Raw genomic sequence first — 141,205 nt, forward strand, 5'->3', positions numbered from 1 at the left:
CACGACAGCTGGGTCCTTTCTGTCCTCCAGCCTGCCCCTAAATGTTCCTGCCTTGACCTCACATTGGTTTTCTATGACACTTAGTACGCTTCACATTTCATCTGTCCGTTAGTTCTTTTTGTCTGTCTCTCTCCATTAGAATACAGGCCGCACGAGGGCTGTCACTTGTGTATATTTCTGTGGGGTACCCCGAGTACATAGCCAAGGGCTGGCTCAGTATTGTTGGGCAGAAGGCAGGGAAGGGGAGAGGGGCTGGCCTGCTGGGCGAGTGGATAGAAGAGTGGATGTGTGGGTAGGTGGGTGAATGGGTGGGTGGAAAGAATGGTGGGGAGGCAGGAGGGATCGACTATCCTCGGGTTAACGTACATCCAGAAGCAGTGTAGTGAGCCATTAAGAATATATGCTTGGGATCCCGAAGTCTGAGTTCAAATCCCAACTCTACCACTCACCAGCTGTGTGACCTTGGACAAGTCATTTGCCCTATCTGAGCCTCAACTTCCTTCTCTGTAAAATAGGGACGAGGACAATGATGAGGTTTTTCAAAAAACCTTATTTATTTATTTAGCCAGGCAGAGGGAGAGGGAGAATCTCCAGCAGACTCTGTGATCCACACCCAATGTAGGACTTGATCCCATGACCCTGAGATCACCACCTGAGCCGAAACCAAAAGTCAGATGCTTAACTGAGTGTGTCACCCAGGCACCCCCAGTGATGAGTTTTGAGTGAGATGATGTATCTTTAAAGGCTTTAAAAATCCTGGCACAGGAGCGCCCAGCTGGCTTAGTTGATGGAGCATGAAGCTCTTGATCTCAGAGTTGTGGGTTCGAGTCCCACGTTGGGGCTTTCATTTTATTAATAAAATAATTAATAAAATTAAAAAGATTTTAAATTTAAAAAATGGGCTTTTATTTTTTAAGATTACTTAAAAAATAAAATAAAAATTTAGAAAAAGGAAACAACCCCGACACAGAGTAATCTCAGCAAATTTTAGCTCCATTGTATTTCTCCTTGATCGTTCAACCACCCAGATTCCTCTGCAACAGTATCATAAAACTCACCCTGAAGTTCAAGAGAAAGAAAAGAAAAACAAAAGCTGGCTTCCTCCCAGCACTGGTTCTCTGGAGAACATGAGATATTTCAACAGTGAGGGGAGAGAATTTCTATAGGGCAAATATCCTTCAAATCAGCCACAGGGGAATTTGTACCAAGTTCCTCAAAAACAGCTAGAAAAAGGAAAAAAAAAATAGAAGAAATAGTAGCAAGATGCTTTCTCTTTTCCTTTGGAGCACTCATGTGGGTTAGCTGTAAATTGTTTCCCAAAAATGAGTCAGCTGGGGAGAGATGGCTCGCACGTTTGAGCCAACCTGTATCATCCCAATGGTGCAAATGAGTCCCCCCCCCCGTAACATTTTGTCCTGGTTTGGCCCCATTTTCACAGCCTGGTGCAGGCTTAGGAATGAGATAACCCCAGGATCCAATCCCCACATGGCACTTCTTAGCTTGAAGTCACTTCTGAGCTAAGAAGCTTCTTAGCCTCTTAATGATGTTTCCTTTCTCTGAGCTTTGTTTTCTTCATCTGTAAAATGGGAGAACAGTCTTGTTTGCCTCAGAGGGTTTGTGGGATAAAATGAGATCGTGTAGGTGCTTTAAAAATGCAAGATTGTAACAGTAGTGATGGTAGTTAAGTTCTCTTGCTCGCCCTCTGAGGCTGCTGGGTATGAGTTTGCTGGATTTTCTCTCCTGATGTCTTAAATATCCGCCAGAGAGAGACATCTAACCCTTTCATGGGCCCCTCTGGCTTGTCCTCAAGATGGAAACTCTTTTGGGAATTTCTTTTATCATGTGCTCAAAAAGGCTGCCCTCTCCTCTGGGCTAGATGTCTGCGCTTGACATCTGGGGGAGAGGAAGCACTCGGAGAGGTGATATGAGGTGCCCGAGGGACTGTCTTCTCAAGAGCATGGAGTCAGGGTCCTGCTCCCTGCAGCCCTGGAGCAGGAAGCTAGATTCAAATGAAAGGGAGTCAGGGGAGTCTGGGACGGAGTTCCAAGTTCAGACCCCTCCTGTGCCAGGCAGGCAGTGTGCCCACGTGAAGCATGGGACCTCTTCGAGTCTCTGCCCTGGGCCCTCGGTCTTCTCTCTGAGCTGAGAGTTGGGCTCTGAGAAACCCCGGGGCCCCCCTGGGTCCCCTTACACCACCCCTGCACCCCTCTGAGCCTTGGCGTCCACATCTGTGGGAAGCGGTGGCTCCCAGGCCCTGCCTGCCTCTCTCATAGGTCATGACCGTGAGGCATCGAGGCCTCGTGGTGGCCCCAAATGTCTTCCTAGCAGGTGACCTTTGGTAATCAGAGCGCTCTGCCTGGGGCGCGGCCCCCTCCCACTGCTTTCTCACTCCCCTGGGGCGGGGCCAGCGGCTCTGTTGGGCGGGGCCTGCGGGGAGCCGCTCACCACATCCTCCTCTTCCTCCCCGCCCTGCACACGAGGCCGGGGAGGCAGCTACACTCTGACAAACCCACCCGGGCCTCTCTGCCGAGTGAACCACGGGCTCCGGGGTCTGACTGCTGGCTTCTCCCTGAGCGGGACTGACAGCCACAGGACCGTCTGTCTGCCTGCCTGCCGGCCTGGCCACCAGCCGCTTTGCTTGACTTCCCCCATCTGTCTGTCTGCCTGCCTGATCAGCCCTTGTCGCCGTGTGTCCCCTCCCTGGTGCAGCCGATTGGTCTCTTACCTCAGCCTCTGCCTTCTGATCTCTCTGGGATGTGACCGGCCTTTGCCCCATGCTGGCTCCCTCTGTGTGGCCCGCCTGCCTGGAGCCTGGCTGCCATCCCTCAGGGTGACAGGTCCTATGCTTGTCTGGCTGGTGACTCCGGGCCAGGCTGTGGATCCCCACCCCCTAACCCTGCCTGTTCCTGCTAACTCTCGTCCCCCACCCCCACGCCGAGCCTAACTGCTACCCCCTGGGAGCCCACTGGATTGCCCTGAGCACACAGAATGGATTTCTGAGGGAGAAGCTGGAACAGCAGGTAACAGCTCCAACCATTGTCTTCTGTGGGGACCTGGCATCTTCTCTGCCCGAGGTGGGAGGTCCTGGAGGGGTTTCACCCTCATCACAGCTGGGAGAGTGAGACCAGCAGGGTTGGGGCTGAAGTCTTCTGTTGTGCACCACACAGGATGACCACAGGGTCTTTCTGTGGGTCTGCAGGGGGTCTGGAGGTAGGGACATGGCTGAGAGGACCCCCTGAGCTGTCTGTGGAAACCAGCCTCCAGAAGGGAGGGGTTGGGGAAGGAAAGCCGATCCCAAACATGGTTTTGGGCAGCTGAGGAGGGCAGAGTGGGTACGGGTGAAATGATGGCATGGCACGGCACCTCTAGGGGGCCCAGTTTTGGGGGAGAGAGGTAGAGATTTTGGACTGGGTTCCATGTTTTAGCTATTTTATGTCATCGAACCCCTCAAAACGGGTTGGTGTACCCATTTCATAGAGAAAGAATGAGGTCTGGATCTAAGAGGCAGAGCGATTTTCCCAAGGTGACTCACCCGTGCGTAGAGGGGTGGGCAGGCAACTCGGAGGCTGGCCTTGTCCTCCATACTGTCTCTTTCTCACGAAAGCCCAGGGGATGGACCCACGGAGGAGAGGGGAGCTGGGGGCAGGGGGCGGTGGTGAGGCTGAGCCTGGAAGCATGGGTTGAATAGTGACCTGTGGAAAGGAGGGGAGGGAAGGAACAGACAGACACTTTCCGGGCAGAGCAGGGCAGAGCAGTGGGGGAGTGAAGGCTTCTGGTGGGGATGTTGGACCTGCGGAAGGAATGGTCAGTGCTGCTCAGTGGGAGCAGGGACCCAGGGCAGGGGGCATTAAAAAGCAGGGGCTGCTCCTGGGAAGACATCTGCGTTCCCCTGGGGGAAAAGAAGCATGGGGATTTTAGAAGCACATGGTGGAGTGGGGGTGGGGAGGTGGAAACCTGGCGGGTTCAAAAGCCAGCCACGCGACTCCCTAGCTGGGTGAATGCAGGCAAGTCTCTGGGCTTCATCCAGCCTTGTGGAGTCTCAGTTTTCTCATCTGTAAAATGGGGATGAAACATTTCTATTCTCGTGGGACTAGTTGTGAGGATTGGAGGGCATAAGAACATAAGAGATGGAAGTCTGCCCAGGAAGGCAGCCTGTAACCACAAGGAACCTGGAGCCCATGGCAGAGAAGGGCCAGTCTCCAAGAGCGGAAGAGGGTGCAGAGACATATTCAAGAACCTGCAGTCTTTCCTCCTGCAGCCTCTATGGTTCTGTTGTCTCCCCAACCCCAGCCCCCGCCCTAGGGCTCAGCCCGCTGCTGACACCTGAGGATCTCCCACTATCCTTACATCAGCCGAGAGCCTCATTCTGCCCATTTCACAGATGAGAAGATTGAGGATCCCAGGTCACCTGTGGCCATGAGATGCGGAGTTACGTTTGGTCCCCCGGTCTACTTGGGCCACACATTCCGGGCAGGGTCACATAGAAGCAAGACTCTCAGCCTTGAGGGCCCTTCTGAGAGGGGGTTGGGCAGGCTTCAGAGGGACAGCCCGGATCACCTGCTCCCCGTGGTGGGCTCAGCAGAGTCCTACCCACTCCACACCTGGCACGGTGTCTGGAATCCTCACCATCCCACAGGGAAGGGAAAATCCAGGGCCAGGAGAGGTGGGGGGAACAAGACAAGGGCCGAGCCCTGGGCTCCCACCTGCCCAGTGAGGGGTGGGGGTGGGGGTTGGAGGCCATAATGGGCTTGCGGGGCAGTGGGTGGGGGCAGGGGGAGGAAGTGGAAGGAGGCAAAGGCACCAGAGGCTTTGGGAGGCACCACTTTTCTTCCTGGTGCCTGAAAAATGAATGAATGAAAGGAAGAAGGCATCCTTGACTCAAGGGAGGAGAGCCAGTGCCTTCGAAATGTGTGCAGGCAGGAGTGATGGCTGGGAGGTCCCCGTGGTCAGGTCAGGGGCGCGGGACCCCGGGGTACCAGCCACACCGCTGGTGGGATTTGGGCCTATGGAGTCAGCCAGGACGAGACAGAGACCCAGATTCACCCCATGGTTCCTGTGTGACCTTGAGTGAGCCACACAACGTCTCTGAGCCTCCCTTTCCCCATCTGTAACATCCATTTCCGGTTTGTTGTTATTCTACGTGTGTTTTTTTTAAGCATCTGCTCTTGTAGCAGGCACTGTCCCAGGTCCTGGGGAGTCAGTGGCGCAGATGCACAGGACCAACGCTGTGAGGAGGGGAAGGGGGCTCAGCCCTGGCTCACAAGAAATAGTAGCAATTATGTTTTACATGAAATGTTGCTGGTAATAGCCGTCTTGTTATTCGCCAGAACACAGGGCATGGTGTCTGGCTCATGCTAAGCCCTCGAGGAGTGAAAGTTCTTATGGTGATCCTACTCTCCCTTTCACAGCTGGGGAAACAGAGGCTCAGAGAGGGGTAGGGTTTTCAGGGTCACCCAGGGAGTCTTTCACAAGCAGAGGGAAGGCGGCTGTGAAGATAGGAGGAACAAACCCTTCAAGGAGGAGGGTCATCTGCTTCTCCCATCTTTGCCAAAATGTGGGGGTGGGGCCCCTCTCTGCCACTCCCCCCCCGGCCCCACCTCCACCCCACCCCCGGCTCACAGGTGCCACCGCCCCCACTCCTTGCTCTGGCGTCTGGCCAAAGGGACTTTTTACGACAGCTCATATGCAAGATCTGAGTAAACTTGGAACTTCTGAAACGTCCTGAGAATATTCCCCAGGGTGCAGGCAGGGGCCCCCCCCCTGAGGTCCCCCAGTGGCTGGGACACCTGCTGCAGGGGCCTAGCCTGCTGGTCCCCCCAGCCCCCAAGAAGGGTCCAGCCACTCAAATGATCCCCAGCCTGGCTCCCTGCTCAGGCGCTGGTCCTTCCTCACTGAGTGACCATAGGCAAGGCGCTGGACCTCTCTGGGCTTCTCCTTTCCTCATCTGCCAAGAGGGCTTGAGGATGTAGATTGGGACCAGGGACTGCAGACTTCTCCAGTAGGAATCCATAACACTCAGCCCACTTGGCTAGCCTGAGGGCAGGCTGGCGGGGTCCTGCTGGGTGGTGGTGGAGGGAATAGAAGGCAGGCTGCCAGCCCTGTCCCAACCCCCCACCTCATGGCTGCAAGCATTCCTTCTTCCTCTGCCTTCCAGTTAGCCCGTCCTGGTCTGGGGGTGAGGGGGCTGGAGGGAGGGGTGTCTAGAGGAGCCAAGAAGGGCTGTGCAGGCTGGGAGAAGTCCCCGTAGGCAAGGCTTGTTCAGGCTAGGGAGGGAGAGACAGGTGTCACAGGCTGAGGTTGGGATAGGACATTCCCTTCGTGTTCAACCTCTACTGACTAAGCTCTGACCCCACGGTCCTGGCTCACGAGGGCTCAGACACCCACAATCCACCCCTTGCCACTGGCAAAATAAAAAAAAAACACTTGTAAGAAGCAAGTAACCTTCCCCACACACCTGCAGTATGCCCGCCTCATACTCCCTCGGCCAGGCCAGGGCACTGCCCCGTTCTATAGGCGAGGAATACTGAGCCCCAAACAGGGAGAGATACGCCTAAGGGTCCACTATGGGTTAGTGGGAGAGCCTCCTTTCTGATCGAGGGCTACCAGGCTGATTCTTCCCCAGCCTGAGAGCTCTTGCTTGGCTAAAAAGTTTCTGTGCGACCCCGGGCAGCCCACTGTCCCTCACTAAAAGTTCCTGTTACTATTCTGATGACAGCAGTCATGATTGCTCAGATCCTTGGAGCTGAGGGTGTTGCTTGGGGTGGAGGGAAGTTCCTGAGGACTGTGTGTGTTGGAGCTGATGGGGAAACTGAGGTCTCTCGGTGGGAGTGGGGGGCTGCCTGTGGGCCTTCTCCTTGTATGACTGAACACAGCAATTTTTTTTTTTAAGATTTTATTTATTATTTTGAGAGAGGGAGAACAAGCAGTGAGGAGGGGCAGAGGGGAAGAGAGAGAGAGAAAGAGAAAAACAGACTCTCTTCTGAGCAAGAAGCCCGATGCTGCGGGGCTCGATTCTACGACCCGAGCCAAAGGCAAACACTTAACCAACTGAAGCACCCGGGCGCCCCAGGACACAGCAGTTCTTAGCTTTGTCTGTTCATTCACCATTCCCCTAGCTACTCACTGAGCGCCTGCTGCGCTCCAGGGCCCACTCCACGCAATAGGGATACTTTCTTTTGTGAGTGAAACAGACAAATTTCTCTGCCTCTGGGAGCTCATGCTCCATGATGGAGACAGATCATAAACACAAACACTTACTAAACTAATTCCAATGTCACAACTGCGAGGAAGGAAGCAAAGGGATGTGTGGCCCAGAGAATTGCAGAGGACACGTGGTGATTGCCTTTTTTTTTTTTTTTAAAGATTTTATTTATTTATTTGACAGAGAGAGAGATCACAAGTAGACGGAGAGGCAGGCAGAGAGAGAGAGAGAGAGGGAAGCAGGCTCCCTGCTGAGCAGAGAGCCCGATGCGGGACTCGATCCCAGGACCCTGAGATCATGACCTGAGCCGAAGGCAGCGGCTTAACCCACTGAGCCACCCAGGCGCCCCAGGTGATTGCCTTTTTGAGAAGGCGACATAGAAGTCGAAATCAGAGGATGAGAAAGCAGAGAAGCACAAGGAAAAATGTTCTAGACCGAGGGAATGGCATGTGCAAAGGTCCTGTGGTAGAGCAGTGAAGCTTTTATCCTTATCAAGTACATCAAGATCCTCAGTGCACCAAATTTAAGAAAGAGGAGTCAAGAAGAATAACATTGGCTAAAACCCATTGCATGGGTTTTAACATTGAAAGTAGGCTTCAAAATCCATTATGATAGAAAGCGTCTGCTTTCATTTAGTCAGTCATGTAACAGAAGCTTTGTGCATCTGCTGGGTGTCAGGAGCTGGTTAACCACTGGCGATTCAGCAGTAACCAAGAGACACATGGTCCCCGCCGGGCTGTTGGTCAGAATGTTGCTGAAAACACCCCGAGCAGTGTGCTCTGGAGGAGGGATAGACCCCAGAGGAAAGAGTGACTCATACTCTTTGTTCGGAGAGCTTGAAGACTGACAGAAGAGACGTCATTTGAACTTGATTTTGAAGACTGAGTGGGAGGCTGGCTGGCCACCACAGGGAGTTCTGGTGGCTGAAAGGACACGTGCTAAGGTGTGGAAGCGGGGTGAACGGGGACGTTGGGGAAATTGTCGGGCATCTGGTGTACCTAGAGTCCAGGATGGGTCCTGGAGGTCAGAGGGAATGTTGGGGGCCAGATCCTGAAATGTCTTGAATGCTAGGCGAAGGGATTTGAGGTCTTCTCTGAAGGGCAGTGGGGAGGCACAGAATGACCCAGCTGCGATGAGGACTGGGTTGGAGGTGCCCAGCTGGACACTGGAGAGATCAGGGAGGAGACAAGGAGGAAGGCAGGTGGGCAGAAGTCCCTGAAGATCAGGGGTAAACTGGGAGCCCTTTCTTCTGAGTTCCCTCTTGGGAAGTCCCTCAGTCTTGACACTTCCCCTTCTGGCGACCTATTGGCTCTTGTTTCTGGCATGGCTGGGGAGTCCCTCTTCACCCACCTCATTTCTTCTTGGTCCCTGTGGGAAACAGGCCATTTTGTTTTTACCGCACTCCTGCCTTACCTTTCACTTTCAAGGCCCAATCCCCGCCAAGTCCCACTGGAGATGATGATTGACCTGACACACTCAACATTCCTGTTCCTGAATCATCCTTGAGGGAAAGAAGACACCGGGTAACCAAAGCTTGGGTTCTTTCCAGTTTGGGGTGGTTGTAAATAAGGCTGCTGTGAACGCCTTGGCACACATCTGCTTATGTACAGATGTATGTGTTTCTTTTCGATGTGTGGCCTGGAAGTGGGATTCTGTTCAGCAGAAGTGTTCCAAACAGTTACACACGGAGAATAAATTTGCATTTTCTTGATGAGTCATGTTTTTAAGCACCTTTTACTATGTTTCTCGGCTATTTGGATGTCTTCTTTGGTGAAATGTCTCTTTAAGCTTTTCATCCCTCTTTTCAAAATTGAGTTTGGTGTTGCTTATTGTTGTTTTGTAGGAGCTCTTTATATATGCTGGATACAGATATAGATTTAGATATAAATTTTATATATATTACATATATATATAAAATCTATATATAACATATTTTATAATTTTATATATATTATGTATATTATAAAAAACTACATAAAATATAGGGATTGCATATAGTTATATAAAAGAAACACACAGGCATAGATTTATAGAAACAGATACAATCTCTTCCTATTTCAGTTTCTTTTCTATCTTCTTAATGAAATCTTTTGGTGGACAAAAATTCTTAATTTTAATGAGGTTCAATCTATCAGACTTTTTCTTTACAGCTCAAGCTTTCTATGTGCTGTTTAAAAAGTGTTGTCTGCCCTAAGGTCATGAAAATATTATCCTCTGTTTACTTCTAGGAGCTTTATTGTTTTACCTCTGACATAAAGTCCACAAAATATCTGGTTGGTTTTTATGTGTGATGTGAAGCGGGGGGTCAAGATTTCTTTTTTCCCATATGAATATCCAATTAATCTTACCATCTTTTTTTTATTTTTTTAAATCATGCTTTCCCCCATGACTTCGCAGTAGTGCCTTTGTTGAAAATCAAGTGAGGATAAATGAGTCTATTTCCGACCTCAGTTCTTTTCCATTGCAACAATGTTTATTTTTCCTGGCAACAATGCCATATTATTTGTCTGAATTCATCTCAGTTCTTTGCATTTCACTATACATTTTCACACTGGCTTGTCAGTTTCCACCAAAGGAAATTTTGCTGGGGATTTTCTTGAAACTTGAAATTTCTTTGAAACTTCAATTCTATTTGGGGAGAACAGACACCTTTAAAATATGAAATTTTCTAATTCATGAACATGTATGTCCCTCTATTTACCTGTCTCTAAAAATCTATCTTACTGGCGTCTTGTAGGTCTGTGCAGAGGTCCCGTGCATCTTTCACTAGAGCTCATTAGAGCATTTGATTTTTTTATGCTAATGCAAATTGTATTTTTTTTAAGTTTTCATGCTTGTTCTTGGTATCTAGAAATACAATAGATTTTCTTCACACTTTATTAACTTTGTTAGCTCTTTCTTTCTTTCTTTCTTCCTTTCTTTCTTTCTTCCTTTCTTCCTTTCTTTCTTCCTTCCTTCCTTTCTTTCTTTCTTTCTTTCTTTCTTTTCTTTCTTTCTTTGGCAGAGAGATCACAAGTAGGCAGAGAGGCTGGCAGAGGGAGAGGGGGAAGCAGGCTCCCCGCTGAGCAGAGAGTCCTATGCGGGGCTCCATCCCAGGACCCTGGGATCATGACCTGAGCCAAAGGCAGAGGCTTTAACCCACTGAGCCACCCAGGCGCCCCTAGCACATTTTTTCAAGCTGGAGTTCCAGATATAGGATGAAATACCTGCAAAACCCAGTTCACTTCAACTGACCACCAGTGGGAGACTTCCTACCTTTGCTTTTACAATGTTTGAGACCCCATCATCTGCTAATCTCATGAGTGCAAGGCAGAGCAAACCCAGCTGGGGACTTCATTAGCTAGTAAATATTTTTTTCTCCTCTTAGCAAGTTTTGCAGGGACAATACAGAATCGTACAGTATTGCCAAGTGTATGCACCGTATTGTACAGCCGATCTCTGAAACTTCTTCACAACAGAAATTTCATACCCATTGAACAACTCCCCATAACCTCCTCCCTCCATCCTCTGAAAACCACCATTCTACTTTCTGTTTCTGTGAGTGTGATGACTTCAGATATGTCATGTAAGTGGAATTGTACAATATTTTCTTTTAGTGATTGGCTTCTTTCACGTAGCAGAAAGCCCTCAAAGTTCATTCATGTTGTAGCGTTCTTTCTTTTTAAGGCTAAATAATCTTACTCTGTATATATGTATGCATTTCCTTTATTCATTCGTCGGTCGGTGAGTTTGGGTTGCTTATGCATCTTGACTGTTATGATTGACGCTGCAGTGAACATCGATGGGCAAATATCTTTGAGATCCTGTTTCCAGTTCTTTTGGATATCCACCCAGAAATGTTACCCAGCAACACTGTGTTTCCCTTTTAATTTTTTTTTTAAGATTTTATTTATTTATTTGACAGACAAAGATCACAAGTAGGCAGAGAAGCAGGCAGAGAGAGAGAGGGAGGAAGCAGGCTCCCCACCAAGCAGAGAGCCCAATGCGGGGCTCGATCCCAGGACCCTGGGATCATGACCAGAGCTGAAGGCAGAGGCTTTAACCCACTGAGCCACCCAGGCGCCCCTCCCTTTTAATTTTTTGAGTAACCTCCATACTGTCTCCCATCGTGTCTGCACCACTCAATAATTCCACAAACAATGCATAAGGGATCCAGGTTTTCCACACTATCACCAATACAATATCCATCCTCATACGTGGGAAGTAACAACTCATTGTGGTTTTGATTTACGTTTCCCTGATGATTAGTGATGTCGCGTATCTTCTCATACGCCTGTTGGCCATCTTCTCAATCTTCTTTGGAGGACTATCTCTTTAAGACCTTTATCTATTTTTCTTTTTATTTATTTATTTTTAATGTAAATTTGAGCAATTAATTAACCTGCCATGTTACAGGGGCAAAGTTTAGTGATTCATCAGCCGCGTATAACACCCACTGCTCATTCCATCGGGTGGCCTCCTGAAGCCTGTCACCCAGTTACCCCATCTCCCCCCACCCACCTCCCCTCCAGTAACCCACAGTTTGTTTCCTATAGTTAACAGCCTCTTGTGGTTTGTCTCCCTCTCTGACTTCATCTTATTTTGTTTTTTCCTCCCTTCTTCTACATTCATCTGTTTTGTTTCTTAAATTCCACATATGAGTGAGATCATATGAGAATTGTTTTTCTCTGATTGACTTATTTTGCTCAGCATAATACTCTCTAGTTCATCCACGTCTTTGCAAATGGTAAGATCTTCTTTCTGAAGCCTGAGTAATAGCCTTCAGAATATGTGTGTGTGTGTGTGTGTGTGTGTGTATGCACACACACACCAGATTTTCTTTTTTTTTTTAAAGATTTTATTTATTTATTTGACAGACAGAGATCACAAATAGGCAGAGAGGCAGGCAGAGAGAGAGGGAGTCGGAACCAGGCTCCCTGCTGAGCAGAGAGCCCAATGCGGGGCTCGATCCCGGGACCCTGGGATCATGACCTGAGGCAAAGGCAGAGGCTTTAACCCACTGAGCCACCCAGGCGCCCCTACCACATTTTCTTTATGCACTCATCTGTCGATGGACATCTGGGCTCTCCTTTACCCACGTGTCCATCAAGCTATTTGTTTTGTTTTGTTACTGGATTGTAAGAGTTCTTCATATCGTCTGAATATATTCAATATTTGGTTTTTGAAGATTTTTGACATCCTGTAGGTTGTCCTTCCACCCTATTGACTGCTTCCTGTGCTGCGTGGAGGGACTTAATGCAGCCCTGTGTGCCTGCATTTGCTTTATGGTCTGTGCTTTTGGCGTCATATCCAAGAAAGAATTGCCAAGCCCAATGTTCTGAAGTGTTCCCTTATGTTTTCTTCTAGAAGTTTCATAGTTTCAAGTCTTACATTGAGATCTTTAATCCCATTTTAAGCTAATTTGTGTATGATGTAAGAGTCTGTGCTCATTCTTTTTCATGTGGATTTCCAGGTTTCCCAACACCATCTTACCTTTGGGGTATTATGGTATTTTAATTTTGCATACAGTTTACACTTCATAAGACATTGTCATTATTATTATTTTAAGCAATTATTATTCATTTATATTTTTAATATTCTCTACTGCTTTTATTCCTTCTCATAGTACCTTGCTTTCCAACTGGTGTTATTTTTCTTTTGCCCCCAAAACTCACTTTAATGTATCTTTTGATGTAGTCTACTAGCGACAAATTCTCTCTGCTTCTTTTTTTGGTTTGGAACATATCTTTATTTTGCCTTTATTTTAAAAAGCGTAATTAATTCACCTACCATGCAATCCACTTTTTGAAAGCATACCGTTACGTGGTTTTTGGCATATTCACAACATTGTGCGACCATCACCCTTGTTAACTACAGAACATTTTCATCACTCCAAAAAAAAAAAAAAAAAGGCCCAACCCACCATTCCCCCTCCTTTCAAACTCCAGCTCCCGTTAACCACCCATCTACTTTCTGTCTCTGTGCATCCTCCTGTTCTAGAAATTTCATATAAATGGAGTCATGCAATATGTAGATTTTGGGTCTAGCTTCTTTTTTTTTTTTTAAGATTTTATTTATTTATTTGACAGAGGGAGATCACAAGTAGGCAGAGAGCGAGAGGGGAAAGCAGGCTCCCTGCTGAGCAGAGAGCCCGATGCAGGACTCGATCCCAGGACCTTGGGATCATGACCTGAGCCGAAGGCAGAGGCTTAACCCACTGAGCCACCCAGGCGCCCCAGGTGTCTAGCTTCTTAACCTTAGCATAAATTTTCAAGAAGCGCCTGTGTTGAAGCATCGATTGGTATGATCCACTCATCCGTATAACTGGATAATATTCTGTTCTATGGATATTCTATGTTTTGTCCATTCAATTGGTGGACACTGGGACTGGTTCCAGTTTGGAGATATTATGAATAATGTCGCTATGAATATTCATGTGCAAAGATTTTTTTTTTTTTAATGGAGATATATTTTCAGTTATTTTCACTATATACGTAGAAGTCAAATTGCTTGGTCATGGGCTAACACTATATTAACTTTGTGAGAAACTACAAAATTGTTTCCCATAGCAAATGTACCATTTTACATTCCCATCAGCAATGTATAAGGATTCCAGAACCCTACATCTTCACCCACTTTTTATTTTTCTATTTTTAAAATAGCCATCTAGTGGGTTAGAAGTGATCTTTATCTGCATTTCCCTAATCAGTAATGATCATTAGCACCTTTCCATGTGTTTATTGGTCATTGGTATATCTTTTTGAAGAAATTTCTATTCAAATATTTTACACATTTAAAAATCAGCTCGTCTAGGGGTGCCTGGGTGGCTCAGTGGGTTAAGCTTCTGCCTTTCGCTCAGGTCATGATCCCTGGGTCCTGGGATCGAGCCCCGCATCGGGCTCTCTGCAGGTGGGGAGCCTGCTTCCCCCTGCCTCTCTCTCTCTCTCTCTGCCTTTCTCTCTGCCTACTTGTAATCTTTGTCTGTCAAATAAATAAATAAAATCTTTAAAAAAAAAATTAGCTTGTCTTTAAATCTTGAGTTGTAAGAGTTCCTTATATATTCTGATACAAGACCTCTTACGAATATATAATTAAAAATATTTCTTCTTGGGGTGCCCGGGTGGCTCAGTGGTTTAAGCCTCTGCCTTTGGGTCAGGTCACGATCCCAGGGTCCTGGGATCGAGTCCCGCATCAGGCTCTCTGCTCAGCAGGGAGCCAGCTTCCCCCCTCTCTCTCCACCTGCCTCTCTGCCTACTTGTGATCTCTGTCTATCAAATACATAAATAAAATCTTTAAAAAAAATTTCTTCTCATTCTGTATATTGCGTTTTTCCTTTCTTGGTCATGTTATTTGATGCACAAAAGTTTTAAATTTTGAAATAGTCCAATGTATTTATTTTTTTCGTTTGGTTCTTGTGCTTTTGGTGTCATTTCTAAGAAACGACTATGTGATACAAGGTCACAGAGGGTTAGAGCTGTATTTTATGTTTAAAGTTTAATATTTCTACCTCTTACAGATAGGTCTTTAATCCATTTTGAGTTAACTTTTGTATATGGTGCGGGATAGGAGTCCAACTCCATGCTATTGGATGCAGATATCCAATTGTCTCCAGACCATTCATTTTAAAGATTATTTCCCCTCCATCAAATTATCTTGGCAAATATCAGCTTAACGTAAATGTGTGAATTTTGACTTTGAATTTTATTCCATAGATCTATATATAGGGTAGTATCATACTGTGTCGATTACTGTAGCTTTGTAGTAGACTTTGAAATGGAGAAGTCTGAGTCCTTCAACGTTGTTCTTCTTTTTCAAGATTATTTTGTCTGTTCTGGCTCTTTGCATTTCTATATGAGTTTTAGGATCAGCTTTTTAACTTCTGCAAAAGAGCCAGCTGGGCTTTTGATAGGGATCACTTTGAATCTGTAGATCACTGGGGAAGACATCCTAACAATACTGTATCTTCCAATCCATGAACATGGGATAGGCTTCCATTTATTTGGGCCCTCTGTCATTCTTTCAAAAATGCTTAGTAGTTTTCAGTATACACGTCTTACCATTTGTTAGATTTCTATTTCATTATTTTTGATATTATTGTAAATGAAATTCTTTTTTTTAAGCTTTTTTTTTTTTAAAGATTTATTTATTTATTTATTTGACAGACAGAGATCACAAGCAGGCAGAGAAGCAGGCAGAGAGAGAGAAGGAAGCAGGCTCCCCGCCGAGCGGAGAGCCCGATGCGGGGCTCGATCCCAGGACCCTGGGATCACGACCCGAGCCGAAAGCAGAGGCCTCAACCCACTGAGCCACCCAGGCGCCCCTTTTTTAAGCTTTTTTTAAAAAGAGTTTATTAAGGAGGGCATGTATTGCATGGAGCACTGGGTGTGGTATATAAACAATGAATCTTGGAACACTGAAAGATAAAATTAAATTAAAAAAAGATTTAACTTATGTATTTGTCAGAGACAGAGAGAACACAAGCAAGGGGAGTGGCAGGCAGAGGGAGAAGCAGGCTCCCGCTGAGCAGGGAGCCCAATTTGGGACTTATTCCGAGGACTGTGGGATCATGACCTGAGCTGAAGGCAGACACTTAAATGACTAAGCCACCCAGGCGTCCTGAAATTACTTTCTTAGATTGTTCATTCCTGTTGTACAAAGATACAATTGACTTTGCATGTTGATCTTTTGTCCTGCAACCTTGCTAAACTTACTTATTAGGCCTAATAATAGGCCTACTTTTTGTTTGTTTTGTTTCATTTTGGCTTTTTGGTGTGGATTCTTTAGAATGTATATACAAGATCATATCATCTGCAAACAGAAATGCTTTACTTCTTCCTTTCCAATCAGGATGACTTTGATTTCTTTTTCTTGCTGAATTGTCTTGGCTAGCACCTCTAGTACCATGTTTACTAGAAATCATGAGCATGGACATCCTTGTCTATGATCTTAGAGGAAAAGATTTCTGTTTTTTACCATAAATATAATGTTAACTGTGGAAGTTTAGGAGATCTGTTTTTTTATATTGAGCTTGCCTTATATTTTTGAGGGATATTTTTTTCTGGACGTAAAATTCTAAGTTGGCTTTTAAGTATATATTTTTCTTTAATTTTTAAAATAGTTCTTCTATGATGTGTGTAGGTGTGTCATTGTTTGTTGTTGTTGTTTTTGCTGTATTTGTCCTTCTCGAAGTTTGTAGGATCTCTTGAATCTGTAAATTAATGTCCTTTCCTAGTTTTGAAAAATTCTTAACCAGTATTTCTATTATCGCTTCTGAGTTGTTCTTTCTCCTCTTCTTATGCTCCAAATACATAGAAGATGGACGTCTTCACAATATATTTTGCTCTTTTCTGTGTTTTTAAATACTTTTTCCTTTTCATGCTTCAAGCTGAGTACTTTCTATTCCAGCTCAACATTCCTCTCTTCTAATGTTACTAATCTGTTGCTAAATCCATTCATTTCTTATAAATTTCAATTATTGAATTTGTTAGCACTACGGTTTCTACTTTTAAATAAATTCCCTATTTCTGGTGGAATTCTTCACCACATTCATTTGAGTATTTTTAAATCGTGTTAGATACTACCACTTTTGGAATCACCTGTGTGTCTGTTTTCCTCTTGGTTTTGGTCATCTGGTACTGTTTCCGGGTTTGGCTTGTCCATTTGATGGAATGCTGGACATTGTGCATGAAAAATATAGAGGGTTTGGGTGAAGCTGATTTTTTCCAGATAGGTTCTGATTTTCTTCTAGCAGACATATAGCATGTAGACAGATCATCTTGTTATAGTTACAGCTAAACTGGTTCTGAGTTTTCCTTGTTCCAAAGGTATAACCTTTCCTGAATAAGTGATTATTTACCAGGGCCCATCTTCCTTGCCAGGGCTTGAACTCATGAAACTACAAAATCTCTTTCTTAATTTTTAAACTTGTTGCCAGATTCTTTTGGCTGGGTTTCTTGGGATGGGATGCCTTTGCAATGACTTGACACATGATTGGAGGGGAAATTGCATGCAGAATTTCACGGCACTTTTTTCTCTCCAGAACCCTGGCCTTCCAAGCCCCATCTAACTTCATTGCTCTCTTGTGTCCTCTAATTTTTTTTTTCCTGCTTTGTAGCTGTTCTGAGCTACTAGTTCAGTCTGAATCAGCTACTCCACCATATCCAGAAATGGAAGTCCCCCTTCAGTTTTAATTTTGGAAACATAAGATTAACTGACATTTAAAATTTTATGAAATGGTTTGGGCATACAAAAAGGTATATCGAATAATATAATCAACACCCAGGGTAACTTCAGTCAGTTTCACCCAAGTGTGGAGACCCCTGACCGCTCCCCCAATCCCATTCCCCTCCTTTTTCTACTCTATTCAAAATTTTGATTTTTTTTTTCCTATCATCCCCTACAATTTCTGTATACTTCCAGGACACACATATGTTCATCTAAACAATATAGAGAGCTGTTTCACCCAGTGTTCAGTGTGCCATAGATGGTATTACTATGTGTGTGTTCTTTTATTTTATTTTCACTATGCATTTTGTCGCGAGAGTCATTTGCTTGGCTGTGTGAAACCGTGATTCATTCTCACATGGTGTGATTATCCCCCAGTCGATCTTTCTGTTCTCTTGTTGATGGATACTTAGGTTGTTTCCACTTTTCACTGTTAAGATCAACACTGCTACAAACATTGCTGCGTGTGCTTCTTGAACACACACGCCAGGGTTTCATCAGTGGTTTACATGGGAGTGAAATGGCTGGGTCTTAATGAAGGCACCTGCTCACACTTATCACACCATGCCACACTGTTTTCCAGCCCACTCATTTCCATTCCCACCAGCCGTGAACGAGAGCGCCCATTACACCATGTCCTCAGCAACACGCGATGTTGTCAGACTTTTAGTTTTTGCCCATCGCGTAGAATTAAAACGGCAAGTCATTGTGGTTTTAATTTGCATTTCTTCATCAGCTGTGAATTAAGCACTTGGTGTTCTCCTCCAGCTCCTACTTCAATCTGACTTCCTACCCCCAAGCTCCTTCACTTCCCTCGAATCTCCTGAAATGCGGCTTTTCATCTGAACTGCCACGACCTGTGAAATCGCTCCTTGGCACTGGAGCCTGGCAGAGAACACCTCTCCCCCAGATCCATTCCTGTGCAAGACCGTGCTGGACTGCTTCGCAAGCAATGATGTATTTGGTGCTTCCAACAAATCCGCAGCAGAGTCATGAGCACCATGGTATAGATGAGACCACAGAGAACCAGAGGGGTTAGGAACTTGCCCTTGACTCTTGACTCTTGACTCCTCTGGAGGAGACCACAGAGCTAGGGGCTGCCACAGGGGACCCTGTAGCAGGAAGGTCTTTAGGATACCCTCTGCCCTTCCCGCAGATAGCATACCTGGTGGTTTGGTGTGCACCTGGGGAGAAAGGGCTGTTGCCTTCAGGAGTCAGCCTCCGTGTGAAGACCCACAAAGGGACAGATGCGGGGCTGGGAAAGCGATGGGATGGGATTTCCGGCTCGGTGACTTTACCATTCAAGGCTGCTCTTTCCAGAATTGAGCGGCTTGTTTTAGACAGTGTTCAATATCTCCGCACCCCAAAGAGTTAGATCCTTTTCAGTCTTCTTCCAGTCCTCTGATGCCAGTGAAAATCTCGGTTTGGTGCTAGTTTGCCTCAAACAACCCTTTAATCCCCCTTTTAAATGGACGCAAACTGGATTTCCCAACTTCTCGGTTTTAAGCGGGAGAGAGCATCTCACTCAGACTTGAATATGGCCTTTTGTTTGCCTCCTAGTTTTACAGTTAATCGACCATTTCATTTAAGAAACACAGTATCTATAATCACGTTGGGCGTTGTTCCCAATGCTTTACAAATACTGGCTAATTTACTTCTCCCAAGGACCCCCCCAAGGTGGGCACTGTTACTAGTATGTCCATTTTACAGATGAGGACTCTGAGGCCCAGAAAGGTTAAGTAAACTTCACTGATGTCACACAGCCTGTGAATGGCAGCGCTGGGATTTGAGCTGAAGCAGACTGGCCTGGAGTCTGCCTTTTAACCACTGAAATGCATACAATCTCCCCATTTCATACTAGTTTCCCGTTGATTGTAGGGATATATTTTCTTTTGAGACATGTATATTGGAGTAAACAGGGAAGGCAAGGTAAAGATAAATAGCAAGTAGATGATAGCATCAGTGAAAACCTTGAAGGCAGTAAGTGGCCGGAGTTCTGGAACATTCCAAAGTGGCTTCATGGGTGGAAGGATAGAGCAAAGGGGCCATGAAGACTGGGTTTAGAGGGATGGGGCGGGGGAAGGTATTCAAGGAGAAGACTCAGCACAGGAATTTGCCTCATGCAAAGGCAGAGACGCATGACAGGGCCTCAGGTGCTAGGGGGAGCTGAGTAATTCAGAACAGCTGGCCAGTAACAACAAGAACCCAGCATCCTTGTATAGCACTTTCCGGTTCACAGAGCACAGTCGCATCTGCTTTCCACTGACCCTTCTTAACTGCCAGGTGCAGTGGGCATGATTGTCCCCGTTTTAGAGATGATAACCAAAGTCAGAGAGAAGAAATTCCAGAAAACAAATTTGCTATTTTTTGCTCCAAGCTACTCTGACTTCCAATTCTGGGCCTCTTGCTCTATTCCACTGTATCAGGTAACTTTGGTGGCAAGCAACAGAAACATAATTCACATGGTTGACCAAAATAGGGTGGGTGGTGTTTTTTGGGGGGAATGAGAGGGCTTAGGTAAACGAAAAGTCCAAGTGTGGACATCAGGTACGGCTGGATCCAGGTCCTCAAATAATGCCATGGGGACTCTGGGTCTGTATTTCTCAGCTTTTGAGAAAAGTTCAGGCAAACTGTCCCTAAGAAGTGACAAAGATGTCCACCAGCTTCTAGCAGGCAGCCAAAAAAATACCCCTTTATTGGAGTTCTAGGAAAATGCCCAGACTGTTCTCATTCACCTTGCTTGGGTTGGTGTCCATCCCTGATCTATTCAATGTGGCCAGGCCGGTGGGGAGCTGTCTTGGCTAGGTCTGGGTCAGGTGCTCACCTGAAAATCAGGGGTTCCAGTCCTCTCCACACAGACCACACAGGGACAGCGCCAGTCTGAGAAGCTCTTCCCAAGAGAGGAAGAGATGTCAGGCAGACAGAAGCAGCAGGCGCATCCCCTCTATCCCCAGGCACCTGTGTGTCATATGTGCTGAGCTGAGGAATTTGGACGGATGGAGAGCCTTGAATCTGGGCAAGGGAGTTGGTGCTTTATCTTATGGTCCAGATAGAGCCTCTGGGGAGTGACACAGACAGAGCTATGCCAGGCCTGGTGCTGGGGCGGGGATAAGAGTGTGGACCTGCCCATTGAGGGGCAGATATGAACCGCACCTCCCATGATGGGAGATGAATCCTCGAAGGGTGGTAACAGGACTCCTGCAGGGCTTGGCCAGGAAGATCAGTGTTCCTAAAGCAGATTTAAAAAGCTGTTGCTCCAACATTATTTTATTTTAATGGCGATGTTATTCATTCCAAGGTGTACTGGGGAAAAATATGCAACTATGAATATTATTGCTTAGGATGATGCTGGAGTTGGATTTTTCTAAACGAGCTCATTTATAGAAAATGTTAAACAAATGATTGCACACACACTCTATAGATATGGCCAAAGTTTTGAAAGTGAGAAATTTAGGGACCTCTCGGCTAGATCATTCTGGGGCCCCTCTACGTCTGATGCTTTAAATTGTCTGTCAGTCACAGCCTTTTGTTGAGTGTTTATGTGTCAAGCGCCTTGCCCAGGGTTTTCTGCAAAATGCTTCCTCGAATTCTCACAAGAATCTGCAGGGCTCAGAGAGGGGAAGTGACTGGCCCAGAGCAACACAGCTGGTGATCTGACCTCTCAGGGTGTTTTGCCACTGTTTGCTGGGTGACTTATTAGGGAGCTCAGAGGGAGGGCTCAGTGGGGCCAGAGTAGGTTCTGGGGAAACCTGGGGTGGGGGGTCTTCCCCTTGTGGGCTCAGGGATGGTGTCTGGAAAAAGCCATGCCTGCAACTTGATTCCTGCATGGGGCGTCCCTCTTGGCTCCAGTTCCGATTATGATCCTGCAACCGGGGGCCAGTCTGGGTGGGGTTTCTGGGCCTGGGCAGGTGGATGCCCCACCCCCTGGCCTCTGGCTGGTGCCTCCCCAAGTAGGCACAGAACTGTGGTGCAGTAGGTGTTGCCAGCCTTGGGGGGGGGGGTGGTCACTCCTTTGCCCAAGACACCAGCGTCTGCTCCTCCTGGGTAGACCCCTGACGTTCTCCAAAGAGGGCTCTCCTGCATCTCATCCAGATCAGGAAGTCAAGCTCACCTCCACAGGGACCGGCCTGGGTTCCCCGGATGCTTTCCAGTGTGCTCGCTAACCTGGGCTCTGTGACCGAGCAAGGAGCCTGGTTATTGGGCTAAGCTCATCTTAGGCATCCAGTAGGGGTCTTCTTTGTGGGCCAACCTTGGATCTGTTATTCAGTAAGAAGAGGGGCTAACGTCAACCCTTGTGTTTTGTGGAAAGAAGGACACAGGATCTCTGCTTGTCAAATACCACTTTCTAACCAACTTCCCCTCCCTGCCTCCCTGCCTCTCTCTTTTTCAGATAGGTAAACGCCCTCATTTAATCTCATGCATAAGGCTACATCCGTAGGCTTCCAGGGGTGGGAGAACAGCTATCTCCTCCCTCTTGAAATTCACCTCTCATTCGGGATTGTGTTAGGGGACAGGAAGAAGGTGGGAGAAATGGGGTTCCCAGGGGTGAGTCATCCGCTTCTAAGGGGCAGGAATCTTTGGGAACATCCACGGGCTCCTCCAACTCTTGTTTTTCTGAGGCAAGACTTCCAAGGGAGGGAGAGGACCAGGGGGAGGCTGTTCAGGATCCCTTAGTCCCCAGGCCTGGGTCCGCCTGCTCACTGTCGGTCTCTTCCAGGATCCCGAGAGCCAGCATGCCTTGCGGCTCAGTGGCCTCTCTGCTCCTGCTCCTGCTCCAGGGTGGTGAGTAGCTGCCCCAGGGTGTGTGGGTGGGGATGGGCAGGCTGGCCTGTGTTGCCCCAGGACATGGCTAGAAGCTACAGGCCGGGGCATGTGGCCTCTGTTCACTTGGGGTGGACTAACCAGCTCTCCATCAGTTAGAACCCTTCCCACCAGAGTGCCCTGCGGCTCATGTGACTCCCATGTGGACCAGGCCACCAGCTGTCTTCTTATCTCATTGCAGGCACGAGAAACTTGAGTCTCCCATTTCCACAGCTCTCTGCCTTGGCTGGCCCTCCATTCTCAGAGGGAGGAAGTCCTGCCTTTGGTCTGACCTCAATTTCTCTTCCTGCAATGACTGTTCTAGCAGATGTTTATGGACAATCACAGAATTAGCAGGTCCTGGTGGTCCCCAGCAGGGAGAGGAGAGGGGACGTGGAGACAGAAGTAGCCAAACCTTGAAAGGTGCCCCCAGGGGACCAGAAGGTGTTGGAGTCAGAGAGAGAGAGAAGTTAGAGACCGGAGCTGGGAAAGGCCAGGAGTTAGATGTGGACTCAGAAATCCGGGAGGCCTTCCCAGAGGAGGCAGGACGGAGCCTCTAGGCTCAAATGGGGGTTGGACTAGAGACAGGGGTCCCTCAGCCGCAGCTCTGCTGAATCTGCTTTTCTCTCTGGTTTTTACCGAAAGACCCAGAGCCTCAAATAGCTTCTCCAGGAAACAGATGTCTGGCTCTTTTATTTTCCCCTTCTGAGTGACCAGCACTCTGTCCTGGGTCATCCGCCACGGTGCCATGCCTCGTGGGCACAAAATTCTGCTGCGTCCTGGGTGCCAGGCTTCACCTCAGTCCGCTCCCCCAATGACCCTATGTGGTCTGTGCGGCAGTGACGCCCGGGTCTCCCTTGAGGACACCAAGGCTCAGGGAGGTTAAGGGACAGGCCCACGGCCACACAGCTAGGCAGTGGCGGAACTGGAACCCCAAATTCGCCTCCTTCCTGGAGACTGAGCTGCCTTGCTCTGATGCTTTTACTGAGTGAGTGCTCGGTGCCAGCCACGTGGTCCACACCGGCATGCGGTCACTTACATATCCACCATGCCCTCCAAGGAGCTAGTGTCCCCAGGTTTCAGGGGCTGCTATCCCCTCTCCAATGTTCCATTTCAAGATTGGGGCCAATCTTGTCAAGCCCTTGACCTAGGTACGGCAGCTCCTCCCCCAAGTTCTACAACCCTGAGCTTGAACAACCAGGGTATAAACTGGGGGAATACCTACCCACATATGGCCCCACAGCCCCGGATTTAGGCCCCACCAAAATCAGGCCTCTTTTCTCCACCAAGTGTCTGCACCGGCCTCCTGTGCCCACCAACAGGCACTGTGCTCCCACCTAGGGAAGGCTCCTCCCAGCACAGGAGGAGCCACAACTCAGATCCCTTGGTGGTGGTTGCAGGGAGACCTGTGTTAAGGAGGATTCTGAGGGTCGCCCGAGGGAGAGAGTGCTGTGATCGATTAGTGATGTCTGCTGTGCACGCAGAGCGTAGCACAGATGAGATTTTTCTTTCCTGGGTGCAAGTCTCAGCCGCCCAGACCCAGACGGACAGGAGGCGTGGTCCCATCTCAGAGCCTCTGGGTCCTTGTCTATAAAATGGCAGGGGCAGCCAGCTAAGGATGCTTCCAGCAATGGTCTTCTTGGCTCCGAATCCGGCTTCTGACCTAAAGTGAGGGCCAGGCAGGAAACATACCACCACCCCTCGGTTCTTCATTAGTCAAGGAAAAACAGAACAAAGCCACTAAGAATGCATCCACTTAAAAAGGGGAACAAATTTCTGGTAAAGAGTTGGGAGGGTGGGCGGGGGAGAAAGCGCGTTGGTACTCGATCTTACAGAACAAAACCAAGTTCCAGTTTACTACATTTATTTTGTTGCAAATTTAGAGTATGGTTGCATCTGTATTTTTAGAACAAAGGGGAGCAATTAATGTTGGGGGTGGGAGGGCACAGGGTCTCCCGATGGAACCGCCTGGGTGAGCAGTCCCCATGTCACTTGGCTGGGACGGTGGTGGTTTGGGCAGTAGGCTAATAAGGACATTTTGGCAAAATGGGGTGGAGGGGAGGGAGAGTAGTGAGAGGTGGGGACTGGCTTAGTTTGTCACGTTTGACATTCAGAGCGATCTGTCTGCATAGCCAGCCTTGAAACTTGGGGGTCAGGTGGCAGGGACACCCTTCCCCAAACCCACATCTTAGTGGCCTCATGAGTTGCCATATTCATCCTGGTCCTGGGGACCCATGCATTCACTCATCCTCCGGCACCTTGAAGAGGTGAAGGGGTGAGGCATTGTGCAAACTCCAGCCAGCCCCCCACCACCCCTGCTCCATCGCAGCCTCTCTCTCCCCTAATCTTCTAGCCTGGGGTTGCCTAGACCTCGTCTGCTACACGGATTACTTACAAACAGTCACCTGCACCCTGGAAACCAGGACCCTCCCCCTCGGTGTGCTCACCCTCACATGGTAAGTGGTAGCCGCTGGAGGGCTGGGGTGAAGCAGGACCGCTGGGGACCATAGACCAAGGGGGACCTACTATGGGTCCCACAGATAGTTCAGCAATCGACATAATAGGTCCGCTTCCTGAGGGCTCTCTCAGCAAGTTCACCAACAGCATTTGGTTTTGCCCCAGGAAAGACGGTTTGTTAGTGGGGAGCTGCCCGGCCCCCCTTGCAGACGGCTGTGCCGGGCTCACAGCTCCCGTCCGGAGCTCTGTCCACCTCCAAAGGCCATACTCTCTTGCCCACCCAGCCCCAAAAGTGGGCTTTTTTTTTTTTAAAGGATTTATTTATTCATTTGAGAGAGGAGGGGGGAGAGGGGCAGAGGGAGAGAACCCCAAGCCAACTCTGAGCTAAGCATGGAGCCCAACACGGGGCTCGATCCAATGACCCCAAGACCATGACCTGAGCCGAAACCGAGAGTCGGCCGCTCAGCCGACTGAGCCACCCAGGCACCCCCAGCCCTAGCAGGTTTTGAGACCTGAGGACCGACCAGACTCCCACGCGACTTTTATGAGCACTTCGTACATCCCTGACGCCCTGCCGTGAGCTTCCTATGAACAAATGATCGCTTCCCATCCTCATAATTATTACTCCTGTTTTACAAATGAGGACACTGGGGTTCAAAGAGGTTATACAACTCGCCCCGGGTCACACAGCCAGTGAGTGGTGGAGCTGGGATTCAGACAAGCCTGATTCCAAAGTCCACGGACCCCTGTTCGTTCACAAGTGTTAAAGAACGGTGAGGGGAAGCTTGACTCGGGAACCCTGCCAGAGACGCAGGGACCCTGGTGGGACTTTGCAGTGGGGGGAGAGATTGGGGTCAACCCCAAATACAAGGAAAAGGGGGGATTTAGAGTCAAGGAGCAGGGTGGGGCCAGTGGGTGGAAAATTACCAAAAGGACACGTCACGGGGAAGGGGGAGTGGTTCCGGCTACATGACGTCACAGGGTTCTTGCTGATGGCAGCCCGGGCTGGTCAGACGTCACCTGGAGAAGGAGGTAGAGGACAGAAGAGATGACACAGAAGCCCAAAGGTCAGGGCCTCGTCGAGGAGAGCGCTCAGAGGAGCCCAAGCAGGACTTGTTCAAGGAGAGAACTTTTGTTCCTAAGCTGCTGGGATTAGGAAAAGCCGGCTTTCATCCAGAACACATTTACGGACCTCCTGCCGACACTTGCAGGCACTAGGAGCTCCGCAGAGCCCAAGACCAAGGAGGTTCTCCCAGAAGGTCTGCAGAGGGGAGTGCCTGGGGAGACAGACAATAAGACAGACACAAGCAGCCATCAGGATGCTTTTTGATGACAATGAGTGCTACAAAGAACAGGAACCGGGTCCAAGGGGTCCAGAGGGAGTGACGTGGGGGCAGGTGGTCAGGAGAGGCCTCTCTGGATGGGAAGGAGGCAGCCAGTGAGCTGGAGGTGGAGCATTCCAGGCAGAGGGCATTGCCCGTGCAAAGGCCCTGAGGTGGAGAAGAGCTGGTGAGTTTGAGGAATAGTGAAGAAGTCAGTGGGGCCAGAAGCGACTGCATCATTGTGAGGGAGAATAACAAGCTAAGAAGGTGAGAGGGAGGTCAAGGCCAGATTGCCCTGAATGGGTGGTGAGAAGTCACTGGAGGGTTTTTTAGGCATGGAAGCGAAGGGGAGTTTTTAAAGGCCCCTGCCAGCTTCCATGCAAAATTGCACTGAGCTTCTATTCTAACAGATATTTAGCAGAAAACAGAGTCTACACATCTGTATTGGCCTTGAAGGATAGTCATGTTCACAACCTGAAGGTGTTTGTAGGGAAATGAATAGCTGTCAAACTCCTATACATACTTCAAAACCCATCACTTAATGCATAGTAGGAGTAAAGAGGCCAGAGCAGTGCTTCCAACCCCATACCAACAGCCTCTCTTTTCAGCCAGAGCGAGGATGAGGTTCATTTGGCTTTTACCTTGGCCTTTCGCCCTGGTACTCCCTGGGTATTCCGTGGCTGCTGGACGGAAAAAGGGCAGGAAGGGGACCCCAGGTGCTTAGCATCCTTCCTAAGGGACTGGGGTCCAGCTGATGGGATTGACAGGGACAGACTGAGGCTCAGTCTAGGCAAGAATGGCCTAGCTGAGAATTCCAAAGTTGAAAGTCGCTGTCCTATGTAAGGTGGTGAGTTCCTGGTTCCTTGGAGGCACATAAGTCAACCCCAGACGTAACCCATCAGGAATGCTTCAGAGGAGGGAACACCTTCCCTGGGAAATTGTTGGTGGACCGTGACTTCCCCGCAGCCTCACCTCAAATCCCCCCCAGCCCTGAGCTTCTGGCTGTGTGCAGGGAGCCCCACCGGCCTCCAGGCATGACTGGGTGCTCTCTCCTTGAAGGCAAGACCCATACGGAGACCTGGAGGATGAGGTCACCTCCTGCAGCCTCCTCTGGTCCGCCCACAACGCCACGCATGCCAAGTACACGTGCCATATGGATGTGTTTCACTTCATGGCCGACGACATTTTCAGTGTCAATGTCACAGACCAGTCCGGAAGTTACTCCCAGGAGTGCGGCAGCTTCCTCCTGGCTAAGAGCAGTGAGTATCCCCGGGACCTTGGAGCAGAGGGGAGCCCAGGCCGGTGCTGAGCCCTACACACTGTGGGCCGGCTCGCCCCACGTCAAAACGGACCTGTCCTAGGTGCTCATTTCTCCTGAGAGTGTGTACTGTAGAAGCACGACTGAGGTGTGATGGGTTCATACTTAGGTTTGGGCCTTTAACCAAGGAGTGGCAGCAGAGGCTGGCAACAGAGCTGGACCAGGGCCCAGGACTTGCCCATCTGTGACCCCGGACTGGCTCACTGTAGACTGATGGCCTTCTGCCCCCATTTTGAGGCAAAGCAGGGGAGGCCATGTCCCAGGAGAAGAACTTCCCTGAGACTTCTCCCGTTTATTTGCTTCGCTGAGGCCCAGACTTTCCCTCCAGCCTGGAGGAAGGGAGGCGGCCTGGCTGGGTCCAGGACCAGGGCAGGGCTGGGAAGGGCCCAGGAGGCAGCTCCCAAAGCAGGAGGTGAGAGGCCCATGCCCAGAGGCATGCAAGCAGACCATGAAGAGAGGCCTGCCCTTGGGGAGGCTTAGCTCTTGCGGCCTGGGAGGTTGTCCCCAGATTCCCAGTGGTGGGTCAAGAAGATAAGAGGGTATCTGCCATTCACACTCTGGGGGTCCAGGTTCACGCCACTTTGCACACAGATGGGTGTGAGCAAAGCTTCACGCAGACCCAGACACACCCAGACTCATGCGCGTGCACGCACACACACTTGTAAATACCCCTCAGAGGCACCGATGTCTTACCAGCAGCCAGTGGCCTGGACAGCTTGGACAGAGAGCACTTACGCTCTGTGTCAGACAGGTGCCAATGTGGACGCACGCATGCGCACACAAGCTCTCTTGGCCACTGGACCCAGGCGTGGCAAACCCATGGAGCAGGGCCACCCTCCTGCCCCGGGGGAGCGCGGGCAGGTAGCGTCCTACCCCTTCCTCTCCAGAGCAGAGTGCAGGGCAGAGAATGAGCTGCTTTGCCTTGCAGGGGGCTCCAGGTCACGGTTCCCTACCCCGCCTCCCTTCTGCCCTCCCTGCCAGGGTCTGAGGCCTACCTATGCCCAGATGTGATAAGGAGATGGCTTTTGGCTCCCCGCCCACTCCGGCCCCCTCCTCCTGGCAACAGGCTCTGCAAACACCCGAATCCCTCCCAGAGTCGGTCCACACCGCCCAGCCCCGGCCACAGGGAAGCAGAGAGCTCCACCCGGCCCCGGGGAAGACAGAAGAGGGTTTAAGGACGAGTCCTGTCCAAACAGATTCGTGACTCAAAGAGAAAAGCCCTCGATGGGGTCCCGGGAATGGGCACCTTCTCCCAACTCAGGCAGAGAAGTAAGCGGCTTTAGGAATTCCTTTTTTGCAACCCCTGAAAGGTTCATTTGTTGATTTAATATGCCTGCTCTGCCCGGGGAGCCGGGAGCCGTGGGCACAGTGTTGACTCAGGAGAGCAAAACCTCAGCCCCAAGCAGCTCAGACCCCAGAAAAGGTGCCAGTGGTGAACAAGATCACACAGGGAAATGCAGAAAATGTTAGATGTTGGCAAAAAATAAAAGGTGGAAGAGGAAGAGAAGGCAGGAGCTGGGGGACAGGAGCCTGTGGCTTCTCTATCCCCGAAGGGACCTCCTTCTGCTACTGAGTTTGATCCCTGAGAACTGTGACCCCATGAATGGGGAGCTGGTACCCTTTTATAAGAGAAGAAATGAAAGCATATAACATGTTGTATCCTGATCACGATCATGAAATGAATTTGGGGTAGAGCGAAACAGGAGGCCTGGCTTTGACCTTGGCCTGCGAGGCACCCAGGAGGGTGTGGTGTTGTGACTCAGGCCTCTGCTGGGCTCTCACTTTCCAGAAGTCTCAGAGCTCAGGGCCACTTGAGGAGGGTCAGACTGGTCTGCACACAGTCCTGCAGGAGCTCAGTAGCCCTTGCTTTTTCATTAGCATAAATGAATATTAATGTAGCTTATTAGCATGAATGCTCATCAGAGTCTGGCTTCTCTGGGAAGTTGCAGCAAAAAAAATGACGTCATCATTTAGAACAGAAATGCAGAACTGGTGCCTCTGAACCACACACGTTGCTTAGCAAGTTTTTGGATTAGGAGCTATTTTTTTTAAGATTTTCTATTTATTTGAGAAAGAGCGTGTGCATGCACGAGAGCGAGTGAGAGAGAGGGCACCAGTGGTGCAGGGGGAAGGGGTGAAGGGAGGGGCAGGAGAAAAGCAGACTCCCCACTGAGCAGAGAGCTGGGCAGGGCCTCGATCCCAGGACCCCGGGATCATGACCTGAACCAAAGGCAGACGCTTAACCAACTGAGCCACCCAGGCACCTGGACTAGTAGTGAACTCTAATGTTGGAGAGAGCTTTCCCCCATCTGGGGTTCCAGGCTGTTCTCTGGCCACCCTGATCTGCAGTCCTGCCTGGCCTGACTGAGGCATCTCCCTTCCATGTCCTCAGACCCCAAACCAACTTTGCCCACTTCTGCTACCCTCCCGCCCCTGCGGCGGCAACTCCAGTGCGGCCTGAACTTCTCACTTCTCAGACGCACAGACTGAGGCCCGGAGACAGGGGCTGCCTCGCCCAGAGTCACAGGGCGGGGTACGGATCCCGCCGACCCCACAACCAACACGGGGTCAGGCGACAGGCAACTTCCTGCCACTACATCTTTCTCAGTCGTGGCCCGATCTCACCCCTTTCTTCTCTTTCTGGCTTTTCCCTCCAAGTCAAGCCGTCCCCGCCTTTCAACGTGACCGTGACCTTCTCAGGACATTATAACATCTCCTGGAGCTCCAGCTACGATTCCTATGCGCTGAAGGGCAAGCTGCAGTATGAGCTGAGATACAGGAAGCGGGGAGGACCCTGGGCCCCGGTGAGGCTCCCAGAGACCAGGGGCGGGGCGGGGGGGCACCACGTGGAGAACATGGCAGGGTGGGACTCTGGGGGTGGGGAGGGGTATCCAAGAGACGGGTGAGCAGCTGACTCACAGCCAAGACTGGAACCAACAATCCACCGAGGCTGGAAGGTCCCCCTTCCGCCCTCCCGCCCCGTGCTGCCTCTCCTCATTTCTCCCTGGGGTGGGAGGCCACTCAAAATTCTGTCCTTCCTGCCCCTGGTTCCTGGGTCGGGTTTCCTCCCGGAGTCTAGTACATCACAGCAGAGGACATTCCAGAGATGGGGCCTTCTGGAGCCTTCCCGCCTGGCTGAGGATGAAGCTTTAATCACCAAGGGAGTCCAGTGTTAGACCATTGTTTCCAAGGTGCAGGCTTCTAGAGCTATCCTCGTTTAGAGCACTGGAGAGTTCCCAAAGGGCCCACTATTCAGAACAGTCAAGGCTGAAGCCTTCTAGAATGATCCAGTTCTTCAGAGCAGACCCCGTTGAAGAATTCCGTACATGCAGTTGTTTGGAATGTCCACCGGGGAAGGCTTCCAGAGGTTATCTGTTGCTGAGATGCCTGTGGTTGAAAGCTTCCAGAAATGCCCGCTCTGGAGAAGTCCGACTGTGGAACAATTCCGAAAGGGACCACTGTCTGGAACGCTGATGGTTAGAGATTCCCATCAAACAGGCCATTGCTACTCCTGGGCCCGTCCTGGTCCTCGAAGGGAGGGCACCCTGCCAGGACTGTGAGGGGAGATCTGGGGTCAGAGAGAGACCAGGTCAAGGTCAAGCCGAGCCTGGTCTTGTGGCAGGAGTGGGGACTTTGCTGGAGACACTCAACCCCTTTCGTGGAGGTGGGTAAAGGGGGCTTCTGCTGGAGGCTGGGGCTGGCCTCGGTGAGCCTGATCGGTGCCACCTTTCCCCCTGTCAGCAGCGTCCAAGGATCAAGCTGATCTCCGTGGACTCGAGAAGCGTCTCTCTCCATCCCTCGGAGTTCCTGAGCGATGCGAGCTATGAGCTGCAGGTGCGCGCAGGGCCCCAGCCCGGCTCCTCCTTCCAGGGGACCTGGAGCGAGTGGAGTGACCCGGTCACCTTTCACACCCAGCCGGGGGAAGGTAGGTGTGGCTCCTCGCGGGGCATTCAGTGTTCCCAGTACTGCCTGGGGTGGGGATTGTTACCTCCCTTATGCAGATGGGAACACGGAGGTCCAGAGAGATGAAGTCGCTGGCTTGGGGTTCGGGGGGTGGGGGTGCGGGGAGTAGGATCCCAGACCACCTCACTTGCAGGCCCCCGCGGCCCTCCTGTGCCCTCCACAGCAGACCCGTTGCCCACCACACCCGCCCCACGGGGCCTCTGGGAGAGGTGGATTCCCCCTTCACCCGGTGTCTGCTTCCTTTGCAGAGATCAAGGGAGGCTGGCAACCTTCCTTGCTCTACCTCCTCCTGGTCGTCATACTCCCCATCCTCGTCTTCTTAGGCCTGAAGATCCACCTGCCTTGGAGGTGAGACCAGGGATTCGGGGAGGCGGCGGGGGGGGACGGGGGAGTCCTGGGCCACAAGCTGTCATCGCGACCGCGGCAGTGACAGGGATGGTGATAAGAACAAGCTCCTGTTTCCTGGGCACTGGGCAGCGCACCCGCCTCTCCACACCCGCCGTGGGAGCGGGCCCTTGGATGCGTACCACCCCTGGACAAATGGGACAAGCAAAGAGGCACAGAGCTGGCGATGTACTTGCCCAAAGCCGCCCTGCTCTGAAGTGGAGGAAGCGCCCCTGCGCTCTCACAGTGACCCAGGCCCTGACCTTGTCGGTGGCGTTTATGCTTTGAATCCCCGGGGTGGGGGAGCACGCTGGGCCGCCAGATGGGGGTGAAGACTGGATGTGATAACCCGCCCTCCTTTCTTCTGCTCCAACCAGAGCTTTTACTTTTACTTTTATCCTTTTATGTGTTGGGTTCGGTCTTCAGGAGAACTGCTGGCGGAGGCAGGGGCTGTGGTCAGGGTTTGCTGAACCCCGAGGGGGTGGGAATCTGCACACCCAGCTCGATGTGTGCATCTGTACCCAGAGGCTTTGCCAGAGTCAGAGGCAGTGAAGCTGGAGGGGGAGGGAGCACTGTTTGGGTGCTGGGGTGCTGGGTCACTGTGTATACACCCTCCGAGTGCTCCCCGCACCCCTGTGAACCGGCCCTTTGCTTATCTCTGGTGGCAGAGGAGGGGTGAGGGGCAGCATTTGCCCGGCTCGGAACAGGCTCGCAAAAGGCAGCCGAACTCTTAAACTCCAGGCACCTTCGCCAGACTTGCTGCCCCCATTTTACGGATGTGGAAATTGAGGCCCGGGGGCAGAGGGGCCGAAGGGGGGGTGCGTGGGTGTGCTTTGGGAGGGGCTCAGTCTCCTGCAGGACAAAGCCGGGGAGCCCCTGAGCGGGAGGCTGGGCTACCCTCTGGGGGATGGTTGAGGGCTCACTTCGTCTCTGTTCTCCCAGGCTGTGGAAGAAGGTGTGGGGGCATGTGCCCAACCCACAGAAGTTCTTCCAGCCCCTGTATGTGGGCCACAGTGGAGACTTCAAGGTGAGTGCCCTCCAGCCCGTGACAATGTCCCCCAGCCTCTTCTCCTCTGGGAGCTCACCTCTGCCTGTGCCCCAGGAACCCTCCACCTGCCAACCAGGCTCCGGGCTCCCCAGTGGCAAAGTGCAGGAAATAATTCGGGTGGGGCAGAACTGGTACGAGAACAGACACAAAATCAGGCAGCCTGTCCCAACCCCTGGGCCAGGCTGGGGGGAGGGATGAGCCAGGTTCCTTGAGTCGAAAACTGGCCTCCTGCTCCTTTGTCAGAGGTCCTTGAGATGGAGAGTGGGTTCCGGGAAGGGCGTGGCCCCACCCGCAGAACACACCAGCCCCCCAACCCCCCCACACTCCCACCAGGCCCCAACCACCCGTCACCCGCCAGCGCCCACAGTTGTCTGTGCCCATTTACCGCTCAACACCTACCCCGAGGGGGAGGGCAGACCGCAGAGAGGATGTGGTGACTGGCGGGGGCGGGGGGAGGAGCCCACCCCCTCCAGCGGAGCGTGGATGTCAGGAAACCTGGACCAGAGCCTGGTGCTGCCCTGAGCTCCTTCCATCTTGATCGCGGCCCCTAGGGGCGGGGGGTGGGGGAGCGCTCCATGGTCCATAGGGCGCCTCTGGGGAGACCGAGGCTCTGCGTGGGGAAGCGGCTTTCGTGAGGCAGGGGAGCAGCCCGAACCCCCAGCCTCACGGAGAGGAGACCTTCCTCCTTCCTCTGCACCTTCCCTGAAGCTCAGAGGCCACACCTGTTTGGTATTTACTCACCTGGGCTGCACCTGTGTGCCAGGCCCTAGGCTGGGAGCTCCAGAGATGTGAATGCATCTCCTCCTCGCATAGCTATGGCGGGGGGATGGACAGGGAGGGCATTACTGGCAGATGGAGGGGCCTCACCCGGGTCCCAAGATGTTTTCTGAGGCAGCAGTCTCACAACTGGGGGACTCAGGTTCTCGGGGGTTTTTACCATCATTCAGGTGGGGACCCTGTGTCATGTGTGGGACCCCAGGCCAGCGAGGGCGGGGGCGGGGATTGTGCTCAAAGCTTGGGGCGGGGCGCTGCCTCGGTCCGTCGTCACCCCACATCCCTTACCCAAGGGGCATACAGAGGCCTTTCCAAGTGGCTTGTCACTGATTCCCCCTGCGTGTTCATTTAGTTAATACACATTTATTGGGCACCGACTGTATGTGAGGCACTGTGTGAACCTCCGGGGATACAGCTGGGACCAGAAGAATCGAGGCTTCTGCCCTGGCTGAGTGTCCGCTCCAGCGGGGACACCAACAGGAGAATGCTTGTTTCCTAGAAGCATCGACTTCTGTCACTCCCGTCCGCATTGTCCATACAACTCAGCAGTCTCCCAGGCTCTATGCAGACCCCAGGCCGCTGAGCACTGGTTGTCTGGCAGGCTGCTAAGGGCAGTGGCTCCCTCCGCAGGTGGGGAAACTGAGGCCCAGGAAGGGAGGGACAGCAGTGCGGAGCGTCCCTGGATAGGGGTACACCATGGCTCTGACCCCTGGTGTCCTGTATCCTCTCGTGTCTCTTTCTCTTGCTATCTCTGTCTTGTCTCTATGTCTGTCTGTCCATACCCGCCTTGCCCCTGTCCTGTCATGACCGTCTCCCTCTTCTCTCTCTTTACAGAAATGGGTGGGCGCCCCCTTCACTGCCTCCAGCCTGGAGCTGGGACCCCGGAGCCCCGAGGTGCTTTCGTCCCTGGCGATGCACAACCATTGCCCGCCGCAGAGCAGCACCAAGGGGCCGCAGTCCATGCAGCTGCCCGAGCCCCCCCACCTGGTGGGAGCTGACGGGGTGCCTGAGCCAGGCTCCTGGGGCCCGGCCTGCTCCCCTATCGGCAGTGTGGGTGGCTCGGCTTACAGCCAGGAGAGGGACCGACCGTATGGTGTGCTGGTGTCCATTAACACCGTGACCGTAGCAGACATGGAGGGCCCGTGTGCCTGGTCCTGCACCTGTGGGGATGACGGATACCCGGCCCTGAACTTGGACGCCAGCCTGGAGCCCGGCTCGGGCACTGAGGACCCGCTCCTGGACCCTGGGACCACAGTCCTCTCCTGTGGCTGTGTCTCGGCAGGTGGCCTTGCCGGGCCAGGAGGGCCTATGGGCAGCCTCCTGGACAGGCTGAAGCTGCCTCTTGATGAGGAGGCGGGCTGGACCCCAGGGCCACTGTGGAGTGGCGGGCCCCCCAGAGAGGCATCTGACAGCGAAGTAGGCTCGCCTCCCGCCGGCCTGGACATGGACACTTTCGACAGTGGCTTCGCGGGCTCTGACTGCGGCAGCCCTGTGGAGTGTGACTTCACCAGCCCCAGGGACGAAGGGCCCCCCCGGAGCTACCTCCGCCAGTGGGTGGTCATGGCGCCTCCGCCCGAGGGACCCGGGCCCCAGGCCAGCCAGTGAGGCTGACCCGCAGTCCGGAGCTGGCCGAGCCATTCCGCTTGGAGTCAGAGCTGTGCTCACCTGGGCCGTGGGGTGAAGGGGCCTGCGACCTTTGTGCCCCCAGATGAGGCCCCTGAGCCCAGTTGACACCTGGTGTGCCTGTGTGATCCCGGAGCACACGGGTGTGTCCGTGTGCGTGAGCAGCACACATGCGCATGGGCGCAGAGACGAGACGCATGTGTGTCTGGGACCGTGTGCACACCATGACAGCCGTGGACTGTTCCCGACGTGGGGAGGCCCCGGGGTCGTGAGAGGCTGGTTCAGTGTCATCCGTGGGGCCTGCTAGCATCAGTCCCTGCCCTGCAGGTCCTGCCTCCAAGAACCGTGAGAAGTCCCCAGGGGTCCTTTTCACTTCTCAGGGGAAGGGGATGGAGTGAGCCTGCGGTGACCCTGGGTGTGTGAAGGTTTGTGGGGGCCTGTGGACTGAGGTCTGAATCCCAACTGTGATGCCCCTGGGCTGTACCACCTTGGGCAAGCCCCTTCCCCTCTCTGGGCTGGAGTTTCCTATCTGGACAAGGCGGGGTGGGGGGGCACGGGGAGCACGACCCACTTTGGGGAGAAATTGGTGAGGTCACCCACTGTACAGGCTGGGACCAAGCAGACCGTCAATAAATTCAGCTTCCTTCCTTCTGGGGCCCAGACCAAGGCTCGTGCGTGCCGGCAGTGGGCGGCGGTGAGAACGCAGCCACAGCTCTGGCACTTGGGGCGGGGGTGGGCAGGGGCGGGGGTGGGCAGGGGTGGAGGGTGTGTTCCAGGCTTCAAGCCAGCCTGTCCCTTAGAAACCTTCCCCACCAGCCAAGATTTCCTTTGCTGGCTCCTGCAAAGGAGCCACTTAGTTATTCCCGCTGTGCTCCCAAGAAATATTTATCGGGCACAAGGACACGTGCCAGGTTCTGGGGTACGCAGGCCGGGGGAAGGCGGGGTAGGGAAGGGGAATGGGGAGGGGAGTCCTCCTTCGGCACTCATGGCGGGGGAGGGGCAGGCAGGAATCTGCAGTGGGATCTTATCTGCTCACCCCTGGGAATCGGGGAAGTCAAGGTCTTGTTGATTTCTGAGACAGCCCCTTCAATTGTGAATTGAGAAACTCCGAAAATCCCCTTGTGTTTGAAGGCAGGCACCTTACCCATCATCAGTGCCACAGACTGTTTGCAGCTCAGGTTTTAAAAAACCAAAACAAAGCCCAACACAGCAAACAAGACCTCGGGTTGTTTTCCCAGTCGGGGGCGATCACCTTTAGAGCCATCTTTTTCGAGGCCGCAGAGCAGGGTTAGGGAGGCCGAGAGTCTGATTCAGCCGGGCCAGCTCTCAGAGCCCCAGGGACACTCCCACCCCTGCCTGGAGCTGTCAGGCCGGGTCGGAGGCCCAGCTGAATGAGAAAGCTCTGGTTTTTCTCTCCTCTTGGCTGAGTCTGAGCTCCCAGGTGGTGGAAGTCAGTCCTGCACAAAGCCTCACTGTGACTCATCTGTAAAATGGCATGGTTGCGGGAAGACCCCTAGGGAGTCTTTGGTAAGGAAAGTTCTAGAATATGGATGATTTCAACTGTGGCACTGTTGACCTGGGATTGAAGTGAGGCTCAGCTGGGGGCTAGAGCTTGACACCAGAGCTCCTGCACAAGTGAGCAGCCCTCCCCACCGCCGTCACCCCCACCCCCCCTCCCACCCCCCCCTGCCCGGGAGGCTTGGGCCAAGGTGTGCTGTGGTTTTCACATCCTCCTGGGGGCAGCGGGTTCCAGGGGCCACCTGAGCCGCTGGCTCCTGGGGGGAGGCAGCTCAACTCTGCAGCACACAGAGCTCTGGGACTGGGGCGGGGGGGGTGCAGGGTTGGCAGGGCAAGAGGCCAGGGCTGGGGCTTGGTCAAGGGCTCTGGCCTGGGCCAGACATGGCTCTTCACCACCTCTGTCTCTGGAGGGGACTCAGCCTGTAAGCAGGCTGCATAGCGGAGGCAGGAGCCAGCCTTCCTGGGAGGCTGGATTAGCAGGAGCTGGGTGGCTGGACGACAGAGGGACGGGTGGCTATGTTGATGGGTGGACGGACGGACGGAGGAAGGGATGGTGAAAGGCTTCAGGGAAGAACGTTGCTGGACAGGTAGAAACACAGCTAGAGACCCAGCTCATAAGTCGAATATAAGCTCCACGAGGGCGACAACTATCTCTAGTTTGTTCCCAGCCCTACCTCCAGCCGGGCACACAGGCACTCGAAAAAGCCCGATTTGCAGTGCATTGTGTGTGCTTTATTCCCATGGTGAAGACGCTTCCCCGTGGCCGATTTCAAGATACCAACCGGACAACCTGAAGTGGGATTGGGAAGAGAGGTGCGTCACCGAGACCCTCCTAGGTGGTTGGAACCAGCCTCAGCACTCCACTGACGGGAGCCCTAGGGCACTGGGAGGGGCTGGAGGGCCTCAGGGAGGAGGTGGTGTTTGTTGGACTTTGAAAAAATGAATAGGAGTGGCTAGATGTTTGTTTCTTCCAGCTAGAGCAAGGGCCAGGAGGGGTGACAGAGCCCTGAGTACCTGCAAGTGGGGAAGGTGGCCCCTGGTCACCCAGAGTCCAGGCCACAGTTGCTAATGACTCTGGTAAGAGAGTCAGGAGGATTGATAGCAATACCCCGTGCACGGAAACCACCTTCCCCTTCTGGGCCAGACTTTTTCCATCTGCAGGGTCAGAGAGAGCAGGGATGTCCATCTGACAAATGAAATGAAGGTGCACAAGGGGCCAGGGGCTCGCTTGTCTGAGGTCGCACACTGAATTAAAGGTCATAGTCAGAACTTGAACTCTAGTCTCCTGATCCTAAATGCAGCTCTTCCTCCCCTTGCTCTGCTGGGAGGGACTTAGGTCAAGAGGGAACAAACCCTGAGCAAGCACCTGTGAAGTGCCTGTTGCTTTGTCCTCGTGGGGCAGCTGACCCCAGCTCTAGGAGTGGTTGACAGAGCATTCCATGCCCCACCCCCGCCAAGCCACACTACTGGATCTGGGACATATATGGGACCCAAACCAGTCCATGTGATATTTCTGCTGGGACTGTCGAGCGGTAGGGTTGGACTGAAGCCTGGGGCTGTGGGGTGAGGCCAGCACACAAGAAAGCAGAGCTGGGATTGGAGATAGATTCCTGGTAATATCTCCTGAGCTCCTGGATCCAACCATGCCTGAAACCACAACCTCATGGACTTTGGAGGTACACGAGTGTGGAAGTCATTATGTCCCCCTGGTATGAATCACATGACCAGGACTGGGCAGGGAGTTACAACTCTGCTTACAAGCAGAAGTGTTAAGTCTCGCTTTTGGACCACAGCTTGTACAGGCCAATTGTGATGCTCTCCCCGAGTGTTGATCCTTTCTGCCACTGTGAGCTGAGACAAATGAGCTGGTGGCTGCTCTATCAGGCTGGGCCCCTGTGTGAGGAGATGTGGAGAGAAGAGCCTCCAACTTACCCAACATGGACATGTGTCATGAGCAAGAAATAGATCCCAGTTGTAACCCATCGAGATCTGGGGGCTGTGCGTTAGCACGGCCTTACCCAGCCTGGCCCAACTGGGCTGAGGAGCTGGGAGGTTCCCCGTTTGCTTAAGTGGGTCCGAGATGGGTTTGTGTCACTTGCGGTGGGAAGTGTCCTAGCATAACGAGGACCCTCCTCTCGACCTGAGGAAGGACTAACTACATTCAAAGGGGGCAGAGGACCAGGCTCCATCCCTTCTCACCAAAGACTTGGGCAGCCACGGGCTGTCTCTGAGCCTCAGTTTCGTCTTCATAAAGCAGGGGCAGCCATCAGCCTCTCAGCTTGCTGGGACGACCTCCAGGTCTGGGAGGAACGGCTCCACTGGGATGAGACCCACACAAAAGAAAGCAGAGCTGGGTGTCTTCCTTTAGGCTCCCTGTTGGAGGGGAACGCTCTTCCCCCTTCTCTACTTGGGACTTGGTCTGGGGACGGGCCGTTGGCATCACGTGGGACACATCCCAACTGCGGCTGTCTGGACGCACCATCGGAGAGCCAGGGACAGGAAAGACAGAGCAGTGAGCACATATGTGCACTTGGCTCCCAGAAGCCCACCAGACTTCCTAGAGAACAGGAGGGAGAAGTACACGTTCTCGACAGGGAGGAGATGGGACAGAGGCTGCCCGCGGTCACGAAGCATCAAGCCACAAAAGGGAAACAAGAAGAGCCAGGTCTCTGCTCAGACGTCACCTTCTCAGCAGGACCTCCCCAGGGCACCCCCCTACTTAGTAGTTTCTTCCCCCTGTAACATTTATTAAGCTCTAACCTATGTCTTTTACTGATTAGTCGTGCTTACTGTCAACCCCGCTAGCATGGGGGGTTTTGTCTGTTTTATCCACCACTGGTCTCAGAGCCCAGAATGGTGCCTGGCCCGCGGCAGGTGCTCAGCGAATGCTGGACGCACGGGTGACTATGTGGATCAATCTGGTAATGGCAGAGCAGCGGCTGGCAAGGCAGTGGGCAGAGAGGACGCAAGGGACTGAGCCCAGGAGGGAGCCACCTGCCCTGGACCCGGAGATGCCACAGAACGGGACAGGGAGACGAGGACATGGGCCTCTTGTGAAGTCTGTAAATTGGGCAAGAGACCCTCTCCCTTTGCTCACCCCAGGGGGCAGCGAGGGGTCTTTCCCCCCACCCCTAGGGGCCAGAGATCTGATAAACGGTTTTTCTTTTAACATTGGTGGCCCCAGAGGGAAAAAAACCTCTTTCTGCATTGTAGGGGGGTCTCCTGGAATAAGGTCAGCTGCTCAGCCCGAAGCAAACCCCGCCTCTGGCAAGCGGCGTGGAGAGGGACGGCTTTGAGGCAGCACAGCCCAAGCTGGCCCACCAGCAGATCCGCCCACTAGCTACCAATCTGCAGAAGCTCTTTTCTCTCTCTGTGCCTCAGTTTCTTTGGACACCAAATGGCATAATGAAGGCCTGTACCTCTTTCTGAGGCTGCTATGAGTTGATCTGTGTCAAGTGCCAAGGATGGTGTCCGGCAAGCGGCAAATGCTCAGGAAGTGTTGTTTCATCACCATTTTTGTGGACAAGTCATCCTGCCCCCCCGCACACCCTCTTCTCCTTGCCCAACTACTCTAGCAACCTAGTTCAGAGCCGCAAGACCCCTGGAGAGCAAGAGGAACCAGTCGCCAACAGCGCCGGCGGGCTGCTGCTGCCACCTGCTGGTGACCACGGGAACGGGCCGACGTAGCCTCCCTCCCGCCAGCGGCGCTGTGTGTCAGGTGGCTTACACGGGCAGCCCTCTGCCATGGTCACCGCAGCCCACTGCCCTGGGAGTACAGTGATGAGGACACAAGGTGAACTGACTTTTTTTTTTTTAAAAGATTTTATTTATTTATTTGACAGAGATCACAAGTAGGCAGAGAGGCAGGCACAGAGAGAGAGAGAGGAGGAAGCAGGCTCCCTGCTGAGCAGGGAGCCCGATGCGGGGCTCAATCCCAGGACCCTGGGATCATGACCTGAGCTGAAGGCAGAGGCTTTAACCCATTGAGACACCCAGGTGCCCCCTGACGGGCTTTTTAATCAACCACGGCGGACTTCTGGTTGGGTGGCGGGATGTGCACAGGGCACGGGACAGTGGGGGTGGTGAGGCGTCACCGGGAGATCACACGTGTGCACGCGTGCCCACACGGACACACACATACGTGCAGCACCTAGGCGCACAGACACGTCTATACACGGAACGACATCCACACACAACTGGAAAATCCCTGGTAGAAGTGGGTCAAGGGTCCAAGGGAAGGCTGGGTAGTTGGGGGAAGTCAGAGGGCGGAGATCACTCTCAGCTGAGGTCAGAAGGGGGCAGAAGGGGAGCAGGGGACTGGGGAGGGGGGCCAGCAGAGGGCAGGACAGGGTCTGAGAGGGCTCTGGACAGGAGGTTGGCGGAGTCTGGGAAGGCAGAGGAGAAGGCTCAGAGAGGGTAGACCAGGAAGAGTGGTGCTTACCTGGAGGGAAAGGGAATAAATTCAGGGACATGGCTGGTAGCAGTGAGACATTTTATGGAAAAATGGCACCACAGGCCCATGTTTTCTAGGAGTGCATGAAATGTATGTAAATGGAAAAAAAAAAAAAAAAAGGCTTATGAGGGAAAGGAGCCTAGAGGCTTGAGTCTTACTTGTAGTGTTTTAAAGAGAATGCATTCCCACGTTGCTGATGTAGGTTAAAAGGAATAAGAACCTTTAAGAAAGAGTTGGGTGTGGGGTGGTGACATGAAGGACAGAGGCACGGATGTCCAGGCCGTATAGGCCTGGCCTCCTGCAAGTGGCAGGCCAGGGTGAATGGGACCTGCACCCTCTGGGCTCAGTGTCCCTCCTCACCCTCCCTGCCTTTGGTTTGGAAGTCAGTCTAAATGTGAATGTTCACACCCATCACACACACTTTAGTTTTCCACACTCTCTGCCACTCCCTAGTATTTATACTTAACACAAGGCTCCTCTTCTTCTCATTTATGTGACCTGTTTGGCCCCTGAAGGCATCTGTGCTCAGACCTTCTGGTCTGTGCTGTGGTTCTTGGAGCCCTCTGTGCAGAGGTTGGAAGGGCTGACCTACCTTGGATGGATGGACGGATTGATGGGGAGATGGTTGGATGGATGGGTAGGTGGGTGGATGGATGGACAGATGGATGCATGGACGGATGGATGCATGGATGGGTGGGGAGATGGACAGATGGATGGAGGGACTGAAGGATGGATGGGTGTGGATAGATGGATGTGGGGTTATATGGACAGACGGACATGGACAGATCACAGGTGGGCAGAGAGGGGAGAGGACAGGTCACCTTCGCACAGAGTGGCTGGCTGTGGGATGTGGAGCCGTGGTCATAGAAGTGCATCTCTCCACGGAAGGGCTACACCCTCGTCTCTTTGTCCTATCTCGCAAACACTGGCCTGAATCATTCCTCAGGCACGGGGACAGAGAGGGAGATAAACGTTGCTGAACCCTACCACGTGATTGTACTTGGTGTCCTTGAGTGCCTCTGGTCCGCCCATGAGGGAGGCAGTCCGTCCCCATTTTTCAGATGAGAAAAGCAGGGCTCTGAGATGGGAGTGTTGGGACCGGGTGCCCGTAACCCCACCTTTCTTCCACCGCATGATGCGTTCCCAAATAACTAGCATTTATGAAGTACTTTTTGTTCATAAAGCTGATCACACCCCTTTTTCCACTTGAGCTCAAAAAAAAAAAAAAAATCCCCCCCAAACACTTGTTATTTTTACACTTGAGTAAAAACGAGAGGGGAAAAAAATGATGGTTAAGACTTGGCCGGGTCTTGGCTCTGCTGGGGGTTCCCCCCTCAGGCTCCCTACCCCGTGCTCTCTGTCCTGCCCTCATCACCCTGGAGTCTGGCCCCAGGACGGAAACATGGGGCCCTGAGCTGGGCCAGGCCAGGTGCTGCACGTCGACCATGCCCAGACGGGCTGCTTCTGTAAGGCGGAGAAGCTGGTGGGTGTGAGGCTGGACCTGGGGCAGCGCTGACTGGGGGGCCTGTCCCTAGTGCCCTAGGCGCTATCGCTGGAGCTCTCCAGTTTTCAGCAAGATGGAAGTCTGCATTTTTTAAAAATGTGAAATGTCCATTTTTAAAAAAAACAGTAGCTAACATACACGTGTGAAAGAAAGAGAAGAAAGAAAAAAGAGAAGAGAAAGAGAGAAAGAAAAGGAGGGAGAGAACATCCACCGCCCAAACCCAGGCCACAGGCCTGTGACCCCTGCGGTCTCCGGCCCGGTCCTGGGCCAGCGCAGCACGGCACACCTGCCGGAGCGTCTCCGGGAGACCCAGGCCTGCGCCAGCGGAGGGCAGTGGGCAGGGCCGTGGCGCCTCCTCCTCCCCTCGGTTTAACTGGAGCCTCCATTCCCAGCTGCACCAGCCGAAACCAGGGAGGCCCCCAGGGGATCAGAGATTCTTTAGGAAACACACAGAACTACATGCATTTTACTTCACTTTAATTACAAAATAAATAAATACATGCCAAGGGTTTTTTTTAAAGAGAGAAGTGAAAAGAACAAACTGACCCCAGGCCTGTGCGGCTCCTCAACCCCAGCCCACGGGAAGGGCACCCCCACCCCCCACCCCCCACCTCCCGGAGGCCGCCGCGTGTCTTGCCAGGCCAACAAGGGAGCCCCAGGCTCTCCCCGGGTCTGAGGTCCTGCCTATAGAGCGGTCAGTCCCTGCCAGGGCCTTCGGTGGCAAGACACACAGCCCTGTCCCGTGATGCGCACCCCGCCCCCCCGAGGTCCTGCCGCTTGGGGCACTGGGCCTTTCTGCCTTGGCACCCAGAACCGGCAACGCAGTGCGAGCAGCGCCAGCTCCTGACCCCTCACGGCCACAGGACGACAACGCTGAGGTCCGCGCGGAAGGCGCTCTGCTCCCTGATGGCGGACGCCCTTGGAGGCCTCTCAAACTCACCACAACCCCAGGTCCGCAGCGAAGGCAGGCAGCGACGGAGAGCTGGGTCCTTGCCTGCGGCCACGGCTACGACGCCCTAGGAACAAGAAAGGGAGAGCAGGGACCCAAGCCTTCAGGCAGCTGCTCCCTGACAACAGCCGGCGGGACCCAGCAGGGCCCTCGGTCCGGCAAGACCCCCAGAGCGGCAGGGCGGGAGGCTCTCCTCCGAGGTCCAGGCCAGAGGCTTGGCACAGACGTGTCCCTGCGCACCAAGCGGGGTGCGGCGCACGCGGGGGCCAGGTGGAGCCCCCCTGGGGGAGTCACGCCCTCCTCAGGAGCCAGTGGTGGAGAAGGGGCTCACGGTGACCGCATGTGCCTCATAAGTGGACCCACTTGTTCCAGTTGACCTCGTGGGGGAACACACGGCCCAGCCGCAGCGTGCAGTCCAGCGTGGGCTCGTAGAACACGGTGGCGCTCTCGCTCGGGCTGGAGGGCGCCTGCACCTCGGGGACCCGGGGCTTGGAGAAGAGCGAGACGGCCGCTGGCTTCCTCAGCAAGCACTTCTTAATGCAGCCCAGGGACTCCAGGCCCTAGAGACAGTGGGACACCCAGGGTGACGGGCGCCCTTGCAGACCAGGTCCTCCGTCCTGTCCTACCTCAGGGGCTGCAGGACTCCAGGGCAGGGGTGGGGGCTGCAGGGGCCCAGGGAAGACGGGCAAGGGGCTCAGCCGCCAGCCTGGCAGGCTCGGAGGGCAACGAGCACGCCGCTCAGGGTGGCGCTGCACAGGGGGTGACGGGAGGAAGCGACCCACGGGAATAGCCTGGCTCTCAGGCCGGGCCTAGACCTCTCCGGCCAGTCACACCCCCCTCCCCCTGCCCTGGGAGGCTGCGGCAGGGGCCCAGGCTCGGGCCAGGCTCGGGGGGAGCCGCACCTGCAGCAGCTCGAGCACGGCGATGGGCTGGAGCGCACCCCGGTAGTGGCGCAGCAGGCAGCTCTCGGGGACGCCAGGCCGCGTCATGATGTGGTAGAGCATGGCCTCCATCATGCCCTTGCACACCGGCACGTTCAGGTGGCCGTCCACGATGCGCCACGGCCGGGCGACGAACGAGATGTTCTCGCAGTCCCTGTGGGTGTGGCACGTGGACATCAGGCTCGGCGGGCGAGGGGACACGGCTCCACGGACGAGACGCTGACTCTTGGGGCAGTCGGAGACTGGCCCACATCATGGGGCCGGAGGTCCTGCTCCTCCACTCCTCCCTTCCCAGCTGGAACGAGGGGTTCCAACCCCTGGGCCCGGGGCCGCTGGCTGAGGGGCCCCGCTCACACTCAGCCCTAACCACGGCCGTGGGGGAGGACCCAGCGCTGACCTCTGGATTTACCAGCTCCGGCCCAGCCCCCGGGCCATGGCTGACTCCACAGGAGGCCAAGCTCACAGAGGTCTCCATGCAGATGCTCTACTTCTGTGTCTTAGACAGCAGTCCCCCTGCCCCCCAGCGGCTGGTCTGCTACATAGGCTCCAGGCATGGGAGGGCCCAGGACCAGTGGGACACTTGGCTCCGACCGCTACGACTGGGGCCTGGGAGGGCTGCATATGAGCCGGGGCTCACGGCCCCAGGCAACCGAGGGACATGGGCACACGCGTGGGAGGCGCCCCCACACCAGGAAGGCTCCTGTGAAGCCCATGGTTCCAGACGGACCCACCCACTGCCGACGTCCACACCTCTGGCCCTTACCGCTCCTGCCTTGTTCCCCCAGCAGGTGGGACAACCAAAGTCCCACACGTTCCCAGGTCCCTGGGCTGAGAGCCACCGCGCCGGACTATGGAAGATCTCCACGTGACAATCACTGCTGGGACCCCGGGGACAGACTCCCCACCCTCGCACCCACGCACCGCGCCAGGCCGCCTGGATCTGGGCACACACTCACTTTTCCCATGCTGCTTGGGAGAGGCCACAGACCACAGAGCTCTCGGCCGAACCTGACAGAGGAGGGAAAGGACATGAGACCTAAGAGGCGGGAGTCCATCTCTTCCCGTTTCGTTCACACGATGCGTCCTTCCAGGTTCTGGGGACAGAGTGATGAACATGGGGACAGCAAGCCCATTCCTCACAGAGCCCTCCCCTTGAGGGGGCCAGAGCCAGTGCAACCACAACCAAATTGGGCTGGGCCACGGTGTGCAAGTGTGGGGGGGCGTTCCCAGGCCCCAAGGCAGCCCCTCGAGGGGAGGCAAGTGAGCGCCCCACCCTCCACCCAGAAGCCCCAACCCCAGAGCTGCACGCATGAACCCCTAAGGCAGAAACAGCCCCAAGGAAATAAAGACGCCTTCAGAAAACCTGGGAAGAGGCCAGCGTGGAGCATAGGTGAGAGCGTCTACACCGCGGGAAAGGAACACAGCAGGTCTCAGTCCCTGCAAGTCTGCCAATCCCGACAGGGCACGACACCCCGTGTTCCTGCCACGGCGCCCTCTCGCGGGACACAGCAGGAACAACGCCTTCCAGAACCACCCCTCCCGTCCTGCACTTGTCACTCACAGACCTACTCAGGAGACCCTGAAGCCCTCTAGTGGAAAAAGTAAGTGGAAAGAGGCAAGCCTTCCCCCAGCCAGTGCTGAGGCTAAGAAAATCTGGGCTTCCCAGTCTCAGGGAAGGCATGGGTGGGGGGGACACACTCAGGACAGAGAATGGGCAGGAGGGGGAAGGTGGGATGGGAGACCAGGTTCATTCGGTACCTCTGGGGTCTTCAGATCCTTCTGGAAGCTGGGCCTGACAGCTAGGCTGCTCCCGGCCTAGAGGGCTGGGAACCCCGCCATCCTCTTGGTCCTCCAGCCCGGCCCCCCGTACTCCGGGGGGAGGCTCCTCCACACCCGAGTCCCCGGGAGCTGCTGGCAGAGCAGGCACTGGGAGTTCTGGCTCCTCTTCTGCTTGGGCCCCGGGGCTGGGGGCCAGGCGCACATCCTGGAGCGTGGGCCTCTTGGCAGGGGGCTTGTGGGTACTCTCGGGGTTGGCCTCCCCGCCCTGACCAGCCATGTCATGGCTCGTGCAGCTGGCACGCCTCTTGGTGCTCCGGGGGCCCTGGGAGGGCGGAGCCGGCCTCCCCACGGGGCTGTCCTCGCGGGCAGGCCTGTGCGGGGGTCTGGCCTGGGGGTCTGTTGTTGGAGGGCACGCATCCTCCTCTCTGCCTTTCAGCCTCACCGAGTGCAGGAGCCAGGGCTGGGCAGAGGCCATGGCCACCAGGCGAATGGTGTTGCCACCAACTTCCAGGACCTGGTGGTGCTCCAGGAGGTCCTAGGAAAAGCAGGAGACACGCTGGGTCTGCGTGGGACCGCGGGGTCTGCACGCTTGCTTCCTTTGCCTGATGCATCTGAGCGTCCCAGGTAGACAGGAAGCCCAGCACCATCAGGACAGATGGCTCGAGGACGAGGTCTGGCTTCCAGCCTGGAGGGCGCCCGCTGGCCCTGTGGCCCTGGGGCAGCCCTGCCCCTTCCAGGCTTGGGGCGAACTTCTGAGAGCCGAAGCTGCGTTAGTGAGTCCTCCCAGGGAACTCAACACCCCGAGTGCTCTCGTGTCCTGCAAAAGCCACAACTGTCCCCACAGGAATGACAGTAACTCCTCTCGTCCTCACACCAAGCCCTGCCTCCCAGGTCCCTGTTCTGATCGAGGCACTGCACCGACACTATCACCTTTCTTTTCATTCCTAGCTTAAAAACCCACCAACTGGGATTCAAGAAATTTGCCCCAGTTCACATCCTGGAAGCAGGACTCATACCCTGGTCATGTGTGTCTGGGGAGGGCTCGCTGTAAGCGCTTGTCACCTGGAGCCCCCGGCCAGGCTGCAGGGAGCCTGGGGAGCTGCCTGCCCATCTCGGCTCACCTCCTAGGGCTCCCGAGGCACCACAGGCACAGTCATCATGACCCTGCTCTCGTATCCTGCACTCACGAACACTTGTCTGAAAACCCCAGTAGGTGATGTGTCCCCTGCTCCAACTACAGACCCCGCAGAGCTGGGCTGGCCGGCTCCCAAGGTACTCGCTTTAAAAGGTCCGTCTGTTACTACATTCCTTGGGTTCAAGGGTCCCTGGTGAAAATGGACCCAGGCAGGTAAAGTGGAGAGTCCCGTGGGCCCAGCAGATGCCCTGCTTGGCTCCATCCCACTGTGCTGAAGAAGCGGGGACCAGGGTGCCAACCCTTCTAACGTCCCAGAGAAGCTGGGTTTTAGGCAAAGTCTCCCATTTTTAATCTTGGCAACTCATTTAACTTGGGAAGAAATCACACTACATACCCCAAACCGAACCCCTCTTCGGCAGCGTGCGTCCGGCTGGTGTGGGGTACCCTCCGCGTACCCCACGGTACTCCAGAGCATGGCTCACCTGCACGTAGTCTGTGAAGGTCCGGGTGCGCTCGGCGTCGGTCCTCTCGAAGGCGGAGAACCACCGGCTCAGCTCCACTCTGTCCACCCCGAAGCAGCCCGCGGCCGCGATGACCCCGTGCACCTCCAGGACAGCGCACACGTCCCCTGGCTCGTACCCACACAGCTCCACCTGCTGGACAAACTCCTCTAGGCTGCAGGCGGTCCCCTGGCTCTGGATCAGCCTGGTGAAGGTGGCCGGGAGGCAGGATATACCCACGGGTAGCTCTTCCAGAGAAGGGACTGTGAAGACGAGGACTGAATCAGCCCGGCCCGGGGCACAGTAATACTGAGGAGGAACGCGCTCCAACACCAACTCAGCACCGCCCAAACAGGGAGGGGTGACCTTCTGGGTAGAAGGGGCATGGGCCCCCGGCGGTGGGGATGTGCCCCTTGGGCTGGGATAAAGGGCAGGAAGGTAGGGCTGGGGTCCAAGGACAGGAGCCCCAGAGCTCTGGAGGGGGGTCCTCAACTTGGGCTGTCCGGGCCCTGCCTTCCTGCTGCTCCTGTGTTCACTGCTCCTCAGACCCTGGGGGACCCCCGAGACCCCACCCTGAACTCCCACGTGAGCTTCCACGAGCCGGCGCTGCTGTGCGTGGCTTGCTGGGAAAGCCGGCTCTGCTAAGACCATGGTCACAGGTCTGGCCCGAGCCAAACTCCACACAGCACAGAACACCAACTGGGCCTTTGAACCTAAACTGAACACCATGCACCCCAAAAGGTGACGGGAAAGCAGAGGCAGGAAAGGGGTGGGACAGGGGAGGAGACGCGCAGGGCTGGGAAGGGGCCCGAACATTCTCATTTCATGTAGAGGAAGGAGACACCCTCAAATCTGGGGTATGGGAAAGCAAGGTTTAAGTAAGCTACTCAGAGTTTCGGAGGTAACCCACAAAAGGGCTAGAGAGTGTAAAACCGGAAACAGGTGAGGGCCTCTCTTTCAAAGCAAGAGGGCAAAGCCACGCTCAGCAGTCTGGGGCGGCGTGTGCTCCCGAGTCCTGAAGGGGAGTCTGCGCCAGCCCTGGCCCACGGGCGGCTCCAGGGTCGGCGGGCGGCACTCACCCGTGGGCCAGAGCCGCGTGGGCAGGGGGGTGCGGCGGAGCTGGAACGTCACCCGGCAGGAGTTCACCACGATGCTGTCGTTGGGGTTGAGGTTGCGGGTGCTGACGATGCCGGGCGCGCAGTAGCCCCGCATGAGCAGGTAGTTGGTGTGGGAGGCCTGGCGGGCTTTCACCTCGATGGCCCGGCGCTTGCTTCCTGAGCCTTCGTCCAAGTCTTCCTCCTCATCGTCGTCCTCATCCAAGCCCCCGTCCTTGCCCAGACTAGGAGAAAAGCATGGACCTGGGTGACGGAGCACAGGCTGAGCGCCTCTGCCAGCTCAAGAGAGTGGTCACCGTGGTCCAACCTCAGCAATGGCCTGTGGTCACTGCGGACCTCCTCCCCGGACCCCCGGCGTCTGGCTAGGAAGGGCAGGGTGGACGGCCGCTCCAGATTCAACTCCTCTGACCATCTCCCCACAGGCCATGCTCACCAGTGTCTTTGCAAGGGATGTTCCTTCTGGCAGGAAACCCTTCCAGTTTCAATCCCAAAACTGCCTGCTGTTCCACTAAATCCCAGCTTAGCTATTAGGCCCTCAGGGAACCTCTGCCAAAGCTACCTTCCCGCCTTACCCCTCCTCACCACACTGTGCCAGGTCCCTCTCTTTGGCACAGCCAGGTCTCTCCCCAACTCTGCTGCTGCCTCCCCCGCACCTGGAGGCACCAGCACGAGGCACTGGACTGGTCCCTAGTCCCCAGATCTGAGGTCCCGTCCCTGGGAGCTCCCTGCCACATTGCTGACATCTGCTGTCTCACGTGCCAGCCGTGATAGACTCAGCATGTGTTTGTGGAGTGAAGAAAGACCAGGGCGACCGGGGGCTCTGCCAGTTAAGTGTCTGCCTTTAAATAACATCTTAAGAAATAAAAGACCAGATGACGGAGTGAATAAAAATGCAGACACCATAGGACACCGCGGTGCCCGAGGCCCCCAGCTGCACTCAGAGCACGCGTGAAGCCTGGTGACAGCCCTGTCCTTACCTCTTCATGACCTCGTTCTCTACCATGGAGCTGTCTACCACGACAATCTGCTCCGGGATCCGGACGTCCACAGAGATGAGGCCCAAAGAGAAAAGGGTTAGGGCGGCCACGCAGTGTCCTCCAGGGTTGTCCAGAGAAAACGTCACCAGATGACTTGTAGACTTGTTAGTATCCTGGTCTTGGAAGGAAAAGTTATCAGGCTGGTCCAACTTGCCGGCGGCCAGGATTGTGCGGAGGAACTGGAACGACTCCGTGCACACGGTGCTTGGGAAGCGCCATGTAAAAATCCTGCATGGACACAAAGGAGGTAAGGTCCAAACCGAGGATGGGACTTTGGAGGCCTTCACGTGGATGGGCTACGGGCTTTGCTGAAGATCTGAAGGCCCGCCGAAGCCCTCTTTTCCACCTCAACATTCGCTATAGACGGGAGCCAGACTGGGGAAGATGAATGCACTTCCTGAGACGATCACCTTTTCCCCCAGGAAAGCCCTGAACCTGTGCAGAGGTGACGGGACGTGTACGTCCACGTCACTGTCTCCGCAAGGCAACAGCAGAGTCAAGCCTGGCCTGTCCAGAAGCCTGATTTTCCACAAGCCTCTGACAGGGGCCTAGGTCTGGAAGTCTTCTGGATGTGAACGTCGCCCGTGGCTCACAGTCAAGAATGCTGCGGTGGAGAAATGGTCAAGAACGAGCTCAAGGTCAAACAGTCTTGCCAGACCTGGGCCCTCGTCTTCTGCTTCCCGGGCCACAGCTCTTTTTACTATAGCCAGCTGTGCTCCAGGGAGGCAAGGAGACTGGCAGTGGGGAGGGTGTTTGAGAAAGGCGCAAGTGGCTACACTCACAGGCAAGGGATGTGTGAAAAAGCAAAAGCCCCCCATTCTACTGTTCTGTTCCTGACCACGGCCCCAGTGTAATCAGAGGATTGACAAGGAGAACGGCCTGGAAAAGAGGAGGCCCGTCAAGGCCAAGGGTTGCCAAGGCCCAACCCCTGAGACTACCCCACAGACTTCCCCTTTGTGTGGTCAGGGGGCGGCGGCACGACATGCCGAGCGGGTAACAGAGACTGGCCGCGCTGGTGGCTGGTGTGAGGGTCCCGTGACTTGGGGCTGCGGAGGGCAACTTGCGGCATCCCAGACCACCGCTCGGACCACTGAGGGGCTGCAGACAGCGTCTGGAATCCAGCCACGGGACAGCTTCAAACCGAACACATGGCTCGGCGTGGCCCTGAGCCTTAAGAATGCCCAACGAGGCCCCACCAGGACGCTGTGCCTTTTGCTGGGCTCATGGGTACAACACTCACTTTTCCCCGTTTGACAGGAGAAGAGAAACATACCACCTGCAGAATGGTACATGTCCCCAAGCTACCGAGGGCACTGCCCTTGTCCCCTAGCAAGTGGCACAGGCATGGATGGACACCTGCTCCAGAGGTGGCTCGCCCTCCAACCCAGGGCCCCGCCCTGCCCTAGCCCCGCCGGGGGCTCACCTGTAGTAGGTCTGGGAGAGCTGGTAGGACATGGGCACGAAGGGCAGGGCCCGGTTCTTCTTTGGGCCCAGCATGTGGTTGACCCGGCGCCGGTTAACCAAGCTCCTTTTCTGGCACTCCATGAAGGCCTTCACGAGGATGTGGTCCTTGTACTCACGGTATAGGCGGAAAGTCTGCAACACAGCGAGGCCAAGGGTGAGCAAGGCTCTCTGGCAGCTGGGGTGGGGGAAGGAGCAGAATGTGGGGTGCACAGAAGCGGGAACTGATCATGTGTGCTGGAGGGACTGATATGGGGCCGATGGGATGGGAGGCTGGAGCAGACTCCTGGGGGTGCAGGGCGGGAGGGCCTGCCATCCGCGGTCAACTTTGATCCCTATCAGAGAGAAGGACACCCAGACAAAGACAGGCAGCTGGAGACAAAGGATGACTCCATCTGGGGATACAAGGTTGTGGGAGTCAATGCAGAACCACCCGATACCACTCGCTTCCTGAGCCCTCGCCCAGCCCACCAGGAGGTCCAGCTGGCCATGTCCACATAAACCGTGCTTGATGCGGTCTACACCATCGCTCCTCACGGAGCCTCCACCCAACTGCTCTCCAGGCCCCCAGGCCCTGGCCACTCGCCACACAGCCACAGGGAGCCCTGTGCCTCCATCAGACCACACGTGGCTTCCCTCTGTAGAGGGAGCACCCAGTGCCCACTCGACCTGGCAAGGACTCCCGGGAGCACAGCCCTGCCCACCACTCTGGCCTCGCTGGCCTCCGGACTTTCCCAAAGAGAGCCTCCGTGCCACTGGGCCTGGCGTTTGCGACTCCCTTTCTTAGACCGCACCTCCCCCTAAATTTCACAAGGCTGACTCCTCAACTCTCAGCTCCGCCATGTCCCCTGCGGTCAAGTGTACTGAAATGACCCCATTCGCTTACTCGTCTCTCACCCACCAGAAGGGAAATCCCACAGGAGCACATGTTCAAGGTTTGTGGCTGCCACGGCAGGGCCTGGCACAGAGCAAAGGTGGACGGCAGTGCCTGGCCTGCCGCAGATGCTCCTCCGGCCGGCCACGCCACCCGGCTCTGTGGCTTGGATTCGGACCCGGCCCAGAGGAAGAGCAGCTCCAAGGCCTGCGGGGCCAGCAGGGTCCCGAGGACTTCCGTTTTTGGAAAGCACTGGCTCCATCGGCCAGCTGACCGAACGGCGGATGTCTAGCACATGCCAGACCACAAGGAAGTTCCTGCCAGACCTGTCTCCTCAAGATCACTGGCAGGAAAATGTGTGGCCGTGGTCTGAGGACTTTAGGCTTGGGAGGTTCTCTGACACGCTGGCCTGAGAAGCACAGGATGAACGGCAGAGAGGACGGAGGCTCATGGACTTCAAGGGATCGTCCAGGGCCACACCGCTGGGCAGGGCTGGGACCAACAACAAGGCCTTGCCCTCAAGCCCAATGACCTCACCACTGAGCCACTGCAGAGGGACACAGAGATCGGAAGCCAAAGTGGCAGTCAGTGGGGTGCTGGGGCAACACCGGGTGTTCTCCTGGAGCCAAAGGGGGTCTGTGCACACACTGCACCTCGTCGGTCTGAGGCCCGCACACCGCCCTCAACTTCTCTAGACAGCGCTTGCACGTCAGCTGTGGCACACAGGCCCGAGGCAGGGAGCACTGCACGGGGCAGAGGGCAAGAGGCTGGAGACTGGCCGTGACACCCCCGCTCCTGCCCTGTGGGCACGTGCAAGCTAGGATCCAGCTTCTCGTGGGAAGCCTGGTGTCTTCCGCTCTTCTCGTCCGTGTGAAGGTAATGACAGGAGGGCATATTCCCCTGACAGCTGCTGGTGTGGCGCAGGAGCGCTCACACTACGGACAGGGCAGGAGGGAGTGCGGTCCAGCCCGCCAGATGGCCACCCACGGCCCTGCACCGCACCTCTTGGAAAAGTGGGGCTGCAGGGAGCCCAGACGGGATCCTACATACAGCCTCTGACCTTGTGAGGCCTTTGACTCCCCCACCAAAGCCCAGACACCACCTGGAAATGGATCTGGAAGAATGACAAGCAGCAGCAGGCCGCAGGGGACAGGCCCTGGGGGCAATGCAAGGACCTGGCTTTCACCATTAACTCTGGGGCTGGGCTCTCTCGCGTGGTGGGCAGTTGGACTACCTCCCGAGGTCCTGTCCAGCTCGAATCCTTGCTAGGCAGCACAGCTAGAAGGGCCCTCCAGGGCCACAGGTAAAGTCAGAAATTGGGATTTTTATGGGCAATGGTGGCAGTAAGTTAAAACAAAATTTTTTTTTTTTTTTTTTAAACAAGCTCAGGTCCAACAAGACAGAGCCAGGGGCTAGACTAGGGACTGTCGTCATGGAACTTCTGGCCCACCCCACCTCTTCCAGTCTCATTCTCTGGCATGTTCAGACTCACACAAGGCTCTGGGCATGGAGAAGGGGGCGAGGCCCCACGACCAGCCTCCCCCTAGGAAACACACACGCTTCATGTGAGTAAGTAGGGTTCAAGGACTCCGTGGCACCAAGGGTGGCAAGAAAAAGACGACTGCGTGGCCCCCCACTAGACTGTCCCAATCGTCACCGCTGGACAAGCACCTGCACCTCACGGTGACGAATTCAAAGAAGAGACATGAACACTCAGTCTCGGATCTGCGGGTCCTGGCCACTGCTGTACAATGACTGTGGTCACACCTGGCCATGGACTTTCCCGAAATCACTGCATTTCCCCCCAAGTCTTCCTCATCTCCCTTGTGGCCAAAGTAAGAAGCACCACCTGCACAATGTGGGCAGTGCTGAGGCTGGGTCTGCACCCCGCTGTCTCCCCCCGGGGCGCTCTGCTGTCTACACCGAGTCTGGAGACCAGCAGCACACTTGCCAGGCTCCCACCCGCTCTGCGGCCTCTGGGGGTGGGCCCCGGGCCCACGTGTTGACCAATGTGGTCGTTAAAAACAAGGGAGGCACTGGCCCCAGTGAGGGGGGCAGTGTAGGCCCTCCTCAACACCTCTCCGCGGGGGCCAGGGAGCCACAGTCTCAGGTCTGATGGAGAGTGCTGTGAGGTCACGGGCTCTTGCTTCTTCACGCCTCTGAAACGCAAGTTTCCGTGCTCGTGAATGAGTGCTAATACCAGCAGCTCCCCAGGCTCAGGACAGGGTTGAATGAGAAGCACCTTCCTCCCTCCCACTGTCACTCAGCCAAGACAGAGCAGTGTTACTCTCTAATATGTGCTCAGGAGAGAGATAAGCCCACGGCCCACAGAAAGGCCGCTCTCCCGCTCAGTGATCTCTAGCTATCAAAACAGCTCGACATCTCTATGTTCTGATAGGAGAAGGTAAGTGGCACAGGTCAATCACTCCCTCAGCTCTCTGTCGTGGCTCACTTCCTCTACAGCCTCATTTTCTGCATTTACAATGGACTCAAAACCTCCGCCGGGAGGGTTTTGGAAGTCACCGGATCCTGTCCCACACTTGGAAGATGGAGGAAGGGGGCACAGGAGTCTCTGGGGAAATCGGGCCACCCTCCCCCACCAAGAGTGCACAGCTGAGAAGACAGTGAGCGAGGGCCGCACTCGGCCCCCGCCCCTGACGGCCCAAGCCCCACAGCACCGCAGTGGGGCTGTCACTGGGTTCCCGTCACCCACCTGAAATGACCGGCAGGACTCCATCTGGCTGTCCGAGAGGGCCAGCGTGCTCTGGACCAGGTTCTGGAGTACGAGGAAGTGGATGTCATCCACGCTGAGGGACAGTGGGGAGAGGGCAGAGCACATGAGGCTGGGGGCCACGGGCACCACTCAGCCTGGGCAGATGCAGTCTTTATTTAGAAAAAGTGATCCCCCCCAGGTGACCTGAATGCCAAAACTATTCACAAATCCAAACAAAAGAAGTGGTGGTTTTTAAGCCTTACTAACAGGTCAATTTTTGCAGGGAGAAACGTTTTTGCTTAGCAGGTAATGGGCGCCGTACCCTGGACACGGGTTTATGTGACAACTGACGAATGCAGTTAGCGTTGAGATTTTTTTCAACCTGTCTATGAGATCAAAAGTCACGTGCCCTATTTATCAGATCAAGAGTTGTATCCTCTACCAACTGACCTAGCCATGTGCCCCACTTTCCTCTAATCTTAAATTTTTCTCCAAAGAAGCTTCTCACTAAAATAGAACTAAATCAAACTGAACACTGGTTTTCCAACATGGAAAAAAACAGCTGAGCTTTCTAACCAGAGCTATGCGCAGAAAGCTCACGGGCCTGGAATTCAAATCCTTTCCTCCTTAATCCAATTCAACCTGCCTTAAGGCTGGGCCACTGATTCACAAGGCCAGGGTCAGCAAGCTTCTCCTGGAAGGGGCCAGATAAGAAAGACCTCGGACTCAACCTGATGCTCCGGGACAGAAGCAGCACGGACGGCACATGGGTCAGGAGTGGCTGTGCTCTAGTAGAACTTTATTTTCAAAACTTTCAAAAAGTTCTAGTAGAACTTTTATTTTCTAGCGGGCAGGCTAGACCTGGTCCTGGGTGGCCCCTGGGCCGGGCCCCTGGCAGCCCAACCAACCAGCTGAAGGAAAGGCCCTTGGTCAGTCTGGTGCTTACCTGTTCAGTTCATCTTCCTGCCTGGTTGGATCCTTTTCGTCTCCAATGGCCAAAACTCGGTATCTGCGTAAGGATCAAGAGACAAGCATGTCAGCAGAACATGGCTGACCATCACTAACCAAGTGGAGGTTTGCTCAGTGTGGCCTTTCACTGCCTGGAGTGTTGGAGGAAATGTAGAACTCATCAAAACGCAAACAGTGCATGTCAGTTACAATGAGAAAAAACTACGTTCTGCTCATCGAAGGAGCATGTTGTTAAAACGGTTGAGGAAATGAAGAATGTTCATTTTACGGACGGTTATCAAATAACATGGTCAAGTATTTACTGGCAGAGAGCCATCGTTAATCATTAAGGGAAGGGGATCTAAAATCGTGGGCCCGTTATGATAAAAAACAAGCTTAAGAAAGACGTCTGGAAGAAAATACCCAACCAAGAGAGTGGTTGTATTAGATAGCAGATTATCTCCCCATCTGTGTTTCTGAGCTTCAAGTAATGCTGCTTCCTTCTGTTCCTACCAAGGAAACAAACACAAGAGAAGTCCAATGCGCTAGCCATCACGCTACACAGCCAAGCAAGGAAATACAAGAAATCGCAAAACTCAATTTTAAAGAAACATGGCTGTTTGTCTGTAAGACATTTCTTTGGTTTCTATGATCCTAATATCAAAATTCATCCTGGCAACAGTAAATTCTTGAAATTTTCTAATAGGAAAAAGCCCCTTTTCAGAAATGGAACGATTTTCAGTCAAAGTAGTTGGATCCATTTCCTTTTTTGCTTGGCCTGCCAGGATGCTTAAGATCAAATTCAGTTTTTTTTTTTTTTTAAGATTTTATTTATTTATTTGACAGACAGAGATCACAAGCAGGCAGAGAGGCAGGCAGAGAGAGAGAGGGAAGCAGGCTCCCCGCTGAGCAGAGAGCCCGATGCGGGGCTCGATCCCAGGACCCTGGGATCATGACCTGAGCCGAAGGCAGAGGCTTTAACCTACTGAGCCACCCAGGCGCCCCTCAAATTCAGTTTTAAAACTGCTACAGCCGTGGGGCGCCTGGGTGGCTCAGTGGGTTAAGCCTCTGCTTTCAGCTCAGGTCATGATCCCAGGGTCCTAGGATCGAGCCCCGTATCGGGCTCTCTGCTCAGCGGGGAGCCTGCTTCCTCCTCTCTCTCTGCCTGCCTCTCCGCCTACTTGTGATCTCTCTCTGTGTCACATAAATAAAATCTTAAAAACAAACAAACAAACAAACAAACAAAAAAAAACAACTGTGACAACCGGATGAGACATCCTCTCCCAGATAGCTCATGAACTCTCCTTAAAAATAGTCTCTATTTTAACTGTATTTTTCTATAACTAAAAGTTATCCCCATAAATTCACTAAAAATATGTAAGGTTATAAATTACAAACAGGTAAAGCGGGTCATTTGAAGGGCTTTTTAAAACTGAATATAAACCATGCCATTTGGAGTTCTGGGGAACAGCTTGCTGCAAAAACAAACACAAAACACAAAAAACAGTATCAGGTGTCAACTCCGCAAAGGACTATAAATTGCTCCCTAGGCCTGGCATGAGTGGGCACGACATGAATTATTTGTTGGTTGAATCAAAGAACGAGATCTCCAACTGCAATTCAGGGAGCTGACTGCAACTGTATCATATGGTTCCCAAACAGGAACAGATCGATGACCGTCACCTCTACAGGAAGAGATTCATGAAAAATCCAGTGGCCAGAGGGACTGTCTCGATGAGGGTGGTAAGAAGGGCTTCACAATTGGATTAAGCCGTGGAAACAGGCCTGGTTCACAAAACTCAAGATTTCCACATTTCACGGCTTCTGTGCTCAAAGCCAAGTATGTTCTCTGCAGGTGCCCAGCGGCCGAGCTGGAAAGAGCTGGGACGCTGGAGTCAGACCCACTCTCGAAATTCAGATCTTGGCCCTGTGGCTTATAAGCACCGTGGCCTTGGGTGAGCTACTTCTAGCTTGGAGTTTCTTTATATGTCAAAGGAGCAATCCCAGCAAAAGCACACCAATGGCTTGTGGAGGCCTGGGATTAGGTCTCCACGGGAGACAGGGCAAGGCAGCAAGGCCTCCACGGGAGTAGGGAGGGGGCGCCCGACGGGGTGCTAGGGTTGGCAGGGGCCTGCCCATTTTCAAATCGCCCATGAGAGGAGGTGAGGTGGTTCAGAGTCAAGAACATGGCAGGGTTACCTGTAAGGCCATGGAATCTCTGACCAGGGGAGATGCCCGAGGCCGATGACGTTTCCGCCTGCCCCACAAGGATCACACAGAAACCTCCCGAAAGAACCTCACCTGGCAAACAGCTCCTGGAGCGTGTCTGGGATTTCAAGATTAGGATTCTTGAGAGACGAACTGAACTTCTCTTTGAGCTTCTCCACAAATTCTTTAAACTCACTGGCACAAACCTTTCAATGTGAGAGAATGAGAGGTCAAGCTCTCTCTCCCCGAAGGGAGGTTTCACTGGTACATCAAGAAAACCTTGTAACAAACTCCCACAGCAGCAACCTCCCGGAAACATGGACTGAGGAATGTGGCCTCCTCGGCCTCCCTGCCTCCCTGCCTCCCCAGCCTAGAGCGCCTACCTGGGAAGGTGACAGACACCCCTCTGCCCAGGGATTTGGGGGCAAGGAGAATGCTGCTGGCCCTCACTCTTGCCCCACCAGCCGCCACTCCTCCCTCCCAAGCCCCAGACAGGAAGAACCCTGTGGGTCCCCCACTGTCCTTGCAGCCTCCCGTCCCTGCACGTGTCCACCCAGAGAACTCAGAAACACTCACGTCCTATCCTATTTGTCAGCTTTCTGGGGGCGTCCAGCCGTTTGGAATTTCTGAAGAGCTGCCTTATTCTCTTAACGAAATAGGCCCAAGGCCCCACAGAATTGCAAAGCGGTGTGTCAAATTCTAACGGTTTCTAAGAACAGATGCTACAGCCCCATCAGAGGAGGGCCAAAGCCCAAGAACTGAGCCGATTTCCCAGACGTGCAGGGACAATGTCCATATCTGTAAGGCCGGCAGCGGGGCTGTGGGACCCAGACGACCAGACAAGAACCTACACCCCCTGCCTTCAGGGTGGGACGGGCTCAGTGACCACACAGGGCCTACCTTTGGGTCTTCATAGTCACCTTTCCGATTCATGAAATCTCCCACAAGTGCCTTATCCTGGTACACCTCAGCGAGGCAAACCCTGCAGGAAGAGAGGACGAACGTGAGGTCTGGTGTTGTAATGAGTCTGTCTTCAGAACCATGGGGAAGACTCCTGTTCTAACACATCTGGCTTCGGCTGACCACAAGGTATGATTTACTTATACACCTGCTGGCTGATCACAGCTCTTAACAAGGAAGGATCTGGGGTCAGCCAACTCTGACTCAAGTCAGGCCTGCTGCTGCTCACGCTTCACACCTCTGCCTTCTCTGAGCTTCCATCTGCCACATGTAAACTGAGAACAGCGACTCTCGCCTGCCTGCCCTCACAGGTATCCAGCCAGGATCAAACAAGATGCCCTATGTGACAGTATACTGTGAGTTTTAACTACCAGCCAGGCCCCGGTGTTCACTATTCGTCAAAGCCCTCCATGTCCACAGACATCTTCATCTCTCTGTGACAAGAGAGCCTGACTTGCCCAAAAACAAATGCAGGGAAAGGCAACAGGTGTCGGCAGGGTTCCGAGGAGCCGGAGACTCCTTCACAAAGAGCCTGCAAGACAGAGCCTATCATCCCATTCTAGAGCTTGGGGAGACGTAGCTCCCCAAGGTCACACATCCGCTGAGGGCTGGGCCAAGTGGGCCAGGGTGGCCATGACTGGTAGTATCAGCCTGCTCCCAGGTGAGGGAGCCACCTCCAAGTGGACACACACCCTGCGCCAGGCCATAGCCCCTCGTGCTCCCATCCCCCAGCTGCTGCTGCAGGACACAAGGAAGAAGGCCAGGAAGCCCAAGTTCCAGAACTCACTGCACTGCCAAGGCCCTGTCACCCTGGCCAACCCGGATCCTCTCTCTGGGTCTGTTTCCACTCTGAAAAGAAGAGGCGCATGGAGCAGGTGACCAGAGCCCTTTTAGATAGAAGAGTCTAAGACTCTAGAACGGGGAAGGCCCCCGCTGTCTCACCCACTGGCCTCGGCAGACCCCTGGAGACACATCTGGCTGCCACGGCTGGGCGTTCGGCACTGGCAACATGTAGCCGGCAGAGGCCGGAAAAGCCACTGAACAGCCTACAGTGCATAGGACAGCTCCGCTCCGAAGCTATCTGGCCCCAAAGGCCAACACTGTTGAGGCTGAGAAAGCCAGCCAGGGGAAGTTTTCTCCACAATCTGGGGCTGGGCTGTTCCTCTCTACTACTCTGCTGACTGCCCGCGGCCTGAGACAGAGCCAAGCTCTCCCACCGACAAAAGGCAGCAACAACCAGTTGGTGGAAGCGGTCCTTCCCAACCCCGCCCTGTGTCCCCTCTGCATGGATGGTCTCTGGCCTTCTGCACTCAAGCCCGTGCCTGCGGAGGGGGCTGTCAGGAGTCTGACAGGGCGGGCAATGACGCTGTGCCCTGGCCAGGTGAGAATGAGGTGGGCGCAGAGGCCTCTGCCCTCACCGCCCGCTGCTGAGGGGATAATCAGTAAGCCACCTAGCTGGGATGGCCCGTTTCTTCCCAGGTAGCAAAGGAGAACGGCACCTACTTCCCAAGGCTGGCCCCAAGTCCATATGACACCGGATACGTGGAAGGGCCTGGAAGCAGGCCCTGCCCTTGAAAAAAATCACAGACCTGAACCCTGGGACAGGCTACGGCTGAGCAAGCGGACAGGTGGCCGCGCTCTGGATTTCAGAGTGGACTCTTAAGCAAAAGGGAGAAGACTAAAGAACTAGAAGCACAGGAGGAACCTTGGCTCGAAGTTCCGAAAGTCCAAACGAGGCTTACTTATAGTTCAGGTAGGCCTGTGGGTTCTTGACTATGTAGCGAGCTCTCCGTCCGACCGAGTGAGAGGTTTTATCCAGAGACTCTTCGAAGGTGGCGTGCAGGATGTCCCGCACAACCTGCCAGGGGACGAATGGGCCCTTCACCTGCAGCAAACACAAGCCAGGATGGAGAGTCAGACTCCTCAGTGCCTGCGGCCTGAACGGAAAGGAGGCGGGAGGTACGTTCTGTGGCTTCTCATTCCAGACTATCGCCATCTACAGACCGCCGCCTCCGTGCCCCACACCAGTGAGCTGCTAGCAAAGAGTAGGCCAAACCCGCCAAGCCCAGGGGGAGAGGATGTCTTCTGGGAAGTAGCAGGTGCTCAGAGAGCGCTGGGTGCAGAGCCTGGATAGGGAAGGGGGCTTGCTGAAGGAAGGAGGTGGCCCAAGAACCCATTACAACGTAAGCAGGTGAGAGGAGGGTCTGCCGATCTTGAGCTGTACAGGCTCTGCTGGCCCCTCCAGCTGCACGGAGGGGCCTCCAACCCGTCAGTGTTGCGATGAAAAGCCATTGCAGAGGGAAGGAACAGGTAGGAGGGACAACGACACATCTTTAACTTGTTCCCGGGAGAAGGGACTGGGCTGCAATTTAGGAAGGAATGGGGGGGGAGCGCATCTGGGAAAAGTGGTCAAGGAAAGGGATCCAGTGAGCCTGCAGGCAGAGGGCACCCGGGGCTGCTCCTCTCGGCCAGCGTGCTTGAGGACAGGGTGCACACACTGGGCTCGGAGGGAGCCGCCCTACCCAGGCCACCTGGCGGCATTACGACCTAGAAGGGGCCCTGTACTAGGCGATGGCAGAACTTGGTCTCCAGTGACTTCGGTGAACCAGCGCGATTGGACATTTGCTATCTCGATGCTCCCTAGGGCTTGCTACAAACTCAGAAGATCCCAATGGCGCCAAGTGGCGGGAAGAGACAGCCTAGGACAGTGAGGCCGCTCTGGGGAGGAGGGTGAGAAGGTGATGCTGACTCGGGCTACGAGGCCTTCTTGGAGGTAGTGACATTGGAGGAGAGAGGGAGCATGGTAGCCAGGAAGTGAGTTCCTCCCCAGCTGTTGGGGCTCGGGGACACGGGCCAGGAGGACCTGTGAGTGTGGGGGACGGTGGCACGGAAGGGGTGGAGCCAGGCCAAGGCTACCATCACCACTCCACACTAATTCAGTATCCGGTGACCGAGCAGTCCCCATGCAGTTGGCAGCATGCAGGGGACCGCAGCCATGAAAACAAATGACAAGCCTCTCTGCCTTGTGAGAAGCAGCCGCGCCAATGGGCCAACAAGGGCCAGAAGCAAAGGCAGCAGCCCAAAAAGTCCATGTCCACGGGGCGCGGTGAGATGTGGTAATTACTTCCAACTGGCAGGACCACCGAAGCCTTTCCAGAGATGATAAGCAGTTAGGAGAGACAAAGAGGGGAGTTTTCCAGGCAGATGAGAGTGGGAGAAGGGGAGCAGGAAGTGCCAGACTCCCGGTAAAGACAGAGAGACCAACTCTGGGCTGGGTTAGCCTGACCTGGGTGTGCTGGCCCGAGGCTGGAAAGAAATGTGCGCAAACGGGAGTATTCGTTTGTAGGATTCTGGGCAATGTTCCTCCCGGTGGCCAGGCCTAACAGCAGAGAGGAGTGCCCTGCGGGCCACAGGGGGAAGGGGGCTCCCCACGGCGGGGAACGCCATGCAGCGGGTGCAGGCCAGGAAGGCACGGGGCCCCGGGGGCTGAGTACCTTGGTGTTGAGGATGTTGCTGGCGATGCGGCAGAGCACGAGCAGCCCATCTTCCTGCATGGACCAGGTGACCCGCAGCCGGGTCATCCTCTGCAGCGCGCTCTGGTCAGCCTCATCGTGGTAGCGCAGGCTGCGGCTTTTCTCCTGGGGGGACTCTTCTGAGAGTACCAGGGGGAGAAGAGAGAGAGCCTCTAACAACCGGTCTGGAGCTGCCCCTTGGAGAGGGGAAGGGCCCCTACTTGGCTGGGGACATCTGATCAAGGGCATCGGGAGCCAGATAAACTAACCGCATGAGACTCGGGCCTGGAGATACATACATACTTTTATTTTTATCTTTTAAATTTTTTTCTTTTTACCCCTTTGGTCAAGTTTCATGGGGACAGGCGGGAGGCCTGAATGCAGCCTGCCAATCTCCAACTCTTCCCACTGTGGGGCTAGGCGCTCTGAGGGCATCCGGGGATCGCTCTGGGCCCCCACCATTCTCCGATGTTGTTGCCTGAACCCTGGGGCACCGTGGCAACAAGGCACAGCCCACAGGGTTGCCTTGAGGCCTGAACCGGACTGGGTATAAAACACCAGGGCGGTCCCAGGCGCCAACGTTTTGGAATATTTACTGTGTGCCAAGCACCGCTTTAAGCTTTTCACATATGACAACTCATAATTAAAAATACCACTTCGCAGAGCGCCTGGGTGGCGCAGTTGGTTGAGCGTCTGACTCTTGGTCTGGGCTCAAGTCAGGATCTCGGGGTTGTGGGATCAAGCCCCTCATTGGGCTCTGTGTTTAGCGTGGACTCTGCTTGGGATTCTCTCCCTTTCCTCTCCTTCTGCTCCTCCCCCCACTGCCCTCGAACACACACACTCTCTCTCTCTACAATGAGTAATAGAATCGTTAAAAAAAGATACTACTTTGCACCAGCCCTAAAAGGAGGCAGGTGTCATCCCCATTTTGTAGCCGAGGAATCTGAAACACAGTGAGATACAGTGATTTGCCCGAAGTCACACAGCCCAGTCGGTAGCAGACATGGGATCTGAACCGTGAGCTCGTAGCCACTAGGTTTTTTCAATATCTCCTCCCCTCGGGGAGACACTGGAGGCAGTTTCACAAGGTAAACACCATATGCTACTGCCCATTCCAAGAGACTATTTGCTTGGGAAGTTTTTCCAAATTAAGGCAAAAGAAAAGTAGGGTGTGAACATTTGGGATTCCAAGGGACACCACCGTATTTTGCCTTGTGATGAATTCAGGCCTCTGTGAGCCAAACTGATCTCATGCGTATCTGGACAGGCTGAGCTGAGGGGGCCTTTCCAATGGACACAAGGCTATTGGTATAAACATCAGCCAAAGAAACCACCAAAACCAGGTTCCCGTTTAAACATCCTGTTCTTGTCTGAAAGCGCTATCGCTATGAGATTGTTGGTACGACACACAGACCACTTAGAGGGTGGAAAGGTGGTCGAAGAAACATGCTGGTCTCCTCACTGTCCTCCTGCCATCCTTTGCTACAAAGACTTGCCCAGGTGAAGATTCCAAAATGGCATCAGACATGCCTCAGGGCTTCCTGAGATTCGAAGAGTTTCTGCAGGCCTGACCGACTCCAGCCTTTCCTCTAATTTGCAAACATAATATGACTTTGGCCTGATTAACGTCATGCAGACATTAAAAACCAAACACAGGGAATGACATGATATCACTGTGATGAGGATTTCTGCCAAAGACTTTCCAGTTTCCTCAGGTGAGGTTAGAAAAATGAAGTGAGAGGGGTTTCCAAGGGAGAAGACCGAGAAAGCACATGAGGAGCTCGCAGATCTGTCTGCCAGCTCGACGCGGGGGACAGATCGGCAACCACGCAGCACGAGGCCCCCAGATGGCGGGGAAAACAGAACCCTGAGTCTGAGGGCAGAGGTCACAGTGGCCGCAGAGCCATGACTGCCTGTCTCCAGGCCGGGGGTACAAGACAAGGCCCAGCAGACACAAACGAGTATCATGAAACCTTTTCTCTTTCTCTTGATCTTCTTTCCAGGGTCCCTCTTCAGCCGCTTACGCTTCTGACTCCGTCCGCCCCTCACTCTCCGGTTCCTGTCCAGCGTGGGCTCTCGGTCCATCTCGAACTGCTCTTCCCGGTCAGCGCAGAGCCCGGCTCCCACTCTGGCTTCCCCCCAGATGTTCAACCTGCCGGTGCCTAGAAACAAGCACGAGAGGTGGGCGTCTAAGGACGAGCCCTGCAGGGGCCAGAGACCCAGCAGAGCCTGCCATGGTCTGTAGTCACGTGGCCTGTGCTGGCCCCACGTCTGTTTCTGGGGTGAACGCGCCCCGCACACGTACCTCCGGCACTGAGTGGCAATGGGCGCTTGGACAGAAACGTCTGGAGCCTCACCATGAGCCCATTTTCAGAAGCAGTGTTCTCCTAAAAGGCAAGTGCAGCCCTGGAATGAAGCAGGGGCTTCCCCGAATCCCCAGGGGTCCAGAGCATCAGATGCTCAGAGCTGTTTAGGTTTCTGCAAAGGCCGGGCTGGGGGTTGGGGGACAGGCTGCTCTAGGAGCTGGGCTGCTTCTGGGCCCTCCCTCACGTCTGACCTCTGTCTCACGTCACAGAATCGGTTAGAATGCACTGAAAAGACCGAGGTTGGGCCAGATCGATACACCTACCATACATGTGAAAATAAATATTTAGGCCTCTGGTCAACTGCTGTTCTACCAGTTCAGAAGCAGTGAGCCAAGTCGAGTGAGATGGAGAGGGATGGGTAGCTCTGGCAGCTCCTGGTGGGGGGAGGGGTGCCCGCCCCCCCCCCAGGACCCACCTTCCTGGCCTTGCTGATGATGTAGCTGGTCCAGATCCAGTTGCGCTTTAGGTGCCCATAGAAACTGGAATCAAGCCCGGCGGCTCCCAGCCCGTCCCCGGGGATCAAGCCTTCATCCACAACTTCACGGCTTCCCCTGAGGGGCAGGAAAAGAAGCAGAAAGAGAGCCCCTCTTGGGAATCGAAAAGGGAACCCAAGACATGGGCGAGGGTATTTTTTCTTTTACCAGTAATACCCAAGAGAAGCAAAGCACTTGTCAATCCGCCAGACAGGTAAAATTCCCAATTTTCACATTTTGGTAACTGATTTTTTGGAACAATATGGCCCATGGACACTAATCTGCCCCACAATCCCAGAGCCTGGGACAGTCCCGGGCTGCCATGCGGAGCCAGACTCAGAGGGGCTGGAGCCCCTGGGGCGCGAGGCGCCGTGTCCCCACACTTGGGGGCAGTGCGTGGACACACTTGTGTGTGGGGGAGGGACGCACGTGGTGTACTCCATCATGGCGCATTTGCGCTCCAGGTTGTGCTTGTCAATGGCACTCTCCTGCTCCTTTTGCAGACTGCCCTCCTCATCCAGGCCCTGGTCCTGCGCGCTGTTCTTCCTGACACGCGGGTAGCGCACCACACCTTGGGAAACAAGACACAGGCATCCCTGACGCCACCGTGCGGTGGCGGCTCTGCACGGCCATGGCGCGTGGCTGTGGCTGAGAGAGAGATCCCGCTCCCCGACTAGAGGACGGGCTCTGAAACTGGCAGAACATCCTCTTCGTAGGAATGCGTTCTCATCGATATCAGAGGGTGACCCCGAGGGAAGGAGCTGTACTCTGGCTGACTTCCGCTAAGCAGGGAAGGTAAGCTGGTAACAGAAGAACCCGACAGGGGTGGAGAATCAGGAGCAGAGGAGCCCCGAGGCTTCCTTCCTCCGGGGAAGCCTGTGGAGCTCCCGGGCACCCGCACAGAGGGAGCGGGAAGGAACACTGACGCACGTGGCAATGGCTGCAGGGTCAGTATCAGCAGGGAGTGGGACCAAGAGCTCAGTGCGGGGCGGGGGGGTCAGTTTCCCTGGGCCCAGTGGGGGCCCGGGGGGCAGCCAGATGTTTCCTGCACACCCAAGAGGTGCATTAACATAGCTGAGAAATCACATGCTGTGAATCCACAATAAAGAACACTGCCTTTCTTGCAAGAATTTCTAAACCACACTCGACTGCTGCTGGAGTCAGACAAAGGCAGGCTACGGAGATTCACAGGGTACCAGCGACCGTCTTCTAACACCCTTGACGGCAGACCTGGGTGGGGACTGGCTGGGGGCGAAGGTGCAGAGGAGAGCCCTTACCCCACAGCTCTCAGCGGAGTCTACATAAGACCCCATGTTCCAGCTGGGCTTCAGCCCATAAGGGGGCGAGGCTGCTGTTCCCAGCTTAGAAATGAAGAGAGGCGAAGTTCACAGAGGGCTTCCAAGGGGGCCTAATGAGCCTGGGAGGACCTGAGGCCATGCTTCTCCTGTGTGTCACCTAGCTGTTGTGTCCGAATGCAGACGGAGGTCATCCCCACACTGCACAGGGCCAGGAACCCGCGCTTCAACGGGCTCCCTGGGTGCTTCCGGCACACGCCCATGCTCAGCAAGCCTCCTGCTCGAAAGGATGCTCACGGCCTGTTATATGGTGCTTTTCCCTCAGTCCTCGGGGCAGAAACTCCTTGAATGTTTGTTGAATGAAAGGACCATCGATGCCTGATGAATAGAGTCTCAGCCTCCCCCATTTCTGCTCATGAACGCTAAAAGGGATGGAAATTCACCAATTGTCAAGCCTCAACAACTCTGGTGCAAATAACATACTGGTCCACAAATTTCTATCTGGGTATAAAATGCAGGGGAATTAGGGCACTCTAAAAATCTGAAATGGTAAAAGCCTAGCTCACTGAATGCCAGAGGCTTCTATGAAACACACAGGTCTAAAAATCTGTCCAGACCCATCACATTAAAGGTTCTACGTAGAGGGGCTCGTTACCCTGCCAGCACTAAGTAATTCTACCAAATAAATGTGGGGCTCCTGCTTTGCAAAAAGCGACGCTCAGGACTGATCTTTTGGCACTGACAGGAGGAAGGGAAGAGGGCTCCTCTCCCAGGGGCAGACTGGATGTGCCATTCCTCCTCCTTGCAGAAGGGGCGAGAAGAGACCAGATGGAATCTGGCTCAGAGGGCAGAGCAAGGATCTATGGCCTTCACACACCCTCCATCTAGTCAATCAACATTTATGGGACGTCGACTGTGTACCAGGCACTTTGGGACACCAGGGGAGGGAAGTCCAATTTCCTGGGCCCAAGGAATCCCGAGAAGGAAATCAGAAGACAGCATAAGGTGCTGGAAAGGCTTTCTCAAGAGTCAATGCTCGATGTAGGCGTGGCCGCTGCCAGGTGGACACAGGTCAGGGGATATTCCAAGGACAGGAAGAAGACGCAAGCTAAGGCCTTATCCCCAAACCCAACTCAACCGACCACCTGATCTGCTCATTTCTTCAACTCCAAAATATCTCCCTCGCCAAATAAACCAAAAAACACAACAAAATAAAAAACAAAAAACCCCGAACAAACAAAAACCAAAACACCCTACAAAATACCTCCCAAGTGCCCCCCTCCCTCATGGTCACCAGCAGATGGCTCTCTCTTAGGGAAAAGTCATGGCTCGGCTTCTGCTCTCGGGCCCTCAGTCCGTTCCCCACCCAGCAGGCAGGGCGGACTTCTCCCTGCTCTTAGGACAAAGTTGGCGCCAAGTTCTGCAAGGCCCCCAGCATCTGACTCGCCCCCACTGCTCCTCCAACTGCAGATGCCACTCTTCCCCCAGCCACGCCAGCCTCTCCTGTCTCTCCCACAAAACACTTGCTGTGGCCGTGCCTGTGGGGCCCATCCCCAGCTCTGGGCTCGGCTGGCTGGGGCGGGGACGGCTGTGATGGGGCAGGCCCAGGAGATGCCAGACACAAGGTGCTCGACAAATTCCTACTGAATGCACGAGTGAATAAGGACCAAGCAGAGTGATCTGGGTGAAATGTGTGTGGGGGTCTGGGAGTCCCCCATTCAGAGCCCACCGCCCTCCTTTCTAAGGCAGCCCCAAGGATACTCTAGGTGTCCGGGGAGTGGTATGAAAAGCAGCAGCCGCTTCTAGGGTCCTCTCACCAGGAACCCCGGCGATGACCCGGGAAGCAGGGGGAGCGGCGGGGTCCCACCCAGAGCCACAGTACCTAATGGGGTGTTGAGACAGACACACTGCAGATCGAACCAGTAGTTCTCCACGTCCTGCATGGAGTTCAGGACGTACAGACGCCTTTCGAAGGGCCGGCTGCTGTGGGCCAGGTTGTAATGCGGGTCACAGATGGTGGTGTCAACGATGACCGCGTTCTTCTTCAAGAAAATGAAGACCTAGAGACACGTGGACAGGGCGAAGAAAGAACCTCAGAACCGCCGCAGGTCAGCCGCCCGGAAACCTCTCAACCATCAGGAACGCCATTCACTCGGGCGTAAGAGACGTTACCTGGTCTTTATCCTGAAACTTTTCCGTGGGGCCGAACTGCAGCAGCCCCATGTGGCACAGCCTCTGAAGGTTCTCCACCACAGAAAAAATGTAACGTCTGGAAAACAGAGGGCGGGGTGGGTTCCAATTGTCACACGCTCGGTGGTGGTCAGAGGGTCTGTGTCTCGGCTGAGGGATGCCACTCGCTCGTGGCCACCCCCTTCCAGCTCGTGGGTGCTGGAGGACTGGCCTCGGGCCGGCCTGGCGAGGAGAGCCCGATTCTGCCCCTTCCCAACACCCAGCCAGGGAAATGGAGCCTCGATCCTACAGGGGAACTGATTCCCAAATGCAGGAGGCAAAAGGGAAGCCCCTCCCCAATACTTGTGCTCTTCATCGGCAGACTGTAGGTTCTTTTAACCTTGAAATGCAGTAATAAAACTCACCAGCCTGCACCTCATTTGCCCCTCTGCTTTATCCACAAGGCTCCTAGGACCGCTGAATGAAGGAGAGCCTCGTGTCTTTACGATCTGGCAGGCAGAACTGTTCCCATTTCCTGGTGAACGATCACCCAGGGCCCTTGCTTCAGGCTGCCTGCCGGACCCTCGGCCAGTCCGCGTCTACCCCAGGAGCCTCACCTCTTGTACAGGAGCTGTTGCCGGACGGGCCTGGGCAGGAAGCGGATCAGCGTGTGCTTCTTCAGAGGGTCGTTCAGAAACTCCTCAAGGTCATCTACCTAAGAGGTCATATTCAGGATCAGCTCACCCTCAAGTCCAGGGTCAATGACAAGAATCACGCAATATACGCACCACTTTCTGGGCAGTCATCTCTGAACCCATTTTCTCCTTTTGCTGTATTTACCAAATTTCTAAAACATACTTTATTGTTAAAACATAATTACTTGTCTGTCTTTCAATCTGTCTGACTGCACTAACTCTAAGAATACGTCTTTCAAGTATTTCCCTTGACCTACCAGGCAACCATACACCTATCCAATCATTTATCTATCTATCTCTATCCATCCATCCTGTCTATCCTCCCTCCCCATCTATCCATCCATCTACCCATCCTTCCTTCTATCCACCCACTCATCCATGCTTCCAATCTGTCCATCTATCCATCCATTCTTTCCACCATCTCTCTCTCCATCACCTATCCTCCCTTCCTTCCTCCCTTCCTTCTGTCCTTCTATGCACCCATCCATCCATCCACCCAACCATCTCATCTCATCTTTTCCTCCCACCCTCCATCCATGCATCCAGAGAACTGCAAGTCTTGAAGTATTTTCCCTTGACTGGGTGAACATAGGTTTTCTGGCCTACAGCTGAGGGACTAGCGCCCACAACAGCCCCAGGAGTCATCAGTACCTTATAACTGACTTGCACAATCTGAACAAAGATGGAGAGGGGCAGGCAGAGAAGAATGTCACTGACGAGGGCCCAGCCGAAGCCAAAGTCCTTGTGGACTGGGATGGGAGGGACGTAGCGTTTCCACGAGGCTTCATCCACATATACTAGGAGAGAATCAGGGTCAGTGCCACAGGAAAGGTCCCAATCATGGCGGAGACATGACATAGTCCCAGCAGGTCCTGACTCCCTCTCATCACAAACTTGGGTGAAACCCTTCTTGTCAGGGTTGAGAAGGTCTAGATTACGACTTTCTTTTGATCAGGGCACTGTGGGGATTCAGCCGGTTCAGATGCTCAGGAGGAGGAGGCACTAGGACTCCTCTCAGGACTCCACTGGGCGTGCCTGCCTTGGGAGCACCTCACCTTTCTCCGTGGGGAGCTCCACTTCGGTCTCCAGGATGGTTCCATCTTGCCGGTCCTTGGGTGGGGCATCAGAGGAGGCCCCCAGGTCACTTCTGGAGGAGGGCGGGACTCCCATCCTGCCTGGGTCCTGCCTTCTCCTCGTACTGCCGAGGCCCGGCTTGTCCCCCAGGCGGCTGGTGGGATGCCCGTAGATTAAGTACCACAGAAACATGTGTATTGCCCGCAGGCGAGGCATTTTGGGCAGAAATCCTAGAGAGCGGCCGAGTCCTGGAACTGAGGTGAAAGAGCGGGGAGGGCAATGCTTGAGAACTCCCACCGATTCACTCCAAAACCACCGAGTGCCTCTATGTCCCACGTGCCAGGGAGACAGCTCACATCCTTACTCTCACCGAACTTACTTTCCAGGGCAAAGGGCACAAATAACAAGATACTTAGAATCATGTATCAGAAAACAAAGTGAGGAAGGGGGAGGAGGGCCGTAATTTCACCTAGAGGACAAGCAAGGTCCTCAAGGGGGCAGGGTGAAGGCACGCAGGTACCTGGGGATATGCCCTCCCGGGGACAAGCGCGAGGTGCTGGAGACATGTATGTGCCCGGCACGTTTAAAGGCGGGTCGGGAGGCCGCAGTGATGGGTGCGGCAAGGGAGGAGGAGGGCGCAGCAGGTAAGCTGGAGTGTGATGGAGAGGGACATCCCTGGAGAGGGCCTGCCAAACCTCCACACAGGGCACCTGCCCCGGCTTGATGGGGCTGTGTAAAATACCCCCATTTCTAGGTTCTTTGAAAGCATCCTGTTTGTTGATACAAATGAAGTCTTGCCTGGCTTTTCCCAGGGAGAGAAGCCAGGTGAGGGAGCAGGGAGCCACAGGAGCAGGGGGAGAGGACGAGTGGCCAGGAGGCCCTCCTCCACCCCCATGCCCGCTGGAGGGACACATGCACCATCTTCTGTCTGCGCAAGTGCAGGCACTGGTCGGCTGCACCTACTCCTGCCCGGGACAGCCTCTCAGGGCCTAAGCCCAGAAGACGGAAGGCAGGCTGCCCTGCTAGGACAGGATGTGCAGAGAGGGAGGTCACACAGATGGCCTCTTCTGCCTCGGACTGCAGGTCTCCGGGGCCATGTGCCCCCAACCAGGACACAGTCTATGCCCTGTCGAGTCACCTCTGTCCTCCTGCGCCAACGTGCATGTTTATGGCCAGGAGAGGTGTGAAGCTGCAAAGCGCCCCCCCACCCCCGCCCCGCCTGGGCCTGCGGCACTTGCCCCGCACATGTTCACGTTGGAGCGGCCTGGTGGGGGCCCAGGGAGGAGGCAGCCCCGTCAGAGAACAGACTCTGGGAAAATCATATGGATGTTCAAAGTCCTCAATGACCATAACTACCAGGAGGGGTATGAGGTCAGGAGAAACAGATTTTCTGTAGCTTAGCGAACATTCCAGCCCAAGGACACTGAGCAGAAGGAACTCACCTTTGTGACTAAATCCTCATGTTAGCTACGACCTAGCACAGTTTCACCCAAGCCTCCTGACAGCCCTGTGAAGTATGCAGGGCAAGAAGCATGCCCACTGTGCAGATGGAGAAACTGAGGCCAGCGGCGGCCATGGTACCAGCACCCCCATGACCCAGCTAGTGACTGAGACCTGCTTCTTCCAACTACAGCCCCGCACCAGAATGTGGCATGGCAAGTGACTCAAACGTCGCCATGCAGACAACCCAGGGAGCGGTGCCGGACGCCAACGGGGGGCCGCTTGTTTACCTATAACAGGGTTGTAATTTTTCAGCTGGGTGATGCCCATCTTCTCGTCAGTTTTCTTCACCCGTCCGCTTTCTGGTTTAGAGGAAGCGTTCGGCTGAGAGTCTCCTGATCCGCTTGGACCCTCTTTTCCTTGACTTTCGTCTTCAACCTCTTGAGGTGCAGGAGGCTGGGGCACCTTCACCCTGCAGTTCAAATACAAGATCAATAGCATGCTGGGAGAACGAGGACTGGGAAGGAGGGCATGGTCCGCCCTCGGGAATCAGACGCAGCCACTGGACCCTGGAGTTTCACCCTCCCCTGCCTGTCGAAGGCAAGCAGATGACATGAATGAAAAAAATGCATCGGGTCACTGGACATTCGGGGGTGACAGGGGCTGTGGGGACCTGCTGAGGGCACCCCCACCTACTGGCCAACCGCTACCTTGTAAGAAAGGTAGCCAACGTGCTGGGTCCTCTGACACTTTCAGAAATGCCAGAGATCTGGGGCGCCTGGGAGTGGCTCCGTCCACGAAGCATCTGACTCGTGACTTCGGCTCAGGTCATGATCAAAGGGTGGTGAGATCGAGCCCTGTGTCAGGCTCTGTGCAGCAGGCAGCCTGCTAGAGACCCTCCTTCTCCCTCTGCCACCCCCCCACCCCTGCTTGCATGTTTTTAAAAAATATATTAAAAAAAAAAAAAAAAAAAAAAAAGAAGTGCTAGATATCAAGAATTGATGTGAAATCCATCAGCAACCCAGTTCCGAGTACATAAGCCAAGGTCTGCGATCCCCATGGAACCCTGTGCCTGCCCATTGGCCACATCCAGTTTAAGCTCAGCTAAGAATTTTCTTCCGGCCCTGAGTTTTCTCAGTCCGTGAGATAGTTTATGGACAAAATTAGAGAAGGCCTCAGAAAGGCAAGTAGGCTCACTGTGAGCCGTCAGGAGACCGAATGATCTTCCTACTTCACAGGGCCCGTGAGTCAGAGTGCTCTGCCAACACCATTAGGCAGAGTGGAATGAAGAACGTTAGGCCACTTTTTTTTTCCCCTTAAAAGTCCAGAAATTGGGGGCACCTGGGTGGCTCAGTCAGTTAAGCGTCTGCCTTTGGCTCAGGTCACAATCCAGGAGTCTGGGAATCGAGCCTTGCTATAGGCTCCCTGCTCGTGGGGAGTCTGCTTCTCCCTCTCCCCCACTCCTCTGCTTATCAAGCTTGTGCTCTCTCTCTCTCAAATAAAATCTTAAAAAAAAAAAAAATCCAGAAATTGCTCCTAAACCTGTGAATACACTGGTCTTGCCTGAGTATAAAGGGAAAAAGTGCTATGGGCGGGGACACAAAGACCAGGCAGCTTGCCCGTGGATTCCTGTGGGGGGCCACCACTTGCCTGTTTGCTGTGCTGGAATTGGAGATCCGGAAACGGACCTGCTCGATGGCACTTCTCACCAGCGGGTCATTCTGATCCATGGACGGGTGCACGACCAGATCCACCTGTGGAGTGAGAGGTCAGAGTGTCCCAGAAGGGCAGGGGAAATGCTGAGGGAGCCCTAGCTCTGCACCTCACTTCTCGGTGGGTGCCACCTGTTCTCATTAACATTTCCAAGAGATGTCTGGGACCAAAATGAAAGGGCCATTATGATTTCTGGCATCAAAATTCCTCGAGCTCCACCGTCGGAGACACGCTGCTCAGCTCAGGGGAGGAACGTCTGCCCTGGAAAGAGAGCAGCCCGCCTGGCAGTCCCCCGGCTGGGCTGTCCTGGCCCCCGGCCTCTGCCGCTACCTGGTGGCCCGCTCCTGCTACCCCAGTGCAGCTATCTGAGAATTTCCCATAGTCGCCCGCGAGTCCTGAGAGCTTCCATCTGGAAAAGGTAAGCAGTTTTCATTAATCTCCCCTTGCTGAGAGTGCCATAGTGGGACTCCTGCCAGGCCCGCATCTAAACCAACTGGTGGAGGATTTAGAGCTTCTTTTGTTCTCTTCCCTCTCCCAGGGTACTGAAGCTGAACAGTTCTGGTGGTGACCACTGCACGCGTGTTATCTGGGGTGACAAAGGGAAGAGCTTGGTGGAGATGAGAGGGGTGCGAGGGTGGTGGCTGGGTGAGAGATGGGAGGCATCACGGTCACAGCCCCTGGAGAGCCAGGCCTTTCTTCCATCTCTGCTGCTGGCAGGACAGAGCAAGGTCAAGTTTCCTAGATGGATGGCTCTGGCCAGCAGGCCTCATGTTGACAGTGGCCCAAGGGGAGAGGTGGCAGATGGCAGGGAATGGGGAGTACCACCAGGATGGGGACGCTTCACCCGCACCCTGCCAACTTTGTGGGGATTCTGCGAGGCTCTGGTGAGATACAGTTAGGCAACACCTCGGAACGCTTACACGCACTGAGCAAATACAATGCATTCCCATTTCCCACGGGCAACGGCCCAGCGGCCAGCCGGCTCCCTGACGGCCCAACGGGCAGGACGCAGGAGTGAAGGCCAACGGTGCCCTTGTGTCTGAGGTCTTGGGATCTGTGGTGCTTACGCCTGGCGCTCTGTCCCCACCCTCTCCCTCCACACCACCTGCTGGACACTAGGGCCGACAGGAGCTGGACACACAGCGGATGCCCGGGCCACTCCTGGACTGGGGGAGACTCTCTTGCCCTCCTCACCGTCCTGAGAAGGCCACCCACCCCCTCCTAAGTAACTGCTCAGAAATCTGAGGAGCTGCGGCTGAGGGGTGGGGGCTTTGGCCATTCAATGAGAGGGGTCAGCACAAGGACCACCCCCCTCCACGAATGCTCCAGGGGAGGATTGACAGGCTGCCAGGGGTTGGGGGCAGGGGAAGGAGAAGGGCAAGGTCATGGGGACTGAAAGAGCAGATAGGAAAATGATGAGAGCTGGCAACCCAGAAGGGCAGAAACGGTGTAAGTCATTTCTCACGCAGCTCTGTTTCTCAAAACCGAAAAATAAGATAAAGTACAAAAGCAGAAATGACCTTGCCAGCTTATTAAGGAAACGCCACATCAAAGCACAGCTTTCTTAAGGAAGAGATTTACAATGCAGCGACAAAAAAAGGGTCAGCCAAGGGACGCCTGGGTGGCTCAGTTGGTTAAGCGGCTGCCTTCGGCTCGGGTCATGATCCCAGCGTCCTGGGATCGAGTCCCACATCGGGCTCCTTGCTTGGCGGGGAGCCTGCTTCTCCCTCTGCCTCTGCCTGCCATTCTGTCTGCCTGTGCTCGCTCTCTCTCTGACAAATAAATAAATAAAATCTTAAAAAAAAAAAAAAAAGGGTCAGCCAATTACCAGTGCCTGTCCCTGCAGCACCTTCCCTCTGGTCCCTGGGCCCGGCGGGGCTCTCTCCAATTACTCTGACCCTGAAAACTCTACGCCTTAAGACACATGCAGAGCTGTGAGCTCCAGTTGCTATGGGAATGGCCCCCAACCTTAAATTTCATAGAAATGGATAAACTCAAGATAGAAGATCTACGGGTGCTCAGGGCATCCTGAGTGACCGCCGGCAATTCCTTGGGGATATTTCCTTGCATCTCCGTGGAAATCATTATTGGTGCCCTAGTCTACACCTTCCACCTGATACCCGTAGCTGAGTCTCTGCCAGCAGGCTCTGCCAGACTCTGATGTGTCACTCAGGGTGGGCCTGGGCGCCGGACACCTGCTCTCGGGCCTACACACGCTGCCCCAAGATCCAAGCACATTATCCTGCCTTTGCGTTTCCAGCCTCCCCAGGAAGCCGGCAAGGCCCCTGCTCTCCAGATGAGGAGGCACAATGTGCAACTGAGTTACTGGCAGCAGTGGAACAAGTGATATCAGACGAGGGCAAGAGGAGCCCGACGAGGAAGCCTCCGAGAGCAGGAGGCCGGCGTGGGGGGCGCCGGGGGAGCCTGCACCTTCTTCTTGATGCCGTCCTGGATGACCGTGGTACGGTACAGCCTCAGGAGGCCCTCCTCGGACAGGTTGCGCACCAGGCGGACGATGGACTTCTTACAGCACTTGGTGGACACGCCTTCTTGCTTCTCCTGATCCATGATCATTTTCTGGATCCTGGGGTGTCACACAAGAAGAGGTTAGTATTCCCAACAATCTCATCACAAGGCGGCTCAAGAGAAGCTGGCACTCACAGCAGCTTCCCGTGCTGACCCTTCCCCAGGGGAGCTAACGGGAGCTCGTGATTCCTGAGGACGACTTGAGGGGGCGGGGGGGGGGGACCCTGAATGCCGTAATGGAGATCTGTCTTCACCCTGTCTCCATGCTCATTTAACTCCCAGACAGGTGGACCAGGCTCCTGCAGTCGACACTCAGATCCGACTGGAGGGTGCGCAGCTCTTTCTGATTCCTCTCCTTGTGCAGCCCCCACTCTAGATCTTACCAAGGGACCGCAGGGACATTTCCAGGTCACAGATTACTGAACGGCAGGGCCAGCAGGACGTGAGGAAGGCCCAGCCGAACCTCTCATGGCACTGAGGGCAGCACTGTCTCTAACTGAGGCCTGGGGAGATTGTCTGCACACAGTCTCCCCAGGCCTCAGTTAGAGAATTAGGATGAGGCCCACCGGCCAAGCACAAGGCTCCTTCTAATTGAGCGGCTCTGATGCTGCTGCCTCAGAAGCCAGATGTGGCCAGGAAGCGGTGGTGATGGTGGGTTAGAAGGACCCCCACGGGGCAGGAGGCCCTACGCGCACAGAGCGCACAGAGCCAGCCCAGACACACATGCTCTACCTACATCTCTATTTCTGCTTTCACATCCAACTGTATCTGAGCCAAATGCTCCACGCAGAACTAAGAACAGTTAGTAAGCTGATGTTATTAGTTGTCCAAGTTTCTTCTCTAAGGAAAGAGAAGGGCCCTGCACCTCCCCTCACCTTCCACTTCTCGCTCCCTCAATCTCCCCCCGTCTAGGGCCTTGACGTTCCTCAGTGTCTACACTTTCCGAATCACCAGAACAAGTGCTAAGCCTTCCCTCCTACACGGGGCAGCTAGAGGAATCTTCTGACTCAGAAGCCGCTCGGTCATTTCCATGACTTGTGACAGCCAGCTGGCCTGAGATACACCGTGAGCACAGACAGACGGACGGACGGCCCCTTACGTGAACAAGCTCTCGATTAAGCGCAGGTTGGTGACGGCTTCTATGATCAGGTTCCTGCGTTTGAGCAGCCGGTAAGTTTCGTGGGGTTTGTCTTGGCCTGGGCCATGCTTCCCTGTCTTCTGAGAACCGCCGCTCTCCTAGAACAGGGACCGAGAGAGTGAGAACACAACGGGCTCAGTGCGGTCGGGGGCCAGACGCCATCCCCGTGGGCGTGCTTTGCCTCTTTAGGCAGTTTCTATGCCCACGTTTCAGGAAGGAAGAGTCAAGAGGACCATGTGTCTCTGGGAATATCGGACAGAAGCAGGGGTGGGCTGGGTTCATGCAGTTGCCCCTAGTACGTTAGGATGTGTGCCAAAGGAAAGATAAGGGGAGAAGAAAAGAGCTCTGTCCCCTTCCTGCCAAAGTGCCCACGGTTCTCTTCATGGCTCCTGTCTTCTAAGAGCTTCCGTGAACTCGTTCCATGTGCCCTTGGGGCAGATTTGTTCAAGCCCCTGCGTGTCCCAGGAAGGAGGGAAATCCTGACTCCAGCAGATTTCCCGCACATCACTTGGCACGAATGAGCACCCCATGGTGGCCCAGGGCCCCCTGTGCCGGACACCCTCCTCACTCAGAGCGGTGCTTTCCGGAGAGTGAGAACAGCCAGCCCCAGATCACTTCCCTGCCGAGGGCCGGGGCTTCAGGAGAGGCACGGTTCTTTCCTGAGGGGGGACCAGCTCCAAAGGGTTCAAGATTCAAGAAGAGGCTCAGGAGAGAGACCTCTGTGCTCTCTTGCACCGAAGCGAACATTCTGGAGGGGAGCCGCATGAGCAGCATGGCCACTGCCAGGGCGGGGGATCGGCTGCTGGAGAGCAAGGTGAAGACATGCTTGGCCAACAGTCCTCCAGATACGGCCTTCATGCCCTCCTCTCAGCACGTGGCAGAAAGAAGGACAGCGTTCTTCTGTTACTTGGGGAGCGGATTTCTAAGAGGCAGAGAAAGAGCTGAGCCAGGTGGCAAGCAGAGGAATTCTAGGACCTGGAGGAAGCGTGCATGCACTGGAGACATGTGAGCCTGAGCAGAAGGTGCCAAGGGGGTGGGGGTGGGGGTGGGGGAGCGGGGAGCAAGGCAGACCCTCCAGAACCTGCTGGCATCCACCTGCTGGCAGGTTTTTTCAGTGCAACACAGTCCCAACCGGGACTTGAGAAGTTATGCCATCCAAAGATGAGGAAAGGGCTATGAGTTTCTAGAAAAATCCACAGAAAACCTTTGCAACCCCACGCTTCATCGCTTCTGTTGTAAGGCTTGTACCAAAAGCAAAGGCCTCCATGCCAGCAAGGGAGAAGCAAGGGGGGAGCTGCACACACGTGGGTTCTGGTCCCTACTTTGCATCCATCAAGCAGGCAAGTCACTCACTCCCCAGGGGCCTCCCGGGTCTTGTCCTGGCCGAGACCCAACATTGACCTCAAGGAGTGTCATGAGGCCTCAGCAAAAGAGCAGAACAGCCTTGAAAGCCACCCCGATCCCAGCCATGCCCAGTGCAGGCTGCCTCATCCTGACGCTGTGCTGCTGAAGCCGGAGGCGCCACTGGCGGGATCCAAGGCACGTTCAAGTGACAAAGGACGGCCTAAGGTGAACTGAATCACATCACGAGAGCGGCGCTCCTGTGTCAACTGCCTTTTTAATCCTTCTTATTATGCTGATGAAAAGCATTTGATTTTACTGCATCCTTAAAGCCGCGACCCCCAACAGCATCTGGCCAGAACGTACTGAACAGTTTCGGTTTTCCTTTATCTATTTTATAATTACCTTCCTCTCGCGGCCAGTGATACTGGCCTTCCAGCTAAGGCAGGGCTTCTCAGCGCCGGCACTGCTGACGTCTGGGGCTGGGTAAGTCTCTCCTGTGGGCTGTCCTCGCACATTCTAGGAGATTAAGCAGCAGCCCCTGGCCTCACCTACCAGACACCGGGGGCCCCTGCTCCCCCAGCTGTGACCAGCAAAAATGCCTCGTCCGGACATGTCAGATGTCCCCTGGGAGGCTAAACCAGCCGAGAGCAGGAAGAACTGCTAATCTAAACAAATTTTCCTTCCAAAATAAATTTAAGTAAAAAGAGTAAGTTGTTGGAAAAGAAAAGGCTGTGTAAACAACAGTGCCAGCTTTCTGGCCAGGCGGAGAGGTGGCGTGTGGATGCGCACCAGGCGACTGCCCAACACGCAGTGCTCGGCCTGCAGTGCTCTTATCATTACTGATTCTGCTGTTGTTGAGAACTGGGAAGGCCAAGGTCCACCTGCCCCCGGCGCTCCCCACCGTGAGCACTCACCTTTGGGTTTTCGTGCCTGACCTCTTCGATCACAGTTATGTCGCTGCTGCTGTTCTTCATGCTGCGGGAGCTGAAGGACACGCCAGGGTCTGAGGAGGAGCTGGTGTCCTGAAGGCTGTCCCGGCTCACAGAGCTCTGGCAGGGTTGCTCCTCAGCCACTCCTAGGGAGGAAGGCAGCTGCTTCTTCGGGGGGTGGAGGTTTCCGACTTTCCAGCCGCCTGCAGTGAAGGGGTGGTGGGGAGCACGACTGAACTGCGGCCCCATCGAGGGACAGAGAGAAGGGCACTTCTGCTCGGCAGCCGGACCAGCCCCCTGCAGGCCCAGGATTCCATGGGGTTGGCTGGAGGACTTGGGTACATGCCTCCCCGCTGCCCCACTACCCTGCTCAGCTGGATGCCAGACTCCACCCTGCATGTGTTTCCAAAAGTTCTAACTGAACTAAAAACTTGAGGGGGCCTCAGATGGCTGGAGGAAGGGGACAGAGGAAGCTGAGTGGATCCCATCCCTTTACTAGTGAAAACACAACAGAGAAACTGAATATTGGCCAAGGAGAACTGACTCGCAAGCAGCCAGGAGACAGACTATGTGATCGTCTCCTCCAAACTTAGGGATTACGAGATCACGTGACACCAACAGGTCCCCAGTTAGGACAGCACCAAGGAGATCCTCGGGTGTCTGCTAAACTGAACGGGCTGTTTTCTGAAGATCGCCAGCAGCTCAGATGGAGGGCACACATGTCCCCCAGCCTTGCCCGCCCTCTCCCCAACCCCGAGGGCACCCCCTTACCCTTCGCCGAGGCAGAGTGATGAGGCTGGGCCCCAAGACTGGCGTTCGAGCAGGACTTCCCGTCACTCTGGGATCCTCTGCCTTTCCTCTTGCTGCTGCCCTCCTCCTCGCTATCGGACTCAGAGAGGAAGGTGTCCTCCCCTTCAGGCACGAGTGACTCCTCCTGCACCGAGGCCAGGCTCACAGTGGTTAGCAGCTGGCTCCGGGCTTTCTCCCTTTTGTACTGTCGGCTCAGATCGCTCTCTTCTGCAAACACGCAGGAGATGTACTTGGTGGTCCGCTGACGCCCTTCATCTTCCATGAACCCCTGGAAGGGATGAGATGTATTCGGTCACATCTGGAGGGAGCGACAATACTCACGCACGTGGGTGAGCTAGGGGCTGCAAGGGCTGCTTCCTGATCTTTCCTGCACCTGCTCTGTCACCCCCACGGGCCCCGCATTGGCCCCACGGATGTTCCCTCCCTGTCTTCCTGCCTGGGCATCTCTTAGCTGCTGCTTCCACAGGCCTGTTGGAGATGATTTTCCCCACTGCCATCCTGCACGTGCGTCTGCTCTATGGGACCGTGAGCTCCCTGAGGGCAGGGTCCTAATTTGGCCCTCCCTACCTCCCCAGTGCCCGGCACAGGACTAGGCCCACAGGAGACGGTTTGGGAGCAGTGAGTGTTAGCTATGTAGGGTTCAAGGGTTCAGAAATGTTGTCATGGACTGGAGGTCACCAGTTCCATGTGGTCCCTGCCTTGGATATGGAGAATGAGGCTATCCCCTACCCACACTCATTCTTATCTTCCAGAACAGGGGAAAAGGGGCTCCCCAGGGCCCTTAACGGTAGGAAGAGCAACATCATCTATATGCCAAGCTCATGCCGAGGCACACGTCACGCACTCTGCAATCATCAGCTCAACTGTAATCATGCCTCCCAGCAAATCCGTCCAAATATTGGCAAGAAGAGAGGGAATGATAAGGGCTGGAATGCGGGCACGAATTCCTAAAGGGGACCAGCAAACACATACGGTCGGCCAACCCACTGCCCCCAGGAGCCAGGCAGATGGCGAGAGAGAGGGTGGCCTGAGTGGGGGCCAGGGCTCCTGGACAGCACCTGCTTTGACTGAAGGGGCTGTAAGAGGTTAGCCAGCCTCCTGGGAGCCCCCACACGGCTATGCCCTCTACGCGGCCAGTCTCCTCCTGACTTTTCAGGGCTGAAGTCTCATTCTGTTTTTAAAATGGGAAACCGACACCAACCAGTGTCAGGGAGTGGCCTGTGGACAGCCACCTGCAGCTGAGACGGGCTGAGACAGCCCTGGGCTAGCACACCCCGCCTGTGACCAGACACAATGAAGCAGACACGTGACTCGCCATGTTACCTTGACAACCTTGAACCTCTGAAGAAGACGACACAGCATTCTGGCTTCCAGCTTTCCCACGTTCATAGCCACTCGGATTTCAGCTTGGGAAATGCCTTTCGTGCCTCTGCGCTCAACTGTGGGAAATGAAAATGTGTGAGCCGCAGGCTCTGCGAGGGCGCCCGCCCACACAAGGCCAAGTCTGCTCCCGCCACCTCGGGAAGCACAGACTCGTCCAAGTGCTGAACCAACATGCAGAATAAAGTCTATGTCCCCTCTCTCCCTCCCCTGCCAAGAGCCTCTGAGCCCTCCTTCCAAAATGCTTCAGTGCAGCCTCCCCCACCTTAGAGCCACAAATGCCAAGTGTCCGGCTGTAGGTGCACTTGGCTCCGGGCGACCTCGCTTTTGCCCGGCAACAGGGAGCTCACTCTTTCACATGGACTTTTCCAGATCCGTGAAACGGATTCTTTTTTTTTTTTTTTTAATTGTTTTTAATTAAGAACTTTTTCCATTTCCCTGGCCTTCTGGGCAGACTTAGATGCATTCCGAACACCACAGCCAGCAGTGTCCCGTAACGCCAGTGGGGGTGGAGGGGGGCAGAGTGCCGCGGGGCCCCGTGGTAAGCGAGCGGCCCGCGACTGTGCTTTATCATCTGCTCCGTCTACTTTGTCAGCTCCTGCCCTGCTACATGCTGTCACTGTCTGTGCCTCCGAGAAGCCCTCCGAAATCTACTCAGTGGCTCTGGGACTGGGAACTCCACGACGGAGCCTGGCAGGCATGGGGGCAGGGGCGCCCCCGGCGCCCCCCCGACCCCCAGTAAAGTACATGAACCACAGGGCAGGCTTGCCAGCAAAGGTCTGTATTCAGAAATAGTTGCCCCTTTATTTCCTCCTACGGTACCCTCCTGAGGCTGCCAGGTACGAGCCATCTGGACAAAGGAGGGCGTGCAGCCTTGAACTTGCACAAAAATAAACGTCAGGATGAAAGGGAGGGGCGGCTGGGCGGCTCAGTCAGTTGAGCATCAGACTCTTGATTTCGGCTCCAGTCATGATCTCAGGGTTGTGAGATCGGAGCCCCAAGTTGGGGTCCACACCGGGCATGGAGCCTGCTTGAGATTCTCCCTCTCCCTCTGCCTCTTCTTCCCCCACCCAGCCAAGGGCACACTTAAACGCTTTCTTTCAAAAAAAGAATCAAAAGAGGGGACTAGGATGTGTCACCATATCGAACCAGTAACCTGCTCAACGTTGGCATAGGAAGGTTGAGGATAACTTTTCCCAAAACGTGTTCTGAGGAACCCATTTGGAGGGATATTAAGAGTTGATTTTAAGAAGTGCCAAGAAAAGCCCCTCAGAATGTCTGTGCCGATTCCCCAGCATTTCTTTGTACTGGCTGCCAACCTGCACTCTGTGGCCACCGTGCCTCCTCCCCTGCCCTCCTCCCCACGGGGACCCGGGGCCACCCCGTCTACGGCTCCGGGTCACTGGTGTCTTCAGCAGATTCTAGGGAATCCAGGGGAAGGGCGAGGAGTGGGGAGAGATGCTTTTCTCCCCACTCCTCACCAGCCTCCGAGCCTGCAGTAAGTCTGGATAGATCTCAGGAGACGCAAGCTAGCTCTTGAATGTCTGTGTTGTAGTATTAAGGGCTCAGCTTCTTCGTGCCTTCCACGGAGGGCCCCGCTCTGACGTCCTATTTCTGCTCCTCCTCAGCCCCACTCACGTGCTGGGTGCAGAGCATCCCCAGATCACGGATGTGGGAACGGAGGCTCGGGACCTTGCTGCCGTCCTACAGAGCAACTACTCACACTCAGATCCGACCCAAAGCCTGACCCTTCCGGGGAACCACGGGGCTCCCTGCCACCGCCCAGTCTCAACCACACGCCCTCTTCTTCGCGAGCCCTGGTCTGCGGTGCGCGGGACCGACACGCCAGCAGGCACGCGCGCAGGGGACCTACTGAGTTCGTAGGTCTGCGTGAGCATGTCCCGCTCGTACACAATGTCCACCGGGGGCACTCCCTTGGAGATGACCTCCTCGTCCTCATCGTCGTCCTGGTCATGGTCGTCCTCAACCTTCCGTTTGAATTCCTTCAGCAGCCTGAGGCAGCGCACCATGACATCCGTCCCTAGGAACGCAACACGGCATGGTTTCCAGCAAAGAGCAGAACACTGCGGGTGGCGGGGGGGGGGGGGAAGGGGGAGGGGGTAGGGGACACAGCTGAGACAGAAACCCAGAGAAAGGACCAAGTTCAGAATATTGAAAATAGCACGTCCTGGGGCACGAGACCTGAATGTGTCCTCCATAGAACCGTTTTTTGTTCCCTGTAATTAGTAAACAAGGAAATACAAATGAGAGGAATAATGAGACGCTGTGTCAGTCCTATTAAGCAAACAGCGGACTTCTCCTGCTCGAGACAAGCTCTGTGACGATGGGCAAGTCTGCCTGTCCACGCCAGCTACCCAGCACCGGCACCTGGCACACGAACAGCATTGCTGAAAGGGGAGACCCACTGCCAGTAAGTTGCAGCAGCACCGTGGATGCGTTCTAGAACCCTCTGAGGGCACTGCTGGAAGGCTTTCACCAATGATGCCAAGAGTGGGAATTTATCCCAAGAAAACTCCAGAAGGAAGCAAAAGCTGCCAGCCCAAAGAGGTCCACACAACACTGTGCGCTAGCTTTCTGGAACCACACAAACAATGAGGGACTGAGTGGTGGGGTGCGGGCCAGCGCGGCCCTTCAGACACGCACGGTGTGCCACACCCAACCCACACAAGCACCATGCGAGAAAAGTAGCCAGCTTGGGCCATGGCTATACCGAGAGAAGTTGCAAGGGAGAGCAAAAACATCTCAACACTTTACTGGTTATGAACTCACTCGTGTGATCCTGACAGTCTCAGGAGGCATTTTACAGACAGGGAAACTGAGGTACAGAGGATGACATGACTTGCCCATGCTCTCTAGAGCTTGTAAGCAGCGGGGGCAAAGGTACTCAGGCAGGGTCACAGGTCTCCACTGTGAAAGAAATGAACCTGCACCAGGAGGTCCTAGGACAGAGGAGTGCGGGGGCAGAAGAAGGGCCCCTCGAGGGTGGCCATGCCCTGCTACCTGGAACCTGTGAAAACGTGACCCTGTATGGCAAGAGGGACTTGTGGGCATGAGTGAGTTAAGGCTTTTCGCTGTGGGGGTGGTCTTAGTCCGGAGAATCCGGGTGGGCCAACGTCAGAGTCCTCAGAGAGGGAGGCAGGAGGATCAGAGCGAGAGTGGAGGATGCCAGGCCGCTGGCTTTGAAGAGGGAGAGAGCAGGGGCCAAGGCAGGCAGGGGCCTTGTAGAGGCCAGAAATGGACAGGAAGCGGGTTCTCTCTGGAGAGCCTGCTGAAGGAGTAAAGCCCTGCCAGTATCAAAGGTTTAGCCCTAGGACACCCATCTCAGACTTCTGCAACTCTGAAATCATAAAGCTGGGTCATTTGTAGTCACTAAGTCTGCAGTAACCGTTAGCACGGGGATGCTGACGGTTTCTCCACCCGGACACCGAGGGGTATAATCCAGGTACCAGTGCCAAGTGGGGGCACAATAAAGCTGGTCTCTGTTTCCCAGCCATCTTGTGCAGGAGCTGTGGCCTCCGAGGGCCTTCCTGAGCACTGCAGACTGACCTCTGAGTAAGGTCAGGTACGAGACCCCAAGTGGGGAAGGGGAGTCTCATGGGGGGCAGAGCATGCGGATTGCAGGTGAAATTCACAAACAGCGATGCATCTCAGGGCCCCGAACTCATCAGACTTACCCTCGGAGGAGGGTCCGGCCAAGGCCGATCCACCAGAACCCTCCTAGAAGGCAGGCCTGGGGCAAATGGTCACAGAAGTGTGGGAAGCCTCAGACACCGGTCTGGTGCTGATTTGCCTGCACTCCTCGCGGTGATAGCAAATCCCCCCGGTTTGTGATTTTTCAAGAGAAGAAACATGACGTCACAGCACTGGCTTCCTCAAGCCTTTGCTCCCTCCACGCCTGCCAGGCCCTCTCAGGTTTTCTTGCTTCCCAGGGCTCTGCCCTTTGCTTGGGGCTCTGGCCCTGCTCTCTCCCTCTCCAGATGGAAGCCTAAAGGAATGGGGAGGGGAGGCATGGTGATGAGGGGGAGACTTGGGCCTGTCTGTGTGGGTGAAAATTACTTTAAGGCTCAAGTGACCACAGGATTGGATGTTTCACTGGTATTTCCTCCTAGGAGTGAGCACACCCAGCACATAGGCAGAACACCAACCACCAAGTCATTCCCCACTCGGACTTCCCCCACTGTTCTCTACCCAAGGCCCTCCCAGGCCTCTCAGCCCCCAGGTGCCCCTCTTGCCTCTCAGACAATGCTCCTAGAGTGACCGCCCGCTCCCAATGTTAAAACTATTCCCATCGCTTGAACACACGCAGCGTGCCGGACACCGCTTGAAACTCTCTGTGTGTTTCATACAAGCTGGTCCTCCCCGCAGCCCGAGCAGGTGGCCACTACCATCCCGTTTCCCGCTTGAGGTCACCGGGAGCGAAGGCATTTGCCTGAACTCCCGCTCCTTAGCAAGGGAGAAGCTGGGATTTACCAGGCTGTCTGTCTCCCGAGCCCAGGTCCCCAACCATGGACAACATACGGCCCCTAACGCAGAGGCATCGTGTGACTGAGCACAGCGGGTGACCTGGGGCCGGGGACGCAGGCTTCTTCGGGGGCGGTGGCCCAGGGCAGCATGTAGGGGACACAGACCGGCACACCTCACCAACAGCCAGGCGTTCTTTCTCCCATCCCGTTTTAGCTTCCTTACGAGCTGAACTGGCCAAGGAGAGATACACAGGGTGGCACGGACATCAATCAGCACAGGGGGCGGCGGCGAACGGCCATGACAAACTCGTGGGTCAGAAGGGCAAGGAAGGAAGGCCCTCTTGGCCTTCCCAGCTTCTGCTCCTCATAGCAGCATCAGGTCGGCACCTGAGCTCTGCTCCGACAGCACGCGATGCCTGTCCCCAGTCACAGCCTCAGGAACGGCCTCGTCCCAATGGCCCCGCCGCTGCCTCTGCTGCCTGCCAGGATGGCCGGACCTTCAGGGGAGCATTGGGAGGAAGTGGGGCTCCAGGGTCAGGCAGACATGGGATGGACACAGGGCATCTCAGCTCTACAACCACTAGTTTCAGAGACTCTGGGGAAGTGACTGAGCAGAGCTCCTTGCATTCCACTTAACAAAATGAGAGGCTGGTGTTCTCCATCTCATGCCCAGAGAAGACGCCCATGCAGAGGCCGGCACAGAGCAGTCAGCTGGCCCGAGCAGCGGGTACCTGCCGCATCACAGGCCTTACGTGAACTGACCCTTAGATCGCACAGTCCGAAGCTGGGGACCCCCAGAAACCCCATTGCACAGGCGAGTCTCCAGCATACTTTCAATGGAGGGTTTGGCTCAAGCCACTCAGACTGCGCTCAGCACGAGACCGCTGTGCTTCCAGAAGGCCAGGCAGGATGCATCCTGGCAGGATGGCTGCTGGGGGGGTTAGGGGCCATGGGTGTGCAGCTCTGTCCATCCCACACAGCAAGGCTGATTTCCCTGCCACGAGTCCCAAAAGCACTGACTTTCTCCTAGAGCCTTCAGACAAGGAAACCCCCATCATTTAACCAAGCTAAGGAGAATGTCTAGCCTCGTGGGGTTATAGGGAGAATTGTTAAGACCTGAGGCCGGTGGAGGAGGCAACACCGGGTAGTCTGTGGCTCATGGCTCCAAGGAGCCACTGGGAATGAGTTTCGCCAGCCTTCCATACCTTTCCCGTGGCTCTGGAGGTTTACCAGCCCCAGAATTCCAATTTTTATTCTTGGGATCCCTTCGGCTCATATTTGGCTATTTTTAAGGCAATTTAAAGGAGCCTGTTCCAGACTGCAAGTCAGCAAAAGCCGAAGCAGAAGGGGCCGGAGCGAGACCCCAGGCAGCACACACCCACAGGGCAAACAGAGCCCATGGGTCTGTCCGAACGCCCACCCTGGCGACCAGCCACGCTTGCTGGAGGAGTCACAGGCCTGTTAATGGCACCCACGGATGCCTGGGCACAGGGCTTACTTCCCAGAACAAAAGGCAAGGCAGAACCAGCCAGATCACTGCACTCAAGCGTTTTAAAGGTAGAAGTGTGCACTAATGTCCATGGTTCCACACAAATCAAGCACACGGTTCTGTTGTGCCAAAGATCCAGGATGGGCTCGCTGTGGCACAAAGGAAGAATGGCTTCATTTCGATGCACCGAAGAGCCAGAAAGAAGGGAAGGGGTGAATCCTTCCTGAGAACCCAGGGTGTGGCAGGTGATTTCAGAAGCTATTTTAATCATGTGCGGATTCTGCATATGACACCTGCCGTCTTACGAGAAAGGAAAACAGGTTCAGAGGGTTCATGTGGCCTATTGGATATCCTGGACCTAGAAAGTGGCCCTTCTCCCACGCTGGGCAACCTGTCTGGGCTTGCAACGTCTAGTTTCTATCAGAAAACACCATTCTCTGTAAAGGGAAATCCTAAGCGGACATAAAGTGGGACCAACAGCCTGTGTTTCTCACATTTCCAGCCAAGATCTCACCTGGCCACCTAGCAGACTGGTGCTCTCAATGTGATGAACCCAGGAGAAAACAAAAACAGGATGAAACAAATGAGCACCATGCCAGATTTGCTCTTGAAGTCACCCATGAAGGGACAGTCCTACTGGTGAGCCAGGGAGAGGTTATGTAAATTCAGTTTTACTCCCGTCCTGCTACCCACCCCCCACACACCCCTAGATGGGCCTGGGGTTTTCAGTGCTAGGGTGTCATTCAGGTAGTCTGGAAACTGGAACGAGAAACCAGCCCATGGGACAATCTAAGGAGGTAAGGGCTCTGGGTAACTGCTGGACACAGAATTCAGGGCTGCACTCCTAATGAGGGAGGCTGCTGCGGCCCAGACACCAGAGTGATAGAACTGGTTAGAAATCTGGGCTCTGGGGACCCCTGGGTAGCACAGTTGGTTTGCTTAGGTCATGATCTCTGGGCTGAGATGGAGCCCCGCGTTGGGCTAAGCGTTTGGAGCCTCAGTCTTTTTCTCTGTAAAATGGACATAATCCTAACAGCGTGGCTGAACTCACCTGCTGGGAAGGACCTGGGGAGTGAATGCAGGTAAGGGGCTCAGCCTCACAAACTAAGCACACTACCCCCTCCGTGATTACAGGGAAAGGAGCCAGGAGTGCTGGGAAATGAGGTGACAAGTGGAGCTAGGCAGGGGAAGGCGAGAGGGAAGACCCCAGAGGCGGATGTAGAGGGCACCCAGAACTGTCAAGGCAGACGCGGGTGAAGGGTGGCAGAAGGGCAGGGATGAATGGGAAGGCTGACTGTGTGAGGTCTAGAGGCCAAGCAATGCCTCTCGGTATTTTTTATTTTGTAGCCCTGTTTGCCTTTATTCTGTAGGCACGTTTTGGTTATTTCTGTGGTGGATGTGGGAGATGAACTGGAGAGAAGACCGGCAGGGGGAGCCCACATCTTCCGACTCTCCTGCCCTGGATGGCTGTCCTAGGCTGGCCCTGTCTTTAGCCCCTGCCACTGCTCTGGCCCCAGGCACTCACCCACCAGCCCCCACGGCCCATGAGTTCAGCCCCTGCCCTCTCTCAGGGAGGTAGCCAAGGGCCCTGGTTAGAGACTCACACATTATGTGCTCAAACCTCCACACTGGCTCTTCCTCGTTCTACAACCTGAGGCAAGGGATCTGTACGTTGGTTTTATCATCAGTGGAGGGAAGGAAAAGAAAAGCACCCACGTGATGGGGTGGCTGAAAAGGATCCGAATCGAACACTAACACTTGGCACAGAGCCTGGCATAATCTATGGATGGCTTTTCCACCTCTCCCTGGGCTCCAAGACTGTCTACAAATGGGACAATAGAATGGAAGAATGTCCCCTGGTGCCTTCCTTCCTCTTTCTCAAGGCCCAAGATAAGTCGATGGAGCCCAAGATCCCTGTGCTAACCGAGCAAGGTGACAAGGGGGCTGACAAACCACGTCCATAGAAGAGGGCTTGCAAGCTTTAGGACACCGGGAAAATGCTCTTAGCCGGTGACGAGTTCCAGAGCCCCCAGTGAACACCCAGGGCAAGAACCACCTCCCAAGCCCTTTGGGATAAGTCAGGGATGGACCCGTTTAGGTCCCTGGAGGTTCTCAGAGACCCACTGAAGGAAAGGGCAGGTGGAAACCATGCTGGGCTTGGTATGACCACAGTGGACCTTTCTTGAGGGCTCTGAGCAGGCACCAGTTAAGAATGGAGCGGCACCCGGCACAGACACATCTGTCACTCTACTGGCCTCCCAGCCAACCTGTGGCCAGCCGGCCCCCTCTGTGACCAGGCATGTGCTCACACGTCCCTGCCCTCGCCTCTTCTGAGCCCTGAGAGCAACCTTGCCAGCCCCTCCCCACCATCAGCCCTGTATGTGGCACACTTATTGCCACATACCTCCGTCATACTCTGCAGACTAGTCCTCTGGCCCCTCACCACCTGCCTCCGCCTCCCACAGCACAGCTGGGATGGGCGCACAGGAGCCGCAAGGGAAGGACTATTTCCCACCAAGGTCACAGTCCCCAGGTGCTGAGCCCCTTCTCGAGTGGGAGGGCTGCTCGGGGCTCAGCTTGACCTGACTCAAGGTCTGGAATGAACGCCACAGAGGATCTTACTCCTTATTCCACCTTTTAGGCGCTTGCCTCTTGTCGTTTTTGGGTTTTGTTTTTTTTTTTTTTCATATTAGAATGTCTGTTTCTTTTATCTGTCTTAAATATTGAGAGTAATTACCCTTCATTTTTGAGCTGGCATCCTTTAATCAACTTTGCCACTTTTAACTGAGAGATCTTGCTATTTTAACTATTTCACTGGTTCCACCACCGTGCCCTTCCCCCCCACCCCATGCCACTAATTTTCTAAGCTTTAAACTCAGCTCCTGACTATCTTTTTCTATCCTTTTCATGTTTATGTTCACCCTTTATCCTTTTTGTGTTTCTGATCTTCATTCTTTTTAATTCCACTCTCCTGGTTTCAAAGCTCTTTTAAACCTTTATTTTATTGTGTTTTAATCCTTCTCGATATGGCTTATTTCTCTATTTCCTTAGCTTGTATACTTTAATCCCACCGTAACTTTTCAAAAGTCGCTTTGTGCCATTTTAATGATCTTAATTGAGTTTGCTGCACCCGTTTCAAGTGTTTCTTGCTGTTCATTTTTAACTGCTTTACTGAGTTACGATCCACATTCTGCACCATTCACCTCACGCACTGTGCACACCAGTGGTGATGTGGTGTATTCCCAGGGTAGGTGTCTCTGTCCGCAGTCTAATTTTGAACACTTCCCCACCTTAGACCTTGCAGCTGGCACCCTGGGTGCCCCGAAGCGCTCACTGATCTACTTCTAGATTCTTCACTCTGGACTTTCCTTCAAATGGATCAATAGCCTTTTGTGACTGGCTTCTTCTTCCGTTGGATGGTCTTGGCACCCTTGCTGAAAACCAGCAGACCATGGCATGTGGGTGTACGTCTGGACTCTCAATTCTACTCCTTGATCAGTCTGTCCTTGTGCCAGTACCGTACTGGCTTGACTATTGTTGCTCTGCAGTAGTTTCAAAACTGAGAAGTGTATGTCTTCCTACAATACTTTATTCTTGTTTCTCAAGACTAACTTTCTGGGCACCCTGCAATTCCGTGTGAACTTCAGAATTAGCTTGCCGAAGTCTACACATCAATTGGGATTTTCCCAGTTTGGGGAGTGCTGCCATCTTTACATTAAAACTCCAGATCCAGAGCGCCTGTGTGGCTCAGTCGGTTAAGGGTCTGCCTTCGGCTCAGGTCTCAGGATCCCGGGATCGAGCCCCACGTTGGGGCTCCCTGTTCAGTGGTGAGTCTGCTTCTCCCTCTGCTCCTCCCCTCGCTCGTGCTCTCTCTCTCTCTCTCCCAAATAAAATCTCAAAAAAATAAATAAATCTCCAGATCCATGAACAAGGGATGTTCCCATCTGCTTAGATCTTAAATTTGTCCACACTGTTCTGTAGTTCTCAGACTGTTTTCTACTTGTTGTGCTTGAATGCATTATTCCCAAGTGTGTTATTTTTTTGATGCTACAGAATTGCTTTCTTAATTTTGTTTTCACATTGTTATTACAACTGATTTTTGCATATTAACCTTGTATCCTGTAATCTTGTTAAATTTGTTCTTTCTTTTTAAGGGTCATGAATTAATAGCTATGGGAAGAGTCTATATCCTAAACAGGGGAAAATAGGGGAATATAGGTGCTCGGACCCCTTCTTCATCCTTTTCAGTGCTGGACAAGCTGCTGACTGAGCCCGTCCGTCACGGGCCCCAGGGCACACAACTTCTGTCACCTGCTTCCAGTTGGCCATCATTTTCAGAAGAATCACAAAGTTAACTTCTCTTTCTCTTCCCCTTTGTTCTCAGCCCAAATGAATAAACACAGTATGACTAGTAAACACTTGAAGAATATAATCCAAATTTTGCAAAACAGATCAGTTCAGGGTGACCGTTTTTATAACCGAGGCTTTTTTTTTCTTTTTTGCAAAGCAGATCACTGCGGCTTCCTGTAATGTACTTGAAATATGCCCAAATCCAAACTCTTTATTTACAGCTCTTAGAAACAACTTGTATATATCCAGGCACACCTGTAAATTTACATGAAGTAATCCATCATCTTTATTTATTATTTAAGTCTTGTCTGTGCTATAACGCCTTAGAGGGAAGGTTTATGTTAATTCTGTAAATTGGGAAGACAAGGCACAAGACAAAACAGACTAAAACTGCCTTCATCCCTTGTCTCCCGTACAAGGAGAGGAACCAAGTGGTGCCTAATTAAATTAAATTTGCTAAACACTTGCTCAGCACCTCCATTGTTCCGAGCAGATGCTGCAGAGGCCTCAAGGATAAAAGTACGTGACAGGCGGGGCCCCCACTCTCAAGGAGCTCCCGGCCTAGCTGGAAACGCAAGTCACACGGAGAAATACCTGAGTCACGCCAGGAGTGAGGGGCACCTAGCCCATGAGCCCGAGCAGCAGGAGGTGGGGAACAAGACCAGCCTGGGATGAGATGAGCATCCTGAAGGGTCAGAATGGGCTCTACCGGGCTGGTGTGTGACAGTCTAAAATGTCTGACGGTCACGGTCTTAGGGGTCTGCCCACTTCAGCCCACGTAAGGAGCTAAAGCCATCACGATCATCAGTAGCCAGTCTTGGGGAGTTTCTGGGCTTCTCTTGCCAACACTAGGCTTCAAGAAAAATGGGGACCACTCACCATGTGATGCAGACACACAAAGCAGGAGGCACGGTGTCCTTGGGGGGTGGGGAAGATGGGCCTGTGGAAAGGCGGCAGCATCTCTCTGCCTGGCTGATGGCTATTAAAGCAAAATGCAGTTTAACGTTGCCTAATTTCACTTTTTGCGGGGAAGTTGAAAGGCCGACTTTTTAGGGACAATTTCTGATTTGTAAATACCCAGCAATGAATTCAATGAAAACACACACTGTGAGCCAAGCAAAACACATTGCTATATGCGGCCATTCACTAGTCTGGCCCCTGCTACGTACACGGTCTTCTATGAGCCCCACCACACTCTGAAAAGTTGCATTATTCCCCCAGATAATTCTGCTGAGGCGGGGAGAGGCCAAAACTTGCAGAAGGTCACCCCAACAGGAAATGACAGAATGAGAATTCTGACCCAGGGCTGTCGGACAACGGAGTTCGCTCTGGTTGGTGTCTTAGTTTCAAGGGGCAGGCTTACATTTCCAGGGACCCCAAGCCTGGGACGAGCTTTGCTCTGTGGCTGCCTGCCAGGCGAGAAAGTTTCTTTAAGGGCATCTCCTTCTCAGTTTCTCTTCACTTTAAAAATATAATCATTCCATCTGTTTATTTTTAATGTCTTCCTTCCAATAAATCAGGAAATAAATTAACAGACCCACAGGTCATTACGGTATTAAGCACGCAGAGACGTCCCCAGGACGCCTCTGGGTCTTTTATCCCTGCTACAGGACCTGGCAGTACTTCCTGGTTTTCTTTCTACTGAAAAGGCTGACGCCACTTTCTGGAGGGGTCTCAGGCATTCGATCAGTCCCAAGTGCCCTTGGCACTGAAGGGACTCAAAAGTGAGGTCCCCTCTGGGGGCTTTCCTGACCTCTGGGGACACCTGCTTGGTTTATTCACCTGTACAGTAATGTTTGTCTGTTACTATCTCCTTCACAAACTTTGCTCCAATACGGGGAAGTCAGGCAGGACCGGCAGTGACTGATCAGTTCAGCAAGGTCAAGGAAGAAACAGAGCCCCTCAGACCAGCAGTTCACGGTCACTTGTCAGACATGACTGCCGACCTCCAGTACACACCAAGCTGCTCACTGGGTAGGCCGTGGTCGGTCCGTCAGCACACTCTCTCCTGAGCTGCAGTAACGAAACCAGCCTCCGTAGGTTACTTACTGTGCCCACAAAGTCAAGCATATAGGCTCTAACCTTTTTTTCTTACACACCTTCTGGTTTTCTTTGGCCTTAATAACTTGGTGTTTCCCATTGCCCTGGTTGTGTGTGTACCTGACACTACTTCCCATGCAGGCCCTCTGCCAACCCACAACCTTCTCTAAACAAACACTCACTGGGAAGCTGATCCTTTGCGTGGACTTTTTTCCCTCCAGAGCCCTTCCGCCCTGCTCCCGTATGGCCGGGTTGCCATGGCGCCCATCACGGTGTTTTCCCTTCACCATCTCCCCATGTTTTTCCTGGTCTCCCCCATGACCCAGACTCCGCTTTTCCTGCCTCTTCTTTCAGTCTGCTGTTTGATGGTCTATATCCTCCCGCAGCTTCCTGAAAGGGAACATGGGAGATGCGAGATGAACGGTTTCAGATCTGAATGTGTGAAAACCTCCGTATTTTCACAGTGGATCGACGTGAAAGCAGACCAGAGAGCTCCAGATGGAAAATCCATTCCCTTTAGCATGAAAGCACTGCTCCGAGGCCACCCGGCTTCAGTTACTACTGGGACGTCTGCCTTCTCCTCTCTAAAGTCTCCCTTGCTCCAGGTTTCCAAAGTCCCAGGGTGTTACGTTTTGGTACGGGGTTCTGCGTGTTCTTGGTGCGAGGCACCTGATGGGTCTTTTGCTCTCTCTTTTGTGTCCTGCAGATCTGGGAGCCTCGCTCACTGTCTTCCCTCTTCCTCTGCACACATTCTGTCTCTCCCTGAGCCCTCTGTGCAGACGCTGGACCTTCTAGGCTTAGCGTCTTATTTTCAACTTAGCTCTGTTTCTCACCTCTTTTGAGTTTTTTCTGAGAGATTTTTCTCAACTTTATCTCACTACCTTCCCTTCTGCTCAATCTTTTATTGCAAGAGTCACATTTCTTCTATTTGCAAGAACTCTTTTTTATTTCCTGCACGTTCCCTCCTTGAGCGCCTCTCGCTATGTTTTCATGGATGCAATGTTTTCTCTCTGCCAGTTCTTTTAGGTTTTCCTCTGCTCCTCACTTTGTTTCTATTTCCTATAGAACCATCACATTTGTTGGTTTCTGTTACATTCCTATTAGACTCCTCCAATGTCTGGTGAAGCACTGAATTGCTACCCAAAGACTATGTTTTGGGTGTCGTGCGGGGTGGGGAAGGGGAAGGAGCGACTGAGTGGCCTTCTGTGTAGGGTGAGCGGGCAGAGGCCAGCGGTTTTGTTGGGATCGCCCTAATGTCAGTATCTAGAAGACTTTTCTCTTGGACTGGTTGGTTTCTGCAGAAATGTAGCCTCCAGCCACCAGCCTAGGGGACACTAAGTCTCGCTGCCAATGTTCTAGAGCCAAATCTGGAACCACAGTGAGAGGACCCTCCCCTTTTAGTGTCCTGTTTTTAGCACGCCACCTGTCCCCAGCTAGGTCTGTGAATCCAGAAACCTTCCAATGCATCTTATCTTGAGAGAAGTAGAAAAAGCCAAAACTTTGTGGGAAAGGGCCTCTTGACTGGCTATGCAAAGGAGGGGAGAGGACTGGGGAAGCAGCAGTTTCTCACACACACAGCCAACCAACCCTCTGGTCTCTGGCACCATCCAAACTTGTCTTCAAAGGTACCTGGAATCGCCACATTTTTCATTTATTTCAGGGTCTGAGGCATCAATTCTTGGCTACTGCCCTTCACTGGCATTGAGCCTCCCCAGGCTGCTCAGTCCGTTACTATCTGTCCTTCTGCGTTGAGCTCCAGAACACTGTTGACAACTCTCTGCTGTCATTCCTGTCCTAGTCTCTTTGTACCTGCAGGCTGATTCCCTTTATATCCCTTGTCATCACTAGGGAAGAGTTTGGGGAGAGAGCAGATAAATGTGTATGTCCCATCTATCATCTTCTACTGAAAGCCCTGACCCTCAGCTTCTTAAATGACTTCGGTTCGTCACGAACAGCATGACATAAAAAAAATCAAGAACAGAGAAAATAAAAGACTAAGGAAGGTTTTTTTAAAGTTTTACAGTATATGGTCCTTAGTTTAACTTTCCTGGAATGTTCAAATCCCCCATCTGTCACTTACCAACGGCTCAACTTTATGTAAATGACTTTGCATCTCTTACCTTTAACTTTCTTCTATGTAAAAGGTGACACTGCCCCCAACCTTGCAAGGGCTACAGAACACTGAGATCATGCAACACAGCTTTGGTACTTTCAAAACGCTGGAAAGAAGAGTGGTTTAGCGTAACAGGGAAAAGATGGGACTTGTTTCTGGACACCACGAAGCTGAGATGTTGGAAGGGACATCTCCCCAGAGATGCGTGCTGGCACTTAGGATTACTTTCGCTCAGCAAACATTTCCTGAGCACTTCTGCTACAGGGGACCCTAAGCGAGGCGCTGAGGAATGAAGAGCCAAACAAATGCACCATCACCCCACAGCGAGGCTGAACGCGGGGAGAGAGGAAAGTTAAACTTGGAAGGGAGAAGTGAAAGCCATGTGCACAGCCAAGGGGACAGAGGCTGTGACCACCTTTACCTTTCTTTGTCTTACAAGGTCCACACTCAGGGTGGATCTCTTGCAAGGGGAGAGACACCACCTTCGCAAGGCCAGCATTCAGCATGTACTGGTACAGCCGCTTAAATGTCCTCTCGCACAGCCCCTGCCAAAACACAACGTAAGAGCTGCCGTCAGATGCGAGCGAGGCGTTTGCAACCACTGAAGTCATGCTGGCAGACACAGGTTCAGGGTTAACCCGGGTTAGCCGATTCCCTTGAACGAGAGAACACTGGAGGGGCTAAGGAGGAAAGACTTCAAGCTATGCCGTCAAGGAAACGGAAACAGAAGGCCCAGAGCACTAAATAAATGATTCTATAAATGGTTTCGATGACAAAAGGGGGAAAGAGGTTTATTTGCTCAAAGATCCTGAAAGGACACGTAGGGATGGGAGTGAGGCAGACGGCAGGGCAGAGCTACAAGGCGGTTTTTCATTGCATACTGTCAGTGTTTGGTTTTCTTACCATTCGAGTGTGCTATTAACACACACACACACTCTCTCACAAAGCACACACACACCTCCCCTGGGCAATGGAAAAAAAAAATAGAAAAAAAAATGTAGTGCCAAAAAAATTTTCAGTTTATCAGCGAGGCTTCCATAAAATGAGGAGGGGTGTGTGCACCCTACTACTCACAGCGCCGAAAGGCGATGTGACCAAAGTGACCCCTATGTGCCCCTAACCGCAGGGGTCATCAACGAGCAGCATCCGGCATAGGTCATGTTTTCCCATCTACACGTTTGTGAAAATAAGTGATTTACTTGCCAACATTAAAGTGAGACTTTGTTAAAAAAAAAAAAAAAAGGTTCTGGCTTCACTTGGAAGAACTCTGGCAACAAATCCTGGGACTATGGGTCCTCAGGGCGACCCCTGGGGGGAGCCAGGCCAGGGGTGCCCAGGTGTCAGCCCCTCGCATGTCAGAGCTGAAGGTCAGCTCCTATCTGTTACCGGTAGGTGCCATCTTCTCTTAGGACAGCCAAGAGGAAAATTAAATATGTCTTGAATCCGTACCAACTGCAAAACCATTTTTTTCCTACTTGGCCTGTTTCATTCTTTCATGTATCCATCCTGGCCGCTTACTTGCCTTTGCCTTTGCCACCCCTGGAGTCATGAGGCCAGTTCCCGCTACTGTAAGCCGTGGACAGAACCAAGGGAGCCGTCCCTGGAGTCTCACGGCTTTCCTCTCCCTCTCTGGGAGACAGAGATGGAACAAACGTCTGCGGGCTGCCACCACGTACGTGTGCTCAACTCTCAAGGCCAGCCCGTCTCCCAGCCCTTGGGCAGGAGAACATATGGCTATCAAAAAAACACAGACGACTCACATATGGCTCATTCGAACACACCCGCTTGTAAATGGGCTCTCTCGTTAATCTAGCTGTGCCCCCGGCATCACGGAAAGACCCTACGGAAGTTCATCCATCAAATCCCAGCCGCTAACATAGGGTCCTAAGTCCTGGACCATCCGAAGCAAGGGAGGATGATGGAGTCCCAGCTTCTGGGGGGCTGCCATCAGGGACTCACACAATCTGCCCTGCAGAAAGGGAAAGGAACAGCGTGAGCCTCCCCCACACCCCAAAAAAGACAGCATCCATATTCATGGCATCAACCTCCTGTATCGGCTAATTATTCACTAAGTCCTGCTCAGCTCCCTCTGACCCTATTTCCAGCTGCCGACCAGACATCGCCAAGTGAAAAGTCTCAGAAGATCTTCAGACTCAATAAATCCTCAAGTCAGATTTGTCACGCGCCTCATTCTCCCGCAAATGTGTTCGTCTTTCTGTACTCTCTACTGCATTCAGGCATTCATTCCACAAATATTTACTGAGCACCGATCATGGGCTTGGCCCTGGCCGCCCGGCCACTGGGGCATGAGCAGTGAACAAGCAGGCCTGCTCCCTGCTGTCCTGAGCCTGCCCTCCAGCCCTATGCATTTCAGGGAGACGCAATCACTCCAGCCAGACAGCAAGATTCCTTCTCCTTCATGCCCCCCCCCCTTCATTCCCCCCCACCTCCTGGGCCCAGTCATCGAAACATCTCCAAGGATTCCAGCAGTCTGCCACTTGGGAGCTGGGCCCTAGCTGCCAACATCCGCCTCCCGCCCGCACCTCCAAGCTCTCTTCCTCCTCCTGGTTTGTTTCCTCAAGATGCAACTTCTCGGGGCGCCTGGATGGCTCAGTGGGTTAAAGCCTCTGCCTTCGGCTCAGGTCATGATCTCAGGGTCCTGGGATCGAGCCCTGCATGGGGCTCTTTGCTCAGCGGGGAGCCTGCTTCCCCTTCTCTCTCTGCCTGCCTCTCTGTCTACTTGTGATCTCTGTTTGTCAAATAAATAAATAAAATCTTAAAAAAAAAAAAAAAAAAGATGCAACTTCTCCATCCACGAATTGCAGCCAGCAGTTTACGAGGCTGAAGGCCACAGCCCAGCTCCTCAGCCTGGCGCTCTGGACCTCTCTTAGCCAGCCCCATCTTCCCTCCCCAGCCCATGTCTGTGACCCCTGCCCGAGCACTGCGGCTGGATTCCTGCACCTCAGACACATCAGCCTGAACCGCTCTCCCGGGCCTGAAATGCTAGTTCTTGTCTACTTGGGGAACATGTCACCTTCAAAGACCCGCTTGGCCAGAAGTTGCTCCATAAAGCTTCTCCTAGCTCTGAAGAAAATGTGTCCTTCATGGAGCTTGGACGTCATCCTTTTAGATGGGCTTCGAGGCCAAGTGTGTGTTCACATGGCCGCCCTCCAGTGACACCGCTCCATGACAGTGTGAGACCTGTCATCCTAACTTTTGTCACCGCGGTGCAGCACCCAGCTCTGACTCTGAGCAGACGCTCACTGCAGTATTTGCTGGGTAAGTAACGGAACTGAGGGAGGCCATGGTGACCTGTGTCACCAGACTAGCCTGCTCTCCCCATGCCTCAGTGACCCGGTCGGGTAGAGGGCTTCATTCTGCAGTGTCTGCTGGACAAGAAATGTGAAGGACAGAGTGTGCAGACTTCGTTGCTTAAGCAAGGAGGAATTTTCTTAATTTCTACTAGGGTCCCTAAAGAAGCTTTATTGGTCTGCCTTTCATTTTCCACTTCTGATGGAGACTCAAACACCGAAAAATACTTCTTACCACAAACAGCACTGCGTGTGTACTGACATAAATGACACAGGCTTGCTGTCTGAGAGGTGACAGGAAGGAAGGGTTCTAGGGCGAGGCCAGGTAGGTGAGTGCACAGCTGGCCTGAGCTGACTGCTGTTGGGAGAGACTGCAGGCCAGGCCCAGGATTGCCAGAGCCTCTGATATTTCAAAAGAAGCTGGAAACTAAGGTTTTATGTGAATTCTCAATTAAAAAAAAAAAAAAAAAAAAGAGGGGCGCCTGGGTGGCTCAGTGGGTTAAGCCTCTGCCTTCGGCTCAGGTCATGATCTCAGGGTTCTGGGATCGAGCCCCGCATCGGGCTCTCTGCTCTGCAGTGAGCCTGCTTCCTCCTCTCTCTGCCTGCCTCTCTGCCTGCTTGTGATCTCTCTCTTTCTGTCAAATAAATAAATAAAATCTTTAAAAAAAAAAAAAGAAAGAAAGAAAAGCTAGGTCGAATGTTCTTTTAACAACACACAGGCCAAATCTGACCTGTGAGCCTCATAAGCTGTGCTCTAAACAGACCTGGGATGGCGCGCCCCGGTGGCTCAGTCAGTTAAGCATCCAATTCTTTTTTTTTTTTTTTTTTTTAAAGATTTTATTTATTTATTTGACAGACAGAGATCACAAGTAGGCAGAGAGGCAGGCAGAGAGAGAGAGAGGGAGAAGCAGGCTTCCTGCTGAGCAGAGAGCCCGATGCGGGGCTCGATCCCAGGACCCTGGGATCATGACCTGAGCCGAAGGCAGAGGCTTCAACCCACTGAGCCACCCAGGCGCCCCAAGCATCCAATTCTTGATTTCGGTTCAGGTCATGATCCCAGGGTCATGGTATCGAGCCCTGGGTTGGGATTTTCTCCCTCTGCCCTTCCCCCTCCTCACATATACACACTTTCTCTCTCTCAATAAATACAATTTTTTTTTTAAAGATTTTATTTGTTTGACAGAGTTCACAAGTAGGCAGAGAGGCAGGCAGAGAGAGAGAGAGGGAAGCAGGCTCCCTGCTGAGCAGAGAGCCCCATGCGGGACTCGATCCCAGGAACCTGAGATCATGACCTGAGCCGAAGGCAGTGGCTCAACCCACTGAGCCACCCAGGCACCCAATAAATACAATTTTTTAAAAAAGATTTTATTTATTCGTCAGAAAGAGAGAGCGAGCCCATAAACAGGGGAAACAGCAGGCAGAGAGAGAAGCAGGGTCCCCGTTGAGCAAGGAGCCCTACGTGGGACTCGATTCCAGGACTCTGGGATCATGACTGAAGCCAAAGGTAGATGCCTAACCAACCAAGATACCCAGGGTTCCTAATAAATAAAATCTTTTACTTTATTATTACTTTTTAAAGTTTTATTTGTGAGAGAGAGCATAAGCAGGGAAGAGGGGCAGAGAGGGAGAAGAAGGCTCTGCACTGAGCAGGGAGCCCCATGTGGGGCTCGATCCCAGGACGCTGGGATCATGACCCGAGCCAAAGGCAGATGCCCAACAGACTGAGCTACCCAGGCGCCCCAAATAAAATATTTTAAAAAGACTTGGGCATGTAGTAGATCTAGCATTAGAGAAGACGCCCCTTTCCCCCTCTGATGGAACTAGAGACTAGGGCTTCACCCACAATGCAATAGCACGAGGCGAGGAGCACGGATTATCCTGGGGCCGATAATCCAGACTCCACACCATGTCCCTCTGTGGACTAATCACTGTGACCCAACTGCCTGACTTTAAACTTTAGATTTTCAGTTCTGCCATCTTAAGCTCCAGGACAATGTTTCTGTCCCCTTTGCCATGCCGGCTCTTCCCTAGCTTCTGGCAAAGACTGTTCTCATCGGCCTGGAGGCAGCGAGGCCCCTCCATGCTCTCCTCCTCTCCCTGCTTCATTCCTGCCTCTCCTCTGGGGGCCCAGAGACCAAGATGGCCAGTCTGTGCTTTTCTCCCAGCACCACCTAGCCTGCATCTCTGCAAAGTCACAATGCCCTTTCCGTATCAAGCCAATGGGGACAGAATTAGAAGTGCGCTTACGGAAGCACCCCTAAATGTCCAGACTGGCCATTCCATATGAACTTGTACAGCATGTCCTAGAGCAAACTGTGAGTGTGGGGGGAGGAAATGGGAGCCAGTTAAGAGCACGAGGGCCTCCAACAAAGAACTGAACACTTTCTTATCCTGTGAAACAAAGGAATATCCCACTTGTTTCAAGATCAGGGATGGTCAAGTCCATTAACGGCTTCCAACTGCCAGTCATTTAATCCACACTCGACAAGCAGGTCCAGGCTGCGGCACAGATCATTCCAGCCTGGCCCCCAGGTGGCCTCCGGCACTCACCAGTTCCTCCCTCAGCCTGCCCAGGGTCTCCATCTGGTTAGTCCGTGTGCTCAGCACACCCGAGAGCTTCTCCATGAGGATGTCGTATTTGCTCCTCCTGTGAGAAACAGAACAGTTCATCTTTTCAAACCTATTACTAAAGAGCGCCTGTTTTTTAAAGATCACAAGACTTAAATGACAACATATCAGACCAGACCACCTGGGTCCTAGGTCTCAGCCATTGTCCAGGCCACATTCCGCACCTGGCGGGGCAGAGACCAGGGCTTGGAGCGGTTCAGTCACATGGCGAAAGGCACTAAGTAGCAACAGCGTACAGACCAGACTCTCTGGCTGCAGCTGTCGTAATTCTTGAAAACGCCTTATGTTTTTATAAAACCATAAAGTTTAGGAAGCACCTTCTATTTTCTGCACGGTTCACTTGGTAAAGGGATTATTTAATAAAGAAGTGAACAGGTTTTTCTGAAAGTCAGAGTCAAGAGGCGAACCTAGGTGAACCTAGGTCTTTGTCCACACCCAGTGCTCTCTTTGCTGTCCTGATGTCTCTGATCCTAAAGTACAGCTTCTACTCTGACTTCCCTGGATGACCCCAACTTCCACCTCATTTTTATTGTGTCATGATGGCTTCCAAGCTAATGGCCGCCAAGGAAGCTATGAAAGAGAGTGGAAGGCTCCCAGACTGTGGGTGCCTGGGGAAGGTGACCTTGGCTCTAAATGCCCACAGGCCTGGGGCAGGGAGGGTGTATGTATGGGATTTAGAGTCAACGCCCACATCTCCACTTTGACTGCCTCTCAAGGCATGAAAAAAGGCCGGCACAGGTATTTCCTGTACGTAGGCCAGTACCGGGAACTGGGTCGTGGTCATGCTCCAGAAGAGGAAACCACGCTTCAGAGAGCTCAAGTGACTTTGTCCAAGTCAAGTACAGATGACTTAGTCCATTGTTCTCCCTGCCACCCACGGCTGCTACCTATGTTTTCCGTAGACACAGGCTACACGCCAGTGAGGAGTCTGCTGATACAGGTATTTAACGAATGCATAGTAAGATAAATAAATAAAATTCAAATTCTCGAAGCACGATTCTAAGGTAGGATTTCTAAAACATAGGTTTGAAGCTGAACTTGGAATTTTGACAGGAATACAGTGATATCATTACTCCTGGAAATCCTCAGTCAATAGTCTATCTAGACACACGTATTGGGCACTTTCTCTGGGTCCAGGCCAGTGCTATGTAGTGGGCACTAGAAATCCTCAGTGTTCATCCACCTCTCTGTTGGAGTACGTGCCAGACCACTGGGTGAAGGACAAGACCTGGGTCATCTGGCCAGGGGAGACTCAGAGTCATTCCCCATGGTCCAGGGAAGGGGGAATGCCTACTGCCCCTCAAATCTCCCGTGCACCACTTGCCTCCACCACTGGGCACTGGTGGCCATGGACTTGGGGGCGTCCAGCTTACTCCCCCAAGGGCTATGTTATTCTAGGTCCTTCACCAACTCTGCCTCCCCCACCCTGGTCGCTATACCTCCCATCAAGGAGGGCACAAGGTGCTGGAGTAGAGGCCTCTCTAAATGGTGGTGGACCTTTTCTTTCCCCCATTCCTATGCCAGGCAGTTACCCCAACAGGGAGGAGCAAAGAGTCAGAGACTCACTCCCACTCTGATGCTCAGAAGAGAGTGTACACCCCTCACCATCTTGCTATCCCGCCCGGACGAGGACACAAAGCTGAACAGCAACATCTCCCACAGCACTCACTTAGCGGAAACCTCCCCATCACGCCCTCTAGAGCTGCTGTTGGAAAAACATGCCAATTTTAAACTGGAAAGAATTCACTCTCAATTCTGTCACTGTAACGAATCTAATTTATTTGTTGTTCCTTTTACACTCTTCCCAAAATTTCCCCAACATGTTAACAGTTCCTACTGCCGGCCTATGGGTTTATAGGATTTTTTCCTCCTCCTTTTCTGTATAATCTCCAAATTTTCTAAAGCAGCATGACTTATTTTCATAATCAGAAATAGACCATAAATATTTTTCTTAAAAAGCTGTAGTCATGGGGCACCTGGGTGGCTCAGTGGGTTAAGCCTCTGCCTTTGGCTCAGATCATGATCTCAGGGTCCTGGGATCGAGCTCCGCATCAGGCTCTCTGCTTAGCAGGGAGCCTGCTTCCCTCTGTCTCTCTGCCTGCCTCTCTGCCTACTTGTGATCTCTCTATCACATAAATAAAATCTTAAAAAAAAAAAAAAAAAAAGCTGTAGTCGTTATGTGATTCTCTCTATGATGTGTAGAGGTCTAATCCACACGGCTGAAATTTCACCAGAACAAAGTGTTTTGGTGTCTGCACGCCGTACCTGTCCACGTGAAACCGGTTCAGAAGGAGGAGAATGGAGTGCTGCTGGGCTCCAGTGGGTAATCGGATCACATGGGACTGCATCGTGATGAGCCCGTTTTTGTTCAGAATTTTCCGGTGATAGTGGAGCTTCCCAGCATCAACCCTGGAGGAGAGAAGAGCATGGCTGTGTCATTTTGCTTTGCTGGCGGCTTTCACCCAACAGTAGAGGGCCTCTCATGTGAACGTTAAGTGCTAGAGACACACACTTCCTGTCCAGCCACTCCAAGGGACAGGGGACAATGGCCTCAAAAGAACAGGCATGCCTCAGCCTCAGTGCACTCCAGACCCCCAGCGGAGGTGGATGGGAGATGGGGATAGAAGCCTGGGGAAAGGGAAAGGAATGGGACATGTCTCCAGTCCTGCAGTAGCCAATGAGTAAGGTCACTCTACATTCTGGTTGGCCCGATGGTCCCAATTTATGCTCACTGCTCTGGCCTCCCCCTGAAGCTGCACCTTCCACTCTCAAGATGTCTGGTTTGGACACTATACAGTCGCCCCAGGGTCTCTTCAAAAAACAAAGCGCCGACGCCCAATCATCACGGGCTGCAGACTGCCCCAGTGGCCGGTTGGAGAGGAACGGGGAAGGGAAGTCAATAGGCCTGCGCTGGGGGCAGGGCACAATCATCGGGGAGTCCTAGCATTTCAGGAGAGAAACGAATCATGCCCTCACTTGAAAGCAGTGGTATGGAGGTCTCGCTGGAGCTCCCCTTGCCACCGGGACCGGCCTAATCGCTCCAAAATGCAGTAAGAGAAGTCGGGGAGTTTCAGGTCCGGGTCACCCTCCAAGCCTATCAAGGCCCTGTAACGCATGTCCTGGGAGGCAACGATGATCAGTCTCTTTCCCCACCTGCAAACGAGAACAACCGCACGGAAGAAATAACTTGAAGTGACTTGAAGAGAATCAAAATGTGAAAAAACAGAACCTTAGAGAATCGCCATTTTGTGTTGCTTCTTAGAAGTTCACAATGCCCCAGGCGAGGTTTCTGTCTCCAAACTGCATGGTGTTTGGGCTGAACAGAACCAATCCTGTTATCTCGCGTGGAGCCCTCCACGGTCTTGCGAAGACACTCAGACCGAACCCCCAGCTCCTCACCACGGCCTGGAATGTCCTATGCACCCTCCACAGCTCTGCCTCTTACCCCCCTTGGCCCTGCTGGTCCCAAACAAACTGCTTCCTCTGCCTGGCTGCTCCTCTCCCTCGGTCACAGACTTAGAATCTATGCTCTCTCATCTCAAACAGGCTTACAAAGTTAAACTGGCAGAGGTCAGCCGGGAAAAGCAAGTTTGAGACCAGGGGAACAGGCCTGCTGCTTTTCAAATGCACTCAGGTTTACTGCACTGGACATTAAAATCCCAACATTCCAGTTAGCTGACTCAGTGACTCCTGCAAGGCCGGAAGTGCTGAGTGTGGCCCTCAGACAGGATGTCAAGTACTGACTAAGCACAATGCAAAGTACCAGAGATACCAAGATAAATAAAAGCGGTATCTCCCGTCAAAGAGCTCACAGTCCGCGGAAGGAGAAAGTCAGGAGAGTGAGCGATTACCCTAGGGCCCAAGAGCTGGCAGAGAGCAACTCTGGTGGCCAAACCTATGAAATGCCATTACGCGAGGAGCCCCCAATCCAGCCCGCGTGCATGAACAGAAAGCGTGCATGGTAACCAGGGGACGCTCTCATGGGAAGGGATCCTAGGATTCGCAGTCAGCGGGGTGGGTGAAGGACAAGAAAGCAGAACCTCCAAGTTTCCGGAGGCATGAAGGAGCAGGCCTTCCTGGGAGGCAAGTGGCGTGGCCTGGCTGGAAAGTGGGGGCTGGGCTCCCAAGCGAGAAAGCAGGTGAGCTCAAGGGGTCAGTGGGAGTCCACATCCTGAAGGGCCCTGCAGTGCCATTGCGGGGAGGTCACAGGTCAGTGGCTGTAACCCCACACCCATCAGGATCACCCATCAGTCAATGGACATTTTTAGGAGCTGAGGTGGTGCCAGGCATATTCTAGGTCCAAGAGATACGGCCATAAACAAGACAGGGTTTCCCTCCTCAAGAGTTTACGTTCTGGTGAGGAAGGGGTGGCATGAATCAACACTTCAGACCGCGTTTGGTACTGGGGGCGCCTGGGTGGCTCAAGTCGGTTAAACGCCTGACTCTTGATTTTGGGTCAGGTTGTGATCTCAGGGTCGTGAGACCGAGCTCCGCGCAGGGCACCACGCTGGGCAAGCACACCTGCTCAAGATTCCTTCCCTCTCCCTTTGCCCCTCCCTGCCTTTTGCTCACACTCTCTTGCTCTCAGTCTCAAAAAAAAATAAATATATTCAATAAGTAAGTAAATAAATAAAAAATCATTTTTGGTACAGTGAAGAGTAACATAACGGTGCCTGGGCAACAGGGATGCTTTCTGAGGAGCCGAGTTGAAGACTGACTGAAGAGGAGGGGAGAGATATGGGAAGATCTGAGGCAGAACATTCTAAGCAGAAGGAACAGCACACGCGATAGCCGAGACAGAAATGAGCTGTACACATTTGGGCCACGGCACAAGGAAGACTCAGGCTGGCTGAAGGGCTACAGTGGGAAAGCTGGTGGGGGCATAGGGCCGATGGGCTAAGGTCAGCAGGCAGGGAGCTGCAGAGTGTGGAGCACTAGGTGGGATATGACTCATGGCTCTGGCCTGTATCACCAAGTGAAAATCAGTCCCAGGGCAGCTAGATCCTATGATTTTTTTTTTTTTTAAGAGGAGCTAGAAATCCAGATTTTAAATATCAGCAATGAATTAAAATTAAAACCAAAAATAACACCGTGCTGGCTAAACAAAGCACGTATACAGGGCATATGGACCCAGTCGGAAACACCTCCCAAGTAACCAAGGCACTGTTCATCACAATTCTATCTTAGAGAAAAAAAATGTGCGATATGGTGTGGAAAGTTCCAGAGAGGAGAGACAGGGGCGTCTAGCTGAGCATCTGACTCTTGATCCCGGCTCAGGTCATGATCTCAGGGTCATGGGATCTAGCCCCGCATCCGGCCCTGGGCTTAGCAGGGAGGCTCCTTTATTTATTCTAAAATAAATAAACAAATCATAAAAAAAGAGAGAGAGAGAGGGAGACAGCAAGAAGGGAGGCAGGAGACTCTTGCATTATCCTGAGGACAAAGAGAGTCTGAGAAGGCCAAGTCCATAGGACTTGGTGGCCAGCTGAATGCAGAGTAAGTCCGGAGAGAAGGGGCCCTGGAGTCCCAGGTCTGCGGCTCGTACAGCAGGCACAAGGGAATACCCTGGAGCAGAGGAAGTCACAAAAGAGGCAAAGAAGGGAAGAGAAGGCAGGTTTGGGGTGAAGGAGTTGTGATGCTCTAACTTCTGGGCACACTGAGGAAGGCATTACTGAACTCTACATGTGGCACTTGGGAGACATCTGGGGAAGAGAAAGAGCCCTTGGGAGCAGCCCAACATTTAAGGGGTAGACAGAAGTCGGGGAGTCCAGGAGAGAGCTGGTGAGGATGGACCAGAACAGAAAAACAAAGCAGGAAGCCACGGGGCAAAAGCTTTAAAACTCCCTGACCTGGGGTGGAAGGGTCAGGAACTTGGGGCCAAACAGCATCCCCAGGCTGTTAGTAGGAAACTTAGAGGGTAAGATTTTGGTGAAGAAATAAAGGCAGACATCAGTGGGCAGAGGATTGAAGGAGAAAGAGCTATTTCTTCCAGGAAGCACAGCTGCGAGCAGCAGGAGTGCTCTACAGCCCCAGGAGATCCGAGGTCAAGCAGAAGGTCCTATTGCAAGATGGGCGAGTCATTACAGCTGAGTTGAGAGCCCCAGCAGGGAAAGCAAGGGAATGCGGAGAGGAGAAAGAGATGTGGAAAAGTTGCAAGCAGAAGAAGCTGGAAGTCGGCAGAGTTCCCACTGGCAGCTTTTCCCTGCTCTGTGAAGTGGGAAGGGAGGTGGGAGTGGGGACTGGCTCCAGAAGGTGACAACTTGCATTAGCCACTCAGGGGAAACGGGACCCCTAGCCTGGACAGGAGAAGGCAAGGCACTGATGCAAATGAAAGCCGGCTGCTCTGCCCCACTGCGCCAGGCCTGGGGACACAAGGGAAAGAGAAAGCAGGCCCCCGAGTCAAATTAGCACCCCCAAGAGTGGGGTGCAGGATGGGGAGCTTGCTTGGCGCAGGGCTGACACACAGACCGGTCTCCACACTCTGACTGTCCCCGCTTGGCTTCAAGGCAGGAGGGGGGTGGTTCGTGAGGCTCTGAAGCTGCAGACAGGTTACCTGCCAAAAGCTTCCACCATCATACAACGGGGCTGTAAAGTCTTGGTCCTGATGTCATTGGTTATGTTCTTCCTCTCCTTGAAGTACCGGCAAGAGCCCTGGATGCCATCCTTATTCTCCAAGATCATATGAATGGGGTAGACATCCTCCAGAGCGACTGGATCCCTCCGGGACTCCAAAATTCCGGTTTCCAAGTCAATCTCTTCATACCTAAAAGGGGAAAGCACAAATACCAAAGGACAACTCAGCTTCGGAAAAATACATACTTGGCTCCTCATTCTTCTCTTCTCTTCTCTTCTTTCCTTCCTTTCTTTCTTTCTAATTAAAGATTTTATTTATTTTTAGAAAGGGAGCACTCCAGGAGGGAGAGAAAGAAGTAAAGAATCCCAGGCAGACTTCACGCTGGGAGCCCAAAGCAGGGCTGAATCTCACGACCCTGAGATCATGACCTGAGCCGAAATCAGAAACCAAGAGCCGGATGCTTAACTGACTGGAGCCACCCAGGCGCCCCTGGCGCGTTCTTCTGACGACCTCCTGCAGAGATCAGAGAGCCGAAAGCTCACTCGGTCCTCTAGCCTTGCAAATGCAGATTAGAGCAGCATTCCTGCCTTTCTATCCCAAAGAACACAGACCTTTCCAGGGTCTCCCAAATCCACCCCAGAAGCTGAATGCTAGAACCAGAACCATCTTACTGGCCCAAGTCATGGCCTTTCCGTTTCCCTCCAAATCCAATGCCTGCATGTTAACAACTTTCACCTCTGAATCCTCAGTCCTGTCTTTTCCTCCAAACACTGATCCTGCGTCTCCAGTTGTCTACCAAACACCTTGAATTCAAGGAGATCCAAATCAAAGTTATGACTGCCTCTCTCTGCCTCCAATGAAGTCCCTCCTTTCCACTTTCTCCCAAATATGTCGTATCAATGTCACGGGGACAACTCTGACTTGCGTTTCTTCCCTTATGCAGTCAGCCAAGTTTGTTAGGCTTTCCTTACAAACCCTGCTCACAGCCCGAGCTAGTCTAGTTGAGGCTAAATCCCACTTACACTTCCCAGCCCTTTCCTTCCTCGCCTTCTCTGTGATCTCTACCCGGCTTTATCCCCCATTCCCAAATCACATCTTCCACCATCTGCCAAGAGGCGGCTGTGGACTGCTGTCCTCCACCTCTCTAGCCGCACCTTCCTAGGCTTCTTTGACGGTTCCTAGTTCTCCATCCAGCCTTTCAACGTAGGTGCACCTGAGGGCCATGTCTTAGGCCTCCCATCACACCATATTCTCTTCCAAGGATGATCCTGGCTCATGGCTTTAATAGCCAACCATATGGGATGACTGCCCACGTCCAGCTCTATCCCTCCCTCTGGCCTGCTTTTACCCAAGGAAGCAACATGTTTACTGCACAGAATCTCCACGGATCACCCAAAGGAACCTTGAATTCCACGTGACTCAAAGTACATTCAGCACCTAGCCCACCTTCCCTGAGACTCAACAACCTTGCTGCTCTTCTGTGTTCCCTACTAACAGGGACGGGCATCAATATTCACTCAGGAGGCTGAACATCAGGAATCAGAAGCCATCATCCCTGATTCCCCCCTCTCCTATACCCCACATCCAGTCACCAAATCCTCTTGATTCTTCTGCTTCCTAGGTCTTGATGCCATTTGCTTCTCTTACGTATTCTCACCTGCCCCATAGTAAGCAAAACTGATGGGGAGAACAAAGGCAAGAAGGAAATGTAGATGAAATTAAATTTCCTTATAACCTGCAGCCCATTGTTACTTAAGGCAGGAAGAGTAAAGTTCCTCCAGGAAGCTCCCAACTCTTTTCAAGTTGATGCTTTGCTACAGGGAAAAACCAGCCTTAGCTTGAAAATAGCCAGGCCTCTAGGGTCCTGTGAGTTTTCTTTAACATAGGAGAGTCTGTTTGGAAACCTCCCTTTGTCTTCACGTCCCCCAACTTGAAAGTATATAAATTGGTCTCCCCCCAACACACAACGACCGTTGCTGCTCTTTCTGCCCCACCGGTCCTGTTCCCATGCTTTAATTAAAGTCTTGTAGCACCGAAGACTTCTGCAGAATTCTTTCTCAGCCTGTTGGCTCTGAACCCCAACCTACAAACCCCATCAAACCATGACTGGTTGTGACTGGATTACTAAAATCTGTCAACTTCACACTCTGCCCTCAGTCTGACCCTTCTTTGGGGTGGGGGGAGGCGGGGCTTCCAATGGTTCTTTTGATAAAGGATAAACTCTTTAAGCGGATTAAAGACCACTGATTACCTCTCCAGTCCAATCTCTAAGTGCAGAGAAGATTCTGTAGGCCAAACTTCGGATTCAAATTCTGGTTTCTGCTCTTGCTAGCTGATACCTTGAACAAAGTCTCTTATCATCTCTGGGCCTGACTTTTCTCTCCGGGGAAAAAGGGAATGATTATACCCACCTTCTAAAATTATTGTAAAAATTAACTTGATAGGAGCGCCTGGGTGGCTCAGTGGCTTAAAGCCTCCGCCTTCAGCTCGGGTCGCGGTCGCGGTCTCGGGGTTCTGGGATCGAGCCCCGTGTCAGGCTCTCTGCTCGGCGGGGAGCCTGCTTCCTCCTCTCTCTCTTTCTGCCTGCCTCTCTGCCTACTTGTGATCTCTGTCTGTCAAATAAATAAATAAAATCTTTAAAAAAAATTAACTTGCTATATGTCAGGATCTTAGCAAGTCCTAGCTCACAATATGCATACATGTAAGTGCCAACTACTATTATTCCCCATTCCCCATCTCCAGTCCTGCACCTCAACCACACTTATTTCTCCTCCTTTAGGCTTTCCACGTTTGCTGTTCTCTCTCCAGAATACTCTGCCAACTGGCCATCTAAATCCAATCTTGAAGTCTTGTTTTCAGTATTACTTCTGGGAACCTCTCCTCACAATTTGGCTTAACGGCACAGACTCTATAGAGACAGACTGTGTGGGTTTAAATCAACACTCTGGTCACTTAAAATCTCAGGAACGTTGGACAGGTTCCTCAATCTATGACTCAGTTTCCTCTTCTGCAAAATGGGGACAATGACAGCGTCCACTGCTGAGGACCAAGTGAGTTCCATCTCCTTAACCTCCCAAAACAGGATCTTACAGTATAATAACAGGCCAATAATAAGCACTCAATAAATGCTAGCCGCTGTTGTTGTTATATTATTATTGTTGCTAACCTTGCCGTTATGCCTATCTCTAGTTGCCTTAGGTTCTCTAGTCCAGAACTGAGAATGCCCCAGAAAGGGTGGCTAAACTCAGAGTCTCCAGACTTGATCTAAACTGACTTCCTTCCCACCATGAAAAAGGAGCGCTCTTCGAAGCTTGAAGAATACCCCCCCGCCCCAGTCCTGCTCACCACCACCCAAACACCTACACAAACCGAATGGGACATCACTAAATGACCCCCAACTCCATCAGAGGCCCGGGCTCTGCCAGGCCCGAGAGACCCCCAGCCAGCCTTACTGCCGCGCCCCCATCAGACTCGCGGTTCTCCGCCCCCCCCCCCCGCCCCAGCCCCTCGGCGCCACTCCTTTCTCCCGCCCCCTCCCGTCAGAACCTGGGCCCCTCCCAGCGCCCTCTGATGCCGGGCTCTGCGCCGCCCGCCCGCCCGCCTCAGGGCCAGGCCGCTGACCGGTCCTGGAGCTGGAGGTCGGGTCGCTCCCGAGGCTCTTCATAGAAGCTGATGCCCGGGTGGGTGGCAAGGGCCCGCCAAAGGAACTCCTGCGTGTAGGGCTCCAAAGGCAGCGGAAAGGGAGGCACTCGCGTCTCCAGACGGCTCCATAGCGCGGGCAGACACAGGCCATCAAGCCCCTCCAGGGCCACCTCGTCCAACAACGACTCCAGCGCGTCCATTGCTACTTCTGTTTTGCAGCTCCCCGAGCGCCTGCGCACCAGGATTCTAAAGGCCCTCCAGCGCGCCTGCGCAGAACGATCGACAGCCCGGGTAGGCGGGTTGGACCTACGGATCGGAGGAGGAGTTCCAAGAGCGCCGACGTGACGTTGCGCCCTTTGGGGGCGGGCTCAGTCCTCGGGGCTCCACCGCCATTGGTCCGGAACCCCGCAGTAACCAGGGGAACTGCAAACAGTGTAGGGGCCGCTTCCGGTTCGAGCACCCGGAACCGCCGCCTCAAGGGATGGACGGTGAGTGTCCGTGGGCCCCTCCAGGTGGTCGGGCAGTTATTCTCCTATCTCTCCCTCAGCTCCCTCGGACAGAATCCTAGGCAAGAGAGCCCTGGGCCACCACTGCCTGACCTAGGGTGGTCTCTGGTCAGAGGGAAAGGGAGCCCTAGTGGTCAGGGATGGGAAGAAGACGCTGGGGGGAGTGGTCAGTGGTTTGGCCACTGTGCAGAGTTGTGTTGTTGTAGAAACCCGGTACAGGTCGGGGGCTCAGAAGAGGTTTAGAGTGGAAAGCAGAGGCAGAAGTCTGAAGAGGGGTCTTGTGTGTCTCCCTCGGATGTGGGACTGTGAAATCTGGGAGTTGGTATGGGGATAAGCGTCATCTTGGAGAGTGCGGTCGTCAGGTCCTGGGAAAACGGAGTTGGTAAGGTGGGTGGACGAGGTCGAGGGCATGCTCTTTTTCTGAGCTTTGATGTTGATAATTAATACTGTTCAGTGCCAGGAACTCTGTAAGCGCTGTGGAGCAACACCTCGTTAAGCTTCATTCCTGCCCTTTGAGGTCAGGGGTGTTATCCTGTTTTGCAAATGAAGAAACTGAGGCTCAAAGGAATTAAGTTAACTTGCCCCAAATCAAAGAGCCAGCAAGTGGCAGAGTGAGTAAGAAACCCAGACACTCTGTCTCTGGAGTTAAATTATAGAGGTTTGAGATTTGGAACGGATTTTGGAGGCCCTTCATTCCTGACATTGCAAATGGAGATATCTGCAGGGGCAAGTCTGGTGGGCTGGATTGGGCTGTGACTGAAAATCAATTCCCCTTTTGAAAGGAAAGCTTCTCACTCAGTTCCAACCAATTATTTTCCTAGGGCACTTCTCTAAATACCATGACAGCCTATCAGCCTGAAGGCCAGATGGCCAGATGCCGGCCTGTGGGCCACTATTTAGAGTTCCTGATTAGAATCATGGAATTGACCACTGAAAACAATCTAAAAATAGGCTGTTCTGATCTCATTTTGAAGATAGGAAGACTAATATCTAGACAGACTGTTAGGATCTCTGCTAGAATCCAGATCATTGTTCTCATTTCACTACTATCCCTTACATTCAGGAATTTGTTCCTTGTATCCACTTAATGCAGTTTGGGGAAAAATTTATTTTGATTGAACACTCTGATATATCCTTAAAAGACGTCTTTGCCCTTTGTACTTTAGAGGTACTATAAAACGTCATTTGCAGTTTGCCTGGTGGAAAGATCAATGTTAACATTGCTACAGAACAACAGTTCTCAAATATTTTTAACTGCAGGACACCTTTATGCTCTTAACCTCGAAAGAGGTTTATGTATATTATATCTACGATATTTACCGTATCAGGAAGTAAAGCTGAGAACATCTTAAAACATTCAGTTATCAACTACTTAAAAATAACAGTAAACTTGGGGCGCCGGGGTGGCTTAGTTGGTTAAGCATCCAGATCTTGGTTTTGGCTCAGGTCATGATCTCATGGGTTGTGAAATGGAGCCCCGAGATGGGCTCCACACTCAGCAGGGAATCTGCTTAAGATTCCTTCTGTCTGCCCCTCCCCACACTCAGTGTGCTTTCTCTCTCTCAGTAAAATAAATCTTAAAAAATAACAGTAAGCCCATTACTTCTAAATATAAGTAATAATTTTAATGAAAGATAGCTATGCCCCCCCATTAGTAGGAAGAGTAGCATTATTTTACATTGTCTCAAATCTCTTCAATGTCCGGCTTGACAGAAAATAGCTAGACTCTCATTTCTGTTTCAGCAACCAAACTGTTGTGTCTTTTGGCTAGTGTATATGAAGAAAGTCTGGCCTCACACAGATTTTAATTGCCTTTTCAAATAACTGTAGACATTCTTTTTTGATGCTACACCAAAACTTAGCACATGGTAGTTTCTTGAAGGGTATGTACAATGAGCTGTCTGAGACCATATTGGTGAACTTTTTGTTCTCTGTTATATTTAAAATCCATTGGTTTATCTCGCCCTTTGTTCAGATATTTTACCCATGTACGATTTTATTACATTAGGCATTGGTCATTTGGAAAATGTTGGTTTACTGAGTTCTGCAAATCTTCCAAACGTTGACATTTCAAATTCTATTATGTAATATCAAGTGGAATGTCATTATACAATATCAAGAAAGTCATATTTGTTAATATCACCACCTGGCTCATTTTTTAGCAAAAAGTTTAAGCTGCTAAACTCAAGGTAGTAGAAACAAGTTTCATTTGGGCAATAGACACTGTCAGTTGTTTCCTTGAAGGGACTGACTCACTTTCTTTCATTCTTTTTTTTTTTTTTTTCCCTATTTGAGAAAATGTCTGTGAGACACCCAGGTCTGAATAATTATAGTTTGTTAGTTGTATTCAAGTAAAAATGGCATTCTATACATATGTGGCTAGTTCAGCTGGTAACTCAAACAAGCACACATGAGTGTTTTCTGGGATCAACCATTGTATTTTGGCTTGTAACGGAAGTGCTTGGTGTGTATTTGCCATTGTGTCACACAGAATATTGAAAAGCTGTGGACTCATGAGAAGAAATTAAGTAAAACTAACTTTTACAATTTCATAAGAATATTCTTAGGTGACAGTGATTTTTTGGTTGTTGTTGATTTATCGTGAATACATGGCAGTAAAGAATACAACGATTACTAGGTCAGTTTGGTGCTGCTGCCCTGTAACAGTTTTACCTACTGCCACTGTCCCATCATCAGTGCAGATAGCAACACAGTGAGGATGTTTTAGAATTGTGATGAAAATGGTTTTGTCCTTGTGAACCCCTCTTCCTCCCAGGGTCTGGGGAAAACAGTTTGAGAAACATTGCTATAGAACATTTTCAAGAAGTTCCACCCAGTTGCTCTCTCACATCTCGCTCACTCCTAAAGCGTTATCATGGCCCGATTAAGGAACCTGTTAATTTACAGATTGGTTACTAAAAGGAAAAACTTGTTCTCTTTAAGAAAGCATTTGCCCTAAGATCAGATTTAGCATTCAAAGGATCCCTTTTCCATTACAATTTTTAAGACTTAGATTTACACAACTTTTTTTTTAAAGATTTTATTTATTTATTTGATAGAGACAAAGCGAGAGAGGGAGCACAAGCAGGGGGAGTGGGAGAAGGAGAAGCAGGCTTCCTGCTGAGCAGGGAGCCTGATGCGGGTCTGGTTTCCTGGACCCTGAGATCATGACCTGAGCTGAAGGCAGACGCTTAACAACTGAGCCACCCAGATGCCCCTTACACAACAATTTTATAGGCACCTACCTGATGGGTAAAGTGAAGCATGCCATGATGAACTGTGAGTCTAGCCAACTAGATACGCCAAGCCTGGCCTTATTGAAAAGATGTTTACTTCCCAAACTTACAAAAGCTTAAGTATCTAGCAAGTGTCCCCAAACTGGATTACAGTTTGGTTGATTTTGCAGGTCCAAATCACTGTGGTTTTTCACATTTTTCCTGGCCCATTGGCTTTGGCTTTGGGCAAGTTTTAACTGGCTCTGCAATGCAGTGTGACGTAATGTTGATATATTTGGGGGGCTGTATACCGGTGGATTCACATCTCCGCTGTGTACTCTGACCTCTCTGAGCTTCAGTTTTCCTGTCAATAAAATGGAGCTGATGATAAGGCTTACTTTGTTTGGTCTGGTAATCCACTGTTGAATTACACGAGACTAAGTGTGAACACACGTAACACCAAGTCTTCTTTGTAAAAAGCACTCGGACGTGGTAGTGAATCCTGTGATTATCTGCAAATGGGCAGACTTCAGCTGGCAGAAGAGGGAGGGGGGATTCTGATGAAGCTCTCTAGCAAATAATAATCTTTGTAATTAGCCCTCTGTTTGTTTAAAGGAAAAGCCAATGTCTGGCATTTTTTATTTACCTGAATGTAAACGAGCAACGTGTGAGTCTTTTGCTATGAAGTGTTCACCTTTATGTTAAAGTCATTTCTTCCAGTGCTTTTGGAATATGAAATGGTTCAAGGAAAAAAAAAAATTTCTGCTCAGTTTTCAAGGAACATAATAATTAGACAAAAGTTCAGCACATCAACATAATTAGAAAGGATTTTAAAGCTGTTCATTTGCTTTTGCTCTCCCCAGAGCAAATATTCAACATTTCCCCTGCTTAGCCTGTTCATTTGCTTAGTACACTTTCTCAAAGAATTAATAATGCCAAGATGAAATTTAGCCTAGCTTGTCTAAATAATCCCAAACTGCAAAACGGGTGACGGTTGAATTAGTAAGATTTTGTTGAAAGTATGCTGTCAGCATGTCTGGTCTCTTCTGGTCTTGTATGGTATTCACCTGGGCTCCTGGTGATTTGTTGGTTTCTCTTACTATTTAAAATAAACCAAGCCAAAAATGATGTGAACTAGAACAAAGCAGGCATTCAGCAGGCAAAATAAATGCATTGTCCGTGGAGTCTCTATGTCTGTTCTGTCTTCCTTCCTTCTTTGCACCCATCCTTGAGTTGGATCCAGTTCAGTGATTTTTAGCTTAGAGGAAGTTGACGCTCTATGTTTTGCTTATTCTTCCTTAGCACATTCATTTAGTAAGTCCACATTTCAGTGCCTTCTGTGTGCTGGAATCCAGAGATATCAAGACGAGTAAGACTGGATCTAAGTGAAGAGTAGATGGGAGTTTACTATAGTATTCCTTTTTTTTTTTTCTTTTTAAATTAGGCTCTACGCCCAGCACAGAGCCCAACGTGGGCCTGAACTCACAGCCCTGAGATCAAGACCTGAGCTGCGATCAAGAGTCGCATGCTTAACTGACTAAGCCACCCAGGCGCCCCTCCTTATAGTACCTTAAAACTTTCTTTAAGTTGGGGTACCTGGGTGGCTCAGTGGGTTAAAGCCTCTGCCTTTGGCTCAGTTCATGATCCCAGGGTCCTGGGATCCAGCCCCACATTGGGCTTTCTGCTCGGTAGGGAGCCTGCTTCCCCCCTCCCTCTCTGCCTACTTGTGATCTCTGTCTGTCAAAATAAATAAATAAAATATTAAAAAAATTTTAAAAAAGCTTTCTTTAAATTGATGTTTTTGAACATAGAAGTTAAACATTTTTTTCACCTTAAAAAAAAAAGGAGCAATGTAGCAGATTTGAAAATGAATTCTTTAAACCAGAGGTTACAAATCGGGGGCCTCTAAATGAATCAGCCCACAGTCACATTTCCTTGGTCCGTAATGTTTTATTTTTTTCAAATTTTGAACAAGTCATCAGAACATTGAAAAATGGAGGGATTTCTCATAAATACCTTATTGTGGTATTTTCTTAACAAAGATCAATAAAATCTATTAACACCAAATCACAGTTGTGCATGGCAACAGCTTTTTCATAGCTGGAGCCAAATGGAGACCCTCCTCCCGCAACAGGGAGGCACACTTTCTGCTTTCCCACAGCACCTCCCTGACTGCCCCTGCCGCGCATTTTATGTGTTCCCTGCCTGGGCCCCAGAGGCATCTGAAGTTACAATCCTGTTCTTGTATTCACTTGGGCAATTTTGGAAATCCCTATGGATTACTATTGTGTGGCACAATGTGCTGTATATACCTGTTCTCTTCATTTTAATCTGAAAGAAAAAACGGGGGATGTATTCTGTGCCCTGAAGAACTTCATAATCTGATGAGAAAGCCCGTCATCAACAGCTAACTATAATCCCATGGGTTTCCCTAGAAAAGAACATCTGTAAAGGTCTTCCCCTTTCTCAAAGCAGTCTGGCTCCCTGCCTGCTTTTGTAAATAAAGATTTATTGGAACACAGCTATGCCCACCTGCATATAAATGCGTACAGTCTATGGATCTCTTCATGCCTCAGTGGCAAAGGTGATTAGTTGTGGCAGAGACCATATAGTCCATACAGCCAAAACTCTTGACCATCTGGCCCTTTCCTGGAAAAGTTGGCCGGCCCCTGCCACACAGGATCTGATTTGATTCTTGAGACCGCTCCGTACGACACTCAGTGTCATTGGCCCATTTATGGCCCGCAGCTAGCAGAGAGCAGAACTGGGACTCAGCCAATTAACGTGTACGCTCAACAAAGCAGGCATTCAGCAGGCAAAATAAATACGTGGCCCATAGAGTCTCTATGTCTAGAGTGTGTCATCAAAAACCTGTCTCAAACTTGTACCCATCCATGTGTGGCCAGGTTGTTAGACTTGGGAAGTGAGTCAGTGGGCAAGGCCAATCCATTAGTCTGGTTGAAGAGCACAGTTCAAAAGGCACTGAGCTTGCCTACTTCCTTGGCTCCCTCAGGATCTGACCCTGTGGCTGCGCCTCTGTTTCCAAGTAGGAGAGGGCTGCCAAGGAGCAATGTGGTTAGTTGGAAGGAGGAGCTTGGTGCTGTTCACAGCTCATTTTATGTAAGAGGAAGGAAGTGTCCATTATCCTCAATGGCACCAGACTGACTGCTGATGAACAGCTTGACCCTTGTGACTTTAATAATTGGTCACAATTGCCGTGGTCACAGCACCTTAAATCTGAGAATTTCCCTGGGAAAGCCATGTGCCTCCCTTCCCCTATCCCTTGGTTGGTCTGCCGGTCTTCAGTCTCACGTTTAGATACCCACCTACCCACCTACCTTCATGTTCAGAGAGGTATTATGGTGGCCTGAACTGGGTCCATTGATGAGCTTTTCCATATTTAAAAGTTGTGGTTTCTCATAAAAACCTGGATTTGTCAGTCTCTTGATGGAAGGATGCTTTGGCCTATGGGCCTGCATTCCCACAAAGCCCCGGTCCTCCAGCCCTGAATGTTGGTCCCTCTTGACCTTGGTCATGTGATGACAGTTTGACCTCTTCTGGCTGATGACGTTGGTCAGCAAGTGCCTTTTTCTTGCATTGAGAATATTAGCCTAAGCCTATAGACATCTGACATTTCACCCACTGCCCAAGCCAGCTCAGGAAGCTGGGCATTTCTCGTGCACACCATATTCTTTCCACCTCCCTCCCTTCCCCTTGCTGTGTTCCCTGGAAGCTGTCTCCTTTCAGGTCACCTCCACACTGTGGATTGTGGTGACTGATACCAACTGCAAAATTAACTCCTCCCACATGGTGGGGTCCCTTGGCCCCCTCATGTATCCTGCTGTGTCACAGGTACTGGGCTCCATGCCTTTCCTCTTCTTTGGGGACAGAAACCCACTCTTGTTCCTTTGTCTGCCCAGCATTTGGCCCCAGGACTGGCACAGGGAGATGGACATGAGTGTTTGCTGGGCTAACATTGTAACTAGGAAAGAGATCAACTGGTTTGTCCCTTTGTGAATTGCTGGCTGGTCTCCATAAAGCAGGCTGAGGAAAAGCCCTTACAGCCAAGCCTACGGTCAAGCTTCCAGAGATCTCACCTGGCTCCTCTTTCGCTAAGGAGAAAAGCATGGTCCCCCCAGACATTGTCCTTTGGAGTAGTTCAGACTAGTCCTAATAATATGCCTTCACCTAGCTACCTTCACTCTACCCCCAGCCCCTGTTGCAATCCCTCTACTTTGCAGTTAGCGTTCCTGTCCTCCCATTTTTTTCCCCAGCGGGTTCACCATCGCTCCCACCTCCTGCCTCATTTTTGACTCTGATGCTGCCTTGACCACCCTTAGCTGATGGATACTCTGGAGACAGCCCCTGACTTAACATGTCATTGGGGGATAGGAGGGTTATTGGTCAGTGTAGCACCAGGCCGGAAGTTGGATCACCAACCCATTCAGGGACCACGGCACTCTTACAGACTCTGAGTGACTTTGCAATGCAATGTGTATACATGCCTCTGTGTGTGTGTGTGTGTGTGTGTGTAAGTGCATGTGTACGCATGATCTCTCTCAAGACTCCCAGACTGTTGAGGGGTGCTTAGGTGGCTCAGTTGGTTAGGTGTCCAACTTCTGGCTTGGGCTCACATCATGATCTTGGGGTCCTGAGATCAAGCCCCGCATTGGCTCAGTGCTCAGCACAGAGTCTGCTTGTCCCTCTCCCTCCCAACTCTGCTCCTCCTCCAACTCGCTCAAGCACTCTCTCTCTCTCTCTCTCAAACAAATAAATAGATAAAATCTTAAAAAGAATCTGAAACTATTTAAGATACCTTTTTATGAACCTGCCTGAAATCAAAGATAGTGCGTAAAGAGACTTATCAGATGTAGTCCAGGGAACTTGATAGATTTCGGAACTCTTTAAGGATCCTTTGGAAGAAAACAAGTTTAGAAGCCTGCAGAGGGCACCTGGGTGGCTCAGTCTGTTGGGTGTCTGCCTTTGGCTTGGGTCCGGATTGCTCCCGGCATTGGGATCCACTGTTGGGCTCCTTGCTCAGCAGGGAGTCTGCTTCTCACTCTCCCTCTGCCTGTTGCTCCCCCTACTTGTGCACTCTCTCTCTGTCAAATAAATAAGTGAAATCTTTAAAGAAAAAAAAAAAAAAAAAAGGAAGAAGCCTGCAGGGACCAGGCAGGTGATGTAAGTGACTGCAGTGTCCGGGGTGTATTTCATTATGCTGCTTTATGTCCGATTCTTTCAACACCTGTATACACTTTGCATACCTGGGAATATTCATCAATTTCATAAAGAACTCAGTTGCCTACTAATTCCTGGCAGCATGTGGCTTCCTCCATCTCTCTGTCATCTGTAGAATAGAGGTAAGAGTAGTCCCACCCCCTGGGGTTATTGTGAAAATTAAAAGCGTTCATGGACACAAAGCCCTTAGATCAGGACCTGACACACGGTAAGTCCATATGTGTTCGCTGCCATTAGGATGATGGCAAAATGATTCTCTCTTTTGCTGGAGATGTGGCCACTTTCATCTTCACTGTAGGGAAAAACCTCTCAGACCTGCTGATAAACGGCACCTTGGACTTGACTTCAGTGACAGGGAAGACAACCGGCCAGCAGGGGCTGGGAACCAGACAATACCATGCCAGCTGCCAGGCCACTGTCCTCATCCTCAGACCACTATTGCTGGGCAGGAAGGCAAGTCCTGTGTTGCCAGATCGTTTAGGTTTGCAAAACCATCCAGAACTCAGGGTTTTAAAATGTGTTATCTCCCAAAGTGTAAAAAAAAAAGAAAAGAAAAAAAAATTTTTTTTTAAACATTATGGAGACCAAACAAATATTGGTGGGTTGGGTTCAGCCAGTGAGTAACTTCCGATCTGGTCTGACCGCTGTCATTTATCAGATGTTGGGGACGCGGCCTGGGGAGTCAACATGCCTGCAGAGGTGGGAGAACAGGTCCAGATCCATTTCTGTCCAGCATCCCACCACCCCGCCCTCCTAATGAGCCCTTGTGGTGGGAAGTCCTGCCTCCTGCATGATTTCAGATGGAGATTTTATTTTAAGCCTGCAAAAAGGCAACCCTGAAAAACCAGGACAGAGGATTAGATTTGCTTTCCGGCTCTCCCCATCTTCACATTGGTGCCCACTAGGTGAGAGCTCATGGAGACCTACTAAGGAGACTCCAGTTCTGAGGCCACATGACCTTGGGGGGATTAGTTTCTTTATCTCTCGGTGCCTGGACTCTGAATTTATAAAACAGAGATTAATAATAGGACTTCCTCATAGGGCTGCTATGAGAATCAAATGAATCCATCTATCTAAAGACCTTAAAATGGTACCCAGCCCTTAATAGGATCTCAGTAAAAATTAGCTGTCTGAGGAAGGAACGTATCTTTTTCTTTAGGATTCCAGGGCAGCTCGTGCATCATTTCCTATGTTTTCCAGGACTACTTGGCAGCTCCTTGTGGGGGGAAGGGAGGAGTAGAATGCAGAAGACACTTTAATTTGGTTATGTACACGCAGGCTCACAAATGTAATGTCCACACTTGTCAGTGGGGGCTGGGTTGGCCTGTGTAGTTGGAATGGGTTTGGGAACTTGTATGATGGATACAGAGGTCTACCAAAGTACATTTTAGCCTGGGGAGCATGCTGTCACATAAGCCACTGATTAGATTACAGAAGTGTGGCATTTTCTTATCTTTACTGTTTCAAATGAAAAAAATCAATATTTTCCAATTATCTCCAGTGGTGTATTAAATTCACTTTGTCATATTTCATTTCACCATCTGAGAAAGAGCAGGGGGATAGGGTCAGGAAAATACATCGTGAGAGAAGATGAAGTCTTCATAGCAGTTCATACTCATGCCTCCTGTCCCCCCTGCATTGTCCATTCAAAAATTCGGTCATTCATTCATTCATTCACAGATTCCGGAAATGTCTACTGATATCCATTCCATTCCAGGCACTGTTCCAGGTGTGGGAAATTCAGGGATTAAAACAAAGCCAAACAATGACCATTTCTGGGGCGGGGGTGCAGGGGGAGACAGACCACAACTACATTAACAAGAAAAAGATCAGATAGGAGCTGTGCAGAGGATAAAAAGTAGGGAGGATGGTATGCTAGTTCGTCCTCTCTGAAGAAGGAGGTCCCTTCAGGCTGAGATCTGATTGATAAGAAGGAGCCAACAGGAGAGGACCATGAGAACAAAGGACCCGGTGCAGGAAGGGATCGTGAGTCCAAAGAGCAAAGGAAAGACTGGCGGGCTGCAGGTGTGCGTGGTGTGGATGTGAGCATGCGCAAGCGGAGAGCAAACCATGCAGAGGGAAATGCACTGGAGGGTTGAGCAGGCAAGGGATACAGTCTCATTTTTAGTTGGCTGCCATGGGAGAAACCCAGCAATAACAGAGACAGGACTCTTGCCAGGTGGCTCTTTGATGATCAAGGGCCTCGCAGAGGGGTGATGGGGAGGAAGGGAAAGGTTCAGGAAGCATTTGGGAACCAGAGTCCAACAGAACCTGCTGAGATCCATGAACACACAGCCAGCCGCTTATGGGGGAGTGAACCACTTACTGCTAAGCACTTACTATGTGCAGGGTCCTGTTCTAAGCTTTTCACGGGTACTATCTTAATGCCGACCATAGACTGAAATGGAATCATGCTATCAGGGTTTCCAAACAGGTACTGAGAAGCTGAGCCAGACAGGCTGACCCACCGCCTACCCTCTTTGCCACCGCACAGCATTGTCCCCAGGCTCTCGTGTAATTATGAAGTCAGCCACAGAATGCATGGCTAAGCATTTTTAGAAATGCACAAGCAAATGCACGTAACAGTGTGCAGGTTATAAATAACCATTTCTATCTGCCAGCTGCTGTTTGGGTTTGGAAAGGAAAAGAGGATCTTAGCATGACTTGTTTATCTCAGGTAATTTGGCAGTAAACTGGGCCCCGGGAATTTGAGTTACACAGAAAATGCAAAGGAAGAGTGACAGGGATATTGTTTTGGGCTTTCAGAAGACAGAATGTGACTTAAAGTCCCCAGAACCAGCCTGGAGGCGTGCATGGGGAATTGGAAGGAATCTGGAAGTGTGTCACAGAGCCCATGTTTACCTGTCTTCCAAACAGTCACGCTTTTTGTCTAACAGATTTCTGTGACGATGATGAAATTTCCTTAAAGGGCTCTCCCCTCTCCCCTGCAAAAATGGTCCGTGACATCAAAGTAAATGATGGCTCCAGCCTTCTGCCTAGTTGCCTATTAGGTTAGAATCTAGAAGCCTGCTTTGTTGGATCTGTAGAGAGCTTTAAAAAACTTTTTTTTAGTTACTTGTCAATATTTAAAACTTAGAAATTTTCTCCTAATACTGGACTTCTCTAGAAAAATCCGATCGCATGAGACTGGGCCCATATTCCTGCATTGAAACTGGCAGCTGGAGCCAAATGGTGATTCCCATGGGCCACCTGGGTGGCTCAGTCGGTTAAGCCTCATTCTTGGTTTTTGGCTGGAGTAGTGTTCAACAGCAACACCAAATAGTGATTCCCCTCAGGCTGGGCAGGAGCTCCCCAGGCTGCTCTGTCCCCGCCCTGCCACCTTACTGTGCCACAGATGTATTTGCAAAGGCTGCAGGTGGAAGTCCAGGAAGCTGGGCTGGGGCTAAAGACCTGTGGGGGTGGGGTAGTAATGACAGTGGTGCTCCCATTCCTGGACTTGACACGAGGGGACGCTGGTAGGGATCAGGGTATAGCAAACACTGGATTAGCAGCCAGACTGACCGGTTGTTAATCCCGTTCTTCCCCTTCCTTGCTCTGACCTTGGGCAGGTTGCTTTCTCTGAGCCGCAAGGCTTTGTTGTGCCTAATAGGGAGTCCTGAGAGCTGTCACCTGGGGAAGAAGCTCCAGGGATAGGTGCCCAGTAAGCACAAGGAAACCACGATTTCCAGACAGCCCGTCCGGACAGGTCTCAGTTTCCCTTTCCTTGTTCTTCCTTCCTTTTCCCTTTTTCCTTTCTCATCTTGCCTGGCCATCTCATACAAACTTTGCCCTTAAATAAAGGAGCAGGTTACCAATAGCGTATTGGCTTAGCCAAGAAACCGTTGTTCCAATTCCAGAAACCATATTTTGTCATCATTTCATTCTTATCTTTCACGCATTATGGATCAGTCTCTTGAAAGAAGACAGTTTGTCCTCCCAAGATACTGTGTTGTCTTTTTGGCAAGCTTTGGGGTGCTGAGGTTCACAGAGGCTACTCTATCTCCCTCTGGCAGACTCCCCCTTCTTGGGTTCCCTGATGGGAACAATCTACATTTTCCATTGTATTTTTTAAGATTTTTGCATCTGCCTTTGGACATTTAATATTTTAAGTTTCTTTTAATTTTTCCAAAAGGAAAGAGGTCCATGTACATCATTCAAAAATAAAAATACATAAAAAGGAACAGTGATTTCTTGTCTTTGTACATGTAGCTCTGGGTGGTTCTTCATACAAATAGGATGGGTGTGAGTATTTATTCTTATTTTCCTCTTAGAGAAAAGATCGCATAGTTCGTATACTTTCTGCCTATCAATTTTTTCCTTATGTACAAGGAGCTTGTCCATTCTTTTTTCCAGCTTCCCAGTGTTCTGTGCCGTTGTGTGGATTTGCCGTATTTATTCATCCAGCCCCTACTGCCGGCTTTACGGGTCATTTGCAACATTTGTTATTGCAGATTGTGATACAGTGAATACCTTTGTACGTCCATTTCCTCTTTGTAGAGGTAATTCTTTGCAGCGGATTCCTGGAAGTGCTATTGCTGGCCCAAAAGGAAAATGCACCTGGACTTCTAAGGATATTGTCAAAATACCTTCCAAAAGTATTTTGTATCCATATACACACCCAAAGTGTCATTCTGCACTTCCCCTCTCCTCAGTGCTCCAAAGTGCCAGCTTCCTAGCTCTTGCAAACAGTATGTTGTCAAACCTCTGATTTTTGCCAGTCCGATTAGTGAGATTAAGTGGTATTTCAGTGGGATATTTGTCATTTAAATTAAATTCCATAGATATATAAAATGAGAGCAAAATAAGCTCTCCTGTTTGGACAACAGAAGAAATAAGCTCATTTTTGTGACCTCATGGCGCTACCATCCCCCCATTGGAGAGAAACAAGTTCTTTGTTCAAAGCTCCTTTGTGGTGGGGAGGTCCCAGCATGGGCCCTCTCTGCCGGCAGGATTTCCACTGGATTTATTCTCCAAAGCCCAACCCTTCCTGCCAAGGCTGAGCATTTCACCTGAGCAGACAGGAGTGAACGTCTAATGCCAAGCCTGCCTTAACCACTCTTGGCATCTTACAGCGTTTACCCGGCTGCTGGCACACCATCTTCTTTGATCATTGGGAAATCATTTTCATCCAACCCCTTTACTAATTGCTCTAGCAGTCCAAAGTACATTGAAAAGCTGCATCACAGAAAGAATTGCTTATATCAGACTCCCTCCCAGGTCCGTTCTCGTGCGCTTGTACTTGTCTTTAATGCCCTGATTAAGGATCCGTGTGGCCTGGTGGTTAGGGCTGAAGGTTCTGGAGCCAGACTGCTCAGCTCCAGATCAGTTTCCTCTGCTCACTAGCTTGGGTGATTAGAGCAGATTTTCGAGCCTCTTTGGGTCTCAGTGATTGCATCTGACAAGCGGGATAATAGTGCCTATTTCTTGGGTAGTTGACTTAGCCTGGAGCTCAGTGCCTGGCACAGAGTAAACCCGACTTAAGGTGAGCTCACATGGTAATCACAATGATTAATATGATTGTGATGGTGATGATGTTAGTGACGATAGCCATCGGAGCACACGGAGCCCTGTCACTTACAAGCTACATTTCTGTGACCTCGAAAAAGCAGTTCAATCACCCCCTTAAAGTTTGCTTCTCGTTTCTTCCTTGCTGGTACCAGCGGGATAGTACTGTCCATCTAGAGCAAGAGTCAGCAGACTACAGCCTGGGAGCGAAATCCAGCCTGCCCCCTGTGTTTGTGAATAAAGTTTTATTGGAACACAGCGGCCCCCATTTGTTTACATATAGTCTAGTGCAGCTCTTGCACCATGATGGCCGAGTCGAGTAGTTGCACCAGAGACTTCATGATTTAATGAACTTACGGCCTATAAGGTAAAAAATATTTATTCTCAGGGGCACCTGGGTGGCTCAGTCGGTTAGGCATCTGCTTTCGGCTCAGGTCATGATCTCAGAGTCCTAGGATCGAGCCTTGCATGGGGCTCTCCGCTCAGCAGTGAGTCTGTCCCTCCCTCTCCCTTTGTGATCTCTCTTGCTTTTGCTCTCTCTTCGATAAATAAATAAAACCTTTAAAAAGTATAAAAATAAGAAATATTTACTCTCTGGCCTTTTACAGGACAAGTTTATTGACCCCTGACCCAGAATAGTGGTTGTAAGGATGCGGGAGAGGTAAAGCCCATGTATTGATCTGGGCACATAGTAGGTGTCCATTTCAGTGGAGCTGTGTCCCCCAAGCAGAAACATTCATGAACTTGGTGCCCAGTTCTTGCCCTCCCCCCCGTCACTCTTCTTCTACCCTACAGGAAAAACAGGGAGTAATCACCATGTGAATAATTTAGTTAGAAATACTGCACAATATGCATATATATTTTTATCATCTACCATACATTTCCATATGCACCAAATATTTCACATGTGGAGTAGACTATAGCAATGGTTAGAAAAGCCTGTGTCCAGGGTGCCTGGGTGGCTCAGTCATCAAGCATCCGCCTTCCACTCAGGTCATGATCCCAGGGTCCTGGGATTGAGACCCGCATCGGACTCCCTGCTCAGCGGGAAACCTGCTTCTCCCTCTTCCACTCTCCCTGTTTGTGTTCCCTCTCTCACTGTGTCTCTGTCAAATAAATAAATAAAACTAAAACAAACAAACAAAACAAAACTTTAAAAAACAACAATAACAAAAATAATAATAATTTTTTAAAAGGCCAGAAAAGGCTGTGTCCTGTGGACTGTACTTCATAGGAGGCTTAGGGGTCTGTTAAGAGTAATTCTGATGCTGATTTTCCCCTGCCTGATGGTTTCAGATGCAGAGGAAGACTCCTCGCCCCTCTGAAGGATAGCACTGAGTGTTATGGTCTGCATCTAGAGCAAAGTAAAACCAAACGGTCAGAATATTCTAACCACTGAAAATAAGTCCAAAATGCAGATAAAATTTCTGAAGTCCTGCATGGCAGAATATTATATGCCTTCATGTCTTTTTCATTTTGGGGGTGTTTTTTTCCCCCGTTCCCAGGCACATGTCTGTTTTATAATGTGAGGTCCACATGTATCACTTACATTTGGCCTTATTTATCGTCTCATGGCTAAAAATGACAGGTCATCTTGCAAAATGCAGGGGGAACACCTCAATTTTGCAAGCAACGTCTTTTGATATTAATGTCACCTTCTTCCACCTCCCTCCCTGAGTGTCATGAGAATACAATGAGATCTAAGTAGGATGGTATTTCAAGACGCTGAGTGCAGTAGACAGGTCCGGTGTAATCACGTTCTTTCTGTCCTTGGCAGGAAGGAGCAGCCTCCACGTGGAGCTACTGAGAGGAGAGAGGGGCTCAGTGGTGTGAGGACTGGGTGTTAGATTACAAATGTGCGTAATTAGCTTGGGTTATCTTCATTGGAAAATAAGCCAGTTATTTTCCAATTTAATGAATAAGCAGCTTCCAATGAACTCCGGTAGAGAGATTTGCTTTCCAATTTCAGTAGTTAAGTTCTGTGTTCTTTGTATTAATGGGTTGTTTTTATGGCCCACCTTAATGTTTTTCTTACTGTTCTCTATTGGTGTAACAGAATTTTAGGGATGAAAAGCAACTCCTGAGGTGATTCACGCTGTCTTTTAAAATAAAAATAAAAATTAAAATTAAAAAATGGGAAGAAAATATGGCCCAGAAGGATCCTGGGGGATCCTCTCACTTATCCAAGATCTCATAACTGGTCCGCTGTCCACTGGACCATGTCCCTAAGTGTGTGTCTAACCAGCACCAGAAGGGCTGCAGCCAGACTCTGGGAACTGCCCTGTTTGCCCCGGACTAGCTCTGCTTTCCTTCTGCTCCCTGGTTTTGTTCTGGGGGCTCTCTCCCTGCTGGCATCTTACTTACGTAAGCACTGCCTCTGCTGGTAGAACACTCTGGTCTGACCCCTGGTCTCCAAGCCTCCAGCTCCAGGCCAATCTCCTGGCTCCCGGCCCTGCCTTGTGTGGCCTACGACCTGGCATGCCATCCTCTCTGGTTGGCCTTACAGCCTACAGTGAGTCCCTGGACTGACAGCTTAGACCAAGGGCAGTCAAGTTAAGGGTTTCTGGGAGTGGCCACCCTGCTTCCTCCCTCCAGAGCATCGGGGCTCAGGAGGTGGGATAAAATGGGTCCAACAACCCAGATACCCTGATCCTTAATTTTGGGCCTCCTTCTTAATTTTTTAAATTAATAAACCTTATTTTTTAGAGCAATTTTAGGTCCATGGCAAAGTTGGGTAGAAAGTACAGCGTGTTTTCGTAGACCCTCCCTGTCTGTACACAGTACAACCTTTCCCCACTGCTGGCATCCAGCATCTTAGTGGTACCTTAAGAGGGTATCTGCGGAACGCAATGGCAGACATGTAGTGAATTTCAGGTCACTTTGCTCTGCCTGGGCATTCTCTGGTAGTCTGTCCCCCAACGAATTTCAAATTCTGTCTTTCCAAATGAATTCTGAATTCCAATTGACTGCAGTTGGGTTACTGAGGTTGGGGTCCTGTACAGCCTTGGAGCTCCCCTCCGAGGACAGGTAGGAAAGGGAGAGAGAAGGAGGCAGCTTAGGGTGTCCTTATGAGCTGAGCAGATAACCCAAAGGACATCTACCCTACCATGATATTTTATAATCCAAGGTCTCCTATAAGTTCTCTGGCTGCCTCTTTTCCAAATCCTTTATTAATATCGGCCCCAAATTCTGGCAATTGCCAGAGTTTCATCTTCGGACCTTTGCTCTTCCCCTTATTCTCACTTTCTTGGAAAGAGTGCCCTCCTTTGACTGGTGCTTCATCACTGGCTATGAGGTCCCCCACCCTCTGCCCCCCACACCCATGAAGACTTACTGGAAGTCACCACATCCAGAGACAAACATCTTTCCTCTGAGACTCAGTCCCCACTTCTTGCCTCTTAATAAGTCATTGCTAAGTCTTTTTGCTCCTGCTTTGGAACACTCTTGGGTAATGGGACGTGTGGTACTGATTTTCTCACAAATAGCCACCTGCGAGGAAAGCTGGATAATTTGGAAGACACATGGGCAAGGCGCAGAGGTTCCCATGTTACCTTTTAAAACCAAGGCAATCCATTAATTTTCCATCAAGGAATCCTTTTATAATGGACACTTACATAAAAGTTGTGAAAACTGCATTTGGAACAGCATATTTAAACCGTATGATGTTGAGCTGTTGAATTTATGCATACTTTCAAATGTTAGTCTTCCAGTTTTCTAAGAAAAGAAATTTCAATTCTCTCTGAAATTGCCCCTTATATAGGAAATGTGGGTGATTACTGCTAATTCACATCTGTACCATCACCTAGATAGTGAGTTTGGGGGTTTGGTGAAGCCCACTGGTGTGCGCTGATCAAAGGTTATGTGTATGCACACTGTGGAAGGCATTTTGTGGAAGGCATTTTATATAATTCCAAACAATTTAATAAAAATGTAATTCGACTGGGAAATCTTCCGTCGGCCCTGGCAGAGTGCAGATAATGTTCCAGATTAAAGAGCTGAGGCTTTGTTCATTACAGTCAAATGACGTGAATGCGTGAATTACCATTTCCTTGCCGTTGGTCTATTTCAAGAGTATGCCATTTTCCCACTATAATAATAGGCTACATTTTCTTAAAATCATTTGATTATGATTGGTCCCGTCTATTCAGTTTGCAAATAAAAAGCTTTTGTGGTGATAAACTAGCTGTTTTAAAATAGCCTTCATCTCTGGTTCTGCTTTTGAACTGCTACAGGTCAGACTCTGCGAAAGGCTGACAGAAGCCGGTCATGCTCGCGGGAGAAAAAGGAGGTAAATGTGTCACTGGTGAGGGTGGGTGGGAGGCAGCTTTGTTTGAAGGGAGCCTTCCGGTGAATAAGAATGCCTGGATCTCCTGCTTGTCTCTCTGAGTCTCCAGCTTGAATCCTGGTCCAGAAGATATCTGGCACCTTGAGGTCTCAACTAGAGTGTCACTGGTAGTAACAGTCTCTTAGGAAGTGTATCAGTTAGCTTTGTCTGTGTAACAAATTAAACCCGTGTTTTAGGGATGTCAGCAACAGTGCTTTTAGGTCATGATTTTGTGGGTCAGTAACGTGGGCTCAGCAGTTCTGATTTCAGCTGGGCTCACTGTGCCTTTGCGGTGAGGATTATGTCACCTTGGGGATGGGAATACCATGGCTTCAACTCTGTTTTATTGCTTTCTCATCCACCAGCCAGCCAGCCAGCTTTGTTCTTCTGGGGGTTCAGGGGGTCAAGAGCATGAAGAGCGGAAGCTGTAGCCCCTCTTGAGCCCTGGGCTTGGAACCAGCATGGTGTCCCTTCTGCCAACTTGGTTTTCTTTAAAGCAAGTCACACGGTCAGGCCAGGTTGGAGGGGTGGGGAAGTAGGTTTCACCTCTGCATGGGAAATCTACAAATACCGCGGCCGTTCTTGAAACCTGCCCCACTGAGCCCACCTGCCCTGTGCCCGGCAGAAGGGATGAGAGGGACACAGCTCCGATCTCACGGTGGGCGCCATATAGATGGAAGGGATGTGCAGTGGGGTCATCATAACGCCGTGTGAGAAGGACAAAGAGAGTGGAATTTCAGTACAGAAAAGGGCTCACCTGACTCTGCCAGTGATCTCCAGAAAGGCAGGCGGAAAAGCCGATATGCAGGCTGCCTCTTTAGAATAAGCAGCAGTTTTTCGGGCCAAGTGAAGAGCATGGTCAAAGTCAAAGTCAGACACGGATAAGGAAGGTTGCAAGATTACTGAGCTGATGGGGCGCCTGGGTGGCTCATCAATGGGTTAAAGCCTCTGCCTTCGGCTTGGGTCATGATCCCAGGGTACTGGGATCGAGCCCCACACCAGGGTGGGGGGGCGGTCTCTGCTCAGTGGGGAACCTGCTTCCTCATCAATCTCTGCCTGCCTCTCTGCCCACTTGTGATCTCTGCCTGTCAAATAAATAAATGAAATCTTTAAAAAAAAAAAAAAAAGATTACTGAGCTGGAGGGTACAAAGTAGAAGCAAGGACCCAGAGGGTACCTCAGGGTCCTCAGATCCAGTCTCAAGCTCACTGGAGTTTGAATTTGAGTCTTATGTAGCCACAGATGGGTATAGGGGAACAGGGTGTGAAGGCACAAGGCTCATCTTAAGTATTGACCAAATCTTGAAATTCGTCCTGCGTCCTCTGAGTTGTCCTCACCCTCAGCCAAGTGAAGCAGATTGGGGTTGGACCGCAAAGGGCCGTGGGTGCTTTGCAGTGGCTGTCATCCTGTCCCCTCTTGTCTCATTTCTCAGCTGTAGCCAGAACAGCTGGCGTGGGTTTCCTTTTTATTTAAGCCACCCGACAGGGACGAGGGCTAGGACCTTGGTGCTGCTGAAAACATCTAAATGTCAGCCCTGATGGCCATTCTAGAAACTGAACCAGAGTGGATTCTGTCACTCCTTCCTGGTAGGAACATTTTTCTGGAAGCAGGAGCTGGTGTGCATATCTCCCACAAAGTCCTTCCAGGGACTTGGAGGGTAGATAGAGCTGGAACAGGAGTGAGCACAGGCCCCAGCAGGCTCCTAGCACCCCCCCCTTGGTCAAGTGACTTAGCGTGGGCTCCCCTAAAGCCAGGAACGAAGTATTTCAACCTAACCGAGGCTTGAGGCTTCGGTAGCAGAGTAACATCATGACATTTATCCACCTGAAGACATTGGCTGGAAATCAACAAAGCAGGGCAGCAGGAAAGGAGATACTCATGTCCCCCTCTGTCTTTCTCCTTGGCAACAAGGACTCCCTGATTGCTGCTTTCCTGGCTCCTCCCATCATGCCAGTTGCCCGAGAGCACTTCACCTCCCTCCTCTTCTGCAAAGTGCATGCAACGAGAGAAAGAGAGTGGAGATGTTTATCACAATTTCTAAGTTTCACCCCGAAAGAGATTTAAAATGGTTTCAGGCCTTTCTGGAAAAGAGGGTGCTGACTCTCTCAACAGGGCTTTTGTTTGGTTAGAGAATCAAGAGAAAGAGATAGCAAGCTGCCAGGATGCTCATCTTGATCTATGAGAACGTGCTTTTCCTGCCCACTTCCTCTTCTGCAACCCACACCCTCATCACCTGTGAAATCTGTACTTCCTGAGACTCGTGCCTAACGCAGGATGCTAGGTAGAGATCAGACTCTGTCACCATGAAAAGCAAGGGGAAGACGAGCTGGTTGGAACAGACAGACAGGCACATCATGCTGCTTCGGTGGTGAGGTGACATGGGCCTGGTCGCACCAGGGCAGGTGAATGTGCGATTTCCTTCCTGGGTCGGGACTGGGTAGTTCTCCGTGTGGTCATGAGCCAACCCAGCAAGGGGAGGAGTGGAGGCTATTCACAGTGAGCTCAGCAGGCCAAATTCAGCCCCAAGGTATGTTTTATTTGGCCCAGACCCTATTCCGTTTTTAAAAAAATTTAGTAAAAAAATTTACAATTTTCCCATAAACATGTGCACTTCTGGCTTCTTTGATAAAATGGAGAATGACAGCAGAGGCCTTATTCCCGTGAAGCAATGCTGGGCCATGGCTGGTGTGTGTGGGCCCTTCATTCTGCCATCCCTGCCCTCCACACACATACACACACACACACACACACACACCTGCTGAGCAGCAGACAGGTGTCAGCAACTGCACTGTGACCAGCCCCATGCCAAGGGCTTTGTTTCAGTGGTCGAAAACATTGCTGCCCATTAGAGTCACCCTGGAGCTTTTTAAATACCCTGAAGTTTAGGCCTTTTTCCAGACTAGTTAAATCAGCATCTTTGGGGGTGGGATACCCCCCCACCCTGCACCCCAAGCCACAGTTGAGAACCAGTGCTTGGTCCGTATTAAGTAACCCCTGGCTCTCAGCTCGGGTCCTGCCCTGAGCAGTGCATGCCTGCATGGCCCCGGGACACCCCAATTCTCAAGCCCTCCCACAGACACAGATAAACCCCCATCAGGTGCTGGAGGAGGGAGAATGGGCTTCCTGGAAGAGACCACGTAAACCGAAGCTTTGGAAGAGCTCCAGTCCTTTCAGAAACATGTGTCTGATGGTTAACTTGAAGCCGGTAGATACTTTCCATTTAGCTGGTAAAAATATTCTTGGCCTTGTCTCTAACAAGTATTCATGGTTTCTGCCTGTGGAGATTATATAGTGTTTATGGCCCTTGGTCTTGAATTATTCATGATTTTGAAATTGTGGTCATTGTAGTTTACTCAAAAATCATTAGGAAGTAAATTTATCACACAGTGTTTAAAAACGTGGAAAAGAAAACCACAAAGGAGGAAAAAGATCTGTGTTCATCAGCCCCCAGCATCCATCCTATTGCCCGTGGCACTGTGGGGCTCATGGCCATGGTGCTGGGGACAACACAGAGCTACTCGGGCCCCACAAGACGGAGTTAGTACCCACAGTGTACTCCTCCTGCCTCAGATCCCGGTCATATGACCTTGGCTGATTCTCTTGACCCCCTTGACCCCTCTCACTGCCTGTTTACTAGGCAGTAATGCGTTAAAGTACCCTGCACAGTACCAGACCCGTAGTAAGCATTCCATAAATGTTAGTTGTTACATTATTTTAATAATTTCTTAGCATGTCTAATATTTAACAGAGAGGTATTCGTGTCCTTGGACAGAGAAGGCGCCCGATTGTACTTCTGCTGAAGGGATGTCCCTTGCTCCAGCTGGACTGGGAGCTGATTCCATCCTTCCAGTCTCCCGGCTGTATGCCCCTAGGCAGGCTAGATCCAGCTCCCCTACTCTGAACAGTCTGAGAGTCTCCAGTGATAATGGACTGCCTTCTTTTGCAGCTGATTGGAGATTCTGAAAAATGCTCTTAACAGCACACTGATCTGCTGAGCTCACTTTGTAAAGGACTGCAGAAATCGTTTAACTCAACCACCAAGAAAATGTTAAGCTTTCCCTTTGCATGCACGTACAAGCACACACACTTGTACACATGGACACATGCACACTGGCGCGTGCGCGCGCATGCACACACACACACACACACACACACACACACACACACACACACAAAGTACTTCCTGCTGTTAAGCAAAGTCTTTCGTTGCAAGGACTAGAGACTCCTTCCATCTTTGCCATCCAAAAGAGGAACTGGAGAACACAGTGAAGGAGGGAGTCCAGGATTCCGGCTGCCTCCAGGGATGGGGAATGCCCGATGACCCTCTCTGTACCATCATGAACATGCCGCCGCTCCTCTCTGCTCTATGCACCTCATCACTGTCTTGCTCTTCTCTCTCCTTCCTTCTCCTTTCCTCCCTCCCTTCTCCCAGTTCAGATGCAGAAAGAGAGTCTAGTCTGATTGACCTGGTAGTCAGTACCAAAGGGTATTTGGGGGACACAGTGCTCCTGCTATCAGCGCCGCAGATACCCTCTCAAGGAGCAAACACAGTAAGCAATGGCTGGTGTGTCCTTCCAGAAATCTTGCGTAGACACGCAGCTATGCAGAACAGATCTGTCCCTCTTTGTCCCCGTGATAGCACAACAACACATGACTCCTTTTCCTTGGATTTTTTTTTTTTCACTTAATACCATGTTTTGGAGAGCATTCCATAAGGACATGTGCTCGGACCTCATCCATTCCTCTGTGTGGCTGCGTAGTGCTCCACTGTGAATTCACGGAAGCACAGTCCTTTCTGTGAAACCCTTGGGGCCAAATGTGTTTCACTGTTTTAGAATTTAGAAAGTAACACCATCCCAGTGTGGCCTGGGACAACACCCTATGATCAAACACATTAACACATCTGCAGGGAAATATGATTATTCATACTAAGTAGGATAAACAAAGGTTGTAAATTTCGTTGTCAGTTCTGATCTGATCTGGTCTGGTTCTGTTACCAAATAATGCATGTAAGGGAGTGTGGACCTGTCCGTAGAGAATGTTACCGTTCCTGGTTGACAGCTCTCTAGGCTGTTAAGAGAATTTGCTAGCAGAAGCACACTTTAAAGAATACCCTCAAGCAGACATCTTTGTGCGCATGTCCAAAGCTGAAATTCTTAAATGTGGAATGACTGACTCAAAGAGTATGCTCTTTTTAAAAACGGACATTGCCACTTGGTCTCCCAACAGCATGAGAGAGGCAAAGCTTTTGTTCCAGGCCACCCTATAGCATGCTAACCACAGTGAAGTGTGGCTGTCCACACCAGGACCATTCAGTGGCCACTCCCATATGCTCTCCAGTCCACTTTTCTCAGGAGGGAGCAGGAGCAGGGCAGCTGTCCGGAGAAGGACTGGGAGGCATGTCCAGCACCTCGATTTCTAAAAGCCATTCTTCCTGGGCCCTTGGCTCTGAGCACCTTGCTTGACTGGTTGCCAGAGCACCAGTGGGACTAGCGACTTGTAAGTTTCAGACTCTCCTGACGTGCAGTGAAGAGACCCTTCCCCTTCCTCATTTCCAATCCCAGGCTTCTTGCCACTTCAGCCTTCTGGGGGAATAGAGCATTGGCCCTTCCATATTTACAGATCTCAACCCCTTTGTTTAAAAATTTTAAAAAAATTTTTAAAAAGTAGAAAACAAAATTTTGAAAATAGCCAGAAAAGAAGAAGAAGAAGAAGGAATGGGGGAGGGGAAAAAAAACACAATGCAGGCTGATAGCCCTATATTACAAGAGCCTGTCCAGTGTGACAGCTAACATTCCAAATCTGTACTTTTCCCGGAATGAAAGCTTTTAGTTCACATTTCTGGGCAGAGAAGGACTAAATCCATTTTTCATCCAGTTGCCAACTACATTCCCCATTGCGAAGTTACAACTGTCAGTCTTTTGGCCCCTTGAGGTCTTGGTCTCTGCAGCTCTGAGGATTTGGAGGTGGGGGACCCTCATGACACTGACAACTTCTGATCACTCCAGGGCAAACAAGTCACGTGGTGGGGTTCGAAGCCACTTAGCAAAGTAGGGGATCCTGGGAACACTGGAACCAAACAGCCTGGATTCTTAGCTTACCCACCCCATCACTCAGGCCAGTTGCCTATCCTGCCTGTGACTTGACTTTCTCGTCTAAGGAGTAGGGATCATAGAGAGCCTGCATCAGAGGGTCGTGGGAAGAATTCAGTGATTTAATATGTGTAAAGTCTGGCAAGAGTGCTTGGCACCTACTAGGAGCTCAGTAAATGTTGCATGCTGTAATTTAGGATTGGCAAGGGCAAAGTCACCTATTTATTTAGAAAGCTCATCTCTTGAGAGTCAGACGTGGTTGAGAGGTCTTACCACGGAAAAACAGGCCACAGGTGGGCCGGTGTTCCTCACCCCTTTGCGGATGATGGAAACTCATTGCACCAAATGGCCAGCCTACTCTGAGACCCCCACAGTCAGGCCGGGAGCCCAGGAGACATGTCCACAGATACAGTGCCCGTAACCCACGTTTGACTGCAGGGCTAAGACGCGAGCTTCGGAAAGCAAAGAGAATCAATTTCTGATAAAATGCCAGGAAGGAGATTGACCCGTCGGAAACCTTTCTGGTATCAGCTTAGCTTCCAGCTCAAGATTAAACTCTAGGAAAAACCCATCAGAGAGCCGCAATTTGTGATCAGAAAGAGATAATGTTGACAGCTTCCCCTTTCCGGGTCTGTTTTGGGTAAACAATGTGCCCTTCAAAAGAGCTTCATCAAAGTTTTCTCTATTTTCAGATCCGAGGCAAGAAATTGCCTTGAAAATGTCTCCCTCTACCTCCCCACCCCCAAATTCACTTTGTGGAATACAGAATGTGGTTAGAAATGAGAATGATGCTAAGAGAAGGAGCTTCCTGTGAATGCCTCTTGAAAGGCATGTCTGCTGGGGGAAAAGGGCCTGTGGACATTTCTGGAAGAGCAGGACAAGGGCCATGTCAGTGCCAGGCCACATGGGCTCCAGCCACCACTGCTGACCGTGGGTACACTTACTGTCCCCTCGCTGGGCCTCCATTTCCTCTGTGTCCCCCCAGTCTGACAAGGGCCGTTGGTTCTGTGACCCCCACTTTCTTAGGGTTCATGGGCTGTCTCTCAGACTGTTCAGGTGATGGGAGCCTTCCTCGAACTAGCTTTAGCCAGAAAGGGACTTCAGGTGCCTCACCTAGCTGTAAAGTTCAGGGGCGGACCACACCAGTCGTGGCTGGAGACACGTTCTCATTCAGTCCCTCCAGATTCATCCATGCCCGCCCTCCCGGCCTCCCGCAGCAGGCTGTTCCATCTCAGAGCAAGCTGGCCACCAGTAGCCCCAGGTTCACTGCATAGAAGCAGGAAGACACGTTGGGGGGAAGGGTACAGGGGCTGGAGCCAGAAGGTCTGGGGTTGAACCCCAGCTCCTCACTTACTGTGTATCCACCCTCGGGCCTCAGTTTCTTCATACATAGAATGGGGATACTAGCGGCACCCTCCTCATCGTGTCTTCAGGGGTACTCTAAACAGTGTCCGGCGTGTAGTAAACCCCGAGAAAGTGACAGGTACTTCTTCCTCTCCTTTCCTCCCTGTCTTGACTATAATTCTCTCAACAGTGGCAGCCAGAGAGAGCAGCTTAAGACCCACGGCCAGCCCAGGGTTTATGGCATCCCGGTAACGTGGCTGGGGTGGGGGTTGACCCCATGGGAAGCACTTGCTGGGGAAGGGGTGTTTGCCCAAGGAGAATCAGGATCCGGTTCCCAGAAGAAGGCAGGGAAAGGTAGACAGTGAGTGGGCAGAAGGTCACAGCTGCCTAGCACACGGCCACCTTGCAGTGGGGACGGTGAGGCTGACAACAGTGCCGTTGTCAGGTCCTCATGAGACCCCGTGAAGTGAGCAACCTTGTCCTCATCTTGCAAGTGAGGGCCCCTGGCTCACAGCAAGGAGGCAAGCTACCTAGTTCCCACTGCGAGTACGGGGATGCACTGGTACTGCACATTGTGCACACCGTGGAAAGTGGCGAGTGCCTGCGTCTCCTCCAGGGGACCTCATGTGAGTTCTGTGGCCATCCCAAGCCTCATTTTCCTTTCTTCTTTTTTTCAGCATGACTTCCGCTTTCCTTTTTTTCTAGAGGATGGTTTTTCTTTGGTCCTAGAGGACCTCGCTCCTCTGTTGGGCTTTGGTGCCAGCCATAGGGTAGCTGGGTGTTTGGTCCTCCAGGGGGTGCTTGAGTACAGTTCCTGCCTGCCTGGCTGCCAGGGGCCCAAGTCATGGGACTTCCCCTACAGCTTGGGAAGCAAGCACCTAGGCACCCAGAACTCTCACTTTGGAAATGTCTCTGACGGCTGTGGCCTCTACTGTGTTGCAAATGATGGATTTCTTAATGTCCTTGCATAGGGACACACACTGGATAGCGTTGGCGTGGCAGATAGGCTGCATGTGGCTGCAGCCTTTTTTGGGCCATCTTGAAAGTGAGGCCCCAAGGACAAGGATCAGTTTCTTGATCTGTAAAATGGGCATCTTTGCCCCTTCCTCCCCAGTCTGAGGACTCAAGGGAGGTTGAGAGAGATGAACACATGAAGCCCAGCCCCACTCAGGTCACCGACTGGCTCTCCCACAGGCCACTTTCCCTCTTCTCCCCGTGGACCCTGTTGCCAGTTCAGAGTTATCCTGGAGGACCACATCCGTCCTCCTGGGACCAAAAGACTGGGCATGTGAGTAGGGAGGCAGAGGCAATGACAGACAGATCACTCCAAGCCATCCTGGTCTGATACTTACTCCCTGCGTCCCCAAGTGCAGTTAATGACCACTGGATTCCAATCTAAGGCCAATGAAGAGAGTATGTGCCCCACCCCCACCCCCACTATATGATTCAGCCCAAAACTGTGAAGCAAATATTAGCAAATTCATTGAAGTTCTCCACTTCTTTTCTGTTCCTTTTTTTGATCTAGAAACCTAAACTCTTCCAAAAAAATATTCTTTGGGGAGATCATACTTTGTTGATGCCCCAGAAGATGGTTGGCACAAGAGAGATGGAATGGCAGGAGGGGTCAGGCACAGGGCAGGGGTCTAGCCCAGGCTGTCGGCGCTCACATCTTGGCTCTAGCTGTGGTGGCTTTGGCAAGTTATTTGCTTCCGTTATGTAGGTCTATGCCTCAGTTTCCCCATCTGCAGAGTGGAACTGAAATGGAGTACTTGTACATGTGTATGGTTCTCCCTTCTCCCTCAGGGGCGTCCTGTTCAGCTGTGCTGCCAGCAGGGGGAGCACCGGAGGCGGGGCTGGTCCATCCACACCCACCTGGCTGGGACCCACATTAGACATTTTTCGTCTCTTTCTGATTCCAGAGCTAATAGATGCTGACTGTTGAGAAATTAGAAAATATGGAAAAGGTACACCAATCCGTCATTATTCTACCACCTAGATCATGCCACTCGCTTTTGTGTTTCCTTCTGGCTTTTTTGTGCACATGTACCTATATGTCAGGATTAGGATCGTGCTATGGGACAATTAGAAATGCCTGCCTTCCAGGGTGCCTGGGTGGCTCCATAGCTAAGCGACCGATTCTTGATTGTGGCTCAGGTCATGACCTCAGGGTTGTGAGATCGAGTCCTACATCAGTCTCCACACTGAGTGTGGACGCTGCTTGGGATTCTCTCTCTGTTCTGTCCCTCTGCCCCTTCCCTTGCTCTCTCTCTTAAAAAAAAAAAAGGAAAAGAAAGAAAGA

The 141,205-nt window shown here is 52.2% G+C and overlaps 2 protein-coding genes across 7 annotated transcripts; one reads left to right on the forward strand and one right to left on the reverse strand.

The window, feature by feature from the left end:
• Positions 1-2,492: 2,492 nt before the first annotated feature.
• Positions 2,493-35,755, forward strand: LOC111162173 (interleukin 21 receptor). 3 transcript variants are annotated; one of them, XM_022526376.1, is made up of 10 exons: positions 2,493-3,020; positions 8,629-8,724; positions 22,122-22,186; positions 24,558-24,660; positions 27,043-27,242; positions 29,960-30,105; positions 31,043-31,226; positions 31,513-31,612; positions 32,591-32,675; positions 34,305-35,755. In XM_022526376.1, exons 3-10 carry the CDS (start codon positions 22,138-22,140, stop codon positions 35,073-35,075), a joined length of 1,638 nt encoding a protein of 545 aa, XP_022382084.1. In that variant the 5' UTR covers positions 2,493-3,020; positions 8,629-8,724; positions 22,122-22,137; the 3' UTR covers positions 35,076-35,755. The 3 variants fall into 3 exon arrangements, with proteins under 3 accessions (XP_022382084.1, XP_022382083.1, XP_022382085.1); XM_022526375.1 differs by lacking the exon at positions 8,629-8,724; XM_022526377.1 differs by lacking the exon at positions 8,629-8,724 and having other exon boundaries at positions 31,046-31,226.
• Positions 35,756-43,176: 7,421 nt separating this feature from the next.
• On the reverse strand, positions 43,177-112,883 carry LOC111162169 (general transcription factor IIIC subunit 1). 4 transcript variants are annotated; one of them, XM_022526370.1, is made up of 38 exons: positions 112,663-112,883; positions 109,021-109,230; positions 105,444-105,620; positions 104,733-104,876; positions 102,390-102,486; positions 96,950-97,073; positions 83,926-84,093; positions 81,996-82,111; positions 80,634-80,940; positions 79,848-80,065; positions 77,551-77,687; positions 76,356-76,509; positions 73,863-73,966; positions 72,503-72,684; positions 70,754-71,026; positions 70,350-70,495; positions 69,621-69,718; positions 69,007-69,103; positions 68,717-68,894; positions 65,969-66,110; positions 65,482-65,617; positions 65,006-65,087; positions 64,674-64,862; positions 62,683-62,840; positions 60,931-61,073; positions 59,129-59,210; positions 58,322-58,434; positions 56,019-56,081; positions 55,073-55,166; positions 51,448-51,620; positions 49,965-50,252; positions 48,952-49,211; positions 47,855-48,135; positions 46,217-46,772; positions 45,415-45,466; positions 44,420-44,612; positions 43,881-44,077; positions 43,177-43,584 (listed from the first exon to the last, which is right to left on the reverse strand). In XM_022526370.1, exons 1-38 carry the CDS (start codon positions 112,881-112,883, stop codon positions 43,575-43,577), a joined length of 6,363 nt encoding a protein of 2,120 aa, XP_022382078.1. In that variant the 3' UTR covers positions 43,177-43,574. The 4 variants fall into 4 exon arrangements, with proteins under 4 accessions (XP_022382078.1, XP_022382076.1, XP_022382077.1 ...); XM_022526368.1 differs by adding an exon at positions 79,336-79,449 and having other exon boundaries at positions 43,177-44,077; XM_022526369.1 differs by having other exon boundaries at positions 43,177-44,077.
• Positions 112,884-141,205: the final 28,322 nt, after the last annotated feature.

This window comes from Enhydra lutris, unplaced genomic scaffold (assembly GCF_002288905.1).
Source record: "Enhydra lutris kenyoni isolate GAN:26980312 unplaced genomic scaffold, ASM228890v2 scaffoldscaffold90, whole genome shotgun sequence".
Classification (NCBI taxonomy): Eukaryota; Metazoa; Chordata; class Mammalia; order Carnivora; family Mustelidae; genus Enhydra; species Enhydra lutris.

Coding starts and splice junctions, on each gene's coding strand:
- LOC111162173 (XM_022526376.1), top strand. CDS start 22,138: ATGCCTTGCGGCTCAGTGGCCTCTCTGCTCCTGCTCCTGCTCCAGGGT. Junction 22,187..24,557: donor CCTGCTCCTGCTCCAGGGTG/GTGAGTAGCTGC, acceptor CTAATCTTCTAG/CCTGGGGTTGCCTAGACCTC. Junction 24,661..27,042: donor GGTGTGCTCACCCTCACATG/GTAAGTGGTAGC, acceptor CTCTCCTTGAAG/GCAAGACCCATACGGAGACC.
- LOC111162169 (XM_022526368.1), bottom strand. CDS start 112,883: ATGGACGCGCTGGAGTCGTTGTTGGACGAGGTGGCCCTGGAGGGGCTT. Junction 105,621..109,020: donor ATGGTGGAAGCTTTTGGCAG/GTAACCTGTCTG, acceptor TCTCGTTTGCAG/GTGGGGAAAGAGACTGATCA. Junction 62,841..64,673: donor GATCAAGAGAAAGAGAAAAG/GTTTCATGATAC, acceptor TGGTACTCTCAG/AAGAGTCCCCCCAGGAGAAA.